This window comes from Amborella trichopoda, chromosome 8 (genome assembly GCF_054954075.1).
Source record: "Amborella trichopoda isolate Santa Cruz 75 chromosome 8, AtrichopodaSantaCruz75HAP2 v2.0, whole genome shotgun sequence".
Classification (NCBI taxonomy): Eukaryota; Viridiplantae; Streptophyta; class Magnoliopsida; order Amborellales; family Amborellaceae; genus Amborella; species Amborella trichopoda.
The window spans coordinates 30,973,215-31,117,393 of record NC_142343.1 but is presented as its reverse complement, the minus strand read 5'-3'; the positions used below and the strand labels follow the sequence as shown (position 1 = coordinate 31,117,393).

Genomic DNA, 144,179 nt, shown 5'->3' with positions numbered 1-144,179 from the left:
TATTATTCCAATATTATTCCTTTTTAGAATGTTGCATCTATTTCTTTATTATGTGTTCTAGCATCCATTCTTCTAAGAAAAGTTGGAAAAGATCTTCTAAATTTGGTAGGTGGTTTTGAGTGCAACTTGGTCATTGATTGCATAATATATTTGACCATATTTCTCAATCAGTGCATGTGCTATGGAAAATATACCACCATTGCCATTTACACAGACAATGCATAACATAATTCTTTGGTATTTTTCGGTTAAATGCTCCATGTAACCTTATTAATGGGTGTAATTCCTAAGTATTTTTTGGTTAAATGCTCCATGTAGCGCTATTAGTGGTTTACACCGTTAACGAAATACTGGAGGCATGGATGAAAGGCCAGATATAGATGCTCAAACCTATGCTTAGAGTATTGGAGGCATAGACGAAAGGCCCGAAACAAATGCTCAGAATATTGGAGGCATTGACGAAAGGCTTGAAAGAAATGCTCAAACCTCTCCTAAATGTATGCCATAGTTCTAGGTTACTCTCTCTGAGCTTGTGAAAATACTGGGGAACTCGTACATGACCTATGCATTATTTCATCCACAACCTCTTTTTACCACCAATGCATTATTTCATCCACAACCTCTTTTTACCACCAATGCATTATTTCATCCACAACCTCTTTTTACCACCATGCTTGCTTGTAAGACAATTTGGCCGTGATCTGTTGTAAATCATTTATAATATTTTTCTATCTTAGATCGGGCTGGTCCTGCAAGTAACCGTTAATTCTTCTTACCATCCATTGACTTAAAAACAAGGTTCACTTTTCATTGCATTCTCATATTTCATTGCATTATCTGTAAAACTACATCTTTCACGGTAGACCTAGCAAAGAGTTTTGGGCTCTGAATTCAAGGGTTTTTCTATGGAGCGAGAGAGAGAGAGATAACGAGCTTGAAAGGGTGATCACGAAGATAGCGATCTTGAAAGCAGCTTGCGATGGAGAGAAGCAATGGGAAAGGAAAGAGAAAAGAGAAAAGAGAGGAAGACACACACAAAAAGTTCATTCTAGGGTTTGTGGTGCATAGCGAAAGCGAAAGGCAGGGAGAAATGGAGAGAGTGACCAAGTGAGAAATTAGGGAGCGAAGGAGCTTCAGAGAGGCACAGGAAGAGGAAGAGGAAGGTAGCATACGATGAGAGAGAGAGAGAGAACTTGGAAAGAGAGGGAGAGTGATGGTTTGAAGAGGAAGGTGGCGTCACATATTGGAAAGATGAAAGGGTCGAAGACTAATAATAGTTCCTAACTAGTTAGAAAAAGTGTTTAGCAATGTTAGTTTCAAATAGCTCAAAATATTGGTTTGGTAATCGGTCCCAAGCCAGTAGGCTATGAAAATCATAGCCAATCGGCTCGGAACTATACATTTCAAACCAAGACGCTTTATAATTTTGGATGGCAAAACCGGTGTTTAATGGACAATTACAAACACATCCGAGTAGGGAAATAATAGGACACAACTCTTAGTTTCGAATGGTTCTTAGGACTACGAAAAGAAACAACCCGGTCCAAGAAAACTGATAGTTTCAAGCTGGGGGTATTTTTTTATGGGAAAGTATATGATGAGATCATTTATCTTTTATATAAGGTGGTCACAACTAATCTTAACTATTGGATGTGAAATTGGGTGGTTGTATTTATTTCATTGACGCAGCTCAAAGTTCAAAAAAAAAAAAAAAAAATCTTGAACTTTGTGACACAAGCTATCAGATTTCATATAGGATGGTTATACGTAATTGTGACCTCTTTTTACCAAAGGTAAATGGTCTTATTGTATATAATCCTATTTTTTATAAAGGAATTTTTTTTAAGGTGCACTTCTAAAATCTTTCAAAAACGGTTGTTTTGTTGTTGGAAAAACATCTAATTGCTCATCTCAACTTCAAGATGTATAGATATGGAGTAAAAATTTATTTCAAGTCTTAAAAATGTACATCTTTGGATAATTTTTTTTCAAGATTTTTATGTGTTTATAGATCTACTTGATTTGAACCAATTTTGGAATTCAAAATTTTATAATTAGAGATAAAAATAAATTATTGCACCATCCTAAAAATTATCGAGACCAAAATTACATCTCATGACAAAATTTAGAGGTGCACCTTAATTTGATTGTTTAAGGTTGCAACCTCATACAAATGACACCCTTTGATAATATAAAAAAAAAAACATGAAAAATGAAGGACGTGGACAAGTCAAACAGAGAAGACTTTCTTTTCATACAAAAAATTAGATATAGTGCCAGGGCCCGGTCCTGTGGTGCCGTATATGGGGATCGAACCCACGACCACGTGGTTATAGCCACGTGGCCGTTTGCATTATAATTTGGCGGTATTATTAGTCGGCAAATTATATGAGAAAGTGTTCCCTTATTAATATGTCAATTGCCATCCGTGGTTGTAGACCATAATTAGCAAGTCGGAGAATAATAAAATATCTGTAGAGCAAAACATCAGTAATAAATTGATTCTATTGAAAAAAATCGGAGGAAAAAATGGGGTAAAATATACGAATCACAAAAAAAAATGTAAGATACAAAATAGTGAATATTTCGGATTTGGTTAAAAAAAAAGGTAATGAAAAACTTGAATGTATAAAGATGATACAATATAAGATTATGATTTGTAGCCATTGTATAGATATATTAAAGCTATTAAACAATAATTTTATAGCCCTACTAATGTCATTAAAGTAGTACTTGATAATTTTTTGTTAAAACTTTCAATAAATTCATCAATAATGATAACTTTGCTGTCACAACCCAAAACATATCACAGATTTATTGGAAGCATTAAACAAAACAACAATAACAATACTAAACACAATAACTGATTATGAAATAACACGAATTGTGAACCAAAGAATAAGATTATATTTCAAAGAAAAAAATGTCCTCAGTGCCGGATTGCAGTTAATTAAAAGAAAACACAAAGATTCAAATATGTAAAATAGTGGTCCATCTAAAATGCTATGTTTATACACTAAGGAAATAAAACATAAAAATATGAAATTAATCAAACTTCTCTATGTATAAAAAAATAATAAAATACTTAAGCAAATTCGACTCTCGCTCCTAGCAACCTAAATCTTTAGTATCATTGAATCTCTATCTTGCTCTTTATACAGAAGTTACGGGTGTAAAGAAGAAGAAAAAATAAAAATAAAAAAATTCGTGGGTTACTCTTCTTATAATTCTATTTATTATTTTGAGATATACAAGTATTTTAATTACTTTTTTTTAAGGAATATATTGCTTGTATTTTTTCGTACACTTTTTTTCAGGCGAACTCATTGGTGAAATTTTTTATTGAATTTTTTGTTAATTCAATATTCTTATTTTACACACACTGTTGATGTATTTATCTTTAAACCAAAATTTAATAATATTAAATTAATGAAAAAAATTTTAGGGAAGAAGCTTTTTGATTTTTTTTTTGAAAGAAAAGATAAAATATAGATTTATATTGGTTCCACTAGAGAGACCCGATTTTTTGAAAATCTTTTAAAAAACTCGGAATTTTTAATGGATTTAAAAAAATCGGAGATTTGCTGACTGTGCCGTGGACAGAGAGAGGTTTCGCTAGACCATTTACTGGTGTATATGCAACCCATTGATCCGACCGTGATAAGACCCTATAACTTATTCAATCACACCGATAATACTTTCCTAAAGAAAGTGACTACTCCAGCGAGAGCATATTATCTATCTGGTCCTTCACCAAAATCCTGAAATTTTGGAGGTGTGCTTCCAAAAAAAATAAAAAAAAAAATAAAGATTGTATACAATGAGACCATTTACCTTTAAAACAAGCAGGTAACAATTATTTACAACTATCTAAGGTGAAATCTAATAGCTTGGATGTGTTATAAAGATTGAGAAAATTTATTTTGAAATTTGAAGTTGGTCAGATTCAATGCAGCCATCTAATTTCATATCCAATGGTCAGCATTAATTGTGACCATCTTACACCAAAGATAAATGATCCCATTGTATATATTTTCATAAAAATATCATATTCCACGTGCGAGAAAATAACATCTCAAATTGTATAGGGACCTTTTGGAGGCCAATAACTATTGAAGAACTCAAAATCCTCTTAAATTTGGCTCTTTTGCCTGAGGGAGTCCTTTTAGAGGGCAACAACTATTAAAGAAAATCCAATTTCTTCTTAAAAATTCGCTCTTTTGCCTGAGGGAGTCAATGTAGAGTATGATCCAGTGAGAACATGCGGAAACGAAAAAAAATTCTTAACCCATGGGAGCATTCTGCCCATTTGCTCCCTCAGGTAAACGAAAGTAAAACTTACAAAATACGGTCGTGAAATGCATAGTAAACTAGAGATTAGCCTTATGTCAAGTATCTTTTTGTTAGTATTGTGCTCACACCACTGTTTGCTGTGTCAGGGCTTTGAAAGCTCTCTGATTTTTTTTTAGCCTTTTGAAAAAGTATAAATATCTACGCTTGAATGATACACAAGTACTCACCAGTGGTTCAGATTAGAAGGAACGAAATAGACAATCACTACTACATATAATGCTTTAATTTTAATTTTTTTTTACAAATTGGATTAGCTTAAAATTTGGTTTTTGAATCAGGCGTAACTAAAAAAATATATTAAAAAGGTAATTAGAATTTCTGAAATCAATTTTTTGTACTCTTTTAGGTGCACCTAAATATGGGGCAGACACCTATTAAATTTCATGTAAATCCAAAATGTAGAAAAACATAAATCAAAAGGTGCAGTTGGCATACGGATGCATCCGTAGAGGTAAGGTGCACCTTCAAATTTTATCATAGTATATAATTTTGATGTAAAATGTTCTTAGGATTATCTCAAAATCTATTTTTATATTTAATTATAAAATTTTAAATTTAAAAAATGGTTAAAATTAAGTAGATCTATAAACATATGAAAATCTTGAAAATGGACGGTGTAGATAATATGCTATAAAATGCACTATTTTTGAGATTTAAAATCTTTTTATTTTTCATGGTCATTCATCTCGATGTTGAGATGTATGAATCAATGGGTTTTTCAACATTAAAACTACCTTTTCCGATGAATTTTTTAATTGCATCCGTAGTTCTACATTATAAGGTTGCATTCTTATATAAACTTTTCCCTAAATCAAAATACCAAATACAATTGCAGCAATCTAAATTTTCCCCTTTTAGTTAGAACTCGTTCTAGAGTGCTTGTGCACCATTTGAGCTTGTACCATTCCATTCTTTTTGGGCATGTAGGGCTGGATTTCAAATTTTAACTCCAAACCAAGAGAAATGACACAATGCTAAATAGAGTATATTGTTCTATGCTAAGTATAACATTAAGCCCTTAATTCAATGCTCAATTCATGCAAATCTTCAAGTAAGTGATGACTAAATACAAATTCAAGAAAGTTTGATCCAGGCTCCACCTGCAACTGTCATTCCTGTAGGCCAGCTTGGTAACTTTCTATTTTGTTTTTTTCTTTTTTTTTCTTGTTTTTGGATCCTGATTTGAACAGAAAAAAAAAAAAAATTCATTTATGTATTCAGAAATTTTATACAAGTGCGATTTTGAGTGAGATCTAGCCACTAATGTTGGCGAGTTACAAGAAAGAGACCGTAAATCTCTAAATTGCAAGTCGTTGGGCCATGATCTTTCAACTTTGAAGTCTATTGGAGTTACATGTGCTAATTGCCGATATAAGCTCTCCGGTCATTGTTTGGTCCTTTACCCACATTTATTGTGAGGCTAACATAGTGGCTGATTTACTTATAAAAAAAGCCACAACTTTTTTAGATGCCGTTGTATGACGATCTAGACCGTCGGATTTTCTTTTTCTTTCCGTCGGGTTTTCTTTTTCTTTCTTTACTTCATGATGTGGATCAACTTCCCTTTTCTAGGGCTGTAAAATTATGAGCTATATCTTTCTTTCTTATTTATGAAACTCGGGTAGAGTGCCTTCTCCCCCACTAACTTGCGCAAAAAAAACAAAAACAAAAAGGTCCATTAGAGTTTTCATCCAAATTAGAGAGGGTTGACTGAATTTACCTTCCCGGATTTGAGTACAAACATAACTATCGAGTTTTTTTGCATAGTAAATAAACTTTTTTTTAAGTTTTTAAACAATTTTTATGACATTTTCTTTTTAAAATTACCAAATATAATGGGTATTAACGTGGATGTAAAACCCATGTTTATTTAATTCTTTTGAAGTTTGTAATGGCATTACTTCAGTACTTAATGGAAAAAGACTGCTGTGAGTCCCCAAACTCAGAAGTCTACGAAGGTTTTCAAATAGATAGAAAATTATAAGGGAAAAGTTTATAGAGCCGAGGCTCTAAACAATCAAATTAGAGCCTACCTCAAAAATTTCACTAGAAGAGGTCGTTTTGGTGCCCAAATATCATCAAATTGATAATCTCGACATCAATATGTATGGACATGAGAAAAAAATGGATTTCAAGTTTTAGAAATAGTGTATTTTGTAACACATTTTAATCCATCAATTTTCAAGATTTTCAAGTTTTCATAGATCTGTCGATCTACACTAGTTCTTAAGCTTTAAACTTTATAAATAAAGATAAAAATATATTTTAAGGCTATCACAAAGATTTTCAGTATTAAAACTACATTTCTCGATACTATTTGAAAGTAGGCTCTAATTTGGTTGTTTACAGCCTAGGCTCTATACAAACTCAACCCAAATTTAAAAGACATTTTAAATCACTGGGAACATGATTTTTCCATAGATACATCTTTTTCCGGCTCCAAAAAGGGGACAGGTTTGATATCTTAGAAGAAGTAAAACTAAAAGTGCAAAAAATAAATAAATAAATAAAATATCATTTTAAAATTTTGGAAAAATAATGTGTATATCTATGATATTTACCTTTATTACACAAATATATTTTGCAAGCTCGTTATTACAGATGGCTATTACAAAGGATTGGAGTAATGACGTATACAATAGTTGAATTATCAATGTAGATCCTACATAGTTGGTTCTCATCTTTCAGAAACTATGAATGTAATAGGAGTATCCGTTGATAAAAAGATCGCCCTAGGATGATCATCCCATGGCTATTGAGAACGAATCAAATTAGATGGTTCTATTTCTCAATCTTTTTGATTTGCTCCTACGAAACCTAGGTTGAAAAGATTGAAAAAAAATAAGTCAGTATTATATCTAGGCCTGTTTTTCAATTTCATACAATTTTTAAAAGAAAAGAAAAGAAAAGAAAAGACGGAACTGCCTATTATCAGTTTTTCAAAAACTGAGATGTTTAAAACCTTCGGGTTTCAAAAAATCCAAAGATAAGCTTTTTGGTTATTTTGTAGACAATCTCTACTTTCGAAAATGACGTAAGTATATATCGGTGTGGTTTCTATAAGGTTGCAACCTTAAACAATCTAATTAAGGCACACCTCCAAATTATATCATGACAGGTAATTCTGATGTAAATAATTTTTAGGATTATCTTAAAATCTATTTTCATCTCTAATTATAAAATATTAAACTCTACAAATGGTTAAAATCAAGTAGATCTATAAACATATGAAAATCTTGAAAATGAATGGCATAGATAATGTGTCGCAATATGCATTATTTCTAATACTCAAAGTTTTTTGTCTCCATATTCATACATCTCGATATCGACATGATCAATTAGAGGGTTTTTCAACATTAAACCTTTTTCGATAGATTTTTGAGGTGCATCTTTAATTCTACATTTTAAGGATAAACTTTTTTCTCTATCTATTATATTTAAGAATTTATTAAACATTCTCTTTGTAGACAAATGGTCCGTTAGTTTGTACAAGGATTGTCTATTTGTTATTTTTAGGAGTTTATTAAACCTTCCGAATTTACGATCATCATAGTCAAGATTATTGATTCTAGAAATTTTAAATCTGAAGTCTATCTCTAAAATGAATTACAAAGGAGAACGCAAATGAATAGGCGTGTCGGCTCTGGCATGTAAGCATCTCCCTTACTCATTTGCCATTGTATAACAAAAAATGTAAACTTTTATTCTTAACGGACGTTTTATCTTACAAAAAAACTTATCTTACTGTAGACACCACATTTTAAATCTGGCAAATTCTATAGTTTTTTTAACCCTTAGGACCTCATTATCTTAGTACACCCAGTTTAATTACCCCGTAACTACCCACATCCTATCACAATTTGAAGTAGAACCCAAGATCTTTCCAACGGTCTAAGAATCGTCTGAATTTGACATAAGGATAAAAAAAAATAACAAATGACAATTTAGTCCCTGTGAGACCCAACTGTCGGGCGCAGGCCGGGTTGTAACGGGCCCGACAGGCCCAGACATGGGCTAATGATACAGTCAACGCATTTGATGCTGCAGTAAACGCGTTTTACTTAATTAGATAAGGCTAAAGCTTCAAGATAAATCCAAAACAATTTTGAAAAAACTCCAAAAAATTTAGAAAAAATCACCAATTGAATATTATAAATACCTCCTCTCCCTAACACAAAAAGAGAGAGAAAAGCTGACAAAAAAACCTTATAAATTCAAGAAATTAGAAAAATTATCCAAAAATACCAAAAATAAGAAAAACCTTTAGAAATATTTTAAAAATTTAGGATTAATCCCAAAAAATTAGAGAAAATTTCAAAATTGATATTCAACCTCTGGAGATCATAGAATCCTTAGAAAACAAAGGAAATTCTACTCTATATCCTAAAAAACCTACGACTTTAGAAAATTCTCTAGATTGAAAACCCCAGAGAAGAGAAAACCCTAGCCTCCTGAAACCCTAAGCTTCAGCTTGAAAAGACTTAGACCTAGGGTACAACAACCCTAGATCAAAACTAGACTTAGGGCACAACAACCCTAGATCTAACCCTTATACACTAGAGATCTGTTGGTCAACATCCGAATCAAAGAGGTAAAGAGGACCGATTGTGATACAGGCGAGCCCTCAAAGGCTCGGGAACCCCGGGCCATCTGGCCCGATTTGGTATCGTTCCTTCCTCTCTCTTTTTTATTCTTTTATTGTTTTATTTCTGTTTTCATTTATTTTGATCTGTTAACTTTGTCTTAAAATCATACTTTAATGTTTTGGATCATGTTGGCTCTGCCACAAATCTGAGAGTAGATCTGCTCATTTTCGGGCAGATCTAGCCTTAGATATGAATTCAATCAGTCCAACTTTCTCAACCACTTTATTTCCTTCATTTTTATTAGTTAAAGTGTCAAAATTCGAGAGATCTTCATCGGAAGATCTGTCAGATTTTCATCGTAAACAGTTTGGGGCCCACCGTGGGGCTATTTCGAACTTGATCCAAGCGTCAAAATACAGTTTTTATTCACTATTTTTCACTGTTTTCAGTCACAAAAGGTCCCAAAAGCCATTAGTGACCAGAATCTAGTGTTTCGGTGCTCTGAAACCCTGCTTTTTCTGGGCGACACTGCCGTTCTCAGAAACCTTTGAAACTTTGTGAATATGTTCTAGGGTCTCTTTTGTGATTGCACAAAAATATTTAGATCAAAATAAAATTTTTTAAAATACAAAAAAAATATTTTTCAATTCCATCTTGCCTTTTTGTTTTTACTTTATTTTAATTTATTTCATCAGAATTTTTTTTATTTTATGCTTCTTTCAAGTTTAAAGTAGTCTTATTTCATCATGATTAACAAGATAAAAATATTTAAAAAATAATATTTTTGGGCGATACCAACCGTGTCGTCCACTCTGCAAGGGCGACACCAGTAGTGCCACCCGGGCGACACCAGCAGTGTCGCCCAACTGCAAAGGTTCTAGAAAAAAACTGACCCATTCCAAGGGACTTTTGGCTCCCTGTTGACCAAGTTTTGACTTAAAATTAATTTTTTTAAAATATAAAAAACATATTTTGCTTCAGATAAGTCTATGTTGTTTCTTAAATTTTTTTATTTTATTTTAGTTTGTTAATTTTGACTGAAACCATATTTTCCCTGCTTTCACCATGCTTAGTTTAACTATGTTTCATCAAAGTTAAAAAAGATAAAAAAATAAAAAAATAAAAAAAAATACATCGAGGGCTGCTTGTACCCTCCCTGAACCTTGTCCCGTTCGAGTCATCATCGACTCGGGCCACGCTCGACTTAGCACGGATTGTGCCAAGTCTCGCTTTCTTTACTGTGCCTTCTTAGGGGTCACCTACCCCTCCATCTATACAATGCTTCGATCGAGCTTCGCCTCGAAGCGCACATCTCTAAGAGCGATAAGTGCCGAGCGCTCACTTTTTTTCTTTTTTGTTTTGTGTACATTGTGTGCTTCACTTCATTTTAATTGCGTGCTTCTTTACACACTCCATCACAAACTGGACCGGGAATGCCCGGGAAACCAGCAAATAAATATTTCGAAAACCCCCAAAATCCACATTAACGCGTGAGGGGAACCTAGCATTGAGAGCCGAGATGGTTGGGATTTGCGTAACTTTAACTGTGAGCCCCCCTCCGTAATCCTTTGCCTCAAAACAACTCCGCGTATAGTAGGACCTGGTGAACGTCCTATAACAGGAGGCCAGGACCTATGTGGGGACCTTTGTCAGTTTAGCTGCATTTCAATAGTTGAGAACCCACTCTCAAACCAAGCTTACCCATAATATTAAGTCAAAAGTTTTCGTGTGTTGTGCTTGCTTATTTCTGTTGGTTAATCTTAGATTCCAGTCCGGACCAGCTTTTGGTCCAGCTAAAGCTTCTGGGTCCAAGTTCAGGCATGTACTCAGCTTAGCCTAGGTCCGAACTAGGTTTCGTCTTGGTCCGAATCTAGGCCCCCTCTTGGTCCGAGCCGAAGGCTCGTTCCTAGCTCATCTTGATCCAGTCCGGGTCCATACTCGGTCTGATCTTCAAAACCCCCTAGGTCCAAGCTTAGGCTTGCACTCAGCTCAGTCCAGGTCCGAACCAGGCTCAGACCCAGGTCTGAACCTAGACCCGCTCCTGGTTCGACCTGAGACTCGTACCCATATAATTTAGATCTCAGTCTAGGTTCTAGTATAGTTCTAAGCTTAGAGTTGCCTCTAAAGCTAGACTAGGCTTGCCCTAGTTCAGGGTCTAAACCAAAACCCATTGAGCCTAGCAAGATTCATCCAGTCTAGGTTTTAGCCAAGGTCTTAGTTAGGGTTTTGCCCTTAGAGTCATACTAGGTCTACCCTAAGGAGTCGAGTCTAGATCTCACCGAGTTTAGAAATCATGACCCAAGATCATAATAGAGCAAGGTCCAACCCTATGGCCCCAGCTCAGTCTAGATCCAGAGAACCTATTCGGTCTGAGAGGCACCGTCGCAGTGCTCCCTCACAAGTCATCCATAGCACTTGTGTCAGTGAGCCGACACTCAACCCACATGAAACCATACCTAGTCGTTCAAGCCGCCTTCAAGGTCACCCTTTAGAAATCACGAGCCAACATGTTGATAAGGTTCGTAACACCTTGAATAATCAATGGGTTAGGCAGGGGCCAATCCTCCAAGACATAGGGGTTAATCTCAAATCCAGTCGACTCAACAAGAATAAGGTCCTGACCCAAATCTCTAAGTTAGCCGATCCCAGCTATGTGAACCCCGATGGTCAATTAGGAGCCTAACATTTCAGTCTTGGCAATCAGCCAGTCAGTGGGCGAGTGGGTTCACATACAACTAAGGAAAGTCTTCCCAAGCAACCCATCATCAGTGAAGATCAGGGTTTTGACCTAATTCAATATAAAGACAATCCTAAAGTATATGCTTACTTTCGAGACCTCCGCAATAAAGGATACACCATCCAGCACACTCAATCTAGGAAAGTCAGGTCAGAAGCTCAAGCCATAGGCCAAGTCCAACATTTTGGCTCAAACCAGGATGATCCTAGGGCTGTTAGCCTGCCAATCCAATCCATTATGGGCCAGAGGTCTAGTTTTAATCATCACTCGAGCCCAAGAGTACCTAAAGGGCAGATTCCATCTGGTAGCAGCTATGGCATTTATTCACTCTTTCAGTCCAGTGCTGGGGTAAGAGAATACCCTAACCCTCGAGATAGATCATCCAATCAAGGTCAGGGACAAGTAGACCTAGCCGCCTACGGTCATAGGTCTAGTTGTCATAGCAGCTTGAGTCGTCTGTCCCAGTTAAGTGGTGATCCTATCCCGCAGGCCTCCTTGCATGGCCAAGTTGTGTAACCTTCAAGTAATGGGTATGCTCTGACCCAACTCAGCTTGGGTGAGTCTACAAGCCGACAACCGATACTTCAAGTTCAACCTCAGGCTTAGTCCTTGGGGCAACCCGCTACATAGGCCCAACAGCCAGTTTATACGAGCCACATACCACAAAGTCAAGTTCAACAGACCATACAATCGAGCCAGCTCACAGCTATAATGACTGCTCAATTCGCTCTTATGAAACACCTCCAAGACTCTTTAAAGAAAATGTTAATATGGGATTTTTCAATTCCTAAAGCTTATGTACAAGAAATTCTAGGACACCTAGAAGATCTACCAGTGGGGTTTGTGATGCCACAGTTCAAAAACAGATTTTCAGGGAAAGAGGATCCTGAGGCACACATCAACTCCTACTTATTGATGGTCCACATACTGCGAGACCGACCGAACCAACTTAAGGTCATGTTTTCGCATAGCTTATCAGAAGAACCCTTGATGTGGCTTTGAATAATCATGAAGGATGACCCACAAGCAACTCCTGGCAAAATGTTCAAGCAATTTTCCATCCGTTATAGTGGAGGAAGGCCAAGACCCGTCACCCATTATCAGTTAACTTCCATCAAACAGAAGTCGAGCGAGTCTCCTTCCCTGTTTATAACCAGATTCTGAAAGGCCGCTATGCGAGTCATTGAAACTCTACTCCTTGAAGCCGTGAAGGTAAGCTTGGCAATAGAGAACATGACTCCAGAATATGTCACGTTCTTCAGTACGGGGGCAGTCCCTTACTCATTTAATCCTATTCTTGAAAGAGTATCACGATATGAGCGAGTCAAGGAAGATAAGGCCGCAGCTAAAAATCCCTCTCAAGAAAGAGAGGTGAACATGATCAAGAGAAGCAATCTTTCTGCGAACCATTCACAGGGAAAGACTAAAATTCATTCTACCACATGGAAAATGCAGACTTCCACACCAAGGGAATTCACTCCCATTGATGAGCCTATGACCGATGTCTTGAAGAAGTTGCTAAAGGAAAGGCTCATAAAATTATCGACAGAAGCCAAGATTCCTCCTTTCCATGGTGGCGATACATCTCAATGGTGCGACTGACATTGAAACTATGCCCATAGCACTGAGAAATGTCGAGCTTTCATACATAGAGTTCAAGATCTCATCGATAACGACATGATAAGTGTTAAAAAGGAAGATGTTGATGGCATAGAAGAATCATAAACTCTTGATATCTCAACAAATAAATCTGATGTCAACCTGATTAACTCAGGAGAATCACAAGTTGTGCCCAAACCCCAAAGACCATCTACAAAAGACTTGGAGTACGAGAAGAAATCAACTGGAAATTCCAGTAGATGAAGAACAAAATGAGCATAACCTCACCCAAAAGCTAATGGCTAAAGATCAAAGCAGTGAGGATGATCTTAGCTTCAAGCCCATAACCGAAGAAAGGGGTATCACATATGAAATTCCACTCCAAGATATACTCCCAAAAGTGGCACAAGAAATCCCCATCATTGAGAACCACACTGGGGCATATGAACCCTTCAACCCATACTTCAAAGTTAACACAATAGAGGATTCACACGTGTGTGGCAACGAATCAAACTTGCATGAGCAATATGAACTCGAGCATAAGCTCAACGAAGGTTTTGAAGCTATGGATTCCCAAACCCATGACCACAAGAAAAACCTTAATTTTGAGACAATAACTCGTGAGGGGGGGAATGAGCAAGTGCTAAAAGGAAGCCCTTCACCTCAAAACCTTGATGACCCACCTAAGTGGGATCAATATGATGAGGACGACGTGTTAGAAATTGATGTGATCCAGATCAACGAGAAGGGATCATCTTCTAAACAAGGGGTCAACACCCCAAAGTCTCTCATTACACTTCCAAACAAAGTGCCAACACCTCAAATATCAAAAGAAGTCGAACCTTTGGAAATTCTAAGGGGCCCACCTAGGCCATCTTCAACAGACTTCTTCACCAACCCACCTATATGGGATGAGGAGCCAAGTTTAGAAGATTTAACCGAGTCACCTCTCGAGGTGAACCCAGTTATAGATGATGGAGAAGCAAAGAGCCCAAATTTTACTATTCTCAAAGATTTGACATCTTCACCAGGGTTGATAGAGCTCTAACCTTTGGAAATTTTAAGGGGCCCGTCTGGACCACCTTCACAATATTTCTTGAATGATCCACCAATCTGGGATCAAGAATTCAATATCGAAAATCCGACCATGTTACCTCCTCAAGAGACAGGATCTCTAAAAGTCATTAACGATAACCGAAGCACCACCATATCAAGAGAATTCATCATGTGAAGAACAAGTTCCCAACGGAACAGAAAGCCCTGCAAGGGCAACCCCATCAAAATATTCAATAGGGGCAAACTCCTCTCATGAAGATGATACAATAGGGGCAACTAATGAGATTGAACCCTTCTTCGTTGATTCCCAACATGTGTTAAGGTCATCTGATACCAACTTAATCAATCTTTTGGTACGAGAGTCTCACCTAAGCTCGAGCACTGAGCAGGAGCCTACTACGGAGTTAACCTCCGAAAAGCAATTCAAAATTTGCAATGAAAAAGATTATCGAAAAGGAGTTGGGTGATCACTCACCCCTTGCAAATAACCAAATGAGGCATTCATGCCTCATATTTCAAAAGGCATTAACGCCTAAGAAGTACTCCATTAACAGGAAAATCCTGATGAGCCGATCCGTCCATACAGAAGACTGAGGGATTAGGAAACTGATAGTGATTTTTAGTCTTAAAATCAAGGTTCAAGTAGAGCAGTTTAAACGAAAAGTTCAACGGAGACTCAACCACCATTGTCAAAGATATTTTGGATGCCAACCTGGGTCAAGGGAAATCAGAGAAAGACCGATATTAGATCCTCTCTGCCACTAGGAGGAGAGAAAGATGATCGAATTCTTATATGATCTTAAGGTGAGTTGCTAAAAAAAAAAAAAGGGCACCTTTTGACTATTCTTCTTCCTTTGTCACTGTTTTCTTTTTCTAAAAAAAAAAAACAAATCCACTGGGCTAAAAATCCGAAAGGAACCCCAAGCGTTGGAAAAAAGGCCACTGGGCTGAACACCCGAAAGGGACCCCGGCGGGATAAAAAAAAAATCTGCTGGGCTGAAAATCCAAAATGAACCCAAAGCGTTGGAAAAAAGGCTATTGGGCTGAACACCCAAAAGGGACCCCAGGGCGATGAAAAAGAAGAATTTATCTCCTTCTTTCTACTCTCCAAAGTCTTTTCTCTTTAAACATCTTCTCTTCCTCCCCTGTGTCAAAGTCGTGTTAAAAAAAGAAAAGAAAAAAAAGTTAATAAGCATTTTTTGACGGAACATTATTAAAGACCTAGATCGTCTACAACTTCAAAAGGTGAGTAGTCGAGGAACGAAATCAGAAATCCAAATAGATTCTGAACACCCAGGGGCAGTATCCTGTATTTTCAAGACTATGTTTCACTCGAAACTCCAAAGAGCTCTCTCTTTGAATTGCAATACAAGAGTTGAGGTTGGAAGATAAAGAAATACTTGATGATTCCTCATCCCGAAGATTCAAGCAAGGATCTGATACACTCACATAGGAACCACCAAAGGGACCACAGGTGGCAAAACTGTAGGGCATGTCCCTTTTAAAAGCATTTTTTTAATCTTGATTGTTAAAAACCTCCATTTCCAAAACCTTTTAGAAATGACTTCCTCCGTAACTGCAAAAGGTAAAATTGTTAGTCGAGCTGGCCTTGTTCTCCAAACCAACTTCCTACGCCTGTTATGAAGGCTTGAAACTAGCCAGGCACTCCATGGTTGTATGAGTAGAACTACCAACTACCACATATCAGAGACGGGTGAAGCTCAACAATGATGATATTGGCTAGTCCGGGAGCGTTTTTTCTCTCGACTGAATCCCTTGAGGCAAAATGAGGCAAGCTCATCCCCGTGTGTGTGTATGATGTCCCAAAGTCCAATTCAAAAAAACATCAAACTCGTGCCACGTACAAGAGCCGAGATAGGATAAACGTCAAACTCGTGTGACATAAAAGAGCCGAGACAAGATAAGCGTCAAACTCGTGGGACGTTAAAGAGCTGAGACATGAAAAAAACGTCTAACTCGTGCGAAGTTAAAAGAGCCGAGACAGGAAAATAAACATCAAACCCGTGCGACGTTAAAGAGTTGAGATAAGAAAAACGTCAAACTCGTGTGACGTTAAATAGCTGAGACAGGAAAAACGTCAAACTCGTGCGACATTAAAGAGCCGAGACAGGAAAGACACCAAACTCAAGCGACGTAAAAGAGCCGAGGCAGATATCATCTACCCCCGTATGACGTGAAAGGTCGAGTGTATGCAGGGCACAACAACCCTGTTTGAATGGGAAGACATCAAACTCGTGCAACGTAAAAGAGCTGAGGCAAGTACCGTCTATCCTTGTATGACGTGAAAGGTCGGGTGTATTCAAGGCACAACTACCGTGTTTAATGAAAAGACGTCAAACTCGTGTGACGTAAGAGAGCCGAGACAGGATAAACGTCAAACTTTTACGATGTTAAAGAGCTGAGACATGAAAAAAACGTCAAACTCGTGCGATGTTAAAAGAGCAGAGACAAGAAAAAAAACATCAAACTCGTGCGATGTTAAAGAGCTGAGATAAGAAAAACGTCAAACTCGTGCGACGTTAACGAGCCGAGATAGGAAAGATGTCAAACTCGTGCGATGTAAAAGAGCCGAGGTAGATATTGTCTACCCTCGTATGATGTGAAAGGTCGGGTGTATTCAGTGTACAACCACCCTATTTCAATGAAAATACGTCAAACTCGTGCAACGTAACAGAGCCAAGGCAAGTACCGTCTATCCCGGTATGACATGAAAGGTCGGGTGTATTCAGGGCACAACCACCATGTTTAATGGAAAGACATCAAACTCGTGCGGCGCAAAGAAGCGAAACAGGTACCGTCTATCCCCATATGACGTGAAAGGTCGGGTGTATCCAGGGCACAACCACCCTGTTTCAATGGAAAGACGTCAAAGTTGTGCGACATAAAAGAGCTGAGGCAGGTATCGTCTATCCCCATATGATGTGAAAGGTCGGGTTTATCTAGGGCACAACCACCCTGTTTAATGGAAAGACGTCAAACTCGTGCGACGTAAAAGAGCTGAGATAGGTATCGTCTATCCTTGTATGACGTGCAAAGTCGGGTGTATCCATGGCACAACCACCTTATTTCAATGGAAAAACGTCAAACTCGTGCGACGTAAAAGAGTCGACGCATGTACCTCTATCGCGTATGACATGAAAGGTCGGGTGTATCCAGGGCACAACCACCTTGTTCGATGGAAAAATGTCAAACTCGTGTGACGCAAAGGAGCCGAGGCAGGTAACGTCTAGCCCCGTATGACGCAAAAAGGTCGGGTGTATCCAAGGTACAACCGTAATGTTTGATAGATTTTGTCTATCCCCGTATTGACGTAAAAGGGTCGGGTGTATGGTCCATTGCTGCATGCCGCTACTGCTTAGAGGGTTCTATGGGTGTAGGAGTTAAAACTGCTAACCAACCTTGTTTTTCGAAATATCTCTCTTTTCAAAATTTTCACTATATGTCTTGTGTTTTTCAAAAGCTTTAATTTCTTTGCTAAAATCATAACATGTCCTTGTTTCAAGAGCTATTTCAAATATCCCCATACTTTCAAAAATTCTAAAAAAAATCTTAAAAAAAAGAAGGAGCTTGGACATCCATATATGATGATTACCGCATTGCCGCGATTGCCGTGTTGCTGCCTCGTCTCTCACTTCGGATTAGGCCAAACAAGTCTCTTCATATAGAAAGCCTTTTCTTATAGATATCCTTAAAAAACCCTAAGGAGATCAAAGAAAATGCCAAGGTTAAAAATTCAAACTACAAAAATCCTTGAAGTTAAGTGGCATGACTAGAAAATTCAACTCGAGTATCAAGCTTGTGTAACTCACCGACATCTCACGTCGAAAACGTTAGGAGAAAAAATGCCCTAGGTGGGTGACCTTGGTGAACGTAATGACTTGGAGGGATAGTTGGTGTGCCCCCTGATCACGTGACCTCAGAAAGAAATTTAAAATATCTGTTTTATCTTTAACATTCACCTACCCTTCGAAGCACAGGGAATGCCAAAGTGTCTACTTCTTTGCCACTCACCTGTCCTTCAAAGGACAGGAAGTGCTAAAGAGGGGCAACTGTAGACACCCCATTTTAAATCTGACAAATTTTATGATATTTTGAACCCTTAGAATCTCATTATCCTAATAGACCCTATTTAATTACCTCAAAACTACCCAAGTCCTATCCCATTTTGAAGTAAAGCCCAAGATCTTTCCAACGGTCTAAGAATCGACTGAATCGGACCTACGGATAAAAAGATATAACAAATAACAATTTAATCCCTGTGAGACCCAATTGTCGGGCTGCGGGCCGAGCTGTAATGGGCCTGACAGGCCCAGACGCGGGCTGATGATGCTGTCAATGCATATGATGATGCAATAAATGTGTTTTCTTTAATTAAATAGGGGTAGAGCTTCAAGATAAATCCAAATTTAAAAAAAAAAAACTCCAAAAAATTTAGGAAAAATCACCAATTGAATCTTATAAATACCCCTTCTCCCTAACCCAAAATAAGAGAAAAAAGACAAAAAAAACCTTAGAAATTCCCAAAATTAGGAAAATTACTCAAAAATACAAAAAAACACTTAGAAAATTCCTAAAAATTTAGAAACAAATCCCCAAAAATCTAAAAAAATTAGAGAAAATCTCAGAATTCATATTCAACCTTTGGAGATCATAAAATCCTTAGAAAACTAAGAAAATTTTCCTCCAAACCCGAGAAAACCTACGACTTTTGAAAAATCTCTAGATTGAAAACCCTAGAGAAGAGAAAAACCCTAGCTTCCTGAAACCCTAAGCTTAAGCTTGAGAAAACCTAGACCTAGGGCACAACAACCCTAGAATAAAACTAGACTTAGGGTACAACAACCCTAGATCTAACCCTTCTACACCAGAGATCTGCTGGTCAACATCCGAATCAGAGTGGCAAAGAGGACCGGTTCTGATACTGGCGAGACGAAGGCTCGGGATCCCCAGGCCATCCGGCCCTGTTTGGTATTGTTTCTTCCTCTCTCTTTTTTATTCTTTTATTATTTTATTTCTGTTTTTATGATTTTGATTTGTTAACTTTGTCTTAAAATAGCATTTTAATGCTTTGGATCTTGTTGGCTCTACCACAGATCTAAGAGTAGATCTGCTCTTTTTTTGGCAGATCTAGCCTCATAGCTGAATTCGATCAGTCTCACTTTCTCTACAACTTTATTTCCTTCATTTTTATTAGTTTAAGGTGTCAAAATTCGAGAGATATTCATCGAAAGATCTGACAGATTTTCATCGTAAACGCTTACATAACGTAACGGGCAGGAGCCACAATCACTATTATGGCCGACAAGCTTGATTTTCAACCTTACCCTTGAAAAAGACATGCCTTTTGCCCACATACCTAAATATTTCTTCAATTGTGCATCTGTTGATATTTACTTTGAATTCTTGAATCCCTAACTTTAAGGGATTGGTTTCTTTTAATTTAGGTTTTCAATTTATTTGGGTAGGCCCTGATCTAAGTTTATGGGTAAGTCCTACTTATATTAAGATGTAAGTAGATAGAGATAAGTTAAGTTTCCTAACTTTTCACTTAAACCTTGTCCTAGAAAGAGACATGCCTTTTTCCCACATACCTAAATATTTATGCAACTATTCATCTGATATTTATCTTGAATTCTTGAATCCCTAATTTTAAGGGATTGGTTTCCTATAATTTATGTTTCCAATTTATTTGGGTAGAGCCTGATCTAAGTTTGTGATAAGTCCTATTTAGATTATAATGGAGTCTTAGGTCTAGAAGTAGATAGAGATAAGTTAAGTTTCCTAACTTTATGGAAAAAGATAGAGCCCCACGGACCACCTCTTTGGGGTTTGTTTTTCTTATATAATGGGCTATTTAGAGAGAAAAAAAGATCTAAAAAAATAGAGGAAAACTTTTTGGGGTTTTTGCAGAGAGAAAATTGTAGAGAAGAAGGCTTTTTGGGAGATTGACGCTCTAGCTCTCTCAAGTAAGTTGCCTTGTAATTTTTTTTCTTTGATTTAGTGAAAAACATCGATCGTCTTCACCCGTGGATGTAGTTACATCTGTGACGAACCACGTAAATCCTGGTGTTTTTTTTGTTATTTATTTTTTGCTTTATTTTTGTTTACTAATGTTTGTCTTTTGTCAATTATTTTTCTTGTACTTTATTTGCTAAAAATCAAGCCATCGGGTTTAGAGCTTCTGCACACAACAAGTGGTATCAGAAAAAAAGAAAATGAGCTTCTGAAGCAGTTAATATAGTTGATAAAAGGTCGATAAGTGGAACAAATAATTTGTTATCGGTCTCGACAAATTGTGACAACTCTAAAGACTCGTGGGTTCTTGATTCTGGATGTTCCTATCTTATATGCCCTCATCGGGATTGGTTCACCACATATAAGAGCATGGATGGTAGATCAGCTTTGATGGGAATGATGCACCTTGCAAGACTATTGGTGTTAGGACAATTACTATCAAGATGTATGATGGAGTTGTTAGAACCTTGACTGATGTTAAACACATTCCAGATTTGAAGAAAAATCGTATTTCTCTGGGTACGTTAAAATCCAATGGCTGAAAATGTGTTGGAGAAGGTGGAGTTCTGAAAATTATTAAGGGTGCTCCGGTTGTGATGAAAGGCAAGAAGATCAGACCTAATTTATATGTGCTGTTTGGGAATACTATCATGGATAGGGCAGCAATTTCTGTATCTGATGATGGTGATTCTGACTTAACTCAGTTGTGACATATGCGATTGGGCCACATGGGTAAGCGAGGTTTCACACAACTTAACAAATACCAATTGATCAATGGCATGTAAAAATACAAGTTGGACTTCTGTGAGAACTGTGTTTATAGTAAGCAGTGTAAGGTGCAGTTTTGCATGTCAGAACATACCACAAAAGGCATTCTTGACCATATTCATTCATATGTATGGGGTCCTGCATCTGTTGTCTCAAAAGATGGATCTCTATACTTTGTTTCCTTCATAAATGATTTATCAAAGAAGGTGTAGATTTACACATTGAAGAAAATGGCAGATGTATTTAACACATTCAAACAATAGAAAGCTATGGTTGAAAGACAGATATGAAAGAAGGTCAAGTGCTTGATGACTGATAATGGTGGAGAGTACACTTCAGCGAAGTTTGTGAATTTTTGCCAAAGCGAAGGAATTGTTCATCACTTCACCACTCCGAAGATGCCGCAACAAAATGGAGTTGCTGAGTACATGAACAGGACACTTCTAGAGAAGGCCCGCAGCATGTTGAGTAATGCTGGTTTGTCAAAAGACTTTTGGGCAGAGGCGGTCAATACGGCATGTTACCTCATTAACAGGTCACCATCTACAACAATCGATTACAAAACACCACAAAAAGTATGGTCCAGTAAACCTTTCGCTTATTCTCATTTAAGAATTTTTTGTTGTCCTACTTATATTCATGTGAAAGATGATAAGTTGAGTCCAAGATCAAATAAGTGTATTTTTCTTGGTTATGTGTATGGGGTTAAGGGCTATAAAATGTGGAGCCCAAATCCTAAATCGCCTAAGTTTATTGTCTGTTGTGATGTTGAATTTGATGAATCTTCCATGTTAAAGTACATTCAAAATGGTGTAATAAAGGAAAATTACAGCAGTAGTGATGCAGTTGAGGTGGAGTTGACAACTCCAGAAAATACTCCAAATTATGTGCCACAAATTCCTTGAGAGAGTGGAGGAAGATGTTGATCATGAGGAGGTCATTGAGTCTACTCTACTTAAGGAAGAGCCTCAGTTTGGAAAGGGAAAGAGAATGAAAAAGTCAGTCGTGCAATATGGTTTTGAGGACATGATGGCTTATGTATTTATTATCGCAAGCCAAGAGCCATCCACTTTTATGGAAGTTACACAGGATAATAATAGTAGTAGATGGAGTGAAGCCATGGATGAAGAAATGACATCTCTTCATAAGAATTGTACTTGGGATCTCGTGAAGTTACCAAAGGTAAGAGAGTCATTAATTGTAAATAGGTTTATAAGAAGAAAGATGGGTCACCTGAGACTGGTGGTGATCGGTTTAAGGCACATTTCATTGCAAAAGGCTATACACAGAAAGAAGGTGTTGACCATAATGAGATTGTATCTCCTGTTGTGAAACACACTTCTATTCGGGTTTTACTAGCCATAGTTGCATTGTTTGATTTGGAGTTTGAGCAGCTTGATGTCAAGACTACATTCCTTCATGAAGAGTTAAAAGAACAAATTTATATAACTCAATCAGAAGGATTTATAGTTAAAGGAAATGAGGACCATGTCTGTAAGCTAAAGAAGTCATTGTACGGCCTAAAGCAGTCTCTTAAGCTTTGATATATTCGTAATTAGATGCAGGTATGTCAAAAGTAAGTATTTCTATTTTAAGATATTTATTGATGGTTTGTTCATCTATTTATTGCTCTATGTAGATGATATGCTTATTGCTGCGAAGAATTCTTCAGAAATCAGTAAATTAAAGACTCAGCTTTGTTGTTGCTGACTTTGCAGGTGATTTAGACTGGAGGAGATCTACTACAAGTTATGTGTTTATACTTGTAGGACTCCAATCTGTTGGAGGCCAATGCTACAAACTGCAATTGCATTGTCTATGACTAAAGCAGAATACATGGTTGTTACTGAACAGTGAAATAAGCTATTTGGCTTAGAGGACTTGTAAGCGATTTGGGCTTACGAAAGGATGAGACTATTATTTATTGTGATAGTCAAAGTACAATACATTTGGCAAATAACCAGGTATATCATATAAGGACGAAGCATATTGATATCAAATACTATTTTATCCGTGACATCATAGTTGAAGGTGATATCTTATTACAGAGCATTGACACTAAGAAGAATGTTGTAGATATGTTGACAAAGCCGGTTCCATTACAAAAGTTCAAGTTATTCTTGGACTTGACTAATATTTTGCCAACCAAACACCTATGGGGGCACGTGTGGAGAATACGGTCGATTGAAACCTCTTTTGGAATTCAAGCTAAGGTGGATATTTGTTTATATTTATCTTGAATTCTTGAATCCCTAATTTTAAGGGATTGGTTTCTTTTAATTTAAGTTACATATTTATTTAGGTAGAGCTTATTATTTAGGATCTAAGTTTATGGATAAGTCCTATTTATATTAGGATTGAGCCTTAGGTCTACAAGTAGATAGGCAGTCACTGTTGTATGCCCATACGCGAATGGCCCAAATTGAATCTGGGTCATTCTATGTCCGATCAGACACTCATGGATATCCGATAGTGTTTTTTTCTACAAATCCAAATCACTTAAAATTTTAGACGTGTGTTCTTCTCATCAAGGCGCACCTAATAAAAATATAAAAATAATAATTCACTAAAAAAATGACCAAAATGCCTCGAAAACATCTCAAGGGTATTTTGGTCAATTTATTTCACATAAAAAAAAATTTATATTTTTTGTAGATTCGCCTATTTTTTAAGAACACACACCTAAATTTTAAGTAATTTTGATTTGTAAAAAAAACAATTAAAATTCAAATACTATCAGACATAAGTGATCGTCAAATCGGTCGAGATTTAATCTGGGCCGTGGGCGTTTACTGCAGTAGTACACACATGGGCGCACAAGATCTTTTCTCATATGGAAAAGGATTCTGTGAGTCAGTGGGCCGATCTAACGATCACGAATGCCCGATAGTGTTTGAATTTTAATTTTTTTCTACAAATCTAAATCACTTGAAATTTTAAACATGTATTTATAAAAAATAGGTGAATCTTCAAAAAATATATAAAAAAAATATTTTATTTGAAAAACTTGACCAAAATAAGGCCATAAAGTTTCGGGGGGTATTTTTATATATATTTTTTGTGGATTATTTTTTTTATATTTTTATTAGGTGTGTCTTGATTAGAAGAACACACACCTAAAATTTCAAGTGCTTTGGATTGGTAGAAAAAAAATTAAAATTCAAACACTACCAGAAATCCGTGATCGTCTGATCGGCCCAGATTCAAACTAAGCTGTTGGGCTCATTTTTTCTTGTGAGCCCATTGACTCACGTGATCATTTTCTTATATATATATATATATATATATATATATATATATATATATATGATTTAGGAGGCTCTAGGATCCAACTCCAAGCTCCTAAAACACCCTAGAGGGCCTCCCCCATTATCCCTGTTTGGGCTGCCTAGATTTGCAGACATGCTAGCACTCGCCTAGACTCCCAAATCCAAATTTTTTAGCATCATTCATAATTGAGAGCTCATTGTTGCATGTATAAACTATGTTAGCACTAAATGTCGAGAAAGAACAACTAACAAGTTTGAATCAAGTGAAGAAAAACACATTGAATCATTCACCCATGTGATAAAAAATTAAATAAAAAATGAATTTAGTTCTATTTACAATAGAAAAACAATTACTATTGTATTCTACTTAATCTCACTACTTTAGAAAAATAAGTGCTAGCATACTCATCTTAAGCTAGGGACAATACCGTATTAGCCTGAGTTTTTTTCAATCAACATTATTGTTGTAAAACCAACGCGACACACGTGATGGGAAATGCTTTGGAATCATTGTAATAAGGAGTGAGAGTCTATCCTATAAAGGAATATGGCTAATAAGGATGCTGCTCAATGAAAAAATTCTGATCTCAAATTCAGAGTTTACCACAAAGTTGGAAATGCCAAATTTTTGCCGCTTCAATAATATACCTAAATCACAATTTTCAATGATTTTTAGAACTGTACAATCAAGTTGTTTCCCAAGGGTTTACAAGTGTTTCCCAAAAGTTTAGGGACATATTCTTGTTCCATTGAAAATATTTAAGGAGTTAGAAAAGCAGCTCAATATTAGTAAAACAGTGTTGTAAGAAAACAAAAACAAAAAAGTGTAAGATGCAGCTTGAAATCAGTAAAATCATCCTCTACCATCACAACCACTATCATCCTCTGGAATCACAATCAACATCACTGGGATCAAATTACATCAATTCAAGTTCATCTAAGTGAAGTTGATATGTTGGACTTGGTTGCTAACGCTTTCCAAATCAAATTAGTAAAATAAGGTTGACTATTTGACAAATATCCGAAATTGATTGCCGCCAATGTGAATATATCCCAGTGAGTTTCACATGATACACTTTTTCTTTGTTTCCAATAAGTCCATTTGACAAAGCTCTAGGTTCATTCTACATAACTATAGCCAATCTAATATAAAAATTATTTGGGATGCTTCTACATTATTTGGATATGAAGTAGCATCACTACACTGGACAGTCCCAGCTAAACCAAACTCCAATGCTCTTGAACTGTGTCATAATGGAAGAACTCCAAAACAACATAACGAAGAATCCAAGCTAGCCCAATTTTTTTTATTTTCGAAGAATTAAGTTATAATTAATATCTTAAGGTGAAAATAAGGACATAACAGAGATCCCCAACAAGCCGAAAATAAATTATTGTTGAACTGGGACATAATAAAATCGGTTGCAAATAAAATATGAACCAACTACGCATGTTTGAGATGTGAAGCCATCCACATTTGCACCACATGATAGGCATCCACAAATGGTTCATGATTGATACTCAAACCAAACTGATAATAAGAAAAATAGAACTCCTCCCACCCTCCTCTTCTAGTGTATTTAGAAGTAGAATGTCGCTCAATTAAAAAAAAAGTTCCGCTTTGCACATCAAATATCGATAACTAACAGAGATAAAACATGTCAAAATCGATGTAAGACCATCGACAAATGAGATAAAAATATTACAGTAACAGAGATGCAACATACAATAAAACAAAGTAACAGGAGAATATACAAACAAAATTCAAAACTAAGTAATAAGAACCAAAGTCCAATAACAACAAACCAAATAATTCACCAAAGAATAATCAAATCAACATCAAATGACAAATAAAATACTTTGAAATCATAATGTTGATAGCATACTCAACAAGTAACAAAAACAAAGAAAACATAAAAATAAAACAATAAAAAAACCCATACCCACATTTTTCTAGAGAGCAATTTGTGCTCCTATACTCAATAAAATAAACCAAAAATAAAAAAGCAACAAATTTTCATGAGGAAATCATAGGAAAAATATTTGCATTGATAATTAATAAATTAGTTTACAATTCTCTCAAAAAATTAACATCATCTAAAGAGAAATCTAGGAAAATCACAAGAATAAAACCCAAGGGCTCATATGAGGAAAACCCCACCTTGTTTGGTGAATATTCCATATACTATGCCCAAGAAAAACCTTACCATGTTGAAGAAGATCTTTTATATTATCATCTTTAATTATAAAATTTAAAGCTCAAAAAATAGTGTAGATTGAGCAGACTTGTGAACCTTGAAAATCTTAAAAATTGACGGTCCAAAAGTATGTTACAAGATGCACTATTTTCAAAACTTGAAATACATATATTCCTATGTCCATGTATCTTGATAACAAGATTATCAGCTATTTGGGCATCAAAACAACCCTTTCTAGTGAAATTTTTTAGGTGGGCTCTAATTTGAATCTTTAGAGCATCGGCTTTATATAAATTTTAGTAATCATCAATGTTTTCAAAGACGGATTGGTCTCACACATACCGATGTCAGATCGGTGGATCGATTTGGAGAATCGGCTGAATCGGTAATTTTTGTCTCAAAATGTTTGAAAAAAATCACTATAAATCTCTAAAAAAAGATTTTTTTTAGTTTCTAAAAGATATTAGGAGTTGTGCATTATGTATTTTCACTACTTCGTAAAAATTAGTTAATACTGAGACGTTTTCTTGTTTCGATGTCTGTATAATTATTAATTATAATATAGTATTATAAAATTACATCAAAATAATTTAAAAATATTAGAAAACACTTCCATATTTTTGGATTAAAAACAATAATTTCCCATATAAACTTAAATTAGTATCACATCAAAGTAACAAATATTTATTAATTCGCTTTACTCATCCAAAATAATGTCAACCTAACTAACTATAATATTATATACTAAGATTTACATTTATGTTTTATAATTATTTTACTATATAAATAAGAAAAAATCTAAAATATCATATAATATCAATTAATTTAAAAAATCTTATTTACAACTATAAGAAGAAATAATATATTAAATAATTTATAATATAAATAAATTAATGAATAAAAAATTCAAGATTTGGTGGTCAATTATAATTATTAATTATATTATTATAGAAAATATGGCTAAAAAATATTATGAAATGCTCTATATCATATGATTAACAACAAAAATAAAAACCCATGTAAATTTTAATGTTGTGACCTTAAAAAAAATCAAAATAAAAAACTCTAAAAATGATAAATAAATATATCAAAATTCAAAAAATAAAAAAGTGGCATGTTTATTACCCTATGTTTCCCCATCCAAAGATATTTATTACTGTAAAAAAGCAAAAAAACAAAAATAAAAACATAGACATAAACATAAAAAAAAACAAGTGCCATGCAGTCGAAAAGCAAGCTAGAGAGAGAAAGGAAAGCTAGAGACAGTTTCATGATGACTTTAGTTTGAGGGGGTTAAAATGAGACCTGCATAATAAATGTGTTCACACTTGAAAATAATGCTCGAGTGAATTCCACATCAGAGGATTGCAAGATTCAATAAACCTTATTTATTGCAATGAAAGGTGAGGTGAGGTTGGATTGCCGTTAGTACACAAAGTGATGGGGGCTATTATTTTTATTAAAATAATGTTTAGTTCACGATAGCAATGGTGTATTGCAAACTCATTTGAGTGAAGGATGTCTCCAATTTCATCAAAAAGAGAACTCCTATACTGGCTATATAATATTCGTTATATTATGAGATGTGACAGTCAAAACATATATATACATATTTTTTTAGGATAAATTTATAATGATAAATTCGTATAAAATAACAAAAGAAAGTTTAAGCACAACTACAATATCTTTTCAAAGTTGGGATAAATTTACAATGACAAATTCGTACAAAGTAACAAAAGAAAGTTTAAGCACAACTACAATATCTTCTCAAAGTTGATCCTGACGAGCATTCAAATGAAACCGCAGTTATTCTGAAAAATGTTTACCATAATTTGATGAGTTTGGTTACTCAGTAAGTGATCATCATAATCCTAAAAATAATCATCGATGAAAGATATAATATTTTCAAAAAGGAGATCTATTAACAGAAATGCATCAACAGTTTAACTTTCAAAATGCATAATTAAGTATAATTTGAATAATTAAAATGCATATAACATTTTAACGGCAGTGCATAATTCAAAGATTCTACAAATTTACCCTACTGGCGTCCCAAGTAGGTCACCTATATACCCCATCAGCGTTCTGATGGGTCTACTTAATCCTTATCGGCGTCCCAGATAGGTCCACTTAATCCCTGTAGGTCCACTTATACCTCACCGGCATACCTGATGATTCCACTTAATCCCTATCGACGTCCCGGATAGGTCCACTTATACCTCACCGGCGAACCGAATGAGTCCACTTGCATACGTAAAAGTATTTCTAAATCTCTTTAAACATTCAAAAGCAGCAATATCATGTACTCAACAAATCACTGAAATCATTAATATGAATTTCACTGAAACGATTAATAACAGTCACTTTCAATAACATTTCAAAAATAACCAGTCAAATATTTTGGGCTCAAATTTAGAAAGGTAGCAGTTCGTAAAGACATTCTAGCATAATTGCCAATCTAATATGTATAGAAAAACTCTTACAGAAATTCAAGAATACGGAATTATCACAATTTATGGGATATCAATTCACAAATAAACATTTCACAACAATGCTATAATCAATTGCAAAAATATCAATTTTTAAATAATAAGGCAGTCAGTTGCACATGAATTTTATAATATCTAAATATTGAAAAACAATAGAAAGAAATATCACAATTTTACTAAAAGCAGAAATATCACATTTATTTCTAATAACTTTACAGTATCTAAAATTTTCTAACAATAGACAAGAAAAATAAATAAATTTATTTCTGATAATTTACAGCATTCAAAATTTCTAACATAGATAAAATATCACAATTTTTATTAAAAAGGTTATGTTTCAAAATAATGAGGTCGCATGCGCATAAAATTTATCGTGTCTGGAATTCATGATAATAAGCATAAATAATTATTTCATTTCATTTTTAAAAAGAATGGATTATTTTTCAAGATAATAATGTCACTTACGCACTTATAAAATAAAGATCCTGGACGAAAATATCACTATTTATTAAAAACAGAGTATTTTTCAGGAAGATGATGTCACTTACACAAAATATTTGAGAGGGAGTTTCTGATAAAAATTCGGCTAGAGAGAGGAGTTCACTGTGTTTCGACCGGAGAGAGAAAAATCTCAGAAGTTTTCTAGGGTAGGAGTCCTCACCTCTCCGAATTTAAATTCTACTAACATATTCTTTTATTACGTTACAGGTGTGAGCGTTAACTTACGCTTTAAACGCCTAAAGCCCACGTCCTTTAGTGGACGTGGCAAGAGCAAGGAAGCAACAAAGCTTTTAAACCAAAAGCTTTTAAAAGTAGCGATGGTCCCTAAGGACCATCATGTTCAAACGAATCATCATGTATTAAAAGTTTCTTTTCTTCTTCTTCTTTTTTTTTTGTTTTTTTTTTTTTTGAAATTTCATTATTATTACACCTTTCCTCCCTCAAATATTTAGAGAGCAGTTTAATTCCCTCCAACTGACCTTTGGCTTCTGCTTGATCTCTGGCTTCTGCTTTATTGATTATTGTATTACTGTAAGGACCAGAGTAAGACAATGGGATCTACCCAAGATAATCTCTAATAATCCCCCTAAAGCCCATCATCCCTAGATTTCCAAATGAGCTTCCGTCAAAGTTGAGCTTGTAGGTATTTGAAGGAGGAGGAATCCAAACTGCACTCTGGGTTGTCCTATAGCTATGAAGATTAGCTACTTCATAAGAATCCAATGTTATAAAGCTTTTGGGAATATCTGCTAAAACATACCAGTTTGAAATCAATTGCGAAGATATTTTATTTACGGAAAGGTTTCTAACTTCCCCTACAGCATAGAAGGTCTATGCTTCCCCTACTATCCAGCCATCCATTTTGATCAAGAGAGCCACACACCATTTGATATTAGATATGACATTTCAAAGTATTTTATTTTTTAGTTTTTTTACACAATTTTTATGATTATGAAATTTGGTATGTGTCATCTTCTCATTGGGGCTCACCTATAAAAAATATTAAAAATAATTTTTTGATAAAATATGATGATCAAAATACCCCTTGAATACTTTAGGGGTATTTTGGTTATTTTATATTATTGGAAATATATTTTTTACGTTTTTCAATATATGATTGGCCCTCCAAATTTTGGTTTCAAAATAACTTATAAAAAAAATTAAAAATAAAATAGTATAGAGATGTGATATTGTGATTGGGGCAATCTTAGACCTCCATTCAGGGGAAGCATAGTAAGCTTGCCTTTTTATTTACTGATGGTTTCTTCCAATACAACTCTCTGAAATACTCTTCTATTACACTCTTTCCAGATACCCCAAAGCACGCTCACCAAAACTGACCTCCATAGAACAATATCTGTCTTAGAAATCACTGGTGTTATACACTGCTCAAGAAGAGATTTAGTATTTCTTAGAATGGGCACTTGAAGGCTAAACAATTCACCGGCCCAGCTCTACATATTTAATGTAAAGGGGCACTCCAAGAAGAGATGAGAGACATTATAGTTGTCAATTTTGCATAAAAAACACAGATTCACGATATTTAAGTCGAGATATATGGATAACTAAAAAATAAATAAAATCCAAGTCCCTAAAACTTTTATCATATAACAAAGTTTGGATGTGTTTAGGGTTGTTTAAAGTAGCAACCTTATACAAACCACGCCCTAATTTAATTTAACTTTTTTTTTTTTGGTAATTTAGCATGAAGAATCGAACTTAAAATTCAACATTGCTAATGTCAACTGCTAACTAGCCAATGCCCAAGTCCAATTCCTCTACTTCTGGTGAAACCTAATGCCATGCCTTGTACGTCTCTCTTGTGTTAACAGTTTCTTTTTGTAAAGATCTGTAATACAACGCCCGATAGTCAATATATATTTTCCATGTTTTGAGAAACCAAATACTCATGAGAAAGCTTTTTAAACTTCCCATAATGTATCTAAAGTATACACTCCCCTCCATGCAGTTGTCCATTTTAGATCAAGTGAGCCATGAATCGTTTATCTCGAACCCATGTCTCATACTATTACATTTTTAATTTTTGTTTTCTACAAATCATATATATGAAATTTGGGACGTGACATAATCCAATAGGGTGCACCTAAAAAATATATTAAAAAATATTCTTGATAAAACAAAATGACCAATACCTCAGATAGTGACTAAATACCCTTAAACATTTCAAGGATATTTGGTTATTTTATTTTATCAATATTATTTTTTTAGCATGTGCAAGTTCAAGAGAGGAGTGGATGCCCAAAATTTGGTGTCAAAATGTTTTATAAAAATAAAAAGTAAAAATAGAATAGTATAGAGGCATGACATTGTGATTAGGTCCATCTCCGCCGTCTATTCAAATCAGACAGTTGGACATGAAAGGTAATTTAGGGCATCCACTCCGCCGTCCATTCAGATCGGACATCTAAATATGGTAAGTATAGAAATCTTTTCCAATACTTGTAATCATAACAGAAAGCTAATGAAGATCAAGAAAGTTTAAAATGAATTTGGCAATGGCACGTGCACTGATGTACCATTGCCTTGTTAAGAGATTAAGTAAAAACTAAATTTTGAAATATTTAATCAAATTGAAAATTAAAAGAGGTTTTTTTGCTTTTTGTTTTTTCATTTGATGGTATTAATTATTTTATGGCTTTTAAAATTTTAATCGCATATTCTTTTATTTTTCTTGATTTCTTTTCTTGTAGTCATTAGCATTTAAAATCCTCCTGACTTTTTTTATACAAACTCCTATTCTAATTAAATTATTTTTACAAAATTGTGATTGAGACAAAACTTAAAAGGTGTGGTTTGTATAAGGCTGAGCCCCTAAAGAATCCAAGTAAGGTGCGCTTTCAAATAGCTTCGATAGTTGTTGTCTCAGTATTGAAAATCTTTATGATGATTTAAAAATTTATATTTATTTCAAATTATAAAATTTAAAGCTTCAAAATTATTGTAGATCGAGCAGATCTATGAACACTTAAAAATTTTGAAAATTTACGGTCCAAAAAATGCATGGCAAGACTCACTATATCTTTTCTCTTGTCCTAAGGCCGAGATGATCAATTTGAGGATTTTTAGGTTTCAAAACAACTTCTAGTAAATTTTTGAGCTGCACATTAATTTAATTGTTTAGGAGTTCACCATTATATAAACCTTTTCCAAACTTAAAAGAACTTCAAGTGAAAATGGACGTGATTATTTTTGGCACCTTTATCATTGGATTAGATAACCAATCAGAGGATTTTAAGTGAAAAAATTGATAGATGAAAGAGAAATTTTAGAGATAAAAAATAGAAGTAGTGATATATAAAAGTCACTCCTTTTCTTTCTCGTTTTTTTTGTTGTGATATATAGGACTAGCCTTTTCTGTCTGTAAATAGCTGGCATAATAGTATTGGATAAGTTTTGTATTCCTTTTTTGTTTATGTAGATTAATAGAGACATCCTGGTCACCGGTGAGATGATATAAGGAAAGAGTAACTAAACCACACATAGTGATATCACTCCTGGGAAAGGGGGCTCGTCAATCCCACTGATATCACCCTACGAATACTTCAAAAAAACTAACTCCTAAACTATTTGAAAAATTGGATGTTTCATACCCACTGATATCGCCCTACGAACACTTAAAAAAAAAAAGTAACTCCTAAACTATTTGAAAAGTTGGATAGGGGCATGTCTTCCCCATTGAATTACCCAAAAAGAGAAAAAAAATGATACCACTCCTATTTTCTTAATCCATTATTTTTTTTTAGTATTCTTATTCTTATTCCATTATTTTTGTATTGGAAGATATGTATTTCAATGTTTCTTCTAGTCCTATACTCTTTTTTTCTTTTTCTTTTTCTTTTGACATGTTAATAGTGGGAATAGAATGGGAGACTTTGTGTTGAGGCACTAGCAATTCTACATTGTTCCCATTGCCTATTGGTTACCACTTTTATCTAATTGTCCATAAATTCCCACTACATTAACCTATGTGGCATTTCTTCTTCTTTTTCATCCCTTTTCTTAAGGGTTTTGTTATATTCATGGTGTCATGTTTCTTTTAATTGATATCAGTTTTTTAAAACCCAGATCGGTTAGGCAAATTGTTCACCTACAAATCCTCATCAAATTACTGGATTGAAGATCCGGATCAGGTCTAGTTCGGTCTTAATTGGTAATAAAAAATATCAAAAATAAATAAAATAAAATAAAAATAAAAATAAAAATAGGAGTTTATGTGTTGGGATTAAAAGGGACCTAAAAAAACATTAGACAAGCTTAAGAAAAGAAAAAACTATATAAAAGAAGGGGTTTTAGGGGGAACCAGACCAGTACCCATGCTATTCTAGAATTGATTTGGTCTCTACCGATTCCTAACTGAATTGATGATCTGGATAAAACACCATCAAGCTTTAAAACAATGAGAGCCTATTTGATAATTTGAATGTGGAACCTCCTTGGAGGTGGAAGATCTAACCACCTTCAAGGTGGAACTCGCAAATTTTGCTTTTGATAAGGTACTTAGAATTTCTTGAAAGTTTGGGAGCCTGACAAGGTATATGGGATACTGTCTCCACTCACTATTTGCACATATGTTTTCTAGAAATCAGCATCATTGTTTTTTCCATTGAGACAAAGTTTGCAACTTGGGTTTATTTTGCAGAAGGACGAGACAGTAATTTATGAAGAACACAAAGACTAAGAATATGAAGTTCTAAAACTGTAAAATAGGCATAGAGACTGGGGACCTTGTTTTGGTTTCAAAAAATTTTGAAAATCGAACAAAGAGAGAGAGATAAAATATAGTTTACCCATAAACAACACATAAAAGAAATACTCCACCTCAATTACAGCAAAAGAAAGAAAAATATTAACCCCAAAACCTCATTTAGAGCCTGCAACTGTTAACACAAAAGTAGTTGCAGGAGCCATGTACATGTTTAAGAAACCTATTTTCATAAACATCACCTTGATAACAAAGCCCTTCATATTGGAGCAGGTTCTCGATGGTGGCACCAGTCGCTTCAAAGAATGTAGTGAAAAGATTGAAGGAAGAATGACATGACTCAAATTGCTTCATCAAGCCACCATGACTGGCTTCAACAGTATAGATCTAAATACAGAGGAGGGATAGGGGGTTCCAAGTATGCTCGGGTTTAGAGAAAGAGTGGAGGAAAGCATTCAGTTAGGGAGAGAATATGGGAGCTTTGAGTTGGAAAGACAACTATGGGTCTAAGAGAGGGAGAAAGCTTTTTAGAGAGAGTGTGTTTCGGGGGTGACAAAAGATTGGGAAAGAGCTTTTAGTTATAGCTAGCAGAAGATCAGATAAATGTTTGAAGGAGTTTTGGGTTAGAGCAGCTCTGGCTATGATCTCTAGGTCGGAGAAGCTCTGGCTATGACATCTCTCTCCACTGATGCAAAAGAGAGAGATAGAGGCGAGTAGTTTGTGGATTCCGAGCAACTATTGTGGGTAAACCTAATAAGATAGCAATTACAACTCAATAAATAATAAGTATTGGACTTGAAAACCCCCAATCATCATACATGAAAAAGCAAGCTTCCGTCACAGGGAATGGAAGCCGATTGAAGCCCATTTTTTGACGTGCTTAGATGAGCAGTATTCCATGCACGTCCATTTTTTTTTTTTTTTATGTAAAACACGGTTGATATGGTTTAGTGGGACTTTTAACTCCCACTTGCTAAAAGTCCCATCAAACAAACATGTTCTGCTCGCGTTTTTAACAAACACGCCATAAATGATAGAAAATGATTACACAATTTCTTCTTTTCACTTTTTCACCTCCGATTCAAATCCAAGCTCTCAACCTACCTGTGCTTTTCTATATCCAAGTTATAGATAAAAGCAATGAGCGGCAATAGGTGCGCACAAACTTAGGGAAAATATTTAAAATGGAAAGTTCGAAAGTATGCTTCTCATAATATTTGCATGGATATCTCTTCGCAATGAATGAAAATGAAAAGATCTCTCTATAAACAAAAGGTGAGAAATAAATAATAGAAACAAAATACACAAATCCTCTTTGCTGGTGTGAGCCAGTTTTACAGCGACTTGTCCTTTGTCAACAAAATATAAAAAATAATTAAATAACTAAAGAAAAATAATTCATATTCCTAGGGAACCATATTGTCTGTTTGCTCACTCAAGTAAAGCCCAATTTAGAAGAATTTTTAAAACCTCAAATTTTACGGATGTAATGTTTTCAACCCATAGCTGACTTCAAATAAATAAATAAATAATTTTGTGATAATCTAATTTTTGAAATGGAATATCAAATTATCAGATAACTAAAAAAACAATTTTTACGGAAGTGAGTGTGCAATGAAATCTAAGTTCATAACTAAATATCATCTAGTTGCTCAATGCAAAGTTTGACCCAAAGTAATTTTTGCATACAATCATCTGCCTCCAAAGAAAATTGTTATACATAATAAAATTTATAATTATCTTAATAAATAACAATTGTACCAAGGTGTCCAGCCACATCAACTTGTTAGACTGAAGTTCTAGACAGAAAATTTGTAGACACTAGTACTTATGTTGGTGTCCATATAATACTACCACTAGTTAAATCATATGTTAACCATCACTTGGATAGCTTAAGAGCTCTATAATTGTTCCCGCATATCAAGTGTCTGTTCTTTTTTCGAGCCAGGGCAGCACAAATGGACACAAAATGAAATGTTTAAAATATGAACAATGAAAACTATCCATAACAAAATAATCACACACAAACCATCAGAGTACATGAGACTGTTGTTAACATTTGAACGGGTTGAATATTCCACCACAAAACTTTCTTGGGAACTTGCTATTCTCTGGTTGCATTCCTTTTATTTTCTATTCTTCAAATCAGACCCAAGAAATGAAAGAAGAAAATAGTGAGTCGGAGCTTTAGAATCATTTAAAAGTCCTAGTGTCTCCTAAGGAAAAGACATATGCACAGGTTGCCTTTTCCCAAGGGCATAATAAAGGTTTCTCAACCAAAAATACAATACAACTTCAGTATTCCTTATTCCCAAAGTTCTTGCATCACATTTGTGATGGAATCGGGTGAACAGGTTGATGAGGGCGCTGCTGCAACAAGAATAAAAAGAATGAGCTCCAACATACAATGAAGGATAAAAGAAAAATCAAAAGTTACATTGAAGTCTTGCTCAGAAGACTTCAATGTGATCCTAGCTTTATATGCAAAGATCCAATGATGGAAGGCTTGCTTTCAAGCCATGTCATGAGCATTGCTATCACAAGATACCGAAGAAGTACCCCAAACATTACGATCATGTAAAAGATAAGATATTCAGGTAATTTCAGCAGATTATTCATCAGCAGCACCATTTTCAACTCCAGCAATCAAGCCAACAATCACTTTTGACTACATGAGAACAGAAGGTTGGAACCAAGGACAACATAACTGATGGTGGACACTAAAACCATCAGATCTCGCATTCAAGAAGGTCCTAATTTGGAGAAGAGCTAGAGAGGCTGTTTTCTAGGCATTATGCAAGGAAATATCAGGCCACAAAAGCAAAGATAATGCTACCTGATAAGAGGACATCTATATAAAATAATAGCATCCATCTTTGGGCCTCCAAGCATAGGTAGCTGAGTTCTGCAAATTATCGGAGGTCCACACGACAGACGAAGCTATATCCACCTATTGAAGCCGACGAAAAGCCAAAGTCATTGATTTCTCGGATGGAGCTTGCACCAAGTCAGGTGACATAGGGTCAGTCATCGAGGCTCAGGCCACCTCAGCACGCTTGAAAGAATGGCATCTGCTTTGTATCTCCCTCATGGCGATGATTTGGTGTGGGCTGCTGTTGGACTTTGCTCGAATGAGTCATTTCCATCAAGATTAAGGGGGAGAAACTCATCCATTGAAGCAGGCATGGATTCTGATATATGCTAGCTTGGTTGGAGAGTTGTGGAGATAGGCAGAAATTTCAGTGTTGGGATTTTCTGCATCATTTATAAGAAAATTAGGCACAACATGCTCTGCAATTTCTATTGATCATAGAGAACACAGATAAAACCCTTCATCTGGTATATCAACTACCACGGTTACTTTAGTCCTTTGCTTCGTCTCCATTTGGATGGAGGCTTGCTCTACAACTTCCAATGGCCATACAGCTTTTTATGGAAAAAGCTTTGATTAATCAAAATAACACAAATTTCTTGAAGAACGATTTTCTGATGGAATTAGTGATAAGAAGGTTAGATCTGAAAGAGAACATAAAGGATCATGTTCAATTAACACTAATCAAAGAACCCAAAAAACTACAGAAATCACAATACGAAAGACCAAAGACACAAGATAATTGAACATACATGAGAACGAGCACTAATATTCGAAGATGATCAATAGCAGGGACACAAGATGATCAACAGCAAGACAAAAGCTCTAAGAATAATCAAACTCATTCCAACCAGCAAGAATCATGATTGACAGCATCAGAAGCACAGTCCATAATCAAGGGTTACATTCCACATTAACCATGCCAGCCAAAATGCCAAAAATATTTAACATCACATGAACAATTGCTAAGAATCTCCACAACATAGTGGATTATACATACTAAGCACATTAGGCCTCAGAGACAGAATATGAAGAACTCATAAGTTGATGCTCTCTCAATTCAGATGGATGTAGACAGATAAGAATTCTTCCTACAATACCTAATGCTTGATGCCTAGACTAGAGGTGCTCCAATCATTGTACTCAGGTGCGAGTGAGTTCCCGGGAGCGGGAGCTAGCTTGCGTCCGTCGAACCGTGGATTATTGGAAGCTCCTTGTGGTTGGGATCATCGTCCATACTATGTGTATATGGATTGACTTATAGCTATGCTTATGAAATGTGTAATAATGTGTAGTATACGTTTTAAATTTGGTGTGCCATAAATACTTAATTCTTAAAAAAAATATCCTCTTACCCCCTATTTTTAACTTGTCTACCTCATCGATCCAAAAATTGAAAATACTACCAATAAACAAAAGGCCTCCATATTTTCTATCTTATAACCCCTTGGATCTCTTTAAAGCCATGTCTTTTGGCATATGAAGCACCGTTTCACCGTCTCTCTCTAAAGCCATGTCTTTTGGTAGATGAATCACCGTTTAGGGAACAAGTAAGCTTCGAAACTCTTGTTCAGGGGTCTAGAAGGGTTTAGAAGAGGACAGAGAAAGGAACTGGGGTTTTTCAAAGGAGGAATAAGAAAGGGCAGAAGAAAGGGAGGGTAACTGAGACTTGTGAACTGTAAACAGCTCACAAGAAACCCTAAATCTCTCTCTTAAATGCGAGCTCTCTTCTCTCTCAAATTCCTCTCTCTCTGTCTCTCTGTCTCTCGCTTTCTCATATCCAAATCAATATAGCAAAACCGCTCTTCAGTGTTCCAAATCTCAATTTCAAAAGAGTAGAAGAAGCGTTAAGGAATCAACATAACCTACAATTTTACAGCGCAAACTTGTTTTTCTGATCAACTCAGTATCCTCCAAATTAATGGATCACAAAAATTCCATGGCTTTTGATCAGAAAAATAGCAATGGATTCTGAGAAATTAAGAGGGATTTGCATCATTAGCTAATCTCTCAGCAGATTTATAGCTTCGTTGATCAAAGCAACCAGGTCCTGCAACTCCTCAACATTGCACACAAACCCTAGCTTCCCCCTTTGTCCATTTTCTCCATTGATCGTCTCCAAATTGATGAAATAAGATAATTCATTAGGGTTACAGTGGTTGATCCTCTAATCCACACCAGAAACCCTAGGGATCGAGTCATGATCTGCCATTTCTGACAGAATCCTTCTCAAATGAGACCAATTTTCTTCGAAGACATGAATCAGTATCTCTGCAACTTGTTCAGATAGGCTGCACTCGGTTCTGAGAAACGAGGAAGAGTCTCATCGAGAAGCTTCGAGAAACAGGGAGATGAGTAGAGTGTAGACCCTCTCTACGAAGATTTTATCAATGGCGTCAAAAATAGGGTTTGACCGTGCAACTTCCTCTGTTTCTCTCTCTAACCATACGGAATTGAAGCTAAGGCAACGGATTTCAGCAATGGCTTAATCGTACCTTTAACTATTAATACTTATCGCAATAAGCCCTGATTTCTTTGTTTTTATATATTTTGTATCTCGCTAAGCAATAGGAACAGTTTTCACAAAAAATAGAAGCTAACTTACTAAGGCTATCTCTGAAAACTGACTTCCCCCATTGCTAACAGTCCATATAAAGAAATGCTTCCTAGAGAGAGAAAATGAAAGAGGAGAGAGAAAACAAGAAGAAAAAAAATGCAGTAGAGGTACAGAGACAAAAGAGCATAAGGAGAGAGAAACTGAGAGAAAAAGTTCTCGTCCCTCCCACTCTCACTGTTGCAGGAACCTCTTAGAGCGAGAGAGAGAGCTCCTATCTCACTGTTGCAGGCACCACTTAGAGACAGAGAGCTCCTATCCCTCCCACTCTCACTGTTGCAGGCACCTCTTAGAGAGAGAATAAGGGGGAGAGAGGTTTGGTCGATAATATGTTATTGGGTCAAATATTTTAGAGAGAGACGTTGGTGCGAGAGAGAGGGATAGGGTGTTATTTTAATATTTTATTGGGTCCGAAATTCAGGGTCAGAGAGGATGTAAGCGGTTATAAGATAGAAAATATTAAGATTTTTTTGTTTATAAGTAATATTTTTAATTTTTTTTTAGTATGAGATAAGTAAATTAAAAATAAAAAATAAAAAAGATATTTTTTTTAATTTTTTTATTTATATATATATATATATATATATATATATATATTGTTAAAGACTATAGAGTTTTTTTTATTTCAATTAGGCCGTCCAAATTCTGGACGCCAATCTAGGCAGACCCTCTAGGATCTGTATAGTGCCTTTTAAAACTCTGCCTAGTGATGATAAGAATAGTTTTTTTCGAATCCTCAAAGTTGAGGTCGAGAGAGGATCTGTATAGTGCCTTTTAAAACACTAGCCATTGATGATGAGAATAGTTTTTTTCGAATCCTCAAGGTTGAGGTCGAATTTCTCTCAACCCTGGGAGCAAAGAATAGTTTTTTTCGAATCCTCAAGGTTGAGGTCGAGTTTTTCTTAACCCTGAGAACAAACTGAGCTAAGAAGATAACATAATTGGATTTTTTTCTTTTCAAAAATTTTGAACCCTAAGACTAGGATGAGATTATCTTATTTGGTTGGGTTTAATTATTCTTATGGGCGTTAAAAAGAATTTGATTAAATGATTAGGTAAGATAGCAAGTTTCTGATTCCTTTTGGGTTTACAGTTTACGTGATCTTTCTTTCATTCGTTAACATAAATATGGTTTTATTTAGAGTTGCTTTCCTTGTGAGGATGTATAATAGCTATAGGAAAATGGGTTGTCCTTCTTTTTGAATACAAACTAAAACAAGAAAATCAAAAAAACCCCACAAGTTACACCTTCTATCTCTAAATCATGTTACTCTCTCTCTCTTCCTTCCCTTTGAATCAATGGTTTAAAAATCGGATCGGTGACCCGGATCGGGCTTTTCAAAAACCGATCCGGATCGGCGAATCGGCGATTCCGATCGGAATCGGGTGAATCGGTCAAAATAAAGCTTCAAAAAAATCCGAAAAAATTATTAAAATTCATTATAAATATTGGTTTTTAGGAATTCAATAAAAAATGAGGGTACTCCATTAAGAATTTTCATGTTTTTGAATGAATATGCGAATATTGATATGTTCTTTCCCTGCATGAACCGCCATTCAGCATTTAATTTACAGTATTTCGTGCTCATCCCTACACTGTTGTTGTTGGGACTCGATATGTGAATAATATGGCTGGGATAGGGTGGCCTCAGAATCATCATCTCTCTCGTTTTCTCTTTGAATAATATGGATTAAAAAAAAAAAAAAACAAATTTTCAAAAAAATCTATCATGGATTAAAAAAAAAATCACAAATTTTCAAAAAATTCTATCATGGATTACAAAAAAAAATTCGATCATGGATTAAACAAAAAAAATCACAAATTTTCAAAAAATTCAATCATGGATTACATAAAATTCGATCATGGATTACATAAAATTCGATCATGGATTACAAAAAAAAAACAAACAAAAAAAACAAAAAATTCAATCGTGGATTACAAAAAAAGAAAAAAATAGTTCGATCATGGATTACAAAAAATTCAATCATGGATTACAAAAAACTCTATCATGGGTTACAAAAAAAGCAAAAAACAAAAAATTCAATCATGGATTAAAAAAAAACAAACAAACATTTCAATCATGGATTACAAAAAAAAAACAAACATTTCGATCATATATTACAAAACATTCGATCATGGATTACAAAAAATTCTATCAGGGGTTACAAAAACAAAAAAAAAAAACAAAAAAATCGATCATGGATTACAAGAAAAGAAAACAAACATTTCGATCATGGATTACAAAAAATTCTATTATGGGTTGCAAAAAACCAAAAAATTCGATCATGGATTACAAAAAAAATCTATCATGGATTACCAAAAAAAAAAAAAAAAAAAAAAAAAAAATTCCGTACGGAATCGCCGATTCACTGTTCGGACTCGCCGATTCCGTACAGTGAATCGACGATTCACTGTACAGAATCGTCCGGTTCTCTCTAGAACCGGACGATTTCCGATTTTTGAGCGATCCGGTTCCTTTTTCACTATTTCCGAGTCGAACCGGGCGAGTCCGGTTCGACTCGGCGTTTTTTAAAACGCTGCTTTGAATACAAAAGGAAACAAGGAAAAAGAACCCACAAGTTACACCTCTCCCTAAATAATGTTTCCTCTCTCTCTCTCTCAAACACAAGTAACTCCCATAAATCTCGCCTATTCACATAACGTCCAACCCATGAAATAGGAAAAGGATATCTATGAGTCACGTGATCATCCCCTCCATGCTTACTTTTTTGTAATGCTACTATACTTCCCCACAAGGAAAGTAACCATAAAGAAAATCAAATTTATCCTTTTGTAATGCTACTATAATTCCCCACAAGGAAAATAACTATATAAAAAAATCAAATTTATCCCAAGTAATAAAAGAAAGATCAAGAAAATCCGAAAGAAATTAGAACCTAGCATTTCCCAATCATTAAATCAAAGTCCCTTTTAGCCCCCATAACAATAATTAAAGCCAACCAAAAATAAGATACTCATCCAAGTTCTAGAGTTCAACAAACAAATCATCATCATCATAACCTTTTCTTAATTAATTGAGGTCGTCTACATGAATCTTGATCCTTCATTCTCCTCTATTATAGGTCATATCCTCAGTGAGGCTAGCTCAACAAACAAATAAAATCCAATTATGCCATTTTCCTAGCTCAATTTGTATCATCCTCCCAGCGTTGGAAGAAGCTTGATCTCGAGTTTAAAAATTCGAACTTGAATCAATGACTATCCATGTCATCACTATGCAGGTGTACCTCTGGATCTCCTTCTTAAATTTCACTGGCTTAGTTAGCCAAGTGTACATCCATCCTTCTTCATGGGCACCTTGTGTCCAGTCTCATTATACTAATGACAAGTAACTTTGGAGGAATCCTTATTCTTTTCGTTAAGTTTTGGATGATGTGAAACCTTCTTTTAGGTGAGAAAGCATTTATCAATGCTCTATTGTCATTAGAATCCACTTGTAAAGCAATTTGAAAAGCTTTGCATAAGGTCCATGGCTAGAGTAGAAAGACTTCATTTCTAACAGTTGATTGGAGCCCATTTACATAACGAGCAACATTTTGTCTTTTAATCTCTCAGAGGTTGTTTAGAACCACAAGTCAATAAAATTCCCCAGTATAACCATCTACGTTATTTTCATTCTACCAAAGATTTTGGAGGTCTACAAAGAAAAATTGCACTCATGAACCACATGAAGAAAATTTTCTTTCAACTTTTTTATTTTTTATTTTATATTTTTTTGCCTATCAAAAATTTTTCTATTTTCATTGCAAAGATGGGATTGTTGAACTTGTTCCCAACAAGCTGCAGAATTCCTACGGAGCATGGGTTCAACAAGTTTAACTTTACGTTCTTTTGGCAATTTATTTCATTCCAAAAAACCTTTCAACTACACTAACGTAATTAATAAAACCTTTTATATGGATTTTACCATTAAACTCAAGGAGATCAACCTTAATATCGAGATCTTGTAGACGATATACACGACGTGGATTCTGTCTACAAATTTGTAAGTTACATTCAGGATCAGCATTGAGTTAGTTATGGGACTAGATTCGTTTCTAGGATGAAATTTGGCACCACACCCATGTGGTTGCAAGCACCATCTGCTCAATAAAACGGTATTTTCTAACCATTGCAACCACTGATTCAATACCCGCTCTCTATTCAAATATACTCTATGGATTGATTTATGCTCTTTATGCTCTCTTTGAACTGTTGTTTCACAGCTTCCGTAATATGTGGGAAGTAGATCTTTAATAACAGGAGTAGGTTTTGGAGCATTGTGATAGTTGGATCTTGTAAGCTTTGATACCACTTGATGCAGAAGGAAGAGAGAGAACGAAAAATAAGCAGCACAAAAAAAATAATCAATAAGAGAATGTACCCTCTCTAAGAATCTGCAAGGGAATCCATCTTAAAGATCTCTTCATAAGACCTAAATGATAAATTCTATCTCTCAAAATAACCAAGATCTCAAAGGAGGATATCCTTCCATCAGTGTTCCAAAAAGCGGACCGCCCTAGGCAGATCTAAGGGCCTGGGTGCATCACCCAGGCCTAGGCGCCCTAAAAAAGCGGTCGTCCCTAGGCACCTGCCTAGGCACCCAAGAAACTTCCTAGGCGGCCGATCAGCGCCCAGACTTGGGCAGCCGCCCAAGGGACTGCGCCCTGTCCAGAGGCAAAAAACAGTTTTCAAATGGGCATTTTTTGTCTTTTTTTCTTATACTAAAGGGCCAAAAATGGGTGTTTTAGGTCCATTTGAAACCTAAAACATATTGGCGCCCATTTTACAGAGAGAAAATCCCCAAAAAACAGTTTTTTGGTGATTTCTTTAGGATCGAAGGGTTTCTCAAAGTTATGAGAAATTGATCAAAACATCACCCATTGATATTAGATGTAATTTCTTATATTTATAAATCTATTGGGTGGGTTTTAAGAAGATTTTGAGTCCTTAGAAGCATCCTTGAGGTGGAAGTTTGGAGATTGAGTAATCAAACTCAAATTTAGTGATTTTTTTTATTGCTTGTATAAATTGCATTACTTTGAGATGTCTTCTTCGGGATCTAATAAGAGTGGTAATCCCAGTTGGAAATATGGCTACAACCCAGATCCTAATGATAAAAATTACATAAGATGCAATTTTTGTGAGAATAATACAAAAGGGGGCATAAACCGGTTCAAGAAACAACTTGCCGGTATCAGGGGGGATGTTGCCCCATGCAAAAAGACTCATGATGCTGTTAAAGAGGAAATAACCATTTATTTTTTATATGGTAAAAATGAAAAAAGATGAGAGATTTGCCTCTATAGCAGAGATCAGGTCTGGGGTTCGGGTCAATTATGATGATGATGATAGTAATGAGGATGGGATTGGGGAGGGATGTAAAGAGGTAGAACAATCCATTATTAGGGAAAAGGGAAAGGGAGTTATAATTTCTTTTGGTTCTGGTTCTGGAAGTAAGAAGCCTCAGGTTAGAGGCCTTTGGATAGTTTTTTGGAGATGGAGCATTGAAATTTCAAAGTCCTATAGGGATTTTCTTCATCATTTATAAGAAAATTAGCCACAACATGCTCTGCAATTTCTATTGAGCATAGAGAGCACATATAAAACCCTTCATCTGGTGTATCAACTACAATGGTTACTTTAATCCTTTACTTGGTCTCCATTTGGCTGGAGGCTTGCTCTACAACTTCCAATTGGCATACAACTTTTTATGGAAAAAGCTTTCATTAATCAAAATAACGCAAATTTCTTTAACAACGACTTTACTATGGAATTAGTGATAAGATGGTTAGATCTGAAGGAGAACATAAAGGATCATGTTCAATTAACACTAATAAAAGAACCCAAAAAATACAGAAATCACATTACAAAGAACTAAAGATACAAGATAATTGAAGATACATGAGAACGAGCGCTAATATTTGAAGATGATCAATTGCAGGGACACAAGATGATCATTAACAGGACAAAAGTTATAAGAATAATCAAACTCATTCCAACCAGCAAGAATCATGATTGACAGCAGCAGAAGCACAATCCATAATCAAGGGTTACATTCCACACTAACCATGGCAGTTAGAATGCCAAAAATATTTAACATCACATGAACAATTGCTGAGAATCTACGCAACATAATAGATAATACATACTAAGCACATTAGGCCTCAGAGACAGAATATTAAGAACTCATAAGTTGATGCTTTCTCACTTTAGATGGATGTAGACGGTTAAGTATTCTTCCTACAATTCCTAATGCTTGATGGCTAGACCAGAGGTGCTCCAATCATTGTTGTCAGGTGCGAGTGCATTCCTTGGAGCGTGAGCTGGCTCGGGTCTGCAAAACCGTGGATTGTTGGAAGCTCTTTGTGATTAGGATCGTCATCCGTACGAGATATATATATATATATATATATATATATATATATATATATATATATATATATATATATATATATATATATATATCAATCTGTTGATTTGGGAGGTTTTGGGATCCAACTCCAAGCCCCTAAAACACCCTAAAGGGCCGCCCCTTAATCTCTGTTTGGGCTACCTAGATTTGCAGGCATACTAGCACCTGCCTAGACTCCCAAATCCAACTTTTTGAACATCATTCATAATTGAAAACTCATTGTTGGCATGTATAAACTATGTTAGCACTAAATGAGGAGAAAGAAGAAGGAACAAGTTTGAATCAAGTAAAGAAAAACACATTGAATCATTCACCCATGTGATAAAAAAGTAAACAAAAAATGAATTTAGTTCTATTAACACTAGAAGAACAATCACTATTGTACTCCCCTCAATATCACTGCTTTAGAAAAAGAAATGCTAGCATACTCATCTTAAGCCAGGGACAATACCGTATTAGCCTGATTTTTTTTCAATCAACATTATTGTTGTAAAGCATGCATTACAAAATCCTTTGTTGCCACGAACGCAGAAAAAACCTGCTTCTTTGATGAATATCTACATGTGTAGCACAAGAAATTCATAATTGCTACAAAGGTACCAGCTTGTAATAAGCAACAAATACAAAATATGAAAAGTGAATCTATCAAACAATCTCAGAGAAGTGACTCTTCTTAACAAGTACAAAGATTCAAGAAGTAGAGGAATATCAAAAGAAACAAAAAAATCAAACAAATATTGCTAATAACCTGTTATAAAAATCTACAGATAAAAGGTAAGCAAATTATTTAAAAGTATAAATATTGATACCAGTCAAAAAGAAAACTACAAACATGATGCCCCATCAAAAATCAAACATATTTCATCACCGCCTCCAAGATTCAAATCTCTAATATAAATACAGATTAACATAGATGAAAAAATCAAAACAATCAATACAAATATTGAATGGAGAATCATCATAACCCTATGCATCTATCACAATAACTAATGGAGAATGATCATAACCCTACTTATCTATCACAATAACTAAGCAGCCCATTTCACGATGAAGCTAGCCCGATGAAGCAAGCCCTATGATATGGTTTAATCACATGAATATTGTTGTGCCTCAAATACCCACCAACTTCAACAGGCAACAGTCCCTACTCCAAGCCATGAAACAACAATATAATCTAGAACACAGTTTCAATGCCACCAAGCAAATGTTTTTCTCCAAAAAAATTACTAAGCCAAATAATGTTGCACCCAATATTTTTTTTATTTAGCCGTCCAAAAACAATTAACATAATTCATAGCGCAAACCAAAAACTGATGTCCCCAAAAAGCACATGGACTCAATTAGCTAGGTATATTCTATGACACAAGAGAAACTGTATTTTCGTGCTATGCATAATATGCATCTATCAGTCCCAACACGACACACATGATGGGAAATGCTTAGAAATCATTGTAATCAATGAACAATTTTGATCTCAAATTCCAAGTTCACCACAAAGTTGGAAATGCCAAATTTTTGCTACTTCAATAATATACCAAAGTCACAATTTTCAATGATTTTTAAAACTGTACAATCAAGTTGTTTCCTAAGGGTTTACAGGTGTTTCCCAAAAGTTTATGGACATATTCTTATTCCATTGAAAAGGTTTAAGGAGTTAGAGAAGCAACTCAATGTCAGTAAAACAATATTGCACTAAGAAAACAAAACAAAAAAGGTGCAAGATGCAACTCGAAGTCAGTAAAATCATCATCTACCATCACAACCAATATCATCCTCTGGAATCACAACCAATATCACTGGGATCAAATGACATCAATTCAAGTTCATCTAAGTGAAATTGATATGTTAGATCTGAGCGCTAATGCTTTCCAAACCATATTAGTAAAATAAGGTTGACTATTTGACAAATATCTGAAATTGATTGCTGCCAATTTGAATATATCTCAGTGAGTTTCACGTGATACACTTTTTCTATGTTTCTAATATATCTCAGTAAGTTTCACTGAGATATATTCAAATTGGGGGCAATCAATTCCAGATATTTGTCAAATAGTCAACCTTATGTTACAGTACCAGCTAGACCAAACTCCATTGCTCTTGAACTGTGTCATAATGGAAGAATTTCAAATAAATATGATGAAGAATCCAAGCTACCCCAATTTTTTTTACTATGGAAGAATTTAGTTATAATTAATTTCTTGAGATGAAAATAAGGACAATACAGAGATCCCCAGCAAGCCGAAAATAAATTATTGTTGAACTTCGACATAATAAAATCGGCCGCAAATAAAATATGGATCAACTACGCATGTTTTAGATGTGAAGCCATCCACATTTGCACCACATGATAGGCATCCACAAATAGTTCATGATTGATACTCAAACCAAACTGATAATAAGAAAAAGCAGAACTCCTCCCACCCTCCTCTTTTGGTGGATTTAGAAGAATAAAGTCGCTCAATTAAAAAAAAGTTCCGCTCTGCACAGCAAATATCAATAACTAACAGAGAGAAAGCATGTCAAAATCGATGTAAGACCATCCACAGATGAGATAAGAATATTATACTAACAAAGATGTAACATACAATAAAACAAAGTAACAGGAGAATATACAAACAAAATTCAAAACAAAGAAATAAGAACCGAAGTCCAACCATAAGAAACCAAATAATTCACCAAAGAATACTCAAATCAACATCAAATGTCAAATAAACTGCATCGAAATCATAATGCTGCTACCATACTCAGCAAGAAACAAAAAAAGAGAAAACAAAAAAATAAAACAACAAAAAAACCCATACCCACATTTTTTTACAGAGCAATTTGTGCTCCTATACTCAATGAAATAAGGCATAAATAAACATGCAGCAAATTTTCATAGGAAAATCATAGGAAAAATATTTGCATTGGTAATTAACAAATCAATTAATAATTCTCTCAAAAAATCAGTACCATCTAGAGGGAAAATCTAGGAAAATCACAAGAATAAAACCCGAGAATATTTGCATAGGTAATTAACAAATCAGTTAACAATTCTCTCAAAAAATCAGCACCACCTAGAGGGAAAATCTAAGAAAATCACAAGAATAAAACCCGAGGGTTGGTATGAGGGAAACCCCACCTTGTTTGGTGAATAATTTATACTATGAAGAAGAAAAACCTGCAAAAAACAAAACAAAACAACCTTACCATGTTGAAGAAGATGATGAAAGCTTGAAAAATGGATTGTCGGTTCAAGAAGGTAGCTGAAGACACAGTAATTAGAAAAATAAAATTTTAAAAAATTGACAATGCAAAATTTGTTTGTTTTTTTTCTCTCTTTTTTTCTTAGCTGAGTGGGGAGGAGATCCCTTACCCTAGGGTTTCTAGGACTCGAGCCTCGGAACCGAGCGTCACGAATTCTATCGCATGACATGCTGGCCAGTTTATACGCAGGATTATTGCCCAGACGTGGTGTTCAAAATAAAATATTTAAAGTTTGAACCAATTTTACATGTATGCTGGCACACATCTATTTTGTACGCATTCGAAATGTATACAATTTATTACAGGTGCATTTTGTATAAACCCGAGGTTCTAAACAATCAGAGTAAATAAAACACACCCTCAAATATTGTTCAAAAATGTGGATTCAATACTGAATATCTTTTATATTTTCATCTTTAATTATACCATTTAAAGCTCCAAAAATAATGTAGATTGAGCGGATTTGTGAAACTTGAAAATCTTAAAAATTGACGGTCCAAAAGTGTGTTACTAGATGCACTATTTTCAAAGCTTGAAATATATTTTTTTCTATGTTCATGTATGTTGATAACAAGATTATCGGATATTTGGGCATCAAAACAATCCTTTCTAATGAAATTTTTGAGGTGGGCTCTAATTTGAATCTTTAGAGCATCAGCTTTATATAAATTTTAGTAATCACCAATGTTTTAAAAAACGGATTGGTCTCACCCATACCCATGTCAGATCGAATTGGAGAATCAGCCGAATCGACAAATTCTGTCCCAAAATGTTTGAAAAAAATCACTGTAAATCTTTAAAAATAGATTTCTTTTAGTTTCTAAAGAAATTAAGAGTTGTGCATTATGTATTTTCATTATTTCGTAAAAATTAGTAAATACTAAGACGTTTCTTGTTTCGATATCTGTATAATTATTAATTATAATATCGTATTCTAAAATTACATGAAAATAATTTAAAAATATTAAAAAACACTTCCATATTTTTGGATTAAAAACAATAATTTCCCATATAAAATGAAATTAGTATCACATCAAAGTAACAAATATTATTAATTCTCTTTACTCATCCAAAATTATCACAACCTAACTAACTATAATATTATATACTAAGATTTACATTTTTATTTTATATTTTGTAATTATTTTAATATATAAATAAGAACAAATCTAAAATATCGTATAATATCAACTAATTAAAAAAGTGGTATTTACAATACGAAGAAATAACATATTACATAATTTATAATATAATTAAATAATTCAAGATTTTGTGGTCAATGTATAATTATTAATTATAATATTATAGAAAATGCTGTTAAATATATTATAAAATGCTTCTGCATCATATGATTAACAACAAACATAAAAACCCATGTAAATTTTAATGTTATGACCTTAAAAAAATTCAAAAAAAAGAACCCTAAAAAAGATAAATAAAAATATCAAAATTCAAAAAAATAAAAAAAGTGGCATGTTTATTACTCTATGTTTCCCATCTAAACATGTTTAGTACTGTAAAAAACCAAAAAAATCAAAGAAAACAAAAAACATAAAATAGAAACAAAAACATAAACATAAACTCCTGTCATGGAGTCGAAAAGCAAGCTAGAGAGAGAAAGGAAAGCTAGAGACAGTTCCATACTGGCCTTAGTTTGAGGGGATAATGGCCATAGTTTGAGGGGGTTCAAATGAGACCTGCATGATAAATGTGTTCGCACTTTAGATGGATGCTCGAGTTAATCCCACATCGGAGGATTGCAGTATACAATAGCCCATAAAAACTAACTTGAAACCTAAACGTTCGCAATGCATGGTGAGGTGAGGTGAGGTGAGTTGGAGTTGGAGTTGGAGTTGGAATTTGAGTTGAGTTGAGTTGCTGCCATCGTACTAGGTAGTAGAGGCAACTATTTGTATTAAAATGATGTTTTGTTCATGATAGCAATGGTGCATTGCAAACTCATTTGAATGAAGGATGTCTCAAAATGGCTTTTTTGTAGGCATTTGAAACTAGCTTCAAAATTGTGATTGAGACAAAACTTCAATGGTGCATTGCAAACTCATTTGAATGAAGGATGTCTCAAAATGGCTTTTTTGTAGGCATTTGAAACTAGCTTCAAAATTGTGATTGAGACAAAACTTAAAAGGTGTGGTTTGTATAAGGCTGAGCCCTTAAAGAATCCAAGTAAGGTGCACCTTTAAATAGCGTCCATAGTGGTTGTCTAAGTATTGAAAATCTTTGTGGTTGTCTAAGTTTTGTGATGATTTAAAAATTTATATTTATCTTTAATTACAAAATTTAAAGTTTCAAAACTATAATAGATCATAGTGGTTGTCTAAGTATTGAAAATTTTTGTGATGATTTAAAAATTTATATTTATCTCTAATTATAAAATTTAAAGCTTTAAAACTATAATAGATCGAGCAGATCTATGAACAGTTAAAAATTTTGAAAATTGACGATCCAAAAAATGCATGACAAGATTCATTATATCTTTTCTCTTGTTCATACATCTTGAGGCCGAGATGATCGATTTGAAGATTTTTAGGCATCAAAACAACTTTTTCTAGTGAATTTTTTAGCTGCGCATTAATTTAATTGTTTAGAAGTTCACCTTTATATAAATGTTTTCCAAACTTAAAAGAACTTCAAGTGAAAATGGACGTGATTATTTTTTACGCCTTTATCATTGACTTAGATAACAAATCAGAGCATTTTAAGTGAAAATTTTGATAGATGAAAGAGAAATTTCATAGGCAAAAAATAGAAGTGGTGATATATAAAAGTCATTCCTTTTCTTTCTCGTTTTTATTTTTTATTTTTATTTTGTTTGTTATATACAGGACTAGCCTTTTCTTTCTGTAAATAGCTAGGATAATAGTATTGGATAAGTTTTGTATTCATTTTTTGTTTATGTAGATTAATGGAGACATCCTTTTCACCCGTAAGATGATAGAAGGCAAGAGTAACTAAACCATACATAGTGATATCACTCTTGGGCAAGAGGGCTCGTCATGGCGGTAGCATTCTCACACCCTAGTCGCCACGTTGTGGTTTTCACTCTAACTGATATCGCCCTACGAACACTTCAAAAAAACTAACTCCTAAACTATTGGAAAAATTTTGATGTTTAATTCCCACTGATACACCCTACGAACACTTCAAAAAAACTAACTCCTAAACTATTTGAAAAATTGGATAGGGGCATGTCTTCCCCACTAAATTACCCAAAAATAGAAAAAAATGATATCACTCCAATTTTCTTATTCCATTATTTTTTTAAAGTATTCTTATTCTTATTCCATTATTTTTATATTGGAAGACATGCATTTCTATGTTTCTTCTAGTGCTATACTTTTTTTTCTTTTTTTTTTGACATGTTAATAGTGGGAATGGAATGGGAAACTTTATGTTTGTTGAGGCACTAACAATTCTACATTGTTCCCATGGCCTAATGGTTACCACTCTTATCTAATTGTCAATAAATTCCCACTACATTAACCTATGTGGCATTTCTTCGTCTTTTTCATCCCTTTTCTTAATGGTTTTGTTATATTCATGGTGTCATGTTTCTTTTAACTGATAGTAGTGTTTTAAAACCCATATCGATTAGGCAGATTGTTCGCCTACAAATCCGCATCAAATTATTGGATTTCTGATCTGGATCAGGTCTAGATCGATCTTAATTGGTAATAAAAAAATATCAAAAATAAATAAAATAAAATAAAATACAAATATGAATTTATGTGTTGGGGATTAAAAGGGACCTAAAAAAACATTAGACAAGCTTAAGAAAAGAAAAAACTATATATAAGAAGAGGTTTTAGGCGGAACCAGACCAGTACCCATGCTAGTCTAGAATTGGTTTGGCCTCAACCGATTCCTAACCGAATTGATAATCTGGATAAAAAATTGTCAAGCTTTAAAACAATGAGAGCCTATTTGATAATTTGAATGTTGAACCTCCTCGGAGGTGGAAGATCTAACCACCTTCAAGGGGGAACTCGCAAATTTTGCTTTTGATAAGCTACCTAGAATTTCTTGAAAGTTTGGGAGCCTGATAAGGTGTATGGGATATTGTCTCTGCTCACTATTTGTACATATGTTTTCTAGAAATCAGCATCGTTGTTTCTTCATTGAGACAAAGTTTGCAACTTGGGTTATTTTGCATAATGATGAGGCAGTAATTTATGAAGAACAAAACGATTAAGAATATGAAGTTCTGAAACTGTAAAATAGGCAAAGAGACTGGGGACCTTGTTTTGGTTTCAAAAAAATTTGAAAATCGAACCAAGACAAAATAAAAATAAAGTTTATCCATAAACAATACATAAAAGAAATACTCCACCTCAATTACAGCAAAAGATAAAAATATATTGCAACTCTTAACACAAAAGCAGTTGTAGGAGTCATGTACATGTATTAGAAACCCATTTTCATAAACATCACCTAGATCACAAACCCCTTCATACTAGAGCAGGTTCTCGATGGTGTCGTCAGTCGTTTAAAAGAATGTAGCGAAAAGATTGAAGAAAGAATGACATGTGACTCAACTTGCTTCATCGGGCCACCGGGACTAGCTTCAATAGCATAGATCTAAATATAGAGGACGGATAGGGGGCTACGAGTATGCTCGGGTTTAGAGAGAGAGTGGGGGTGAGCATTCAGTTAGGGAGAGAATATGGGGGCTTTGAGTTGGAAAGAGAACTATGGGTCTAAGAGGGGGAGAGAGCTTTTTAGAGAATGTGTGTTTGGGGGATGACAAAAGATTAGGAAAGAGCTTTCAGTTATAGAAGAAGATCAGATAAATGTTTGAAGGAGCTCTGGGTTAGAGCAGCTCTGGCCATGATCTCTAGGTTAGAGAAGCTTTGGCCATGACATCTATCTCCACTGATGCAAAATAGAGAGATAGAGGCGAGTAGTTTGTGGATTCCGAACAACTATGGCGGTTGAACCTAATAAGATAGCAATTACAACTCAAGAAATAATAAGTACTAGACTTGAAAACCCCCAATCATCATACATGAAAGAGCGGGCTTCCATCACAGGGAATGGAAGCCGATCGAAGACCATTTTTGGACGTGCCTGGATGGCCATGCATTTCCAAATTTTTTTTTTCCGTTAAACACGGTTGATATGGTTTGGTGGGACGTTTGGCTCCCAACTTGCTAAAAGTCCCATCAAACAAACAGGTCCCGCTCGAGTTTTTAACAAACACACCATAAATGATAGGAAATGATTACACAGTTTCTTCTTTTCACTTTTTCACCTCCAATTCAAATCCAAGCTCTCAACCTAACTGTGTGCTTTTATGTATCCAAGTTATAGATAAAAGCAACGAGTGGCAATAGGTGCGCACGAACTTAGGGAAAATATTAAAACTGGAAAGTTTGAAAGTAAATGCAACAAAAAACAACGTTCTCATAATATTTGCATGGATATCTCTTCCCAAGAAATGAATGAAAAATGAAAAGATCTCTCCATAAACAAAATATGAGAAATAAATAATAGAAACAAAATACACAAATCCTCTTTACCGATATCAGGGGGGATGTTGCCCCATGTAAAAGACTCCTGATGTTGTTAAAGATGAAATAACCAATTTTTTTAATATGGTAAAAATGAAGAAAAGATGAGAGTTTCGCCTCTATAGCAGAGATTAGGTTTGGGGTTCTGGTAAATTATGATGATGATGATAGTGATGAGGATGGGACTAAGGTGGGATGTTAAGAGGTAGAACAATTCATTATTAGGAGAAAGGGAAAGGGAGTTGTAATTGCTTCTGGTTCTGGTTCTGGGAGTAAAAAGCCTCTGGTTAGAGGCCCTATGGATAGTTTTGTACCTCAGCCTGACCCTGAGGTTGCAGGAGAGAAAACAAAGAAGCAAATTACTATTGAAAATAGTATGAAGAAGGTAGAGAGAGATAGAGCTACTTATTATCTGCTACATGGTTTTATGAGGTGGGCATTCGTTTCAATTCCGCTCGCTTAAGCAGCTTCTATGCCGCGGTAGAGGCAATTTGCCAATTTGAGCCTGGGATGAAACCCCCAACCCCATATAAGCTTTCAGAACCTCTTTTGAAAAAGGCGGTGAGTGTCACAAAGTAAGCTGTAGAAGTTAAGAAGGATACATGAGCTCAATATGGGGTTTCTATTATGACTTTTGCTTTAAGTGATAGAAAGAAAAGAGGTCAGATAAATTTGCTTGTGAATTGTCCTTTAGGGACTGTTTTTTTTAGATCTATAGATGCCTTTGATCATATCCATGATGCCCATTACATCATCCAAGTTATAGATAAGGGAATCAAAGAGGTTAGACAGCATCTTATTGTACAAGTTGTCACAGACAATGCTGCTCCTAATGTTGCTGCAGCTAATTTGTTGCGTATAGCTTATTCTAGAATCTTTTGGACACCATGTGTAGCACATAGTATAGACCTCCTGTTTTAGGCTTTTGGCGGTTTAACTGAGATATCAGGTGCAGTGAAGAAGGCAAAGTCAGTTACAAATTTCATTTATGGCCACCATCTCACCCTCAACATGATGCGTAGATTTATAAAGAAGAAAGAGATTGTGAGGGGCACGAGATTTGCGACCTGGTACTGATGCCTAGATAGCATACATTTGAGGAGAGTGCAGTTGAGGTAGATGTTTATCTCAGATGACTAGAGAGCATGTAAGTAGTCCAAGGATCAGACTGGGAAGAAAGTGAGAGATATTATCCTTTCTAAAGCTTTTTGGCAAGGGGTGAATGACGCTCTTAAGGTATATTTTCCTCTTGTCAAAGTCCTTCGCATGGATGATAGTAACAAGCTTATATGGGCTATATATATGAGGCTATGGAGAAATGCAAAAAAGAGATAGCCCAAAATTTTGATACTGATGAAAACTGCTATAAGCCAGTTTGGGAGTTTATTGATGAAAAGTGGGATAGGTAGCTACATCGGCCATTACATGCAGCTGGTTATTATTTGAACTCAGCTTTTTTTATATTGACAAGGATATACACATAAATGACACAATTATGACTGGATTTAATAAGTGTGTAGATGTGCTAGTCCCTGATCCTGATATCCAAAGTATTATATGCGCTTATAAGCTGATAAATTACAAGTGCTCATTGAAGTGTTTTGGGAATTCAATGGCGATGAAGCAAATAACCAAAATTGATCTAGGTAGTAATAATATTTTTAAGTTCATCAAGTTCAAGTAATCAAATTTCATTTTTATAATTCTATTATTTATTTATCATTTTATTCTATATTTTTGCAGCCAATTGGTGGAGCCAACATGGGTGTAGTTCTCCAAATTTACAAAAGTTGGTCATTCAAATCTTAAACCTAACCACTTCCTCATCCAGTTGTGAGTGCAATTGGAGTACTTTTGAAAGGGTAAGATCAAAAGGGTAATTTATATAATTGTATTAATAATTCATGAACCATAGATTTTAATTAGTTTCTTTTGATTGTGTTAGATTCATACAAAGAGAATGAACATGCTTGAAACGAAGAGGCTCAATGACCTAGTCTATGTGAAATATAATCGATTTTTGAAAGACATGATTGTTAAGAGAGATAAGAGAGACCCCATCAGATCAAAAAATATAGACAATGCTATGGAGCGGTTAATTGATGATGATGAGGTCGAGGGGCATGAAGAGTTGACATTGGACATGGTCATGGATGCTTCAGTGACATCAGCTAACCCTCCTAGGGCCACTAGATCTTCTGCACAGAGAATGAGGGTGGAGGAGGAAGATGAGAAAGAAGAGGTAGATTCAGAAAAGACGAAGGAGGTCGACCAATATATCGAGTAGGGTGAAGGCACGGATGAATATGATGCCAATGCAGCTACCCTAATTTTTTTTATGATGAATGATGAATGTTAAATAATTATTAAGAACTTTGATTGAACTATGAATGGTAAATTTTAAGTTTTATTTGGATATGGATTATGGACCGACTTATGGTTATGCTTATGGAATGTGCGTTAATGCGTAGTATAATTTCAATTTAAATACCTAATTCTTATATTTTATATAATATATAATTGTAGAGTCCTTTTTAGATTTAATTGATCCGCCCAGGTTCTGGGCGCGTATCTGGGTGCCCGCCTAGGCGCTGGGCGACCTAGACCCCAGATCACTTTGGACCTGCCGAACGTTTTTTGAAACTATGTACATCATATGGAATTCTTTATGTGGTGATTTTGGAGAGTGAACAAACCCTTAAGATACATCCGGATCAAAATCTTCTTGAGTTATTGAGTCGTATTCTCAATGTACTCACGTAAAAACAACAACTAAAAGTCTTCCAATATGTACGGTAAATATTGAAACTTTAATTTGGAAACGACGCATTAAAACACTATACCAAATATCTATCGATGATTTGAGAAAACATAGTAGCACAAAATATTGAAAATCCTCTACAATTAAAAAGGCATACTTCTAATTTCCTTGTAATGTTCATCAAATGACTAATGAGTATGTACCAGCCTCATAAATCTACCTGGACATGGGACTTGGATTGAAAATGAGCAAGTAATTTTAGAGAGAGTGTTTTCATTTTGTAGAGAGAGAAAAACCCCTTCAAGACAACATCGTACATCCAAAAGACCAAGAAAAGCGGTAATGGGCATGAGCTTGATGCTTCAATACCAGATGGTGAAAGTAACACATCATCAAGGATGTGTCAAGAGGACAGTGAATGAGGGTCCTAAAGATGCCACTTATTAGAGTGGCTCTAAATGAAGGGCACCTCATGCTTTTGAGGGTGAAACGTGGTGAGTACACGAAAAGATTTTCCAAAATGTGGTGGTCCTACGTGACCGCAAAAATAAAATTGGTCTCTAATGAAATAATTTGTTTTGAAACAAGAGAAAAAATAAAATAACTAAAACGACAAAAAAAAAAATAACACCTGGAAACTTGGCACATGTTTGGAGCCACGCATATGTTTGGCTTTGGAATGTTAGATTTCAATTTAGCCATTTTGGTCCTTCAAAGTTTCGCTCTATATATTTTTCCGTGCTCTCCAACCTTCTTCACCTGCTTGCCTGACCGTGCAGCAAGACCAAAAGCCATGGAGATCTCTTTGCACACAGGTACTCTCCTTTCTCATAGTTTTTTTTTTTTAAAGTAATTAAGTAGGTGTCCATTTTTTTAAATAGTTAGTTTTTTTTTTTTAAAGGCGTTAATGTGGTGGCGTGGAATGAAAACTACAACGTAGTGACTAAAGTGTGAGGTGCTAGATCACACATTCAATCTCAGCATTTCTAAATGTAATGTCACCTTTTTATTTTTCAAAAAAAAAAATTATTTTAAAATGGAAGGATGATTAGGGTGTCCGAATGCCCTTTGAGAAAGAGAGAGATTTGATATTTGTGTATTGTTGCCCGGGGGATGATAACCAAATTGTGTGTTTGTGCGTGTATATTCCATAACTTTTTCCATTTTTTGATTTTTGTTCATATTAGGCCTTGAACGCTGCGTTTTTGCCCATCCACTGATCCAAATCCTAAATGTCTATGAATCTTTAGAATATTGTAGTTCTCATGATGTTTTATGAAAAGGATTGGTTGTTTATATTGCAATTTTCAGAGTCTTGAAGTATGCTTAAATCATCGATCGTCTATGCTATGCTCCTACGTTGAGCAATCGGTTCACTTAGTCCCTCGTGCGAGGAGATACCTAGAACATGACTATTTAAAAAGATCAATTTTGAGTTCTTAAAACAGTCAGACGGGAATGTCGAATTTGATTTTTTTTTTTTTTTTTTTTTTCTCTTTCTGTGAGGTTGGACAATATGTCATAGATGTTATATCTGCAAATTTTGACGGCTGACAATTAAATTGGGTTTTGCCTGTAACAAAGTGGAGGGAGGATATGCTCCCTCGGTAGCATAGAATTTTTTACTAAATAATCGTACAAATGGAGGTCAAAGGAACTAATTAGGTTTTAGATGCGCCCTTAGACTCACCTATACTATTGTCCACCTTTCATAATTCATCTTGGTGGTGGATTGAGCATCCAAAATCTTAATGGACTCACTTCAACGACCATCATCACAAAGAAAAAAACAATTCAGCCTAAAAACTATATATATATATATATATTATTATTATTATTATTATTAAATTTTTTTAACCATTCATTTCAATTCTTCAAAAACAAAAGATACGGTATTTTTTGAGCTCTCAATTCATCGATCCAAGGCTAAGATAAATTCATAATGATTCAAAATGGGTTTATGGTTCTAGAAAGGACACGTGTGGGTCAATAAATTTACCTAAAAAATAAAAAGCACGCATGAGTCCACCTGGCTTAAAAAACAAATTTAAAAAAATAAAAAATAAAAAATAATAATAATAATCATTCTTGTTTTTTTATTTATTTATTGAGGATTCTCTACAAATAGGATATTTATCTTTTGTACAAAGATGTCACAATCATTCTTATTCTTTAGATTTCAAAATGGGTAGATGTAAGAATATTGATTAGATCCAAACTTTCAAAAAAAAAATTTCGGACTTCGTGGCTCATCCCAAACTATTTAATTTGTCATCTAACGAGTAGGAATAGTTGTAACTTTTTTGTACAAAAATTAAATGGTATCTTTGTAGACAATCCCTGTTTTTTCCTAAAAAACAAAAACAGTTGTTATAACACTTGCAGCATCATGTTACTTACAAGTTACAACATTTAATGTAAGAGAGAGTTTTCTATGTTTTCCCTACCGCATAAAACTTTTATATTTCCCTTTTATCCAACGATCCATTTTGAATAGACGGTTGAGATGGTTTCAATCACAATGTTACATTATTGTATTTTTATTTATTTTTTTATAAACTATTTTGACATTAAATTTTTTGTCCTCTTTTAAACTCACACTTATAAAAAATATATAAAAAAATACTCTCAATAAAATAAAATGATCAAAATACCCTTATAAACTTTCAGGGGTATTATTCTTTTTAATTTTTATTTAGGTGCGCCCTATTGAGATTATGGCAAATACCAAATTTTATATTCATATAATTTATTAAAAAAATAATAATAATAAGATATTTTGAGGCGTAAGATCTAGATCAAACAGTTAGTGGCTCACTTGATCGAAATTGTATACAGTTAGTGGCTTACTTGATCGAAATTGGATGGCTGGATGGGGAGAAATATATATCTTAGAGGGTGTATAGAAACTTTTCCCTTAAGCTAATGGGTTGGTGGCTGTGCTAGTCCGCACACACAAATAATGGCTTAATTATTTGAAAAAGTGGCTTTTTCTAAAAATGCAGCCACATGATATTATAAAAAAATGTACCCATTTTTGTACGGAAAAGTACACAAAAAAAAAAAAAACTACCTACTTTCGGTACAAGGTGGTCCCAATTAATCTTACATGTTAGATTTCAAATCGGGTTTGCTAGATTTCAAATCGGGTGGTTATAAGAGTATGTTAACTAGTTTCAAGTTAAAAAAAAAAAGAAGGGAAAGCTTTCTACGTTTTTCCTACAACATAGAAGTTTCATCCTCCCTTTTATCCAACCGTCCATTTTTTAATGGAGGGCTAAGATTTACCCAAGCACAATATCACGTTTCTACACTATTTTATTTTTAATTTTTTTTTCTATAAACTATCTTGACACTAAATTTTGGACATTCATTCCTCTATTAAAGTCGCACTAACGTTCCTCCATTAAACTCGCACTAATGAAAAATATAAAAAAAAATATTTTCAATAAAATAAAATGATTAAAATACCCCTGAAAGTTTCAAGGGGTATTTTGGTAATTATTTTTATCTAAAAACGATTGTTAATATTTTTTATAGGTGCGTTCCGATGATTATATTAAGAAAATTTGTCTTAAAAAATTAAAAATAAAATACTTGGAGACATCGGATCTAAGATCAAATGGTGAGTGGCTCTCTTGATAAAAAAATGACGATTGGATCGTAGGGAGAGGATAGAACTTCTATGGAGGAAGATAGAAAGCTTTCCCATAAAAGAAATCGTAAATTTTTCGTACTTTTTTGGACACTACATCCGATTAAAGTTGTTGGTAAATGAAAGACGAAATATTTCAAGATGGCTGGGATGTTATTTGTACCATCCCCTTGGATATGGCTTGAATTTTGACTCACTGTTCTTGTCATTTTTTGTCACGGTCACACTGGTCCGTCGGAGCACCAACTAGCAATGATGGTTTTTCGTCCAACCGGCCTGGGCCTACGCTATAAGTGACAGTGGTGCTCCAACCCAACATTATTTCCTAAACACTTCATTGTGATGTTTTTAGAAGGCATATGTGGTGATTTTGTAAGACCATACTTTATATAGTTTCCCCCAAGCCGACTCTTTAGGGCTTTTATTTTTCCCCAAAAACTTTTTAAGTTCCTAAGCCCTAACCCTGAACTCCTAAACCCTACACCAAATATTGGCTATCTCCCCACAACGACTAGGTAAAATGAGCATACAAGCTGGCTTTATGTGCGTTTCATGAGCTTGAAACTTTTGCATCACCTGTTTTGTAAGTAGTGATTTTTTTATTATTTTTTGGGTAATTAACAAGTAGTGATTTGATAAACTAATTAATACTTATATCGCTTCTACCACGAAGATCCACTTAAGTCTTTCCACATCTAATGGCAAATGATTTCGTGTTTTCACATGAACATATTATCTACTTACTCCCTCGAGTAAAACCTAATCTAGGAGTATTTTTTGGAGACTTGAGTTCTCCTAAGTAACCTCTTCAACACGACTATCCTCGAAATATAAAATTTTCAAATTGCATGTCTGCTCCTAAAACGAATAAGATCCCAAGATTTAACGGAGGCGGTGCCAAAAAGTGAGCATCTAATGATTTTTCAGTATATCACAAACTTTGTAATAAAAAAAAATCCTCATAAGTAGATAGTAGAGGTAAGTGCATAGTATGCTCCCGCTAGAGCATACCATGCTACTATCTATTTTCTAGTCAAAGTTTAAACCCCAAGAGCACTATTGTTCGTGCGGTGGTCAAAACAGTGAGGTCCTTTCATTAAATTTGCCCCACATGACAAAGTTAATAACGGTGTGGAGGCTAGTTAATAATGGTTTTTGTCCATTGGGTGAAATTCATTTCCCATACGTTTCATGTGCATTCTTCCACATATTATCTTTATAGAATAGCTAATAATTGCGGTTTTTAGGAGTTCTGCTTTGTTTGTGAGGTCTATATAAGGTGCCCACCTCTTTGTTTTCTAGAATATTAACAAAAATTTATTGACAAAGGCCCAAGATAAAGAAAAGAAAGGAAATAAGAGAGACGAAAAATAGAAAGAGTTAAAAAATAGTAGTTTTTGCTAACACATCAGCGTAAGAATTCCTCTCCTTGTTAACAAGTGAACAAATAACCTGTTTCCCCCTACATTCAAACTGTATTTCAGCCATGGCGTCATTCCACAACCATGGGGTAGAGTAATGGTCTTTACACCTTTTAATCACATTAGATCAATCACCTCGCAGGGCAAAAACTCACATTGTATCTTTACTCACATTTTGCGTAAAGATGTAGTTTTCTTGTCAAAAACCTTACTATGCCTCGAAAATCCATGTTCCGAACTAATTATGAAATTTAAATTTAAAAATGTGTACAGATTGAGTATGTTTATAATCGCTTCAAAATCTTGAAAATAGAGGTCCAACTAACTTGTTCTAAGAAAAATTATTTTTAGGACTTGAATTTTTTTTTCCTTATACCATATATCTTTGAGGTCGAGAAGATAAGTTTTCCAACTTCGAAACACTTTTCTACAAGATTTTTGAGGCGCACTTTATTTATATAATATATTAGTTTTCAACCTTATATAATTTTTTTCTTTTTTTTAATGTATCTATCACATCTAATTTTGCCTTTTGTCACCAAAACAATGGAGACTGATGAATTTTATATTGAATTTAATGGAAGCTAATGAATTAAAAGAGGGTATCGTATTGGCATATATATCGGGTTCCTAGCCAAAAGAACTTCAAGAGATCGAATCCAATTAATCAATGCTTTAAAAAGTGGATCGATGTTCACCCATTGGTAACAATCTGGACTGCCCGAATCAACAATTTGGATCGGCTAGATTACTTATCCAGATTGAAAAAAAAAAGAAAAAGAAATTTTTTTTTTATCAATTACCTATGAGAGATGAATTACTTAACGCTTCACCTATTTGCAACTATTCAAGCTCATGATCAGGTATTTTTTTATGGGTAGTTTGAAAATAATCAAGAGACATGGGTAGAATGTTTAGTTGATCTCTAATGAATATTTGAATAAATTTGATAAAAAAATTAAAATTAAAAGAGTTTGTTATAGTACATAAGACGTAAGGTTGTATCACTCTGATGGAAATTTGGTTGGTTTTTTGAGCCCTCCCTTGATCATTATATATGTTGTTACAAAAGTGGGATGAGTTAAAACATGGGATGGGAGAGTTTTGAGACGGTAATGTCAAAAAGAAAAGAAATACAAAATGTCGAGGTAATTTAAAACTTTGGCTAAGAGTCTTGAGATGTTGGAAGAAATACAAAATACTGAAGTAATTTAAAAGTAAATCCTCTTGTATAGATGAGCTCGTTTTTTCTTTTCTTTTCTAGGGGTAAATCAGTGAAGGTGAATGCCTCCTACCATTTTTCATTAACCAAAAAGAAAAAAGGTTACATCTTATTACTTTACAACCCTAAAGTAAGGCAATTGTGCCAAGTCATGAAGTAAAGCAAGCAATTTAATAAAATCAGGTGAACAAGAGCGTTAAACTGTAGCCTCAGAACGGGATGTAGCTCTTTTAGCAAGAATATCAATTACCGTGTTTGCCTCACGAAAGATGTGGGTAATGGACCACGTATGATTTGAAAGCCTAGACTTGTAGTTGGCTGCACCCGTGTGTAAAGCCCATGGGGCTCAAAAACGATTATGGATAACATTAACGAGCAAAGAGGAATCACTTTCTATTTGGAGGGGAAAGCAATTCATCTGGATAGTTAGAGTCAAACCTTCTTCCAAAACAAAGAATTTCGTAAAATTATTGGAAGTAATACCAAGAGGTTTGGGAAACGCTGAAAGGAAAGCCCCATCACAATCTCGAATAACTCCGCTGCCACCAGGTAGCCTTGGGTTCTAGAAGGACACACCATTAATATTAAGCTTGGAGTCTTGGGGACTAAGAAAATTAAGTCCACTGGAATAATGAACTTAGTTTCTTGCTACCGTTATGGGATCTGTAAGTTTTCAATAATCGCCTTCTCTGACAAGTGAAAAGCCCAAGTTTTCACCTCTACTAACTCCCTGATATGAGAGATGATCTGTCTGACCAATTGCTCCCTTTTAGTAACCCTTGATTGAAAAACTCTCCGGTTTTGTTCCACCCATAAAAACCAAATAGCAGTGAAGAAGATAGATGTCGAAATATTGAGTGTACTAGATTGGAATATGAATGCTAACCAATTTCTCAACATAATAGGAATAGAAGAACCAGAAATGAAGTGCTTACCACACCGTCATGCAACCGACGTTCATACACTCTGCGAGAAGTTACTATGAAACAATAGATGACATAGACTATCATTACTGTCTCTGTAAAAAAAGCATACATGAAGCCCTTGGACTATTTCGTGTTGGTGAAGCAGAGGAATAGTAGGTAATCTGTGATGAATGCTCTGGGATGGTATTTAGAATACCATAGTTTCTTGAAAATAGGTTGAGAATTTCCCTCATGTTGAATAAAATCCCAAGCTCCTTTAGTTCAGAACACTCCATTAGCAGAATGAGTCCACATTAAAAAAATCCTTCTGAGGCTTCAATGGAATAATAGAACTCTCAACTTCATTCTATATCATAATCAGATGGCTAGATGTAGGCGATGGAAGGATCCAAGATTGAGGAGATCCCTTTATGTAATCAGAAAACTTGGGCTTAGCAAAAGCACCAATATCCTTATGGACATTCGTCCCATAAGAATCCCATATTAATGAAATTGATAGCCAAGGGTCCTCCTAGAAACCCACAAGCCGCCCATCTTTAATCACCCATCGTATTAAAAAGTTGACGTCAGTGGGAATTTGGGCTCCTATCCTTTGGTGAGAATGGAGTCAGAAACTTAACCATGGGGCTCGACAATACTACCGTCAATGCCCTAGGCCATTCTCATAGACCATCTCGTTAAATGTCAAAGTCGAGACATTTTGAACTTTGTTATAAAACATGCACCGTATATGTTATTAGTCAGTCGATGTTATGCCATTGTAAATCGGCCGTCTCACACATGGAACCGACCTGGTCTGCACCTATTTTTTATTCAAATTAGCGAGTTTTAAAACACTACAAGGAATGTAATATATGGTATTGTAGCTTCTTTAAAAGGAAGTTTATATAAGGTGAACACCTTATACTGTAGAAGTAAGACACACCTCTTAAATTTAGTTGGAGATGTAAGACACACCTCTTAATTTTAGTTGGAGATGTAGTTCCGGCCTCTGAAACCATAAGAGGGCTTGAAAATCTATTTTAATTCCTAGCTATGAGATTCAAAATTCAAACAATGATACAAGTCGAGAAGATCTATAAACACTCGAAAATCTTAAAAATATACCATCTAGAAAATTTTTTACAATATGAAATATTTTTAGAACTTGAAATTCTTTTCTTTCTTTATATCCACACATTTCGAAATCGAAATGATCAATTGGAGGGTTCTCCAATAAGCAATACTCTATTTTAGAGGATTTTTGAAGTGCGACTTATTTCTCTTTTAGAGGATTTTTAAAGTGGGACTTATTTCAACGGTTTAAAGTTACAACCTTATATGAACTTTTCCTTTTTAAAATGATTTACACCATCAAAAACGACGGTTGGGGCATCATTGTGCCCTTTCACAAAGACAGACAAACTCCATAAGTGAGATTTGAGCAAAGGGTCGACTCCAGACACCTAGCAATCGGTGCATTCAATATATATCGGCTTGCAAGAGGGTGTCTATACATGTCTTATACACAATATATAATTTTTCTTTTTACAAGCTTCCCACTATTTTAGCTAAGGAAAATCATGTTTTAAGATCTTACTAGACCAACTGATCTATTGGTTAGATTGTTACTTGGTACCTTGGCTAACTTGATTCGAAGTAAAAAACCGTTTTTTTTCTAAAATTCATCAATATTAATATTTTGAATGATTTTGATCGGTAGGACTGGTGCTAATTTTGCCCGGTTAGATCTGCTAAACAAAATTGGGCAAAATATTTAATATATGTTATTGGAACTATTGTTTTTACTTTCTGTTTATTTATATTTGTGTCTGTATCAAATATATATTATAGGTAAAACGTGAGTAGGTTCGTTGAACATGTATCAAACAAAAGATATTTTGGAAGTTGAGAAACATCGAAGCTTAGGTTTGTTATTACAAATTAGATATAAAAGTTGATAATATAACATAAGAGTTAGATAATATAACATGCAAGTTAGGTTTGGTGCTACAAATTAGATAATACAACATACAAGTTGATCTCATGACAAGATCCCTCACCACAAAGTTCTACTAAGAACTAAAACCTTTACCATTTTTTATTTTAAAGTATTCATTTACATGTAGATAGCTAAATTTTATATATATAAAATACTATCAAGTGGGTAATTTTCTTTATCACGTTTAACAATAAATACAACAATAAATGCATGTACTAAAATGTGATATTTTTTCTAAAATAATAAATATCATTATTACTAAAGACAATATCATCCTTATTTTAATAATGGGTGTGGTTTGTATAAGGTTGCAATCTTAAACAATCAATTAAAGTGCACCTCCAAATTTTACCATGAGATGCAAGTTTGGTACCAAAATTTTTTAGGATGGCCTGAGAATTCATTTTCATCATTAATTTTAAAAAAATTTGAACTTCAAAAATGGTTCAAATCAACTAGATCTATAAACACATAAACACCTTGAAAAAAGACAGTCAAGGTAATGTGTTGCAAGATGCACAATTTTTGGGACTTAATTTTTTTTTTACATTCATACATTTCAATGTCGCGAATATTAATTAGAGGGCCAAACAGTCTTTCCCAATGGATTTTTTATGTCGCGAATATTAATTAGAGGGCCAAACAGTCTTTCCCAATGGATTTTTTAGGTGCACCTTAATTCTACATTTTAAGGTTGCAACCTTATACAATTTTTTTCCTTTGATAATAGTGCAACCTTATACAATTTTTTTCCTTTGATAATAGTACCATGTACATAGTATTTTTATTTATTATTGATTTCATATAATAAGATTGAAATATCCAAAATAGCATGAAATTATAATTATTCAATAGAATTAAAATAGTTCATTATTTCAATTATACTTTTGAAATTCAAAATTTACTTAAAAGTCAAAACACATTAAAATTTGTAATTCATTAATTATTAACAAAAATTGTAATCTATAACTCAAAATTTAGTATTATATATTTATAATAACCATTTGGTAACTCTAAAATAGATCTCATAATTTTTAATTTAAAAAATATTTCTCAATCATTCTTTCACTCAAGGGAGCAAACATATAGTACAAATGAGGGAGCATGTCATAGAGATGACATTTGGCATTTCTCTCATTCACCACGTAAAACTAAGGACATGTAAGGACAATAAATAAATAAATAAATAAGCATTTAGTGATTGCTTTGAAATTTCTAATTTTACCAATATTTTTATGCTAAAAGATCATGCGATCCTTTTTAAAATCCCTTTTTCTTAATAATAAAATGTTACACTAATTTTATAATTTCCTATAAGTGTAGGTTATTTAATAAATATATTATTTTAACGAAACCCATTAAAATATTCCCCAAATATTCAAAAAACTTTGTAAATACTTTTCATAAAATTTCAATATTTATGATTTGTACATAAATGGTTTGAAAAGATTCATAATTAAAATAATAATCCATTTTATGAGCTGAATTTTTAAAAATTCGGTTTTGTAATATTTGATTAACAAATTTAGTTTAGTTTAACATCATATTTATCCATATAATTTTTAAAGGGTGTTGGTTTGTATAGAACCAAGGGTATAAACAATCAAAGTAAAGTACACCTTCAAATAGTGTTGAGAAATGTGATTCAATATTGGAAATCTTTGTGATAGCCTTAAAATATATTTTTATTTTTAATTATAAAATTTAAAGCTTCAAAACTAGTGTAGATCGAGTAGATTTATGACGAATTTGAAAATCTTGAAAATTGACGGTCCAAAAATATGTTACAAGATGTACTATTTCCGAAATTTAAAATGTATTTTTTTCCCATGTCCATCCATCGTGATATCAAGATAATGAATTTGAGGATATTTGGTTATCAAAACGACCTGAAATTTTTGAGGTACGCTCTAATTTGATTGTTTAGAGCCCTAGACCTATATAAACTTTTTCCATTTTTAAATTAGTGATTCACATTATAAATTTATAAAATTTAAAAATTATTAGTGATTCACATTATAGCCATAATTAAATTTTAAATTTAGCAAAGTCCATAATTAGAATTTTTATTAAATTGCTTTAATCAATTATAGTTCCAAAATAAAAAATAAAAAATATTATGAGTTAAACCATATAATTCATGAAATGATTTGATCACAAAGACCATACATATTATCATAACTTCAACTCTCATATAATGACCAGTCACAATAGTCCAATAATGTTGATGCCTTCACCAAATTTTATTTGTCATCTTACGAACCATTTATGCTTGATAGTATTGATTTTTATTCTCATGTCAAAATAGGCTTTTCTTTATGTGTAAATTTAGATCTAATTTGATTTTATATAAATTAAATAATTTTATCAATTAAGTTCCAACTATATAAGGCAGATGCATGAGAGAGAAGAAAGAGAAGGTCTGAGATGGATGTACAGGTGAGAATTTGAGTATCGGCTTTGATTAAAAGCATTAGAGAGAGAGGAAAGAGAAGGTATGAGATGGATGTATATGTGAGAATTTGAGTATGGGCTTTGATTAAAAGCAAATCTACAAAATAATCTAGCAAGATCATGATAAGAATTTCCATTTTTCAACTTCTAGACAATACAATGTATATGCCCATTTAAACTCTATAATGAAACAAGGGTGTGGTTTGCAAGGCTCTAAACAATTAAAGTTACGCGCACCTTCAAATAGTGTCAAGAAATGTGGTTTTAATACTCGAAATATTTGTGATAGCCTTAAAATATATTTTCATATTTAATTCTAAAACTTATATCTTCAAAAATATTGTAGATCAAGCAGATCTACGAGAATTGGACATCTTTAAAATTGACGGTCCAAAAATGTATTATAAGATGCATTATTTACGGTACTTGAAATCTATTTTTTTCTCATGTCCATGCATCTTGAGGTCGAGATTATCAATTTGAGGATATTTGGGCATCAAAAGAACCTTTTCTAATGAAATTTTTTAGGTGTGCCCAAATTTAATTGTTTAGAGCCTCGCACTTATATAAACTTTTTTCATAAAATAATATATCCAACTTAAATAAATTCTACAGACATATTAACTTCTTCAAAATAAATTTCACACTAATTGATGGGTAGTAAAAATAAATTTCACACTAATTTATGGGTAGTACAATATAGTGCGACCATAAACATGACTCACATTAAATTGCTCTAAGCAATAGTTTACTTAAAATAAATAAAAATATAAAAAGAATGAGTGGGGGTTTAGGCAAATGGACAGAATCGGTGGTATCAATACCAATCTCGTCCGACTATCAATCCTGATAGGTGATTTTCAATTCAGATCGGAGGGGTTTAACACAATACTTCATAGAGTCGCCACCGATCTTTGACGAGTGTTTAAATGGAATTAGTGATCATGTTTTCGATAATAAATGAGATTTGTTGGATGAGTCAAATTTCGATGAAGGAAAAGATGAACTCTATGGAGAATCAATAGGAGATGTTATAGTTGGACTATCAATTTTATTTATGGGTTTTATATTTTGCTAAAAATTTAAATAGTAATTGATTTTAATTAATTTCATAATTTGTTATTTTGCCATAAAATAAATTTATTGAAATCTAAGAGGCAATAATGATTGTGACCCATTTGTACAAAAGGTATAAGGACTCTTTGTGGACAATCTCATATATATGTATATGAGCTTATAACTTATAAATATTTAAATTGTTTTGTATAAATTATAAGTTAGGGTGTGGCTTGCATAGTTGCAACTTAAACAATTAAAATAAGGGTGTTTTTTAGTGTTGAAAATTCTTAAGATAGTGCGAGAATATTTTTCATTTCTAATTATAAAATTTAAACTATCAAAAATAGTTCAAATCAAGCAGATCTATAAATACATGAAAATCTTGATATTGAACGGTCCAGATAATGTGTTACAAGATGTATTATTTCGAAGACTTGAAATCTTTTTCTCTATATCTATGCATCTCAATGTTGAGATGATCAATTAGATGCTTTTCCAATATCAAAACAACATTTTTTCAAAAGATTGCAGAGGTCCACCTTAATTCTACATTTTAAGATAACCTTATATAAACTTTTTCCTATAAATTATAACTTATAAATGTAACAAACTCCTAAAAGTTGATTAAAAAATTTAATTGACTAATAAACATAACATTAATTATAAGCAAAGATTCAGGATTCATAAAAGACAATAAGGGACAGAATATGAAATGAACCTATTTGGAAGAACGTAGGTGTACCCCCAAAAAGTGATAATTTGAGAGAAAGTAGATTTAGGTGAGTTGGCCATGGACAATGCGGACTTAGTACAACACCTATTAGGAGTTGCGAGTTGGTTCAAGTTGAAGATTCAAAAATGGCAAAGTGTAGGCCCAAAAGGATATGGTTGAAAGTAGTGAAAAAAGATATGATAATTTTGAATAGCCCTTGATAGAGCAGGATGACGGACTTTTGTGTAGCCAACTTCAAATAGTTAGAAAAATGTTCTGATAATGATGATAATGACAAACAAGCCCAAATACAGTATACCAGAACTTTCATTTTTGAACATCTACGTAATCAAAACCTAAAGCCCCCGTATCAATATATTACACATGCCATTTTAAACTTTATAATGAAACAATCTATCTAGTTTAAATAAATTCTATTTTCATAATGAAACAGTCTATCTAGTTTAAATAAATTTTATATTTATGTTAAATTTTTAAAAATAAATTTGACATAAGTTGAGCAGGTGGTACAACAGTGTCAACACAAAAATGACACAATGCACTGCTTTAAGATTAATTAAAGAATAAACTACATTGTAGTCCAGCAAAACTACAATAAAGAATTTGTATTTTTCAACTTCTTGGCAATCCAATATACATGTCCCTTTAAACTCTTTAATATAATAATATATCCAATTTAAATAAATTTTGTATTCATGCTAATGTCTTTAAAATAAATTTTAGATAAGTTGTGTAAGTAACGCAATATAGTTTGTTTGGGTAAGTAGTAACGCAATATAGTTCCACCACAAAAATGACACAATGCACTACTCTAAGCTGTAGTTTACGTAAGATTAATGCTTCTTTTAAACAAATTTGACACAAGTTGAGCGGGTAGCACAACACAGTGCCACCACAAAAATGCCATGTTACACTTTTACAAATAATAATTTACTTAATATTAATATAAAAATCTGTCTTTTAATCAAACTCGTAGCAAGTAGATTAGCCATATAATGTTCGGTGACTAATTCATGCATGTAGGATGCCACAAGTTATTTTAAATGATTTGTGATTACATTCATGTATTTTTGTGCAAAGAAATGGATTATGGTTTAATTTTTTTTGAAAAATAACATAGATAATGGTTAGAGATAGAAAAAACATGTTGGTTAGAGATAGAAAAAACATGTTCAGAGAGAAAAAAGGACATGGAAACAATAGATGTAATTATAGAGATAGGAGTTATAGACATGAATAGAGATAAAGGATTTCAATAAATAAGATGGTCATGATGTTGTGAAAGAGGGAAAAGGTACTATTAAATAAGTCCAACATAGATTGGATGAGGAGCACGTTTTCTCAACTGATAAATCTAGTTGAAATATATTGTATTTCATGGCGAACTATAATATATAAAGCACCATATGGTCTGGGAGCCATGTGGCACAAAAAAAAAAATGCATTAAGAGCTTTGGGCATGCATTCGGGTGAAATAGTCGTCTATTTTCAAAATGTTATGTATGGTATATATTTAGCATGCATGTAATAAGGTAATGGTCTCATGCTCCCACAAGTGCATGCTATTTGGGATACAATCTTATGTAATGTCATTTTAAATAGTCATAATTTTGAGGATCCAATCCCCTTAGCCTAGCCATCAACCTCCAAAAATAGAGATTTATCAATTTTAGGTACATAGATATTTCTCAACAAGTCTTTTACCTAAAGTCAATATACATTATGATCCCCTATTACAAAGCAACATTTACCTTTTCTTACTTTTAACAGAAGCATTAATATTTTTTTTGTTTTTTACCCATTATTTAATTAAAAAAGAATACTTTCTATATTATGAGTAAATTGTTTCATTAAATTTCATAATTTCTTTAACATAAGCTCCTTTGACAATAGAAATTTGAATTGGACAATAGAACCTCAAATTTATTTTGAAGATTTAAAAAAGATGTCAATATTTTATTTAAAGGTAAAAAGTTTCATGAAAAAGGTAGATTTTTGAAAAAAAATCATAGTTAGAATAGTTTCATTTTATGAGGACTTCAACTTTTCAATAAATAAATCTAATTTAGTTTAGTCTCAAGAGTAAATTTTTAAGAGATATATAAATCATAAAAAATTAATATCAATAATACCCTTCTATTAGTGCACAATTCAAATACTATTCTTAACAATTTCCAATTTTATGCATTGGTCCCTTTTTATCTTTTTCCTTAAAATATTTTTGGTTCAAAATTTCAAGTTCCGAGGTTACTTATTTTGCGCAAATTCTAAAGTCTCTTGTTTCCTTTTTGTGAAAATTTAAGTTCCAACCATATTTCTCTTTTTGAATGAGTATTTCTATCAAGTTTCGCCTAGTTTTAATGTATGTGGATCTTTATTGCTAGCACATGGTAAAAAATCACTTATTTAACAATAACAATAAATAATTTTTACTAAAAGGCTTATAAGGTATGATAAATAGTTACAATAAATAACTAATTCTAAAAGGCGTATAAGATATTATAAATAGTTACTACAAAAATGATAAAATATCTCTACCTGAAAAAATGAGTTTATTTATTTATTTTAATGAATATTTTAATTATTCCAAAATTTCCTTTTAAATGAGAATTTTAAAAAAATAAATGTAAATTTTATATTTAAACAATGAGACCATTTTTAGTAAGCTTTACATTGGAAGACATTTCTCAATATTCATTTTAAATAATGTAGATCTCATGGGAATGGGGTTGGGGCATAAGCGGTTAAGGGGGTTAATGCCTCAACTTAGCATCCTACCCCTCTATTTCTACAGTTAATATGTCAAAAAAAGAAGAAGATAGATAACGTTATATTTTTTAATTAAAAAAATATCTCTTTTACTAGTAATATTGAAAAATATCCCACATTTTTTATTTCACACCCATGTCATTTTTTGTATTTTTTACCCAAAGTATCCCTGATTTGTACCTATTAGTTCCTTCATGTCGGCCATTTGGAACTACGAGATCCCAAATTGCTTTGATTTGCCATCTTTGTGAGGAACCAAAGTGATCTAGACCTATCGGTTGTCAACTAATTTGTTTCCTTACAATGAACAATTTGGCACTATTAGATTCGAACGGCTTTCGTTCTGTACAATGAGTAGTTTAGAACTAATAGTTCTTAAGAAAGGAGCTGGGGCCGTGATGGTAGCATCTCCACACCCAGTTACCATATCGTCGTATCCATTCCTACGGCTAACAACCCCAATTAACACCTTCAAAATGTAACTTCCCAATCTATTGAAAAAAACAGGTTAGGGTTCTCTTCCTCACCAAATTACCAAAAAAAAAAAAAAAACTAATAGTTCCAAACTATTGATTTGGGATGTTTATTTTTTTCCAAATTGTTTAGAGAATTTATTATCATTTGATTAACATCATTAAAAAAGAAAAAATTAATTTTGCATTCATCGAGGCCTAGATTTTGAAATTTACCAAATGGACAGTCTAGATTCATTGTTGGAGGGATCCATTCTGACATATATAGGGTGCAAATTAAATGTCTTTTTTTTAGATTTATTATTGAGGTGAAGAGAGTGTGTGTGCAAAATTTTGGGTGATACAAATGCCACAAACATCTATAAGTGTGGTTTCATTATATTATAATGGCATGGTGACATGATATCATTGGGGGGTGATTTCATGCAATAGTTGTATAGTAATAAACAAGCTTAAAAATTATGTTAGGCCCATTTGTGTAACCCAAATTTTTAAATATACACTCCTTTCATTCTAATGAACAATTACAAAAAAAGAAAAATTAAAAACACAACTCAGAAAGTATTTTTTTAGCCTAGTTAACATAAGCAGTCTATTTTGGTGAGATGCCATGATCTAAGCCTTAGAAGGATCTTTTCCCTTTCTAAATTTTTAGATTACTTTATTATCATTATATTAACAACATGAAAAAATAAAAAATTGATTTCGAATTCATAGAGGCTTAGATTTTGTAATTCACTAAATGGACGGTCTACATTTATTGTTGGAGGGGACTCATTTTGAACATATATAGGGTGCAAATTAAATTTTTGTTTTTAAGATTGATTATTGAGATGAAGAGAGTGTGTGTGCAAAATTTTGGATGATATTAATACCACAAACATGGTTTTCTAGAAGTGTGATTTTATTTTATATATATATATATATATATATATATATATATATATATATAGTGAGGGAGTCATTGTTGTACGCCCATACGCGAATGGCCCAGATTGAATCTGGGCCATTATGTGGCCGATCTGAAGCTCGCGGATGTCCGATAGTCTTTGAATTTTAAGTTTTTTTAAAAAAATTAAAATCACTTGAAATTTTAGGCGTATACTCTTCTCATCAGGGCGCACTTAATAAAAATATAAAAAAAAATAATTTGCAAAAACAAATTGACCAAAATACCTCCCAAATCTTTTAAGGGGTATTTTGGTCAATTTATTTCATGTAAATTTTTTTTTTATAGTTTTCATAGATTCACCTATTTTAAAGAATACACGTTTAAAATTTCAAGTAATTTAGATTTGTAGAAAAAAAATTAAAATTCCAACATTATCAGACATCCGATTGGCCCAGATTCAACATTGGCCATGGGCGTTTTCTGTAGCAGTACGCACCTGGGCGCACGTGTCTAGAGTTAACATCCCCTCAAAATACAAAGGTTCAAGTTAGAAGGGGTTGTGATGGGTGTATTTATAGAAACAATCATTATTTTTTTATTAAAATTTATTTAAATTGGTAATTTTACCATTAAGGAAGGAAAAAATTGAAATTTTCATAAAATTACAATGGCATTTTGGAAGCTAATGTGCTAGAACTTTATTAGTATAGTGCCCTTGTCGTTTAGTTAGAATTTCAATTTCACCCCTATGGAGATGGCAAATATCATTTGTCTTGTAGTAGTATTTACAAATTTGCCTCACAAAAGTAACTTTTTTAAAAAAACAGACTACAAAATTAATAAATCCATCATTCACAACTCTCTCTATTCTGAACTTTTGTAATTAGAAGGGTTGTGAAGTTTAGATTATCCCTATATATATATATATATATATATATATATATATATATATATATATATATATATATATATATATATATATATATACATATACATATACATATATATACATATACATATACATATACATATACATATATATACATACATATATGTGTATATACATATATATACATATATGTGTATATATATATATATATATATATGTGTATATATATATATATATATATATATGTGTATATATATATATATATATATATATATATATATATATATATATACACACACACACACACACACGGGTGCAGTTTCTATACGGACGCTTCCGTAGGTGTAGAGGTAAGGTGCCCTTCAAATTTTATCATGGTATATAATTTTGATGCAAAATGTTATTAGTATTACCTCAAAATCTATTTTTATATCTAATTATAAAATTTTAAATTCCAAAAATGGTTAAAATCAAGTAGATCTATAAACATATGAAAAATCTTGAAAATGGACGGTGTAGATAATATATTGTAAAATGCATTATTTCTGAGACTTAAAATCATTTTATTTTTCATAGTCATACATCTCAATGTTTAGATGATCAATCAAAGGGTCTTTATTAACTGGCAGCTATAATAAATAGTATAAAGGTGGAATTCAAGCAATTAGATCTTCATCGGATAGTTCAAATTCTAATCAGTATTTTGAATTTTGATCTTTTCTCTATAATTCAGATTATGATGAAATATTGGGTGTATATACTTAACACTATTGTGCACCATATAAAAATATAAAAAAAATGTGCGGTTTGTATAAAGTCGAGGCTCTAAATAATCAAAATAAAGCTCACCTTCAAATAGTGTCGAGAAATATGGTTTCAATACTATAAATCTTTGTGATCATATCTAATTATAAAATTAAAGCTTCAAAAATAGTGTAGATCATGCGTATCTATGAAAACTTGAAAATCTTGAAAATTAACGGTCCAAAAATGCATTACAAGATGCACTATTTCCAAAACTTGAAATTTATTTTTTTCTCATGTTCATGCATCTTGAGGTCAAGATGATCAATTTGAGGATATTTGAGCATGAAAACAACCTCTTCTAGTGAAACTTTTGAGGTGCGCAGTAATCTTTTATATATATATATATATATATATATATATATATATATATATATATATATATATATATATATATATATATATATATAAAATCTTAAACAATATAATATTTTACCTATTTCCTCGCAACATAAATTACTTGCAATGCACGTGCCTCTCCTAGTTCTTATAAAATGTGGCCTATTGAGTTTGATTAGTGGTCAGACCATTTTTCACTAAACTTGACTTCTCACCTATCAGATGGCCGGTCCTATCATAATAACCGTAGTTTTCATTAGGGAAACGGTTTTTAACTTGGTAATGAGGGTGGTGAACTGCAATGTTACGTCAATTTTTCCATCTAAGACCTTTTGATTTGCCTGTGTAGGAATAACTCAAACAAAGAATACATTTTTATTTTAATATTTATTTTTTTGGTCGTTAACAGTAATTTAATTGAGATAAAGGAAATTACGAAGTACAAACAAAACAAAAGAAAGATCATGAAAAGAGAAAGAGAAAAGGAAAGAGAGAAGGGCAAAAAAAAGGGGGGAGGGGGAAGAAGAGGTGGAGAAAAGATAAAAGAAGAAATAGAAGGATATAGGAGGAGCGTAGTTTGGTCGCTTTTTCTATCTCTGAGACTGTGACAGAATTGGACTTCCTTACCTTCGATGACCAAAGAAATACTATCCATTATGGAGGTCAATCAACAAGAGATTGAGGGAGGGTGCTTCCACCAATTAATAACATTAGCCGAGTCTCCTTCAATCAAAATGCCCATATGGTTGCTCTGCAATCTTGAAATTCCTTACATTGCCCTTAACTCCGCTTCATGGATGTCATAATATGCGAGATTACCATGGTAAAAGAAAATGGTGGATCCTTCATGATACCTTGGAAGCCCATTATAGGTAGTTGAGAGGCTTTGAGACCTGACACTGCTGACAAAGTTAAGTTTCAACCAGCACATAGGGGGTGCAATCCAGATGGTCGTAAAGTCTTGTGGGGGCGATGAAGGAGGATATCCGTGAAGTTGGTGAAGAAGAGCTCTTTCAGATACATTGTTAAATTCAAAGAACGTTGTACCTAAAAGATAGTGAGTCTCATAATTCCTTTAATGACTTCCTGGATTGAATATAGGTCTCCCTCAAAAATTTTAAAATTCCTTTCTCTTCTGATCGACCAACAAATAGTTGCAACCAAAATTTGCCATAAATGAGATCCAAGTTTAGTAAAGGGAGGGTTGAGGATCATAGCAAAAAATCTTGTAATGTTCTTCGGCATCACCAAATGCCACTTAGCAATTTCAAAATCATAGATGTCCCACAAAAGGGCAATAGATAAAAAAGGGCAATAGATAAAAAGATGGTGTCAATATTCACCTTCTTTCTTGCACAAGAAACAAACATTAACAAGAATCTTTCTCCTGTTTTTTAGTTGGTCTCTAATGAAAACCTGACCTTGCTCCAAAAGCCACAGAAAAGCACAAACTCTATTTGGTGCTTTGATAATCCAAACTTTGGTATTCCTATTGGTCATGTAAAAAATTCTATCATTACTGACTTCCACATAAAGAGATTTAACCAAATAGATACCAGAAGGGGAGAGTTCCCATATAAGTGAATCTTATCTATAGGGAAGAAGTTAAAAGAGCTAAGTTTCTGCATTAAGGACATAAACTGAAGTTTCGTTCTTTAATTTATCCTTTTGACTCTCAGATCAATTTTTCAAGTGCACTCAGTTCCCTGCCCTTCAGTAAGCTCTGCTACGTAAGCTTGTTTATTTACTGCTAAACTATAAACCTCAGGGAATAATTCCCTCAAAAGCATATTATCGAGTCATTTCCCCATTCAGAGTTTACTTCGTGTGCCATTCCCCACTTTGATTCTGCAATAGATCATAAAGAGATTGTGAACAGAGTTAATCCCCTTCCACATGGTCGAGGCAGATCTATTAGAAGAGAGTTTTTTGGGAAATAATCTACTCTAATCTAAGCCATATTTTGAGAATATAACCAATTGCCATTCTTGCCGTGGCATCATACTTACTCTCCACCACCATTTGGTGAGTAAGGAATCATTTATATGTTTCAATCTTTGAATCCCTAGGCTCCCTTCTTTCTTCAGTCTGCAAACTTTATCCCACCTAACAAGATGGTATTTCTATTGGTTGGCTGAACCACTCCATAAAAAGTTGTGCACCAAGGATTCCAATTTCTTCAACAGAGAAGATGGTGCTCTAAATAAAGAGAGAAATTAAACTGGAGTGCTAGCTAACGTGGAGTTGACTAGAGTCGTGTGGCCAGCAAAAGAGAGGTATCTACACTTCCAACCATCAAGCATGTATCCAAAATGTTTAATGATAGGGTCCCTAGCAGATCTCAGATGTTTACCATCATAAAGAGAAACACCAAGGTAATCAAAGGGGAGCTCTTCAATAGCACAACCGAGCCATCAAGCCCATGGCTCCATTTCTTTGGGGAGGTAGTTGATACCAATGAGTTTAGATTTGTGAAGATTTATCTTTGCTCCTGAAATACGTTCGTAACATTCAAGGAAGAGCCATATGTGTTTCACTTGGAATAATGATGCTGGGCAAAGAAGAAGCGCATCATAGACATATTCAAGGTGAGAAATCGATTCATCACAACCTTGTACACAAAGGCCATCAATGAGATTGGCTCTAGCTGCAGATTTCCACATTAAGCTGAAATATTCACCTAGCAAAGTGTAAAGGAATAGGGATAAAGGTTCCTCTTGACCTAATCCCCTTGATACCTTAAAATAACCACATGCTTTTTTATTGACCAAAATGAATAAACGTGTTGAAGACAAACATCCTTTAATCCACCTTCTCCATAAAGAGTTAAACCCCACCAATCTAAGGACATCATCTAAATAATCCCACTCTACCCTATCATAGGCCTTCTCGAAGTCAAGTTTGCATATGATGCCATTCATGCCTTGATTTCTGGTAGAGTGAATAACTTCCTGAGCCACCAATATCCCATTAGTAATCTAACGACTCTGGATAAAGGAGGACTGCGGTCATTGAATAACAAGAGGGTTGACTTTTTTAAGTCTGTTAGCTAAGACTTTTGCCAAAATCTTATAGGCTGATGTTAGAAGGCTAATCGGTTTGAGATCCTTAAGAGTCTCCGGGGTTTGATTTTTGGATAAGGGCTATAAAGGTGGAATTTATAGCCTTGTTAACCATATGATCAACATGGAATTCCTGAAAAAAAAACTAAAAGATCCCCCTTAACTACATCTCAAAATTCTTGAAAGAAAGCTAACTGAAAACCATAAGGTCCTGGAGCCTTATCATGAGGCAATCCAAAAACTGCTTCTTTAATTTCTTCCAATGAGAAGGGTGCTTCAAGCTCCGAGGCCCTGATACTGTCCAATATTTTAAAGGGCAGATCCTCAATGAGAAAAAGTAATCTCGATTGAGAAGTGAAAGCTTTCTGAAAGAAATCCACAATAGCTAAATCTCTAGCATCCATGTCTCCCTTTTGGACCCCATCAACGCGAATCCGTCAAGATTATTAGTCCTTCTAGGAGAATTTGCTATAGCGTGGAAATACTTAGTATTGTTATCCCCTTCTTTAATCCATTTCGATCTAGGCCTTTGGCACTATAATAACTCTTGCAATCTCAACTGCTCATGAAAGGAGGACTTAAGCTTATTCCTCTAGGCTTTTTGGGCCTCATCAACCCTATCATTGACTGGTAGATCTAATTGAGGTCGAAAACTTGAACTTTCAAAAAAGGAAATTTTTGCATTGATAGAAACAAAATTTCTCTATCCCCAGTCTTTCAATCGATGCTTCAAGATTTGCAATTTCCGAATAAGTATGTGACTATAGAATTTTGCCACACAGATAGAACCGCTGAAGTTAAGGAGTCTTTCAACCACATAAGCTCGAACCAGAAGGGAATTGGTTCATAATAATCTCCCAACATATTTATCTATATGGGCACATGGTCAGAAGTAGCATAGGGTAAAGCTTTCACAAAACATTTGGGAAATGGATTTATCCCAAATATTGTTAATAAGAATTTTGTCAATTCTAGACATCTGAGGTGCAATTGCCGAATTATTGGACCAAGTGTAAATGCAACCTTTGATATTAAGATCTATCAATCCATTAGAAAGTATGAAGTCATTGAAATTATTTATTTCCAATAAAATGCGTGTGCCAATATTCCTTTATGAGGGATACATGATCTGATTGTAGTCTTCCACCCTACACCAAGGAAATTAACAACATGAATAATAGAAGATAACTCCAAAAGGAAAGCATTTTCTTCATTAGCAGTATTTATTCCATATACATTGGCAAGCCACCAGGGATTCATAGATCCCACAAAAGAAAAGGTGATCATACGACACCTAAAAGAACAAAAAAGAAGAGTACCCTTAACTATAGAAGGTTTCAAAACAGTTAAAAGGTCTCTAGAAAGGCCAACAACACTAGAGAAACAGAAATCTAACGGGTCGAAGCCCCAAAAAGAATGCTAAAAAGTAGCATTAGGAGTAGCCATTTTAGTTTCATGCAAGAGTAAGATACGTAGTCGATATACACGAACTAATCGCTTCAAAGATCTCCTCAAATCCACCTTAAGCCTTTGACATTCCAGGAAAGGATCTTCATGAAGGACATAAGTCCTTTCCTCCCATGTTGACTTTCGAAGAGTCAGCAACGAAAGGAATAAACAACAGTTCTGCTCCAAGGGCTGCTGCTTCATGCTCAGGTCTGGAGCGCATTCTCACAGGTCTATTGGCTAGAGCCCATCCAATGTCATATCTTTCAAGCACTTCCTCAACCACCTTGAAAGTCCCCTTGAACTCAACCTGCATCCTTTTAACCATCTGAGCAGCCTTCTCCCTAATCAATTGCTTCTTCTCAGCCTTACTAGGCTTCCACTTGTTAGACCAGGGAGAGTTCCTATGAAGAGGAGTCGGAAGATTCGGCGACCGCAATACGAGCATAGGGAGTCTGAGCAATGAATAAAGCCTTCGAAAGATCATCAGGCTTAGCTTCCATTGAGGGCATAGCCACAAAAGTGTGCCCCCAAGCAAAGCTAAGGTTCCAAAGATCGTGTTTCATTGTGGTAGCCCCCTCAAGGAGAGCATTGGTCTAAGTAGGGTCAATAATTTGGATCGGCTCTTTCATACAAAGGTCAGTGATAGTAATATGTTGGGTAGCCATGGGACCAGAATAGGAATGAACAGAAGAAAAGAGGCTAAATTTGCAGAAGAAAACAAATGATGAGAGAATAAGCCAAAGGGAAAGAGGTAATAATGGTGCTACTTTTTGCCTGTCATTCCCATTTTATGGGAAAGGGAAAAGTGCTAGGAGTGCCAAAAGGCACAAGGTGTAAAGGCATACCTGTAGCATGCACCTATTCGGGGGTTGGTATTGCCTTGGGAAGCACCTTAACAGGAATAGCCATTGGATCAGGATACTTGGGATGGGGCGAAGACAGACCACTCATCAATATAAAACTTCCTATAAATCTCGTCTCTTGATTACACCCATCTACCAGATCCCTTCCGCCACTCACACTAACATGCGTTGCGTTCTCTTTTGAAATTTGAGAAAGGATCTTGGGGCCAGGTATACAAATCCCCGAAGCGTCACCCAAAGGCCGATCCTGCAAATCCCTAACATGAGCTGTTGGTTTTGAAGTCTCATCAACTTCCCATTGATCCAAAGGTTTGAAAGGATTATAAATGACAACAAGATTAGACTTGCTATTCACCGGGCCCTTCTTTGCAACCGCCTTTGCAAGGAAAAGGTTGCTACGTGACACATTTTAGGCATGCAAATATTAGGGCATGAATCTTTCTCCCTCCATGCCCTCTTGGGCTCCTTTTTGTGTGGTTTAATTTGTTCAAACAACTTTTTTTTTCTATTTTTTGATACAACCTGCCATTGATACTCTTCCAAAGCTAGTTCTTTACCTTTCTTAGAAATTTCTTCTACCAGCAGAGGTTTCATCGAAGAAGATGAGCTTTGGGCATCGACAACCGGTAGAACACAAGCTTCTTGGTAAATAGATACTCGATATAATTCCCCAACAAATTTAAGAACCAGTGAGTTAGGAATTGTAACCTTCGGAGTAAGTTTGACATTGGCTCGGAGAATCCCCAGGAAAGGACCGGACATCGTGTACGAGTCAATTTCAATGAGCTTACCGCACTCCAAGAGAACCATTTCGAAGCCATCCTTGGTCCAAGCCTGAATATGAATGCCTTCAATCCGGAGCCACACAAAGGATTGACTTGATCATCGATAAATTAGCAGAAGAATCCCACAATTGCAAAGAGAGTAATGCACCTTGCATCCTCCAGAACCTTTGCTTAGCGAACCTGCATCAGCACTAGATCCGCAGCTGATAAGAATCTAGTTACCGGGAATAGTTCTGCTCACTACTTTGCGTTTCCATGCTTTAAAAGCCCAATCCTCGAAACGAGCCATATCTACTATAGGTGGGCACCATGGCATTTTCAGCTTGGAAGGCCAATTGATCGAAGCTGAAGGGCCAATGTTGATGATTTTGGACAAAGAAAGTGCAGCACCATCCCGTAAATCATGTTGTGAGCTTGTTGACTCATCTCGAGCTCCCCCAAAGCCATAGCTGCGAACACTTCCACCATAACTAGAAACAACAGGAGCTCCATAGCTCCAAGAGCCCTAAGCTTTGAACGCCATTCTCAATATGAGGAGAGAGCATACTAGAACGATACAGAGCTAGAGAGGGAAGGAGAGAGCAAGAGAAGAAGAGTGAGGGAGGGCAAGAATAGAGAGAACGAGAGTAGGAGTTTCATCACTAAATCATCAATCCTTTTTCCTTTCTCCTTTCTTTTTCTCCTTCTTGCTCTTTGTTTCATCATATTCTTCCCTTTATTTCTCAATTTACAGTCTTCCTCAAACAAATAAGAATTTGGTGCAATAATCCCACCGCATGTATTAAACAAAAACAACACAAAGTATTTTCTGATCCATAAGATAACAAAAACCTTATTTATAATCAAAATTACCTAGCTTGACGCCCCTTTGAGGGATTGGACTAGAATTGTTTTTCAAAAAAAAAACTAAAAATAATATTTTTATTTTTATTTATTTTCATTCAAAATTATATATGTTTGTTACGAGATGCTCTATTTTTAAAAGTTGAAATCCTCTTTTTTAGTTATTTTTATATACATAGATCTCTAGGTGTAGATGAACACATTTAAGCCTTTTCCAGCACTAGAACTAATTTCAATGGGTTTTGAGGTGTGTTTCATTTTCATATTATAAAATTAATGCCTTATATAAAACAATAGGGTTTGAGTTAACCTTTAGACCTTGTGGGATGGGTTTGGGTAGGGCCCAGCGTGGCCCTCACCCGGCTCTTTGTAACCTATTTACTCCTTATTTAAGAAAGGCAACAACCGGCAAACATGATATAAGATGTGACTTTAAGGCTAAGTGGTTAGGGTTGTGGGGCACTATAATATAACGTCTTGAGTTTCTTTCCTACCACAAGGAGGATACTTCTTCCCCATTTGATACCAAATATATATATATATATATATATATATATATATATATATATATATATATATATATATATATATGAAAAGTTTTTCCAACGCCTATAGGTGAAAATGAATAGTGATTTCGCCTACCCTCATCACCGTCCAAATTTCATCGCGTGATCACGATTGTCCGATAGTGTTTTATTTTTCATTTTTTTTCTACAAATCGGAATGACCTGAAATTTGGAGGGTATGTACATCTTACTGAGCCACATTTAATAAAAATATAAAAAAAATTATCCGTAAAATAAATTGATCAAAATACCCCTGAAACTTTTCAGGGGTATTTTTGGTCAATTTTTTTCATGTAAAATAACTTTTTTTTTTATAATTTTGGAAGATTCCCTTATTTTTTATAAATACACACTCCAAATTTCAGGTTATTCCAATTTGTAGAAAACAAATGAAAAATGAAATACTGCTTGACAATCATGATCGCGTGATGAACTTTGAACGGTTATGGGGGTAGGTGAAATCACTATTTATTTTTGCCTATAGGCATTGCATAGTATTTTTCATATATATATATATATATATATATATATATATATATATATATATATATATATATATATATATATATATATATATATGGTAAATATGAGATTAGCCCACTAGATCATATGAACATATGAGCCCAACGTTTCAGATTGATTCTGGGCCGATTGATTATCACGGATGTCCGATAGTGTTTGAATTTTAGTTTTTTTTATACAACTTCAAATCATTGGAAATTTGAGGCGCGTATTTATAAAAAATAGGTGGATCTTCAAAAAATATCAAAAAATATTTTACATGAAATAAATTGACTCAAATACCCCCAAAACATTTTGGGGGGTATTTTGGTTATTTTGCTTTTTACAAATAATTTTTTTTATATTTTTATTAGGTGCGTTTTGATGAGAAGAACACATGTAAATTTTCAAATAATTTGGATCTGTAAAAAAAAAAAAAAAAATTCAAGTACTACCAGACATTTGTGATCGTCAGATTGGTCTAGATTCAATCTGGACCGAGCTCGTATGTTCATATGAACTAGTGGGCTAATCCCATCTTGCTTATATATATATATATATATATATATATATATATATATATATATTAATTTTATGCTATGTTGATCTCACTTGCCCATTCTCCAAATTGGATGGTAGATGTTGTTTTTTATTCCTTTTAGGTTTTGAGTGGGAAACTAAAAAGACACATATAGTAACAACGACCACCATTTGACGTATTTAATCGACCGGTTGGATGGAGGTGGTGAAGAACTTAGGGCAGGCAACTGCCCTAGTCTCCCACAGGACGGCCTAGCCTTCATCGGGCCTGACCCTAGCCCAAGCCCAGTTGTGTCAAGAGCCATGCCAAATAAAACTACCAAAAAATAAATGAAAAGAAAGAAGAAAAAGAGGGCCACACCGGGCCGAACATTGTTGGCCTTAGCCCATACGCGACATGGCCCTATCTTTGACTGTAATGGCCCAGCCCTACCCTAGGGCTACATATTGTGGCCCAGGCCCTAGTTTATTGGGGCCGGGCTAGCCAGGCTGGGCGGAAAAACTAAAGAGACATTTATTGAAATGCATGTGATCTACTCCCCTCCATCACCGTCTAGCTTAATACAACGGTGATAACTTTGTATACAACGGTGATAACTTTGTGATTAATGGGTTACTATAATCCAATGGATCATAATACACGGGGGCCTCTGAGAGAGAGAGAGAGAGAGAGAGAGAGAGTTAGTTGAAGGGTGAGCTAGTTTTGTTTCCATCTCTTTAGAGAGAGAATTCACACCCGACGCCAATTCCTGTCGAGGCAGTAGAGAGTGAGAGAGAGGGATGGCTGTTGCCCGCGTTTCTGACACTTTATTCAAATTTTCTCCTAATTCACTTGTACCAGTGGAGAGAGAGAGAGAGAGAGAGAGAGAGAGAGAGAGAGAATGGGGAGCTGGAGGATAGCAGCAAGAGTGGCATGTCTAAGCAGAAATGGTGGGAAGATTTAGGGCAGCATCGTCAGTGACATTGGGTCATCTCTCTAAAATTGCAGGAGGATCTTCACTTCACAATCCCATGCATTCCTTCTATTCTGCTTTCTCTTCTTCTTCCATGTCTCCTCCTTCAAAGGCCGTTATCTATGAGCAGCAAGGCCAACCAGACCAAGTTGCCAGGTCACTGAGAAAGCTTCCTTACCTTCTCCTTTTCATGAATTTTAGTTTTTTCCCCTTATTCTTGCTAATTTTCTCGTATACGTGTGATTCTTTGCTTTCTTTGGAGGATATCAACATTTTAGTTTAGGAATTCCGTTTGATTGCTCTGTTAACTGTAGAACTTTGGATAATTTATGATTGAATTTGGTTTAGTAAGTGTTTGAAAATTTGTCAAAATGACCTTTTGGGTTCTTTAGATAACTTTGTAATTATTTAACTATTTAAACTCACAAATGAAGCCATGTCCTTCTAGTAATTCTCCCTTGCGTTCATATTTTTTTTACAGGAGATCGCCATAACTTAATTTTGATGTTTATTGCTTTGGTCATTAATCTGGAATAAAGTTGTCCTTGTCAAATGCTTGATCTTTGATGCAATAGATTATATGTTTACTTATTGTGTTTGAAAGTAATGCAGATTTCAAAGAACTTCACTACTGTTTGTTCCTTACATTGATTTGAATGAGAAAAACCCAGAAAGTTCCTATCATATTTTTCATTCTACATGCCTCAAAGAAATGCAAACTATAAAGTTGAGCTCATTGGCTGGCTTGCCTACTGGCAAAACTGAGCTGACTGGTCGATTTAAACAGTTAACTAAAAAACACTCAGATGAGTTTTTCAAATTTCTGGTAACTTTTAAAAACTACAAAGTGTTTGTAATGGATTCCATGTCTGGTTGGTAATATGTCAAACCTCAATCTTAAGACATCATAAAGCCCCATTCCTGTCTCAAAAGAATGTAAAAAAGCAAAATATAAAGAAAAATTTGGACACGTCTCAAGTTTTTCATAGTCAACGATCTACATTTTGCCTATTTTCAACTATTCCAACTGATAATCATTTGAATTTTAATGCGCTATTTGAGATTAGATAAAAAAAAATGAGTAAAATGTTAAGTAGTTCATCTCATAGGTGTAATTTCATAAGTTTCCCTATCAAATGTTATTTTCATGCGAGAAGACCTTGACATATATACCTTCTTGATTCTAAGGAATGCTGATATATGTACATGTTGTTCCATCATGTTGAATTAGACATTTCGCATATGCATGTTAATCATGCTGTATTTAATGGCTATTTCAGATATTTTGGGTACTTCAGTGATTTTATGTGATCTGCTCATGGCTATGTGTATTAACTCCTAACTATCACAATCGAACACTTGTACATTCATCATCGTCATCATCATCAGAGCTTTTTCCCAACTAATTGGGTTCAACTACATGAATCCTAGTCCGTCATTTTGCTCTATTAGGGGCCATACCCTCAGTGAGGCCATAAATCCATATATCTTTTCTAACTACTTTCAACCATGTCCTTTTGAGTCTACCCTTTGCTCTTTTTGAGCCTTCCACTCGAACTAATTAGCACCTCTTAATAGCTGTTGTGTGCATTGCACATGGCCAACCCACCTAAGTCTAATTTTTTTCATCGTATTACTTATTGGTGCCACACCTAAATTCTCCTGAATGTATTCATTTATAATTCTATCCCGCCACTCATCCATCTCAACATCCTCATCTCAACTACACTCATGTTATGAGTATGTTTTTTCTTGACCTCCCAACAATTTGCCTCATAAAGCAGAGCTGGTTGCACAGCTATCCTATAGAATTTGCCCTTCAGCTTCATTGGTATGCGACGATCACATAAAGCTCCGATTGTACATCTTCAACTTGCCCACCCGGCTCTAATTCTATGTGCGACATCTTCTTCAATCTCTCAATTTTTCTGGATTATCGACCCAAGATATCAAAAGTGCGTTCTTTTTGGTATTTCTTGGCCGTCAATTTTAACTACTTCCTCATATCTACTCCTATTATTACTAAACTTGCATTTGATAGACTCAGTCTTAGTGCGACTAATTTTAAAACCTTTAGATTCTAGAGCTTCCCTCCAAAGTTCTAACTTTGTGTTGACGCCATTTCGGGTCTCTTCAATCAAAACTATGTCGTCCGCGAACAACATATACCATGATACCTCATCTATAGGTGCCTAGTTGAGGTATGGGCTCAATGCTGACCTCTGATGTAGACCTATTGTCATTGAAAAGTTGCTCGTCTCTCCACTAGTTGTTCGCGCACTAGTTAGCATTCCCTCGTACAATTGTAATCCAATATAAAAAAGCAACTCTCAATTTATTTGAAATAAAATGTGTAACATTGATAGTGCTGATATGTTTATTGTTACAAAAGATTCATGGCTTTCTTTAAAGCTAATTTGTGAGTTAATTAACAAGAGGTTTCAAAGTGTTTGCTCTCTTCAACCGAGTCTTATTATCAAATCCATGAGGTACGTAATGGCCTTGTTTAGATATATTTAAGGATTTCCTATAGGATTTGGCTTTTGTAAAGAGATTGATTTTTATTATTAGCTAAAATCAGTCGAGAAATTTGTGCACATATCCCCAAACTTTCCCATTATTAAAAAATTCTTCTTTAGATTTTATACCTTGGATTTATACCCAAACTTTTCGTCTTTTTTTTTTGGTGTTCTAAAGCTACCCCCTATTTCGGACCTTGAAAGCTTGAAATTATATAAAATCAAAAAGTTTGGTTACCGGATGGGACCTTAACCACCTTATTTTCAATAGTTACAACTTTAGATTTTCAAAATACAAAAATTCCAAAAGTGCATGTTGAAAATCCAAAATTTTTTCTTGTCCTATGGAAACTATGTGCCCCAGTACCAATGGGACAATATTGGATTTTCAAAATCCAAAAAATTCCAAAAATTTTGGATCTTGAAAATCTGATATATTGTTATCAAAGCAACTTATTGTATTTCAGATATTCAAAATCTGAAAATCAGTCCGAAATTTCACAAATTTTGGACGCACTAATTTCGAATTATCAAGATCCAAAATTTTAAAACATAACTAAATATTTATTTTTGGATATTGAAGATCCGAAATATGGTCATTTAAAAAAATTGCTGAAAAAACATATGAACATATTAATGGAAGAACTTTTATGTATTAAATAACATAAATATTTGGGTATATGCTCATAAATTTCTCAAATCAATACTTTACCATTTAGTATTACGTCGTGCATGCTTACAGTAAATTTGAAACTAACAAGATGGAATTAATCTCAATGGTGGATTTTGCAATAATGACTTTCTACACATTCTTGGGTGTCATGCCCAGTTAAGGTGTGTTTTGTGGGATTTTGCAGGGTGGTTACACTTTAATGTTGCAAGTTAGTGTCTTAAGCTCTGCGTTTGTACTTCGTAGCATGTGTTGGCCTTGCACCTTGATCTCTGAGTTGAAATTAATTATCCATACAAGTATACTCTATGAAATACATTGTCTTGAAGACACTAGCTGTCCTGATAACATGTATTTGACTTGAATTTCTCAACGTAGTACTGATTAAATTTAGGTAGGATTATTCTCTTACTTTATATAATTAGAACCTCCATACCTTATGCACAGGGTTGTTGATCTTCCTGAAGTTGAACTCAAGGAAAATGACGTGTGTATCAAAATGCTTGCAGCCCCCATAACTCCCTCTGACATCAATAGGATTGAAGGTTGAGATGATGCTTCGTTAAGCTTATTAGCACTTATTGGTGTTGTATTTTATGTATCTTTTGTTTATTACTGACATTGTTGTATGTTTTGATTCATTTAAGTGCAACTTTCTTTCCTGGTACTTTGATTGCACTTCATGAATTTGAAGGAATCAAAATACGTGACTTCCCTTGTTTCATATTCATCTGTGCATGATTAAAATGCTTTCTTGCTGTGGAAATGTCATCTCGCATGATTCATTAGTGAGCACAACATTGAAACTTGGTTTTTTATATTATTTTAGATTAGTTAAAAGTTTGTTACCTGTATTTCAAATTGGTATTTTTATAGTATTTGACGTGGGAGTGATGAGTCTCCTTGTTGACTCTTGAAGTGGCTTAGCAATTTTTGATTAAAAATTGTTTCCTAATTGGTCCTTCTCATAAGAGTTCCAGTTGGCTCGTCTTGGTTGTCCACAGCCAAATCATCCCCCTCTCATAGCCTTTCATTGGCTGAATTAGATCAAGCTATCTCACACTTCCCTCCACCGTGGTGCATTGGTGGGATTTCAATGTCACAAGCTGGTCATTTGGAAAATGAAAAAGAGGCAGAATCGCAGCCGGCATGGCTGACTTCTTGGATTTCGTGCACAGGCACTCCCTCATAGATATCCCCTCAAGGGACCCTCCTAACCTGGACCAACAGTCAGTCTTCCCTCCTTATTAAGGTGGAGTGGGCACACCATTTTCAGGCGGTATCATGCAGGTCCCTTCTAAGTCCAGCTCGGACCATTTTCCCATCCTACTGGATACCCAGGCACCCCCTTTAGACTGTTCAATTTCCATACACATGTGGTTGGAGGACAGAAGCGCACACACCCTTCTCCACTTTGGTGGCCCTCCTTCGAAGTTCATGGTTGGTCAGGCTCCAGCTTCTGGAAGAATCTACAACTCCTTAAGCAGAAGCTAATTGCCTGTACTATGGATCATTTTGGCTCCCTCCAAACCAAGAAATAGCAGACCCTGTTTGAAATAGAGTAGCCAGATATGGTGGAGGAGAGGAGAGAACTGTATCCTTGTGTGGTTAATGCTAGAATCCTGGCAAAGGCAAAATTCCAGGATGTCTTGAAACTAGAAGAGATCTTTTGGCATCAACATTATCGGTTAAATGGGTCTTTGGTGGGGACTGCAACACCTCATCCATTTACAAAATGGCCAATTGCAGCTGAAGTTCGAACTCTATCGCATACATCATGGTCAAAGTTCACATTTTCGAAAGGCAAAGATGATGTTTTCAAATCTATCGTATTGTACTTCCAAGGGCTGTTCTCTGTAGAGACTGCCCCTAGAATACTGAGCATAAAACATTCAATTCAATTCCAATCTATCTCATCAGAAAGTTCATTGTGGTTGGAGTGCCCCTTCTCAGAGCTGGGAATCGTCAAAGCAATAGTGGATTTAGAACATGAAAAGACCCTTGGGATGATGGGTTCCCTTATATCTTATTCAGTAAATTCCAGGACTCCCTAGATTCTGTCATACTTGCCTAGTTTGCTAAATTCTTAGAGGCAGGAGTGATCAAATGTATGAATGCTACGTTCATTTCCCTTATCCTAAACTGAAAGGGGCCAAGCAAGTCAAAGCCTTCCTAATGATTAGCTTGCTCAATAGCACATATCAGATATTGGCCAAGGTGCTTGCATTGCGACTTCATCATGTTTTGGACCAAGTCATATCTCCAACCAAGGTACTCTTATTACTAGTGTGCATATCCTGGACAGTGCCCCCATCGCTAATGAGTGCATTAAAAAACACATCCTCTCAAGAATCCTTGGTTTGACATATAAGCTTGATCTTGGAAAAACATATGACCAAGTGGACAGAGGTGTTCTTAGCAAATGCATGGGTATGGGTCCAAATGGAGGAAATGGATGCAAGGTTGCCCATCCTTGCTCGTTTCTCAGTTCTGATAGATAGCTCCCCACGATGTATAGTTACCCGAATCGCTGGTAGCGATTCCGTTTCAGAATCTCGATTCGGCATTTCCCCTGGCGAAAGTCAATTCTAAAAGAAAGGAATCATGTTTCCATTTTTTGTGGAACGCGATTCCACCTAGTTTAGGAATCTTGATTCCTGGATTGCCAAAATCAAGATTCCATATTGAGGACTTTGTGATTCTTAGCTACACAAGAGTGTGATTTTGCTTGGGAGAAATGCTGATTCCAATTTTTTTGGAATTGCGAATCCATGTTGTTTGGAATAAAGTTTCTATATCGCAGGCATCGTGATTCCTTGCTACACAATAATGCAGTTCTACTTATGCTAAACGTTGATTTAAAGTATTAAGGAATTGCGAATCCATGTTGTCAAGAAGCAATGTGAGTATAGGGAGAGCAGAAACCCTTCGATGTGTGCTCTCATGAGTGAGCGAGACGTGTACGAGAGCATGAGAGAATTTGAAGTTGTTGCACATGGCAATAAAATCAAAATTTAAAATATGAGTAATATGTGAGCATAGGGACAACAGAAACCCTTCGATGTGTGCTCAATTATGAGTAAGCGCAACATGTATGAGAGTGTGAGAGAATTTGAAGTTGTTGCACACGGTAATAAATCAAAATTTAAAATATAAGTAATATATTAAAATTTTTATTTTCTTATTTACTAATTTCCATCATTCATTCCATGTTACTTTGTAAGAACTCTTACAAAGAATAAATAATACTAAAAAAATACGTTACTTCAAATTTAATAATGTTTGGTAAATGGTGTGGGTACTAAACTACTAATGTAATAATGTTTAATATATGATCGACACCGTCATTTCTTCAAGTTGAATAGGAGGATAAAAATGCTTTTCTTTAAGTAAAATAAGAAGATAATAAGGATAGGAGCGAAGTGCCCTGTGTGGCGTTTTAGGTTTTAATCATTAAATATCAGAGACTGACTAAAAATTGAATAACTCAATTTTCAAAAGTCAAAAGACTCAAAATTACATTTAACAAGAAGAATTACTATGTCATGTATTCATTTTATAATTCAAGGAAAGGAGATAAAGGGAGCTTGCCCTTGTTCTCACTCCTTGTATGCCATAGACTAGCTTCAGACTTAGGGTTATCGGTAGACCAAGTCCATTGTATGGGATTATCCACAAAGATATCATAAAGGTTGACATTAGTACTTGGAGTCGTGGACTAAGTATATACATACCAAAATTCGATCTTGTAGTAATGGGTACATTTATATATATTTTGAATGCTTCTATCATATATCGGAGGGAATTGGTTTGCAATTCTAGTAAGGGGAGAATCTCGATTGTAATATGGGGAGAATCACGATTCCAGAATGGTGAGAATATTGATTCCAAGTTGATGGGGACAATGATTCTAGAATTTTAGGAATCACGATTCCTTATTTTTAGGAATCCCGATTCCATATTTTTAGGAATCATGATTCCAGCAACCACCGAAACAAGTGGGGTCATGTGTGATAACGCGATTCCAACATGAAGGGACATCGATTCTTGCAAATAGGAAATACGATTCCTAATTTTTTGAATCGCTATTCAGAAATAGTGAGAATCATTTTTCTCAAATCTGAATCGTACGGACAACGATTTCTAGATTCCGAAACTTCTGATACACGTGATTCAGAAATGATTCGGAATCATAAACTTTTCCAGCAACTATACCACGATGTTTTTCCTCAGGCTCTTGGGGCCTTAGGCAAAGGGACCCATCCCCTTTCTCTTCGCGATTGTGGCCAATGTCTTGAGTATGTCCATTGAAGGGTTTTACTAGAGTGGGATGCTTTCGGGTTTCTCCTCCTCTCATCTTGGCCCTATCTTATCCCCTCTCTTACATGCAGATGATGCTCTAGTTTTCCTTGATGCTTCTTCTCCACGAACCTTTGACTCTTCATTCATTGTTTTTAATTAGCTATGGGCCATAGGGTCAATATGCAAAACATAAGTTCATTTGAATTGGCTTGCACCTAGAATCCATGCAAGTGCTGACTTAGAGGTTTGGGTGTGGCATCAACTCACATTACCTAGTCAAGTCTAATTTGGGCAAAACATTTATATGCTCTTGCAGAAGCATATCCTAGATTCACTTCCTTAGGCAAAATCCTACTTAGGAGTATTTTCAGAGACCCCTTTGGGGATATAACTTCATAAACTTAGCGACGAACCAAATAAAATAATAAAAAGGAAATAAAGATGCTAAATATGGCCTATATATTTGTTTGAAAAAATAACTTTATAAAATTCAACAGCGACCGTCCAATTTTCGGAGAGTGAGTGTTTAGGAACTCAAAATCCAATTTTCCTTTTGGGGGTGGTTGGCACAAGAAGTTTTGACTCTGGAAACCAAAACTTCCTACTCATTGTAGAAGTTCCACACATAGTTATTGGGAGCGCCCATGTAGGGGTTCGCTTCCTCCCCGGAATCTCGATCTCGCGCTCCGAGTGGCCGGATCTTGATTCCTTGCGCTTCCTTACTTATTTGTATCTCATATCCAGAGTTATGGGACCTCGATTCTTATTATTTGGAAACGAGGTCCCTAACAAGCAAGATCCAGATCCGCATGCCCAAGATCATGGCCCCAATATTATTCGGAACCACGATTCCATCATACCAAGATCCAAGTACCTATAGCATGGGAGTGAGATGCACTTATAAAGTTTATTTTATTCGTGTATAATATTCGGTTTTCCTCAAATTTTCTACGACGCACACATTTTGCAATGACATTTGTGTCCAATTTTAAAGAAAGGCAACTAGAGTAGGGACAAGATTGGAAGGAGACACACACATTTTGCAATGACATTTGTGTGCAATTTTAAAGAAAGGCAACTAGAGTAGGGACAAGATTGGAAGGAGGTTCAAAGTTAGCCGTGTTGCAATTTTATTGTGAAGTGAGGTTGTGATCAATACACTTCATTAGGGTAAAAAGGATGTGTTGCACAATCTGTTGATGTATTGCACAATCGGTTAATGGTGCATTTCTAATGAACTAAGGTAATATTATGTGGAAGTCTCCGAGTACAATCGGAATGGGTTGCACATTGTAAACTATAATTGTATTGTAATATTGAACTGATCATGTTGTGTCTATGTACCATCGTTATGTGGACGTTTATTTATCAACTCGTGTGATATATGAAAGGGTGACAATGGGTGGATGGCAGTTATTTGTGGCATGTATACTGTTCATGTGTAAAGAAAATAAATCCAAATAATGTTAAAAGACCTGCAGCCTCAAACACTAAGAAATCACACCATCTTAAATATTCAATGACATTTCTTGCCAATCTTCTAAAGTTATTCGCTTTAATCCTATAGGCAAAGTAAGGGAAAAAAAAATAAAATGCAATCACATCTTCATATTCATGTTTGGGATCACATTCTCGGGCGTTAGGGTTGATTAGAGCACAACCTTGGTAGAAAAGATGCATAACCGATAGTAATTTACTCCTCTATCCATTCCCCCTTCTCTCTCGCCCACTCCCTCTATCCACCTAAGAGCCCATTATTAACATACCAAAAAATGGAACTTGCTCCCAGTTTACAATATACTTGAAATAGTGAACTCTGGAAGCCCCGATCCTAAGAAAGACACAATGTGATCCCTTATGGTAGGGAACCCCGTCCGTATAGAAATGCGCCCCATAGAAGTAATGGAACTTGTTCCGTTCCCCAGATCATGTACGGAGCTCATACCGCTGTCTAAGAAACTTTGAGATAGACTCGCTCCGCATTCCCGTTCTCGTTCTTGGAACTCCTCGCGCTCCCGGTAATTATGGTTCCACATTTAGAGATGCGGCTTTCAATACTGATTTGTCGCACTAGAAATTTTGGTCCCTTGTAAAACGTGGGAGCATGACCTGCCCTCCCCCCCCCCCCCCCCCCCCCCCCCCCAAAAAAAAAAGAGAGAATTCTTCCCTAATTGTACTATCTCGTACCACTTTTCTATCCTAAACCATACTCTCTCTCACTCTTGCAATCCGTTCCTCTCCTCACACTGAATTCTCTCTCTCTATCTCCGGCAATCCTCTCTCTTTGCTCCTTCTCTTCTCATCTATGATACACTAATTCCTCTCTCCTGCTCTATCCACCTCTTCTTGGGGTTTTAGACCATCTCTCTCTCTCTCTCTCCCTCTCTATGACATGAAGAAGAGACAAAGATGGAGATACACCACATCTACCCTCTTGTTCTCTCTCTCTAGATATTTAGGTTTCAATGGTTTCATGAGATTCTGTGTAAATGGCGGAGAATATTTTAAACATCCTTGTACTTTTGTTCTACAACGCTACGAAAAATCAATCTTCTATTTTCGGTTTGAGTCTGTGATGCAGCATAGAGTGTGGGTGGACAAGATCAAAGAGAAAATGGGGCTGGAAGTTCAATAGATTCAAAGAAAGTGAACATCAAGATGCTTTGAAGGACTACTCTTATTTTAAAACAAATTTTCTAAACCCTAAATCATAATAAAACACCAAACTATGGGGTTGGAAATTCAATAGATACAAAAAAAGTGAAGATCAAGATGCTTCGAAGGACTACTCTTATTTTAAAACAAATTTTCTAAACCCTAAATCATAATAAAACACCAAACTACCCCTACTAATTAATAAATTCCAAATAATTATTAAAAATCAACACACATAAACAATAATTGAAATACCAGAAATACCCCTGTGAGCAGATTACTGTGAATAGTACCCATGAATAGTAACCTATGAACAGTCCACATGAACAATACTCATGAATAGTAAAGAGAATAAAATAGAAAAATCAAGTGCTGGAGATGTCATCAGCAGGATTGCATCAGTCTCCAGCGACGAGATGGAAAATTCCCCGTAAGCTTTTCTTTTATTTCTAGATTATCAGGCAAGAATGAAATCTTTTAGCATGTTAAAAATATCTCATGAGGTGAACAAAGGGCTGATTTGAAAGCTATCTCATCGATTCTTTGATTTCTCAGACATTTGGTTTGGATTTCTATATTTTCACTTTAATGTCACTTTTGAGGACTCCTTATAACCTTAATTTATTTAACAATTTCATTTATGTATAGAGCTCATGTAAAAGAAGTGACTATTTCTGTCTTGGTCTATTAGTATCCCTAATCTCTCTATATCACCATTGTAAATGATATGATTATTTCTAAGCATGGTGAATTTGTTTTCTATCAAGCAATTTGGCTCAAACAAGTGCAATTCTATGCATTGTGATACATCTAAGGTGGCTCGAAATAAACATGCTCTTATCAAACTCTCTAATGGATGCATATGTCAAATGTAGCCTTGGAGCTGTCTTGGAGCCTGTTACTAAGACTAGTGATAGGGATTTATTCATGGGTTGAAAATGATGTGCATTTAAACTAATGCTAAGATGTGAAAAATTTCTATTCATCCCTTTTTTCTCTATTTGCATATATGAAGTTATGTGAATGCTTTATTATTTGATTATGGGCTCAATATTGAAAATTTTGTCAAATGTATTATTTCCTTGAATCATATTTGAGAAATTTGACATATCCAGACCATTGTCAAAATTATTGAAGAAATAGGTAGACTTGAATTGCAATGATCTTTCTATATTATATTGCATATATTGAGTAATAAGGACAAATAATTGTGCATAGAGATTTCATTGTCATCATCATTGGAGCTGTATCCCAATTACTTGGAGTTGGCTACAGGAATCCTGTTTTGCCGTTCTGCTCTATAAAGGGGTCATACCCTCAGTCAGACCATAAGTCATCCATCCATGTCCTTTTGGGCCTTCCCCTTCCCATTTCAGAGCCTTCCACTTGAACCAAATCGCCAATCCTAACTCGTGTTGTTCTAGGTCGACCAGTGTTAAAAAAATGGCAAGCGGTGCCTAATGGCCGGGGATCCTGGCCGCCCAGAACCTAGTCGGCCCATGTAGAATGAGAAGCGTAGAAGGTGCTTGATCCAATTGTTTGAGGTTCAGATATTGTGTAAAAACTAAGAATGCATATTCATGTATACAACACATTAAGAATGCAAAACATATGGTCCATCTATAGTCCATAATCCATACATGTCATACCATTAATCCATAGTCCATACTCCCTGGCCCATACACAATAAACATAGAAAAATTTAATCCAACATTCAAAATTTTCAAATTCAGTCATCGACTCATCATCAGGAAAAAGAAAGAAAAAAGACATAGTCCACAGTCCACAACTCCACATACACTTCATGACTCCATACTCCATACTCTATACATACACATTAGAGGAGGAGAAGAAAAAGGAAATGCATATAGACTTGAAGACTTCAAGAATCTTTGGTCATCTTTAAAAAAAGTAGGGTCAGCTGCATCATATGCATTGGAGTTGAACCTATCATCATCGGAATCTTCTCCATACTAAACATAATGGTCTTCCTCCAATTTCTTATGAATCTTCCTCAGCTTCTTGCTCTTCCTCTGCCACCCTTCTCCTCTGTGAAGATGATCTAGTGGCCTTAGGAGGGCCGGCTGCTGCCTTGAGGCCTCCATGATCATATCCCATGTCAATCTTTCATGCCCATCGATCTCATCATCATCAACAAACCACTCCATGGCATTGTCCATGTGTTTTATTCTGAGGGGGTCTCTCTTATCTCTCTTAGCAAATCTCTTGTTAAAGTATCGATTGAACTTCACATAAACTAGGTCATTTAGTCTCTATGTTTCAAGCTTGTTTCTTTTCTTTGTATGAATCTATGTGGAAAACTAGTAAACACAGACAATAAAATCCAATGAAACTAATAAATATTACAATTAACATGGTAATCTAATTAGTAAGTTCTAATACATTTTAGTAAACTGTAAACTGATAAAATAAATTACCATCTCAAAAGTACTCTAATTCCATTCACAGTCAGATGAGGTAAAGGTTAGGCTCAAGATTCGAATGGCCAATTTTGTAAGTTTGGAGCACTATACCCATGCTGGCTCCACCAATTGGCTGCAAATTGATTATGAATTAGGATTATACATGAAATATAAAAAACAAACAGCAAACATGAAACTTGAACTTGAAGACTGGGTTAATTATATAATTACCTGGATCAATTTTTTTCTTTTGTCTTATCGCCATTGCACTCCCAAAAGACTTCAATGCGTACTTGTAACTCATCAATTCATCAATGCATATAATGTCTTGGATATCCTGATTAGGGACTAGCACATCCAGATATTAATCAAATCCAGTCATAATTGTGTCTTTTGTCTGTTTATCTGTATCAGCACAATAAAAAGCCAGGTTCAAATAATAATCAGCTACATGTAATGATTGATGTAGCTGCCTATTCCACTTCTCATCAATATTCTCCCGAACTGGCTCATAGCGGCTCATATGATTATCCAAAGAATGAGCTATCGCTCTCTTGTAACTTTCCATTGCCTCATATATGAAGCCCATGGAGGGCTTGTCACCGTCAACCATGCGAAGGATTTTGACAAGAGGAAAAATACTTTTAGGAGCGCCCTTCGCTCCTCTCTAGAAAGCCTTAAATAGAATAATATCTCTCACTTTCTTCCCTTTTTAATCCTTGACCCACTTGCATGCTCTCCAATCATCAGAAGTGAACATCTACCTCAATTGGACTCTCCTCAAATGTGTGCTATGTAGACAAAGGTACCAAGTGGCAAATCTCGTGACCCTCAGCTGCACTATCTTCTTCTTCTTTGAAAATCTGTGTATCATGCTGAGTATGAAGGTGTACCTATAAATGAAAGTTGTAACTGACCTAGCCTTGCTAACTACACCTACAATCTTACCCAAACTACCAATAGTCTCAAGCATGAGGTTTGTGCAGTGTACTGCACATAGTGTCCAAAAGATATGAGGGTAAGCGAGGCAAAAGAAATTAGCAACAATAACATTAAGAGCAGCATTATCTACGACAACCTGTGTAACATGCTGCTCCCCAACCTCCTTGAAGCCCTTCACAAACACTTTATTTATATAATGGGCATTATGAATATCATCAGAGGCATCAATAGACCTAAAACGAGTCCCTAAAGGGCAATTCCCCAACAAATTCATTTGATTTCTTCTCTTCTTGTCGCTCTAACTATCAGTCATAATAGACACCTCATGCTGAGCCCATACATCCTTCTTTGACTTCACAATCGCTTCTGACATTCACCTCTTTTTCAAAAGAGGCTCTAAAACTCCTATGGGGCCGAGGGCTTCAACACCGGGGAAATTGGTCAAATTGCCTCTACTAAGGTGTAGAAGCTACCTAGACGAGTGGCATTGATAGGGATGCCCTCCTCATAAAACCAATGAGCAATATACTGAGTAGTTCTCTCTCTCTTCCTTGATACTGTTTTTAATGGTTGTTTGCTTCTTGGTTTTCTCACCTGCAACCTCAGGGTCAGGCCAGGGGCAAAAAAGAATCCATAGGCCCCCAAACCCGAGGTCTCTTAGGCCCCCCACCCCAGATCTAATTGCAACACCCCTCCTCATCAGTATCATGAACACGAACTCCAGACCTTAGCTCTGCTATGCGTTCCTCTTTTTCCTCTTTTTTTTTTTTTTTTTTTACTATATTCATATAATTTTTAATCTCCTCCCTAATCGCATTAGGAAATTTTTTATAAGGGGTAATATCCCCCCTGATATCGATAAGATGTTTCTTGAACCGTTTTGTACTTCCATTTGTATCCTTTTCACAATAATTGCATCTTATGCAATTTTTATCTAAAGGATTCAGGTTATAACCGTATTTCCAACCCAAATCATCACTTTTAGTAGAACCCGAAGAAGACATCTCAAAATAATTTAAGCAATCTAAAATGCAAAGTTTTTTTTAAGTAATCTTGATTGCTCAATCCTCAAACTTCTACTTTTGAGATGTTTCCCAGTCTCACTTAAAAACCCTCTAATAGGCTTAAAAAATATCCAAAAGCAAATCCTAACTAAAAGATAGATGCTTGGATTGATTTCTCGAAACTTTGACAAATTTGTCGATCTTATGGAATTGGAAAAATTTCACGCTTTTTTTTGTCTCACGCTATAAAATGACTCAAGTGGGTTTAGGTTGCATAATAACCTACCCCCCCTCTCTCGCCCCCTTTATTTAAATTAATTTAAAAAGTTGAAAATGCCCCTCAATAAGGGCATTTTTGCCCCCTGGGTGCCTGCCTAGGGTTAGCCACTGGGTGCCTGCATAGGTGGGTGACTAGGGTCCCTGGGCCCCTGCCCAGGGGTAGTGCCTAGGCTTGGGCTAGCGAGCCAAAGAGTGGACTGCATTCACTCTTTCCTCCTTTCCTTGTTTAGTCACTCTGTCCTTCCTCTAATTTGCGCTAGCAAACTTGCATTTCTTCTCACAATCACTTGCTAACAAAAACCGCCTAGGCACCAGGTGGGCTTTTTGAATCACTAAGGTCGACACTGCACATGTCTAGACCACCTAAGTTTACTTTTTCTCATCTTATTTCCTCTTGGAGCCACCCTTAAGTTCCCTTGGATGTATTCATTTTGGATTCTATCATTTTTTGTCTTGCCATTCATCCATCTCAACATCTTCCTCTTAACCAATGTTCAAAAAGACGGATTCGGGCGCCTAGGCTGTCGGGTGGGCGCCCAGAGACAGGGTGCCCTCACCAAAATCAACCCTTCCCCCACACCAAACATAAAAAAACAAGGGAGTTCGCATGGTTTAAAGCTTTAGGGGGTGTTTAGGGCAATTTTAGAGCCCCAATCTCCTCGTGATCATGAAATAGACGAAAAGATAATAGTACAACAATACAATACTGCATGAGTACAATCACATAACATATTTATAGATGAGACAATCATTCAAGTCTCAAAGAGATTGTAAGTTGTAAGTTGTAACTTGTAAGACATTAAAATGCTTGAAATCCCAAATGTCATTGTAGGAAACTAGAAGTCCATACTAGAAACGAATCAATGTTACAGTCATACACAAATTCAACAAGGCAAAATAAAAAAACAAATACTTCAAGTCATCATTCATCAACCAAACAACTCTATGGCATTAGCGGCGTCACCATGCAGGGTGTTCAATTGGATCATGAGGAGCATCTGATGATGATGTGCCATCATCATCAGAGTCATCGCCCTCCTCAACATATTGAGCGTCATTCCTTGTCTCCTCTGAATCTACTTCTTCCTCTTCATCATCCTCTCTTAATGGCAATACCCTCTTCCTCTTCTTCGTCACTGCCTTCTCCTTCCCCTTTCCCTTCCTTTGGCCCTGACTCTAAGTTTGAGCCCGAGTGGTACGCGCATAGGGCATTGCTGTCCCAACAGCCTCACGAACCTGGTTCCAGGTCAAGTCCTCTCCAAGGAAAACCTCATCATCATTGGCATCGACCAGCCATTCGCATGTGTCATCAATATCAAAAGCTTCAATAGCCTCTCTTTGATTGTGCTCCAGCTGATGATGGCGCTCTTGCAACTTCTGCTTATACTAAACAAAGACTAGGTTGTTTAGTCGTTTTTGTTCTAGTCTGTTCCTCTTCTTTGTATGCACCTAATAGAAAAAAAAAAACCACTTCGTTACTAACTTACTAAGTACTAACTAGTCTACTACTAAGTATGTATGACATAAACTTAATAAGTAATATTACCATTTCAAAGGTGCTGAAGTTACGCTCACATCCAGAACAGCTGCAAGTTAGATTTAGTATTTTCATGGCCATCTGCCTCAAATGATGGGTGCTTCCACCTTGATCCATCCACCATGCACCTATTTCATGTCAATGTAAAATTGTGAATGAAGTAATTTAGTAAATTAGGTATCTGGACATCTGGTTAATTGAAATTAAATACTCAAATTATAAAATCAAATTGAAGAAGTTCTACACTTACCAGGAGAGATCTTGGACCTTTGTCTTATTGCCACCTCCTTACCTAGAGATCCAGTAGCGAGCCTATACAAATCTAACTCCATCATTGCCTTATCCTGCACTTCAGGATCAAGGTTGAGCTTCACATTGCACTGGTTGAAAGCATCCATGAATTCAGGCCTGCTATGTATTTCAACATTGGTGTACTTCAACATTGGTGTAAAAGTGAGTAGGGTTAAGGTAGTATCCTGCTACGTGTAGGGGCCTCTCAAGCTAGGAGTTTCATTTGTCTTCAATAATCTTCAAAAATGACCCATACCTGTTTTCATCCCCCAAAGATCTCTTGATTTCTTCCTTCGCATCTTGCATGGCTTTATAGATATGGCCGATAGCAGGTTTCTTTTCAACATCAACCAAATTGAGAACCTTTACCAAAGGGTGAAAGACAAACAAGGCATAATGGACATGGCTCCAAAATCTTGAGTCCATGATAATGTCCATAACAACTCTTCCATCAGCTTTCTTACACCACTTGGACTTGGTCCAATCCTTAGACACAAACATGGACCTCAATTTGTGCTTCTGTTCAAATAAAGATTGCAAGGACAAGTACGAGGTGGAAAATCTAGTCACCCCAGGCCTCACTAAGTCTATGTTCTGAGTAAACTTTTTCATCATGGCTAGGACCTGACCAACATAGAATTCCATAAGTTAAGTATATTACCCTCAATAAATCAATGCATTAAAAATACTCAAAATAAGTAACAAATAACTAAAGAAACTGGTATAGTACTAAGATGTCTACCTGAGTGTGATTGTGCAAATAAACTGTGACTTTCTTTGCCTTTTCGATAGTTATCATGAATGTCTTCCTCTTACTAATGGCCTCAAGCATAAGGTCTATGTAGTGTGCTGCACAAGGGGATCAGAAAATACGCGGCATCTTATCCATCAATAATCTAGCGGCCGCCATATTAGCATAATACATATCACAACTTCGACCACTTTATCCTCCCCTATCTCCTCTATACACTGGTCTACCAATTTAAAAATGAACTGTGCATCATGGGACTTGTCTGAAGCATCAATAGACCTCTTGAACATTGTTCCCAATGGACAATTCATGATGCTTCTGTGCCTCTTATCACTCCAGCCATCGATCATTTCTGTGCAACCATATACACCCCACGCATCAGTGTGGGTCTTCAAGTAGTTGTTCGTTAGCTCCACTCCTTTCCTGAGTACTGGCCCTTTAGGCTCATAAGCAGTTGGAGCCCTCAACCCCGGCCCAAACTGACCCACTGCTTCCAATGTAGCTTGGAAGCTACTCAAGTTAGCGGCATTAAAAGAAATGCCTGCTTGAAACATCCACCTCCTCAGAAATTGGATGACCCTATGGTCCTTCTTCAAATGGGTCTCTAAGCTTGTCTGATCCCTTTCTCTTGGTAGTACCTTAGGATTAGGGTGAAGTAAGAAATCATTCATATCTTGTTCTTGGCCTACTAGAAGAACCAACCTCAGTATAGATGTCTTCTTCCTCTCTTTGATCTCCACTTATATTTACAGCCCCTACAAGTTGATCGCGTGTTAATCTCACTTCATGTTTCTTGGATTTCACCCCCTCCAAGTTCTCTAGCATCTCTCTCCTAACGTCAGCAGGCATTAGAGTGCATGACGCCACATCTCCTTTAATGCCGGCTAAATGCTTCTTCAATTTGTTGATGCCGATATTATAACATTTTTTGCAGAACTTGCACTCGATTCTATTCTTGTCAAGGGCATTGGGACAAGTTCCATACTTCTAACCTGGATCAGTTGGCCTACTTGATTCACCAGAAGTCATTATCCTCAATGAATAACAATTGACCTAAGTCCACCTCTTTGGTTACATCCCTGCCTCAGAAAACCGCCCACTCACATCCAAAGCCCACCTCGCTTGTTTTGCCTCACTCTCAGAAAGTCTCTTTTGCACAAGCGGTTGCTTCAAACAATACTCCTACCACTTCTTCTCCCTCCCCCCCTTCGCCGTCAGGAGGTCACTCTTTTTCCTTTGTTGGTTCTCCCTTTCTCCCTTTTTGCATTCACTCCGCATCAGAGGAGACTTCGAAGAACAAATCCAAACTCTTAGCGTCGCTAGTAGGAAGTTTCCAATCTGCAAGTGATGATCTAAGAGGAATAGTAAATTGGGCCAGGAAACTTTGGAAGGAGCCAAACTTAACCTGCAGAAGCCTATCCAGTGGCGACTTCCTTTTCTCCTTTCTGTCACTAGATGAAGCCCAACATGCATTACAGGAAGCCACTTGCCCTTCCTTCTAAGGGGCCTCCTGTCTACTTCGGGCGTGGTCGGCTAAAGAAGGCTCTTTCAGAAAACAAAGAGTATGGCTTACCCTAAACCACATCCCCCCTTCATTCTTGGGCCCCCGAAACTTTCCGGAGAGTGGCGGCTGCTTGTGGTTCTCTGGTATCTATACACTGGATTTCACTGGAGACTCTTCCTCTTGGCTCCATTCGACTTCTCCTGGAAGTTCTAACTACTAGTCGGATCCCACAAACTGTTTGGCTCGAAATAGAAGAGCTCTACTACCCAGTCTCCATTTCGTGGTCGTCGGCCTCACACCCCTCTCCCCATTTTATTCAACATGCAAGCAGTAACCCCCCACCGAAAACCTCCGCTCACCGAAAGAGGCCCTCTCGGCATCCCCCCGACTCGGGCCAGCTCAAAGCGAGCAACCCGGGACAATTTCCACTGAGGAAGTTGTATTGGAGTCCACATGTCGAGTACCACGACCAATCAAGGCGAAAGGTACTGGACACAAAACATTCAAAGCTTTCCTTGAGCCCGCAGGTCGTAACTGACTCGAATTCCATTGCCTTGACCGGGTCACCCCTTGTTGTCACCCGCCCCCACCCCATCGACCCGAGAAAGAAGTGGTAGAGGACTCTGCCCCCTCCCCCTCCTCTTTGGGTCAACAGGATTGACTCGGCCTATCCTCTTTCCTCCCTCAGCCTGGCTCTCCCAACGCTTTCTGTCCTAAGCCATCTTCTTTATTACCCCCCTGCAACACTTTAGTATCCCCCTCTACGTGTCCCCTCAAGGCCCCCCACCCTGGTCACTCGCCGCCTTCACCCCCCCCCCCCCCACCTGTCTCCGGCCAACACCCACCTGTCGATTTCGGCACCCATCCCTCGCCTTCTGTCGCAGCCGCCCTCACCCTCACTCTTGTCTCTGGCAAAGGCCCACATGTCGTCTTCGCCGTCTCCGCCCTCACCCTCACTCTTGTCTCTGACAGATGCCCACATGTCGTCTTCGCCGTCTCTACCTATACACTTGCCCTTGACAGCGTCTGTGACCCCGGACCTCCCGCTGACCGACTTTGCCAACCTGTCTCCTTCACTGCCTCTTTCAGCTCCTTAGGCCTTGTCACCCCTCCCGCCTTTTCCCGTCGATCCTCCACCCTCCATCCTACCAAACCCACTTAGAGAGTCACCTCAAGATCATCCCGTCGTTGATCACTTTTCTCTAGAAGGTGACACTTGGCCTAACTGCACCTCGTATCTCGCTAAACCCCTGCCTCCCCTTAATGTTAACTCGGTTTCCCCTCCCCTAGTTAACCCCCTCGGCTTCTTCTGTTTGTCTACCCTCTCTACTAACCCCAGCTCCGCCTCCCAACCTCTGGTTCATTGTGACCAGATTCCACTTACCCCTTCCCTTTCTCCCAGCACTTCTGACCCCTCCCAACCGCTGGCCCTGCGACCCTCTCCTCTTCCCAACTCCTCTTTGCTGGGCCTTTCTGGTCTTACACGCCCCCCCTTCTCCCTGATCTTCTTCCCCCTGAACTTTGAAGATTTTCTTCAACCTGCCTAGACGATCACGCCTTCGGTCGGCCATATTCCCAACCAGGTTACGAACAGAGACCTTATTCCCCTGGGCATTGTTGCTGCTTACTCCATGGACCACTATCCCCCTGACCCTGCTTCTATCTCTCTTTTACTGGCCCCTCACCTGTTGTACACCCTGCACCTCGTCCACATCCGCAGGGTTCAAACACTTCATGTTGCTCGGCCTTCCTCCTCCCCCGTGATGGTATCCAGCAACTCCTCCACCCAAACCCACCATTTCCTAACTTATCTCCCATCCTTTTATGTTGCTAACCCTCCCCTGCCCCTCCCCTTCCCTTATGAAACCTTCTTCCCTCTCACCTCTCATACCGACCCCTTTCTTGGAGCCTAACCCCCAGCCGCTTCATACTTTGGCCCCTATCTCCTCCCCTGCTCCCCCGAGCACCATCTCTACCGAGGTTCATGCCCCAGACTCTTTAGTGCCTCTTCCCCTTCTACCCCTCTAACCCACCCTCAACCATGGCAGAAGCTGAAACCGAGACCCCCGACTTGGCAGAATCTGAAATTGAGTCTGCCGAGGTTCCTAACTCGGCAGAATCTGTTTTTGTACCCCCCCGGAGAACTCACAGGCATCCATCTCTCCTTCCCGATCTCTGTCGAGGCAGAGGAGGTCGACGGGGATGGGACAAACAGAGCTGAAGAAAGAATGAGAGAGATGTACAAAATTATGGGGTTCGAGTATGACGGACCGGAAGGACTGGCTCACAGGTTCCTCATAGTTGACGCGTAGAGCATGATGCTGGTGAGATTCAATGGTCAGAGAGAGCTTTGCAACCTTTTCTCCTCCATCGCCTTTGTGGGACAGCCTGCAGATTGTCTCCCCTCTCCTTCCACTACAAACCATCCAAGGAGGTCCCCTAGATTGGCCTCCACCTCCTTGCCCACCCCCATAAGATGAAGTTGCTAGTCTAGAGCGTTCGAGGGTTGGGACAGTCCTCTAAGAAGGATGCTGTCAAAGACTTCACCTCCAAACTCTCTCCTGCAATTCTTGCCCTCATCGAAAACAAACAAACAGAGTCCAATCTCAAACTCATTCGCTAGGTCTGGGGAAGAAGACCTTGCCAGTGGGTCGCTCTTCCAGCGAATCGGGCTTTAGGAGGAGTCTGGGTGGTCTGGAACCCTTCAGACCATACCCTAAACTCTTCCTATATAGGGGAGTTTTAAGTTTATGTTCTTCTCTCTAGCACCTCTTACAGGGTCCAATGGAAATTCACGGCCATTTATGGCCCAAACTCACCCACCCTCAGAAGCAGACTTTTGTCCGAGTTGGAACTCGTCGTGTCCCTACCACACCCCATTTGGTGCTCGGGAGGAGACTTTAATGTCACCCGGTGGTCCTTGAGAGAAATTTATCATCATTCATCTCTCAGGATATGAGGGATTTCTCAGACTTTATCAGTCAGAATGAACTCTTAGATATCCGCCTTCAAGGCTGCTGGTATACGTGGTCCAACCACGCAACAAACCCCACCCTCTCTAAACTAGATAGATTCATCCTTTCTCTTAACTGGGAGGAAGAGTTTTCGAGATCCTTAGCTTTGGCCCTACCCAAACCCACCTCGGACCATTGTCCCATTCTTCTAGATATGATTGCTGAAAGGAGGGGCCCCAGACCCTTTAGATTTGAACTTCTTTGTCTCCACAAGGAGTCCTTACAAACCCTCATTCAAAATTGGTGGAATTCTTTTCACCGGTAGAGCTGGTTACATTCTTCATACCAAAATTCAACTCCTCAAAGCCTCCCTCAAGGCTTGGAGTCGTTCCATCCCCTGTAACTTCTCCCAAATCGAATCCTCCCTTCTAGAAACCATTTCCTTTCCAGCTCGACTTGGTTCTTTCATCTTCCCCTTCTAAGGCCTAGACAAAAACATTTTGCCCCAATCTCCAAGTGGTTTATTCTTAGAATTCTCTTTCTTTAAAACTCTATCAAGTGGTGATTCAACTTCTGTCATAGCTTTCAGAGATTTGCTCCCTCCAACCCTTCCCAAGGTTTTGGCACCATGATAAGACAAAAAATGAGGTATTCGACTCCAGAATACTTGCGTCTTGTGCAGGGCTCAAGAGGAATCACTCATCTCATCCTGCCCTGCCCATTATGATGAACCTCCTTGATTTACATCATTATCATCATCATATCCTCTTCCCAATTAATTGGGGTCGGCTACATGAATCCTGGTTTGCCATTCTAAGGCCATATCCTCAGTAAGGTGATAAGTCCCCATATATTGTTCACTACTTCCAACCATGTTCTTTTGAGCCTACCCTGTGCCCTTTCTAAGCCTTTCACTTGAACTTGCACCTCCTAACAGGTGCTGTTTGAGGTCTGCGCTACACATGACTAGCCCACCTAAGTCTACTCTCACTCATCTTATTGCCTATTGGTGCCACACCTCAATTTCTCTGAATGGATTCATTTCGAAAACTATTCCTTCTTGTCTTGTCCCTCATCCATCTCAACATCCTCATCTCTCCTACACTCATTCTATAGATGTATTGTTTTTTGACCACCCAACATCTTGCCCCATAGAGCAACGCTAGTCTCACAGCTATCCTATAGAACTTGCCCTTCAGCTTCATCGGTATGCGGTGGTCACATAAATTCCGGTTGCACATCTCCACTTTGTCGACCCAGCTCTAAATCTGTGCGTGACATCTTCCTCAATCTTTGCATTTTCCTTGATTATCGACCCAATATAACCTCCTTGATTTGGATGCACTTCTTTATTTTCTTTGGCCTAAGCTGGGTTGTCGCTCCATTGTTTAAATATCTTTGCAAACAATACTATTCTCTGCCCCTACCAGCTGCTGGATGTCTAACTATGTGCATTACCATCCAGGCAATTATTTGGTCGGTTTTGCTGGAAAGAAGTTGACAAGCTTCTGAAAGCTTCTCCCTCATTCCTGCCATCATCCAAAGGATCATCTACACTGTTGTCTCCTCAAACAAACTCATCAGTAGCTTCTTGGCCTCCAACTTCCTAACAAAATGGCAGCATATCATTCGCTCATCTCCCCATCTTCATTTCTAGATCCTCTCTATGGAAATTATACTTCTATGACGACGCTCACAGTTTCCCTTGACCGGCGCGCATTGGTGGCTTGTTTGGAAACTACTATGGTGACACCATCCTCACATTCTCAGGACCAGTTAGCTCTGTGGATGCCTCATTCGCAGAGTCCCTTGTGCCAATGTGTGGCCCTTCCCTTTTCAGCGGAGACTGGGGGGCCTTGGCTTCTCAATGAAAGAGATTATCTCAATGTTATTTCTTGAGCCAGCAAAGTTGCTCAGTGCCCTTGGAGATTAGACACCATCTTCGAGCAGATCTTTCATTTGTGCGAAGGTCTCCCCACAACCTTTCGGCACATTTGGCCCTATGCAAATTCTGGGGCTGGTTCTCTCGCTTGTTCAGGAGTCTCCCTTCCCTCCCTCAAGGTCACTACCTATTCTACCTAGTCACATTCCGACTTTCTATAGCCCCTTCTGGTTCCTGTTACATTTATTTATATTCATTCTGTATTTATCCCCACCTTGGTGAGACATTCCTTTTAACCATTTTTGTAATTCACTATCTTTGGTGGTGTCTTCCACGAAGCCCCAAATGTACAGGTTTAAAAGTTCAACACGATTGCATTTACTTATCAAAAATAAAAAAAATTGTTTCTAAAAAATATTATAACAAATCTAGAGGTGCTGAGGAAAGGGAATCTAAATATAATTGGATATCCTTTTTTTTATCTAAAAACTGTTACTTTATAGATTTAAATCTATTGGCCAAAGTTGTAATTGTATGATGTCATTTTATTGTTTAATACACCACCAAAATCTTTATAAGGGTTAGAGGATGTGGGGGACTGAAGATCAAGCATTTATTTCTATTTGATATGCTTATGACAGCATTGGTGTGGCCAAGGCCCATGAGCTCACCCAAAAGCTCATGGGCCTTGTTTGATTGCTGAGTTGGTCTGTTGAGTTTTAAGATGTTACATCAGACTTGCTTGATCTGGCAAATAAGAAGTCTCCCATGTAAGGAAAATAATAAGTATACTGCTTCGTGTCTCTAGAAAAGGTAAAAATAAAGCATCAGTTGTTGCCTGAATGACATTGATAAAGCCATTGATTATAATCTTCTCACGGAGTGTATTCCAAAGATCTTATGTTAAATCACTCAGATCTTATGTCATTCTCTTAAATCTATTGGTTTTTATGGTGTTTTCATTTAAAATTTTCACCTAATATCTAGTTTGTTCTCCCATCGGTTGAACATAAAGAATTATGCTTTCAGCTAGCAGCATGTACCATGCATAGTATGTCCAGTATGTGTGATCTTCTCATTTAACAATTTTGAGTATACTTGGAGACTGATTAGATCTTCCACGTAGCTTCACCAAAATTTTCTCTTCAACATTTTCTTCAGCGGACCTGTCAGCTACTCTCAAATATATATATATATATATATATATATATATTCTTCAGTGGATATATATTTCCTTCAGTGGACATTGGGTGGAATTAAGGCTCTATAGACCTTGTTGATGTGGTCTGAGGACACGAACTAAGTGGATAGAAATTAATCATTGAACACTATATATGGTGGCTATCATTCTGTTGCCAAAAGAGTTAACTCATCATATTGCTATTTAAATAGTCGTGGCAAAAAGTCATCTTGAAGGTTATCCATCATACTAACCCTGTAAGTAAATTGTACAAACAAGGTTTATGCTTGTTCAAATAATTATTATTCTATAAAGTTCAACAGAAACAAAACCTATAAAGAGAAGAATATTATACTTCTTGAATTATGACAACAAAGTCTAGAGAGAAGGAGAACTGAGGATAACAAAATAATGCAATGAGAAAACCTAAGGCATATATCCATTACTCACAAGAGTCAAAGTGTTGAGGGAGGCCAATGCTATGTTTGAGAAAGGTTTCATGGGCGACCAAGGTCAGGCTCAAGGTCAATGAGTTAATACCCATGAGCTTTGGTTGGTTGGTTACTTGAAGAAAACTGTTAAGTGTTATCTTTATGAATAAAGTTCGTGCCATCTGGATTAGTTTCTGGGGCTCTTGAAGTTTTGTGAAGGGAAGGCTGCTTCTATACATGGAATTTATGGCTCATGAAGTGCTATATTTTAGAGCAGTGACTGAAAACATGGACTCAGGCATGGAACCGGCAGGGCCTGAGCCCAAGTCAGCTAGGTCTGCTTAACCCAATCTGTAAACAACTCTGCAGAGTCTTTAGCAATTAATACAGTAACCTCAGGAACTCGTGAGACTTGGCCCGTTCCCATGGTTTTTTAATGGGACCCTGCTCTCCTGCCGGATCCAAGTGATTTGGGCGACTTTAAACCTGAATCCTTGAGATTCCAAAAACTGTTTTTGAGTTAAAGACTAAATTGGAATCATTTTTGTACATTAGATATTTACTTCCATGGTTGCCTTGGGTTATGCCATGCTACCTTTGAAATCTGCTTTGAATGGCATGCGAACTGAAATGTTTGTTCTCGAATTTGGATGTCTTTTAATGGTTTGGGCTGAGATTTTATCTACCTCTTCCATTCATATTGGGAAGCTGAATGGCCATTGGAGATCCCTTAATTAAGAGAAGTGTGTATAATGTTTATGTGTTGCCGCCTCTATAAGCAGATTGGCATCCTTTCCCATTGCACTCCTCTTTAAGCTACATGATTTATCATGCTTAATCTTTCAGTTTATTGTTTAGCCGTTAACAGCCTGAAAGTGCCGAAGGAAATTTTTTATTGTACTCCAAGAACAAAATTTTGGGATGAAGCTTGCATCACAGGATAGTATATTAAGAATTGCGGGATAATTCGCATGCTGCATTGTTTGTGATGAGTAGATTGGAATATTGTTGGACAACTGCTTGTGGATAAGGTTACTTGAGGATCTCCACATGATTATCTTGCTTTTGGCTTTTGGTAATAGGAACACTAGAGTGATATCATTATTGGGGATGCCCTTGATACGTAAAGAGGGTTGTTGCAATTTTTATTCCTTGCAGCGGGGTGCACCTTCTTAATAAATGAAGATTGATCTTTTATAGAGGGATTGCATGATGACATCACAGTAGTTTCTTACTTAGTGCAAGTATATTTTAGAGCTTGTTGTAACCGCACCTCTTATGGGCAGTAAAATGGTAGATATGCTCTTCAACTTGAATTTTACATGCCTGCTTATGAGGGTATTAACAGATGGTGGGTGGTGGGTGGTTACACTCATCTATCTGCCGCTTGTCCTGACATTGCCCTTACTGTGCACATTTTTAGGAAGTCTATGATTAACACCCGGCGACTTCTGATTATGGTGTTTTTTGGATTTATGAGCTACACCTGATGTGGAGAACTGTTATCATCATCTTGCATTACATTTTATGCCTTGTTAACTCCTTGTTTCTGTGCAAAGCATTGATATGCTTCCTCTCCCTTTGGAAAATTGTTCTGGAAGCTGGGGCATGCAGACTCAATGATCCTCTTGACCATCATCCTCTGCATGTCTTAATCAGTGGGGTGTAGGCCTCATCACTAATTGAAGTTTTCTTCAAATGCACTATTGTCTAATTTGGTGTTAGACAATATGCATGTGCTATATCTCACAGAATTTTCCCTGTATCACCTGCGATATTGAACAGCACGCGTGCTACGACTCTCAGATATTGAACAGCACATGTGCTATGACTCTCAGGTTTGCTTTATTTATCATCTTTCTTTTAACATCGAGGTACTGTGCTATAGATGGATTCTTGTGAGCAGGTCACGTGCGCATGCTGGTCTTTCCTTTCAATTTATTAACTTCCTCTTTAATATTTTGAATGTTCGTATAGAGTCACTAACAGAGGGCCCGGTCTAGGTGCTGTGGCCTTAATGACCTTTGGGACTGGTTTCTCCATCACAGTCATCCACCCATGGGCACAATAAAGTAACATCGCTTAGCTATGTATGGTTTGGCCATGATGTCTTCCCTGTGAACATGATGGATATTCATCTTTTAGAGAATCCTTGCTAGGCTGTCACTCCCTTTGACGTTGCCGGCCAGGTGCAGAGTACACAATGAAGGTCTTCTCCTCCTACCAATGTTAGTTAGACTTTCTTACCAATATCGGAAGGTTCCAATGATCCCCAAATGGTTTAATGCAACTGTGTTGTTGCAGGATACTGAGAACTGCAGCTTGAATTTGACATTCATCCTACTTCTCACGTACCAGCCCATGCTCATTGAGTGGTCCTATTTATTTACTTCTTTTCTTTCTTTTTTTTGTTTTTTTCTTTGTGGCGGGGGGTGGAATATTTAGTCTGCTCATAATTTTCTTTTGTATGGTATCACCAGTTTCCATGCTCTGCATCTGTTTTCTGAAATACTATATACTTGTGACGTCCCCCCGCTTTGAGATCAGTCACATATTTATATTATTAATGATATGGAAAAATTACAAAAAATATCCTTATGTAACTCATGTATAACCCTATTGACTAAGATATTCCATTTTTGTCCCTAACTAACTGTTATACTTCCAGCATTCATATGTATCTTTATCTGTTTGAGCAATGCAAGGATATATACATTATACATTGGGATTTTTAGGTTATCCTCAGCTTTCCTTTTCTTTTTGCATCTTGTTTATGCAGGAGTTTACCCTATTAGACCTCCAGTACCAGCGGTTGGAGGATATGAGGGGGTTGGAGAAATTTATGCTTTAGGGTCTGCAGTGAGGAATCTTTCTGTTGGTGATTGGGTTGTACCATCACCTCCATCTTCTGGTATGACAAATACAAATACCCTCTAACATTGAATATTCAATTATTAACTTCAGAATAATGTAATGCTTTTGTTAATCTGCTCCATTTGATCTGCTATTTATGTAGTTCTTAGATGTTTTTGCATTGTTGAACTACACTTTATTCATAAATATGGTGAAATATACATGCTTAGGAACTTGGCAGATTTACATTGTCAAGGAAGCGAATGCTTTGCACAAAGTCCGTAAAGACATTCCTATGGAGTATGCTGCTACGGTTACTGTAAATCCTTTGTCAGCGCTATGCATGATGGAGGATTTTGTTAAGCTGACCTCTGGTACTTGCATTTCATTTGGTATAGAGTGTCTCTTTAGTATCATGTTTGTTTACATCCCTCATACTTGTAATGTTTACCTTGTGTTGTATGCATTGTATGATAACTATCAGGAGATGTTATTGTGCAAAATGGCGCAACGAGCATGGTGGGGCAGTCCATTATTCAGCTTGCTAGGATTCGAGGCATTCATAGCATAAATATTATCAGGGACAGGTACATTCTGGTAATTTTGTATTTATTCTTTAATTTTTCAAGCAGTGCATAAAAGAGATTAATGAGTTACATTGATGTGACCACAAGTGTATTCACATATGTCCATAAATTCCCACACGAGGCATCCATAGCATAAATATTGACTTGGAGAAGTGACATTTAGGAATTCCGTATTTCAGTCTAACATGATTCTTTCGAAGCAGTAGCAAAATAAATGCATGAATGACATTGATGCAATGACAAAAGTATCATAGATCCATACGTCAATAGGCACACAAGAACCATATCCTAAATAATTGGCAAATAAGGAGAATCCCTTACATCATCATCAGGGCCTTTTTCCAACTATTTGAGGTTGGCTACGAGAATCCTAGTTCACCATTTTGCTCTATCAAGGGCCATACCCTTAGTGAGGCCATAATTCTGCATATCTTTTCTCACTACTTCCAACCATGTCCTTTTGGGCCTACCCCTTACCCTTTTTGAGCCTTCGACTTGAACCAACTCTCTCCTCCTAACATGTATTGTACTGGGTCTACGCTGCATATGACTCGCCCTCCTAAGTCTACTTTCTTTCGTCTTATTGCCTGTTGGAGCGACACCTAAGTTATCCATGTTGGGATTTTGTGGCCATTTAAAGGCCTGACGAGAGCATGTAATGAAATTTTATAAAAGTGAAATGAACTCCAGTAGGTGTTTGGTTTAGAGGGCCTAAGTTGGCAATACTGATGCCAAGACTCAAATAAGGCCGAGTTGAGTTCTAAAACCCTATGAGACCTTGGCATATAACATAACCGAGAAGGATTTGTTGGGCTAGCCTTCGATGATTTCGGAGAGATGTCCAGAGTAGTTGGCCAAGGGACTTAGTAACCCTTGTGTGTGATTGGTAGGCTTGAAGGTACAAGGGCCAAATCCTCATCATGACCATCACATGGAATGTATATATGATGGCCGTATTGGGAAGTAGATACCATTGAGGGTGTTACGTATACATGTGCAAGAGATAGCCCTTATATTCTAATTGCAATGAGTGTGCATAGGAATGTGTGATCAAGGCTTGTTCCTAGGGGTAACCTATAGTCCATAGACTACGGTTGTGTTCTCATCACCTATTGGCTGACTTTGGTAATCCCATCATGAACCCTTGTGATGGACTATGGTCATGGGAACTACTGGGTCAGTTTGAGGAAGTGGGAGTGAGACATAGTCACTAGTAGAGATGGAGAACCTCAATATTTTTGTATTTTCCTTAACGAAGTTGGATTCGATTCCTATCAAATTAATTGTAGTATAATTAATTTTGGTTTAAATGATTTTTAGAATTTCAAAATAAAGTTTTAGAAGTCTATGGATATTTTATTTGATCAAATTTGATTTTTAAATTAGCTAAAACTGAAATTTCAGGTATTTGAATATTCAAAGCGAAAAATAAAATACTTTGTATTTCTAAAAATCATTTGATTTATTTTAAAAAATTATTTAATTTTTTGGGCTGGAGGGGGGCCCAAAATTCATTGTTGCCTACCACATTAGGCCCTTTTTGGATGTGGGCATGGGGCCCACTATGTCACCATAAATGGGACGGCCCACATTTTCTTTCTTTCTATTTTATGTGGGTTTTGGATTAAGCCATGCAATTGATTTGGAAATGAAATGGAAAGTTTTATAAAAGAGGTTAATTGATTTCAAAAGGGGGGTTTGTAGAGATTGATTGAAATTAAAAGGAAGTATATATATTTTCTTTACACAAAAAAAAATATTTGATGCGATTAGATTAAGGAAGCTGAGGGATAAGGTTCTAGCGCCTTCTATTAGATCATGATGGTTGATTTATAGATTGTATGGCTACGATCTCTTACTCCACAGGTCACCTATGATCAACAGTCTAGATCAAATCTCTATAAGGATGGCTAAACCCTAAAACCGTAACCCTACCTCACTTTTATAAATACATGTCAATGGGTTTCACCATTACACACAATAGCCTAGAGCTCTCTCCACTCCCCCCCCGGCCCTCGGCCCCCCATAGGTGGCACGCCACCCTCTCTCTCTATATATACTCTTCTCTCTCTCTTATACACTCTAATTAGAAACGAAAGAGGGGCATGCCCCTAGGTCATCAAGGAAGTAAAGGGGGTATGCCCCACATAGTTAGAGAAGTAAGAGAGGCCCCATCTTCCATGTGCATGCTCTTAAGTTCTGAGTAGAGGGTTTAACCAAGCTTCCCATTTTGGTGAGATTCAAGAAAGGCCAAGATTTTGTGGGCCATTGGTGGAGGAGACCTTGTGTGGGCTGTGTAAAGTCCATTAGAGATAATCTTTTGGCACACTATCTTGTTTTATGCTTTCTTATATTTTCTTGTTCCCGATCTCAATTGATGTAATTTTAGTTATGTAATGAAAAACTTTTGAAAGGTGATAACAAGTGAGAATCCAAAGTTTTATTTTAAACATTTATTTGAGTTTTGATTGTAATTCTTGGACATATGTAAGTATTCTATAGACCGTGCTAGTTTTCATCGTCCACTTTCATTGGTATCGAAGCAAGGGTTTTTTGCTTCCACTATTTTATTTCTTTGTTATTATTTTATACTTTTGGGACAAGTAAACGTAGCAATTAAAAGTTCTATTGCTAAAGACCGAGAGATATGATGGAACGAATTATGCCTCATGGAAGCGCTGTGCTCTATGAGGAAGGTTTGCATGATATTCTCACTGAGGCTCCATCATTTCATCCTATAGGGAATGCATCTCAGGCTACCCGAGATGCATGTACCAAGTGGGAGTGCAAAAATATGCTTGCAAAGCGTATCCTACTGGTGGCTACGCACGATTCGTACGCATCGGAGTACGGGACCATCAAGATCGTAAAAGCCATGCATGAAAGGCTTGAGAAGGAATTTGCTAATTTATCACGTGTGTGGAAGACTCTATGCACACTTTCAGAGCCTTGGTTTGTGAATTGGAGGCGATCGACCTTCGACCCAATGAACCTATGCAAGTGGTTCACATTCTAAATACTCTCCCCGCCTCATGGAAGGTGTTTGTGGCCCCTCTTATAGCTAGAGAGGCTACTCCTAGGTTAGAGGAGCTGGTGGTTAAAGGCTGAGGAGGAGAGACAATGCTCGTGATACACCGACACCGAAAGATTCGATGCACATGGTTAAGTCTAAATCAAATTTCAAACCAAAAAAAGGGAGAGGGAAATTTAATAATAGAATGAAGAATGAAAAAAACAAAAGGGGGGAGAGAGAACAAGACAATAATAAGGCTACAAAAGAGAAGAGACAATGTTTTGTCTGTAAAAAGATCGATCACATTACGTTTAGAAAAAAAAAGATCGGTCACATTGCTAAGAACATGCCATGTAGTCTTTGAGAGCATGTTAGCTGACACTAAGGGTGCATCTTGGTGTTTTGACTTTGGAGCTACTACCCATGTGTCAAACATCAAAGATGGATATCGTAATTTTAAACCTGTGAGGCCAGGCGAGCAACATATCTTCATGGGAGGAAGCCAAAAGGCTGAAGTTCTGGGCATTGGGGACTGTATGTTAGAAATGAAGAATGAAAAGACTATGGTTATAAAACAAACACTTTATGCTCCTGAAATGAGGAAGTGTTTGTTTTCGGCCCCCAAGTTCCCTATGGCCGAGTATGTCACCACCTTCTCTGTTACTAAGGTGACAGTCAAGAATTATGGTGAAATTGTTATGACCGGTCTTCTCAAGGACGACCTCTATATTATTGAAATGAAAGAAGAAATTGCTTATGTCTCATCTCCTTCTCATGAGAATGATGCTTATTTATGGAACATGCAATTATGGCTCATAAGTTATAAAAGAATGGGAAGACTAAAGAAAGATGGCCTTTTAGAAAACTATAAAGGAGATTTATCCAAACTGTGTGAATAATGCGTGCAAGGAAAAATAATAAGGAAAACCTTTCACTGTGGCATAAAGAGCTTCTAATAATATAGAAATCATCCATTACTACATATGCAAGTCCCAACTAAAGAAAGATGGGCTTTTAGAAAACTACAAAGGAGATTTATCCAAAGTGTGTGAATCATGCATTTAAGGAAAAATGATAAGGAAAATTCCAATGGGGCACAAAGAGCTTCTAATAATATAGAAGATTCTAATAATATATAAATCATCCATAATGACATATGCAAGTCCCATGAATGTGGCAATCAAGAGCCACAAGAGATACTTCATCACGTTTATTGATGACCACTTGCGATATGGCCATATTTACCTAGTGCATTCAAAATCCGAAGCCCCAGACCGATTTAAGGAGTACAAAGTCGAGGTAGAGAATCAAACAAACCAAAAGATAAAAGTCCTAAGAATCGATCCTAAGAATCAATAGGGGTGGAGCCATAGAGACTTGTGTGTAGAGCATGGAATTATATAGTAATACACTATTCCTTATACACCTGAACAAAACGGAGTCACTGAGAGACGAAATAGGGCCTTCGTAGAAATGGTGAGAAGTATAAATGGGCATGCAACACTTGACTTTTGGGGAGAAGCAGTATTGGCGGTGAGATATATTCTCAACCGCATACCCACTAAGGCTGCACCTCTTACTCCTCACGAAATATTCATTGGTTGTGCTCCGTCCCTTGAGCATCTAAGAGTATGGAGTTGTTCAGCCCATGTCCTAGTCCCATACCAAAATAGGGCTAAACTTGATCTCAAAACCGTTGAATGCATCTTTATTGGTTACCAAGACCACAGTAAGGGGTATCGGTTCTACAACCTTGAGAATGGGGCTGTCATAGAGAGCAAAGACGCCCACTTCTTTGAGGGGAGTTCCTTGAATCAAATACTAGTCACAAGAAGGCTGATCTCTATGAGAGGGCTAGTTACCAGGTTGTCTCAAGAACCCTAACCACAATCCCTTGGGAGTAGTATTTGTATTAGAAGACCACCCAAGTTCTTCACCTACCTAGGGGAATACTATGAAAGAATTAGGGATGAGCTTGATCATGAGCCTACCACATACCAAGAAGCCATAACTTGTCCTGAAAAGAACCATTGGTTAGAAGCCATGAATGAAGAATACAAATCCCTAACTCAAACCGTATTTGTGAATTCGTACTCTACCTCAAAAGCGTAAGGCTATTGGGTGCACATGGGTCTTCAAGAAGAAGTTGAACTCATAGAGGGGAAAGTAGAAAAATATAAGGCTAGGCTAGGAGCCGAAGGGTTCCCCCAAAAGGAAGGGATTAACTATGATGAAGCCTTTTCTCCTGTTACGTAATTTCCATCCATTAGGATCCTTATAGCTATAGTTGCTCACTTTGATCTTGAACTTCATCAAATGGATGTGAAAACAACTTTTCTCAATAGGGAACTAGAAGAAGAGATATACATAAAACAACTAAAGGGTTTTGTAGACCAAGGAAAGGAGGCCCTAGTTTACGAAATTCATAAATCCCTTTATGGTCTAAAACAAGTATTGTGATAGTGGTACATCAAATTTCAAGAAACCTTGTCCAAGGTGGGGTTTACCTCAAATCCCCTTACTGCATTTATAACATGCTAAGTGGGAGTGATGTTGTGTTTATATCCTTTTATGTAGATGATATGCTAATAGTTAGTAGCTCAATGGCCCTTGTGTTGGAAACAAAAAATTCCTTTCGCTACACTTTGATATGAAAGTTTTAGGGGAAGCTTCATGTGTGTTGTGCATCAAGATAACAAGAAATAGAGTAAACCAAACCATTCAACTTTCCCAGTCAACTTATTGCAAAAGGGTTTTGGAAACGTTTGAAATGGATAAGTATAAGCCAATATCGACCACTATTAACAAGAAGACACAACTTAGTCTATAAATGTGCCCTAATGACAATGACGAGAAAAAGGCCATGTAAAAGAATACCCTATCGTTGTGCAGTAGAATCTCTGTTGTATGTCATGTCAGGAACAAGACCAAACTTGTCTTTTGCCATGACCATAATTAGCTGGTTCCAATGCAGCCCAGGGATTGAACATTGAAAGGCGGTTAAGAGAGTTCTAAGATATTTAAAAGGAACTAAGAACTATGCACTTACATATATATGGAGGGGGATAAAAAATTGTTGTGCAAGGGTATACAGATGCAAGTTTTTTAAGTCACCACGATGATATGAAATCCACATCTGGATATATATTCATGCTTGGTGATGGCATTATTTCTTGGAAATCAAAGAAACAGGATGTCGTGGCACTATCCACCATAGAATCAGAATATGTGGCATGTTGTCTGGTAGCCAAGGAGGCTGTATGGATAAAGGAGTTCCTCAATGAACTACAGTTTGAGCCTATGCGATGCGCATGTGCAAGGATCTTCTGTGACCACCAAGCCGCAATTTGTATGTCTAAGGAGCCACGCTTTCATATGTCCAAGCATACCAAACCGTAGTACTACTATCATGTTCGAAATGAGGTACAACTTGGAGAGATAAAGGTCACATACCTCCCACATAGGCAATGTTAGTAAACCCTTCGACAAAGGGGGTAGTAGAAAATATTTTTATAAAACATGTAGGCTGAGAGAGAGTGAGGAAGAGAGATTGTAAGGTCTTCATAGGCCTAGTGGGAGATATTGGAATTTTGTAGCCATTTAAAGGTCTTATGAGGGCATGTAATGAAATTTTGATAATAGTGGAATAATGAACTCTAGTGGGAGTATGGTCCAAAGGGGCCAAAGTTGGCAATACTGATGCCAAAACTCAAACCATGCTTGATGAGCTAGGCCGAGTTGGGTTTTAAAATCCTAGACTTGGGCATATAGCACAACCGAGAAGAGTTTGCAGGGTTAGCCCTTGATGAGGTCAAAGAGATGACTAGGGTAGTTAGCCAAAGAATGTAGTGATTTTTGTATGTGATTGGTAGGCATGATTATCACACGACATGTATATATCATAGTCGTATTGGGAGGTAGACACCATTGAGGGTGTACATGTGCAAGAGATAGCCCCCATGCACCAATTGTAATGTATGTGCACAGATCTGTGTGACCTAAACTTGTCTTTAGGGGGGAACCTGTAGTCCATAGATTAGGATTGTGTTTTTTTTAGCTATTGGTTGGCTTTGGTAGCCCAATCATGAACCCTTCTGATGGACTGTGGGTCATGGGTACTATTGGGTCAGTTTGAGAAAGCGAGTGTGGTTCATGGTCTCTAGTAGAAATGGAGTGCCTTAGTATTTTTACATCTAGTGTGGTTCCTTAACGAAGTTGGAACTGAATCCCATTAAATTAATTTAGAAATAATTAATTTGATTTTAAATTATTTTTATATTAATAGAAATAATCTATTAATAGGCTTAAACAAATTTATAAATAGGCTTAAACTGCATTTTCAGGTATTTAATAAATCAGAGAGAAAGAAAATAGTAAAATATTTTCTCAAAATCATTAGACTCATGGGCCCCACCAATTGAGATCATGTGGGGAGGTGTGTGGGGCCCACTAGAGCCCCGTAAGTGGCACACCCCACATTTAGTATACAAGTTACTTATTTTGTGTTGACATGCAAGATGCTATTCAATCAATTGAATTGAAACACAAATTTTAAAATGGAAGCTAATTGACTTTTCAAAAGAGGCATGTGCAGAAAATAAAATGAAAGAGAATTATATTTTCCATGTATTAAATATTTGATGGGATTAGGTCATAGCAGTTGAGGAATAAGATTCTAACACCTTCCATAAGATCATGATGGCTGATCTATGGATTGTAAGACTAAGATTTCTCACCCCACAGGTCTCTTTTGATCTATGGTCTTGATCAAATCTCCATAGGATGGCTAAACCCTAACCCTAATCACAAGTCTATATATTGTCTTATTTTGAGGCGTCCCATTCTCTACAACACAAGTAACATCTCTCTCACTCTATCTCCAAAAGTGGCACGCCACTCTCTCTCATCTCTCTAGCCTCATCTCAGCCCTTTCTCTCATACTTCGAAAATTTTAGAGAAACAAAAAGGGGGCACGCCGCGCACACATAGATCAAGGGACCAAGGGCCCAAGCTTGTTTTGTTACTTGCATACTGCTTAAGAGTTCTAGCCAAGGCTTCCCACATTTATGAGATCTAAGAAAGATCTTGATCCCGTTTGCTATCGGAAGAGGAGACCACGAGTGGGGTGAAACATGTTCAATTGAGGTAATCCTTTGGCAATTTATTTTCGTTTGCTGCAGTCTATGTTTCTTGTTCCCAAGTCCATGTTTATGTAATTTTCTTAATGCAATAAAGAGTTGTATTAAGTGGTAGCAATTGAGAATCCAAATTTGTGTTCTTACTTCATTCTTTTGAGTTTATTTTGTACTTTGGACCTTTGTAAGTGTTCTAGCTGGCTAAGAAAAAGAAAAATTTTAAACTACATAAACCGTGCTACTTCACCGTGTTTAACTTTCACATCCTGCAAAGAGGGGAACTAACCATGCGTGTTTGTCAATCGACACTCATTTGACCAAATAATCTAGGCCCTCATTTGAGTATTGATGCATGATATACTTTGGGAAGCGACCTGTCATGTTTTAGTCGAAGGAATGACCCATCGATGTGGTCACAGACTGAGGAAGAGAATATTGACAAAAAGTCATATATATATATACACAGACACACGTCTGTCATGTATGTAAGCTAAAAATGGTGTTACCCCACCTCATCTCCACTTTTGATTGTGTGAGGTACCTATATGGCTAGAAAAAGCCTCCATATTGGTCTCCTCCAAATAACGAGGATTTGAAGCTCTATGATGTTCCAATCCCATAAAGCCACTATCCACTCCAATGGATGGTGCAGATCTGATTTTGGAGAAGCAATGGATTTAGAACATTTTTTTAGGTTCCAAATCATATCTTATTTGAAGGGGACTGTTTTAGAGGCTTTCAGGAGCTTTTTGGGTCCTCACTCAAGGAAAAGTGGTGGATGGGATGAAGGAATCTCATTTTCTTCATGATCGTTGGGGTCCACAAAAATTTTCCCTAGATGTGCATGTCAGGTATGCTGTGTGTGTGTTTTTGCTTCTTGTGAGTTATTTGTATTTCTATTCATTATGAGTTTCTGAGATTGGACAAGAGCTGTAGGGGAAAAATTCTTTGTTTCATGTGCTGGAAGAGTAATGGCAGATAAAATGTAACTTGTAATGATCAAAGTGCCATGGATAGCTTCATGAACAGCGTCTTCCCAAACACCATTAGGTCCCCAGAATCGGAAGGAATGCTTACCACATGTTATTTCTGGACTAGATATAAAGTTGTAAGATAATAAATACCAAGTAGAGGAGCCAGAATCTATGTGACTGTTTTCGGTGCTAGATTAGATGGTGATCTCATGCTCGTCTGGAGGCTTCAGATGGCTAGTTAATTGGAAGTCGGAAGGTGTTCTATTTGAGTGTTTCTTTACTTCTCAATCCCATGTCTTGGCATGTGTTAAAGGAATCTCATGGTAATGACTTTGGAGAAGAAGGTTATTATGAGCTTCAACTTGCTGTTGTTCTTATAATTGTATGGAGCAGCTCTCTGCTTATTTACTTCTCTGAACTCAAGTTGGCAGCAGCCAGCCTTTTACATTTCTGATCTACTTTTTGTTACGTAAAGCTGGGGGTTTCAACATTCCACGTAGGTGCTGGTATAAAGAACTCTAGCACTTGGCCACACTGGGAGGCCTCATAGCCAGTAGTTAGCACAAGTGAGAGGCATCTACAATTCAAGGATCAACATTTAAATGTTGTTGAAATAGCTAGTTGATTGGACTAGATTTTTATTTTTGGTTATTGAGTTAAAACTAGAAGGAAGGTTTGGTATGCAAGTTATTGGAGTTAAATAATAAAATGTTTGTTTTGGTGCAGAGTTTTATTCGCATATATTGAGGTTAAATGACTCTCTGAGATTCATATTAGCATTCTGTTTTATTCGCATATATTGAAGTTGAATGACTTTCTGAGCTTCCTATTAGCATTCTGTATTTTCCTCTTTATGTAACCATCACAATTAGTGTTGTAGGATTGGAGCAGAAGAAGTCAAAAATAGACTCAAGAAACTTGGAGCAGATGACGTGTTCACAGAAAGCCAATTGGAAGTGAAGAATATCAAGTCTCTTCTGGTATCATCATCCTTTCTTTATACTTCTTCTGAAATTGAGTACCATTTGGAGATAAAAGTAGTCTTTCAAGTGTGAGATTGTTCTTTTAACACGTTTTAATTAGTTGATCTGCCTTGCATAATTCACTAGGATGTTGCAGTTTCCAGCTCCACTGAATTTCTTTCTTCTTGTTTCAAATTCTTTTAGGGTAATCTATCTGAACCAGTGTTGGGCTTCAATTGCACTGGTGGTAATGCAGCTTCTTTAGTCCTTAGATTCTTAAGGTACACGCGTTTCTCTTTTTGTGATCTTCCAAAAAGAATGTGTGCTTGTGAGAACACATGCGTGCTCCCGTGCACATAACTGCATGTATGGATGATTGATCAAATTGATGAAGGAATGTTACAGGCAGGGGGGGACGATGGTGACCTATGGAGGCATGTCGAAGAAACCAATCACTGTTTCTACCTCCTCTTTCATATTTAAGGTAATGAGGTCACAAATATAAGTTTCGTGCAAGTTTCTTCTCTTTATAAGCTGTAGGACTTGTTGATAAATAGACCTAGACACAAACAACCTAGAAATAGATATTATGGGAAATTATGGCATCCAGTCTATGTTTATGCTTTGAGCATCCACAAGCATGCTAGACACCGTTGGATCTAAAATTTTGAGATAAAGTGCCCTACAGGATTCTTGTTTTCTGAATAGGTAGCTTCAACTTCTCCTAAATCTTCATGCTGTAATCAAGATTTCGGTTCTGCCTTTGTTAATAGAAAGTTCTCCATTAAACTAAAAGAAGAGGACCATCAGCAATAGTTTAACAAAAAGAAAACAGAATGTAGAAGCTGAGAAAATGCGAACTTGGGTGGGTCAACCCTTGACCTAGACCCAACACCACCAGTTATAAGTTGGACCTTGACTTTTTTTGGGTCAAAGTCAATTGCGCCCGGACCGATCAATAAAAAATATATAAGAAAACAGATAATATGTAGTTTATATTGTATACTTAATGTTATTAAAATGTATTTATACTAATATATACCAGGTCGGGTCGGGTCTGGTCGGGTTGGGTTGACCACTGATCCCTGTACTCGAATCCGAACCCAAACCCAAACCCGACCCAGGTCAAGTTAGGGGCAAATGGACCTAGCCCCAACCCATCAAGTCCAAAATCTCCAGACCCGAACCCAATTAGGTCGACCCGACTCAATTCCCACACCTAATGACATCAAAAATAGCCGTGAGAAAAGAGAAAGTGGAGGATGGTAGCTCAGAGGGGCATATTCAATTTTGGGGCATACTTTCATTTTGACAACCCAACTATCTGTTTGTTTTCCACTCTCCCGACTCGGGCTTGAACTTACTCTGCTTCCCTCTGCCCCTCTCTCTCTCTCTCTCTCTCTCTTAACGTTGCAAGGAACACCCACTAATTCAAGGTCCTCACATCTGTACAACCAAAATCCAATGCATATTTTTCTAAAAATATGTCTGCTCGGTAAGTATGGTGATTCATTTTTTCAATACCTCAAAATAAGAATAATTACACGTAAAAAAAAATTGGGGATCTAATCTTTTGAATTTGTTTATTCTAGGAAAGTCTATGTAAAGAATATATTTGCCACTTTTTTGCCAAAATCATCCCAAAAGAAACTATCGTCTATTATGAAAATGCAGATTATACTTAATAACTTGTTTCCCCCCCAAAATGCAGATTATACTTAATAACTTGTTTCCCCCCCCAAAATCCCTCAAGGAAAGTGGGGGTAAAAACCATCTCTTCTGAAAGGGTATTGTGACATGATGTCAGCCACGATTGAGGTTTCATTCCATGACTGGACGCTATCTTCTATTATGAAAATGCCGAGTATACTTAATAACTTGTTTCTCCCCAAAAAAAAACCATCTCTTCTGAAAGGGCATTGTGGCATGATGTCAGCCAGGATTGAAGTTTCATTATACGATTGCACCATTTTCTAAAGAGGACATTCTGTATATGTTTGTATGTTTTTCTTTCTGGCTTGTTACAATTGAGAGAGAAAAAGTCAACAATTTCACCCAAAAAAAAAAAAAAGATTTGAGAGAGTAAATTTAAGGACAAGATAATGCCTATTACAGCCCATTATACAAGACTGTTACCGTCACAACACTCCCCCTCTAGCTGGAGCATATATGTCATAGATGCCTAGCTTGTCCAAAGTATCCTTTAGTCGAACTTGGTTAGAGGCCTTAGTATGTCTGCCAATTGATTCTCAGATCGAACAAATGGAGTAGTATTGTGTTTGAAGCGACCTTTTCTCTGACGAAGTGGCAGTCAACTAAAATATGCTTGGTTCTTTTATGAAATATAGGATTTGAAGTGATAAATTTGTTGCTTCATCACCACACTGTAAAGGAATAGGAGCTTATACAATAATATCCATCTCTTACAAAAGAGAACAAAGCCAAATTATTTCACATATAGCACTTGCAATTGCTCAATACTCGGCTTCTGTTTAAGATAGAGCTACAGAACTGCTTCTTAATCGTCCAGGTGAGTAAATTACCACCATCATAAAGTAGGCACTGTTGGGTTTCGATCAAGAGAACACCCAACCCAATCTATATCTCAAAAACCTTGTCCATCAAGGTGACCATGACTTGTATAAAGTAGCCTTCTCCCTGGAGCAGATTTCAGATATTGTAAAATGTGAAAACAACCACTAAGTGATGGGAGCATGGCGCATTGCATAAACTGACTTGCCACACTTACAACATATGTAATGTCTGGCCGTGTTATAGTCAAATAAATATCTACCCACTAATCTCTAATATACACCAAGATTACTCAGAGGCTCTGAGTGCTGATCATACAATATGTGGTTAACCTCAATAGGAGATTCCACTGGTTTAGCTTCAAGGATTCCCATGACATTGAGAAGATCGAGAGTATACTTTCTTTGAGATAAAAAAAATTCCTTGTTTAGAGACCATGTCACCTCTATTCCGAGGAAGTATTTTAATGGACCAAGATCCTTGCTGTCAAAAATACCCACCAAGAGATCTCACTCCATGAATAAAAGTATTCTTCATGTCTAATTGCTGGAGTGGCCATTTCCTGTTTATTGGAATAAATAAAAGTACCCGTATTGATTTCAATTTTGCTACAGGAGCAAAAGTCTCCTTATAGTCAACCTCATATAACTGTGTAAAATCCAATGAATTCAGACCATTTGGTTTGTGCTCCACGGTATACACCCACCTATATCCAACCGCATACTGTCTTTCTGGCTGATCCCAAGTTCACTATTTCTCAAAGGCAATGATTTCCTCAATCATGTTTTCCATTATGGAGGAGGTAGGGAATAGGAACAGAGGAAGTAGAGCAAAGGTAGGTGTGAAAGGAAGGTGAAAGTGAGGCATAAGAAACAAACTTACTGACTGGATGAGAAGTAAAAGTCCTTTTTTCTTTTCTTACAGCAATAGGTAAATTGAGTGGAGAAGGAATAGGGTAATAGGGGAAGTACCTGATGAGGCAACAAGTTGGGGTTTATGGTTTACATTAGACTTTCCTTTGTTCTTTTTCTGGGTGTACACTTTTAGTTGTTTCTCAATAGATTCCACCTATTCTTTTGTTGGATTACTCAAACTATCTGTGACCATTGGAAGAGTAATAGGATTGTCAAGTGGCATAGTGAATATTGAATCTATTTGGAAAGAAAAATAAGGTATATTCCCAAACAAGTTAACATCCTTCCAGACATATTTTCTTTTAGTTTTCGGACAGTAGCACTTGTGTACTTTTTGAGAGTTTGAGTATCCTAGGAACACATATTTAGCAGATTGAGGTCCTAGTTTATTCCTAACTGGCCCTAGGTATGCGCAAAACAAATACAACTAGAGGTTTTCAGTGGAAGAGAAAACAGAGGAAGTGCATGATGGAAAAGTTTAAAAGGATAAGCAGCATTGAGAATAGGTGTAGGCATCCTATTGATCATATAAGTTGCGGTAAGAACTGCTTCATCCCAATAGGTCTTAAGAACCTTCTTTCTTATTAAAATACCTCTTTACCTAACAAAATGTCTATATTTGGGTTCTGCCACACCATTTTGTTGTGGTGTATAAAAACACAATGTTTGAGTTTCTATACCATGTTCAAGAAAATAATTTTTTAACCCATTCTTGATAGTCTCGTGCATTATTAGAACAAAAAATTTTAAGTTGGGTGAAATATTTTAACTACTAAAGGTACTTCATTGAAATCATACAAGGGAGAGTAGCCCCCCAAACTGCGGGGAGAGTAGCCCCCCAAACCGCAGGGGGGCTACTCTCCCTTGTATGATTTCAATAAAGTACCCTTAGTAGTAGCCCTGCGGTTTGGGGGGCTGCACATTGAAATCATACACGGGAGAGTAGCCCCCCAAACCGTAGGGCCACACAAGTATTTTGGCACCTAGGCAGTCTGGGCCCTGGCCACCTCCACCTTCTTGAATATTGCATAAGATAAATCCAAGAATAATGAGAGGAGCCATCGATGAATGAGATAAAATACCAATATCAAATGACTGGAACAGCCCCCCCCCCTTCCCCTCCCAAACATCAAAATGAACAAGATGGAATGGCTTAGAATTTCTATTTTCACTAGAAGTACAAGAGGTCCTACAATGTTTAGACAATTGACAGGTCTCACATTGTCGGTGAGGAACATTCAAAGAAACAAACATATCTGGAAACAATGACTTTAAAGATTTCAGAGACATGTGGCCTAAGAGGGTGTGCCACAGGAGGAATACAAGACTCAATGCTGAGAGCAATAGAAGTGCATCCTGTTTTGAACAAGTACAATCAATTGTTTTCATGACCACAACCAATCGTCTTTCTCGTCAGGTCCTGAAAAACACGATGTGAGGGGTAAAATGTGACACTGCAGTTAGTTGTTTTGTCAGGCTACTAACAGAAAGAAGATTGGAAGGAAAAGAAGGCACATGTATCTCAAAGAGTAAGGACAAGGATGATGAAAATTTATAAGTAGCACTCCTAAAGGCACTGGTCTTGGATCCCTAAGCAAGTTTAACACTACTTAAAGCAGGAAAAAAAGACAAGCAACCAACTCTTACCAGTCATATGGTCAGTAGCCCCTAAATCAACAATCGAGGGTGTAAAAGAGGTGGAGTTGGAGACATGGTATGCAGTTTCATATGTACCTGGCTGCTCTACTGGGGACTTAGAGTTGACTAAAGCCTTAGGAGCAGTCAACTGGTGCTGTAAATCTTTGATGGCCCGATCTCTTTGATCGTGTTCATTGGGTTTTGTGCATGAGGTTTCCTCCCCCTTGCCTGATGCAGTATGGATGCTTGTATTCCTCAATTTCAATCTCAAGTCGGACACAAGTCCCAACAATGCTCTCGAGTGTGACTCCTCTTACTACAATCGGAGCATTTGAGCTTCTCCTTTCCAGCAGGAGAAAGTGGTGGCATGATTTGGTCCTTTCGTACCTGCTTTTCCTTGCTTGAAGCTTGTTGCAAAGGCTAATCGTTCATAATGGATGTTGGAGTTTTGTCCTTCTGCAACAACCTTTCTACATAATTATAGATTGATTCAACAGTGAGCAAGTTGTTCTTTCTTAGAAGTAAGAACTTCTACTCTCTGGAGTTCAAAGTCAGGATGTAAGGCTTTTTAAGAATAGAAAGATCCTTCGTTGCTCGACCGGTTTTTTAATGTTATCAACATTGAGTTTAATAGGCTGATAGTGGTCTAGTTCTTCCCACTTATGCCTTGGTATCCCAAAGTACTCTTCCACAATCATTTCTCCTTGTTGCAAATTTGCTATTTCATGGTGCAATTGGTAAATCATAGCCATAGGATCTCGCTGTAAGTATGTCTTGGCTACTGCTTCCCACATATCCTTGGGATCCTTTAGAAGCATCAATCTCCTGCTGATACTTGGCTGCATGGAGTGAAGGAGCCAAGCCATTACTGTCAAGTTCTCACTATCCTATTCATCATAGGATGGATTATTTGTGGGATGCTCTTTCACTTTTTCTGTGATATAACCCAATCTCCTCCAAACAATTTGACAGATTGGGACTATTCTAAGTAGTTTGTCTCATCTAGCTGAACTGTAGTAATCATCAATCCTGGGTGGTTAGATCGATTGCTTCCCTAGGAAATATTGTGCTTGATTTCTGACATTTTCATTCTCTCTCGAACTTCAACCCTAAGGAATTTTTTTTTTCAAGGTACTAATTCCTTAGTTTCAAATGTGAGGTTGCTTGAAATGTGAGATTGCTGAAAATATGAGGTTGCTGGAAATGTGAGGTTGCTGGAAATATGAGATTGCTTATGCGCCACAGCTTCAAGCCCAAGAAGGAAGAAAAATCATGATTCTAAGGTCACCCGAAATACTGGATATCTTAGGGTATCAAGCCTTGCTTTGATAGCATGTTAAGATTGAGAGACAAAGGAGAGTGCAAATTCAAGCACAAGATAAAGATCACTTTATTAAAATCATGGGGCAATGTACCTTATATAGTTATAGCCCATTATGCATAACTGTTACATGGCTATTATAACCCATTATGCGAGTCTATTACATGGCTGTTACAGCCCATTATACAAGACTGTTACATGGCTGTTATAGCCCATTATGGAAGACTTTTACATGTCTGTTACTGCCCATTATGCAAGACTGTTACATGGTTGTTATTACCCATTATACAAGACTGTTACATGGTTGTTACAGCCTAGTATACAACACTCTTGCATGACTTTTACAGTCACAACATGGCCAAAATCCCAAAAAATCTAAAAAAAATATGCCTTGGGTTTCTCCATTATCGCTATTGATTAATCTTAATATTATTTTTAGTGCCACAAATCCACGTGACATATTGCAATGGAGTCCTAAGACCAGCTTTTTGTCTTTCAGAAACATTTGCTCTTCAATTTCAGTGTATTACAAAGCACTTCAGTGTTGGGAGATTGGTTCAACGGGGTTTAGGTAAAGTGTAGCGAGTGAGAAACAACGGAAGATGGGCAATGCTTTGTGGAGAGAGAAAGGAATTGGCGATGGAGAGATGGGAAGGGCCCAGCAAAGAGGGAAAGAGGGGCGGGAGGGGGGACTTGTTGCATGGGGGTTAGAACCTTTGGAAGAGACGATGGGTCCTGGTATAGAGAGATGGATGAGCATTGCTTTTAAGAGAGAGGACTTGTGTGCTATTGAGTGAGAGAAATATCTATTGATAGGACTGGCACTAAGAGAGAGAAATGGGTGGAAAGTAGCGGTTACCGGGGCAATGAATGTCCCAATAATTCTTGGGCGCTTATCTAAAATTGTACGCGTATACTTTGCTGGGTGTTACTACAATTATGTTTTGAATGCTTCCACTTTTTTTTTTTGAGAGCTAATTCTCACTAGCTATAAGACCATGTGTCACACTCCCACGCGTCTCGCTCAATTATAAACCGCTTTCACTTTAATTTATTATTTTTGAATGTTAGCTTGGGACCTGGTGAGAGTGGAAATGTAGACATCGCGTTGTGGCTCCTGCCACCCTGACCGCCTCTGCCTAGAGCCCATTCTCTCTTCTACTCAATTATTGGTAGTGAACAATAAATACTTTTTCCTTCTCGAGGCTGCATTCATGTTCCAAGCCAGGGCACATAGCCGTGAGAAGATCTACCAGATGCTCAAGAATTTTATCCTCCTACTCCCTTTACTTCTTCTTTAGTCACTAACCCACTAACCCAACTGAGAAGACCATAACTGATCCTCATAACTCCATGGCCACCTACCGAATAGAGCACACAATTCATCTCAACATGCTCTAATACAATCTCTTTATGCCTTTTCCTTCGTGTTGCAGCTTACCATGCCAAAGCTGTTTGCTGCAGGATCTTTCTTTGAGAGGGTTCTGGTTGCAAAATTGGATGACTTCACACAAGGCAGATGAGTGTAGAGTGATGATAGACTACATCTTGGACTTGGTTCATGAAGGGAAGTTCAAATATGAGTAAGCCCCTCTCCTCAATAAGAAATGTTATTCCGTTTGTCTACTAGTAAATTCAGGAGTTACTCATCATTCTCTTGACAATTTAGACTCTCTCACACACACACATCGCACACACAAATACACGTGCGTCTTCAAATGTACATGTGCCACATGGACTCAGCCATGTGCAAGCCAGTGTGGAAGAGAGTCTCTCTCACACACATGGGTCCTCAAATGTACATATGCGACATGGACTCAGCCACTTGCAAGCCAGTGGAAGAGAGAGAGAGAGAGAGAAAGAGAGGTCTTTGTTGGAATTTGTGACATTTATGGATTACATAGTGTCCATCATCCTAACTGGCTGATGTGTATGGCATTAGTTCGTATTGTTGTCAATGATGTCCTTCTTGGTACATATTTATATGTTGCTGATTTGTTGATCCTTTCAGGATGGAGCTGGTCCCCTTTCAGGATTTCCACAGGGCTCTAGATAAAGCACTTGGGAAGCTGGGAAATCATCCCAAGCAAGTTTTGAAATTTTGATGAAACAGAACATGCATCATGGAGTTCAAGAAGGGTCATTTTTGAGTTTGAATGGGTGTTGGTTTCCTAGTCTGTATTAAAAGAAGATACCAACTGAAATCAGCATTTACTTTGGCTCCCCCTTCCATCCATATCTGGACGAGAGCCCGAACACACATATTATATGTATTGGAGTTATGGAAACTTCTATATACTATAGTATTGGATGATAGGAATGAAAATGCACTGTTTTTTTTTTGACAATAGATAAAGCAACGTGAGAAATGCAAGGAGTCTCTCTCTCTCTCTCTTTCCACATGCATGTGAGTGTACCATGGTATGTGCCGGTCTCATCCATGTATGCACATACAAAGCAAAAATCTCTCTTGTACAACGGTATCGATTTATATCTTTATTTGTGTTTATTGAATGCGGCTTATTGGTGGAAAATTTGACTCTAGGCCCCTGAATTGGGACAAAAGATTGAGGATTGGCGAATAGCTCATAACACTCGGATCATGCTCCTGAGATCAAAATACTAAATGGCTAGCCTAGGAAGGAAAGGGAGAAACCAAAGATCCAAAGTTCAAAATGGCCAGCCCAAAATTTGCAAGAATTTTTCGGAGAGCTGTAAATAATTCTCTAATGGCTCCTGAATTGGGCCAAAGATTGAGATCAAGCTCCTGAAATCAAATACTAAAGAGCTCCAAGGGAACTCAGAGCTTGCAGGAAACGTAGGATGAGAAAAGAAGGAAGTGGTGAAGCTAATTGTACGAAGTCATTTTGGGCGTTTTTTTAAATCAGTTTGTTGGAACATTTTGATAGCGGTGAAGAACATATCAATTTGTTTTTACTGTGGTTTTGAGCAAATCTTTGAGCGTGCAACTTAGAAATTCAGGAGTACTTTCCTTATTTGGTTGTACTTGGAGTGTTCTCGCTGGTATGTTTGCATTTCGGTTTTGTAACCATTTGCATTTCGGTTTTGTAACCAAATTGGGGGCGTTAAAACACTTTGAAGAAAGATAGTTCTTATCGTGCCTCTAGATCTCAGATATACTCTATCTCTCTATGACAAGATTTTGAGCGGATAATGTTTTAAGGGAAAATATCTCCAAACACGGGGAGAGAGAGAGAGAGGGGTTTTGCTTTTTGGGTGCCTCTCTTTCTCCATTAATCCTGGTTTTCTTTATAAAAAAAGACTAGTTCTTCATCAATGGTTAGGATTGAGAATCACCCATTCTGGATCCGAACCTCGGAATTTGGATCCTATTCGGATCTAGGTGTGGATCCAAGATTAGGATCTGGATCTAAAATGTAGATCCAAATTAAAATCCAGATCGGATTTCGATGAGGTGGATCCAATCTGGATCCCACTTGGTTTTTAAAAATAATAATAATAATATTTATATTAACTGTGGCTAAGTGCTTTGTATTAGTAGGGTTTGAAGTTCCATGGCAGTTTGCGGATGGTGCTTTATTTATGTCAAGCGTGTCTTCTGGTATTTTGTGTTGATTTAGAGATAGAATCCATGTATTTCTTCAGCTACTTGCGTTCTCTCGGCTTAGAGAGAAAAAGTGCTCATGGGCTTCCATGAAGATTTTCACTCTCGGTGTTCTATGTTGTGTGTGAGCGAGAGAGAGACATTCATCAATATAGGAATGAGGTGCATCCCTAGGGTGAGTGTACACCTAAGTGGGCTACACCTTTTTTATATTTGACTTACATTACTACATGAAAAGAGGTGGGGAGAAGTTGCACATCTTCATAAGGGGGTTATCCTCCCATGAATGTCATGTACTATGCACATTCATGAGGAGGTTACTCCCACAAGAATGAGGGAAGCATTTCTGTCACTATAAAAAGGGAACGGGTAGGGGTTTCTACACACGACAATATATACACGAGAAAGGTATGAGAGGTGTGAGAGCTCATATTGAGAGAGAGAAAGTATGTGTGAGAGAAAATACAATTTCACTCTCATTCGAGTTCTAATGATAAAACCAGCTCTGAAAGATAGAGTTGTGTATGAGAGTCGAGCTCGGACTATTCTTCAATTGCATTTGTAAAAGTGCTTATGAGCTTCCACCTCACTCGGGATTTACGGTGTGGAACAAATTTCGATAGCGCTCTAGTAGTTGTCGAACGTGCCTACGAGAGTTGATCATTCTTCTCTACACTCATGCACCAAAACTCTTTTGCGAGCACTCTTGTATAATACTCGGTTCCTGGTTGTTTTATTTTGCTTCCGTTTTGGCCGTTGAACCTTTTTTTTTTCCAACATTGGTATGAGAGCCATCGTAGACCCGGGTTCCCGATTGTGCCCGCATTATCGTTCCGCCTTAATTTTTTTTGAAGGTTCGGTTATGGTTAGCGTATAATATTGCAAAGTGCACATGATGGTTATATTAAAACCATGAATAGGTGCACTATGTAACTTTATGTATCGACCATATAGTCACGCAGGCCTTACACATTGAGGAGTTGCCAGCCTTATGTATGGGCTATACAAGTTCATGCCTCATAGACCATGAGCATCATGGCTACTTGATTTTTATAGGCATCACATGCATGGAAGGCCCTAGTTATTTTTTTTTTAGCGTTTTAATGCTACAAATAAAGTTTTATTTTAGTGGGAATGCATCTAGGAAGGTGCACCGTGTGCAAAGTGTAAGGTATTTGATATGCAAGATCCAAAAAATAAACGTGGTAATGATTACAAGCAAGAGCTCAATGTGGCTAGGCGAAATTTTCATATCAAGACTTTTAATGGTCAAGTTTTTCGAAATAACTAGATAACAAGTATAAAAATGATAGTGCAATCATGGATCAAACATACCATCAAACATCTATATTAATAGGTACAATTTTGTTGTTTTGACTTAGAATGACTTCTAAAAATGTGATCGCGGATCTGACTAAAGGTGAAAAGTTGAGAGGGAGTAATTTTTCTATGTGGCATAGGAAAATATAATACATTCTAAATGAGCAAGGTACTCTTGAACACCTAACTACCATTAAGTAAAAACCTGAACAAATTGTCGCAGAGGAACTTCTCCATGATTATGAGGCATGGGACAATGTTGACCATAACACTCGCTTTACTTTGCTAAGTGCTATGGTTGATGACCTCATTCGCGAATTTAAGGGATTCATCACGGCAAAGGTTATGTGGGATGCGCTTCAACAGAAGTATGCTGACACTTCTGTTGCTCGGTTACGAGCCTTATCTATGGCTTTTGAGATGTATGTGGTATAGGAAAATGCAATACATTCTAAATGAGCAAGGTACTCTTGAACACCTACTACTATTAAGCAATCGCTCTAGTTGCCCATGCAAGCAATCCTCAAGGACATAAACCTTGAGGTAAGTCAAGGACTAGGGCACCTCAAAGGGAGGAGTAACTGAAGCAAGAGGCTGAGGAAAAGAAAAAGATCAAGTATAGGCGTTGGAGGCGCACAAGGGACAAATCTGAAATAACTTGCTATAATTGCGAAAATATAGGCTATCATGCATGCAAATGTCCTGAACCTAGAAATATACGAACTGATTTCCCTAATTATGCAAATGTTTGCACTCAGGCGCTTGTTGCTCATTCACAATTTACTGGGTGGATTATGGATTCAGGAGCGATGAGGGATATAACGAGTGATCGAGAAGAGTTTGTTGAGCCATAAACTTTGCGGGTTGGAAGCTAGAAGATCTTCATGGGGAATTACGCATCATAGGATGTGCTAGGGGTTGGAACTTGCCAACTTCGATTCTGAATTAAACGAACTTTTCTTCTCCATGAAGTTCTTTATGCTCCTGAAATGAGACAAAGTTTGCTTTCAATTCTATTTTTAGTCAGAGACGGATGCTTTATCAGTTTTATGCTTAGTTATGCTACATTTACATTTTCGGATCTGGATGGTTTTCACTATTATTGTTGGATTATGAATGACTTGTTTGTTTTGAATAATGATGATATTAATGTTTCACTTCCTTCTACCTTTAAGACATCTTCATCTTTTTCCACCTCTTCTATTAGGAAAAGATATGATGATCCGATCAACCAAAGAAAGATTGTTGCCTTTATCCAAAATAGATCTATCTATCTGTGAACTATGTATAGCTGGAAAATCAACTAGATAGCCCTTTCCTAAAGCAAATAGAGCAACCAGTCTTCTAGACATAATCATTCTGACATTTGTGGTTCATTTAATGAGATGGCCCATGATGGTTTTCGTTATTTTGTCATATTTATCGATGATTATTCTCGATATGGATGTATACCTAATCTCGCATAAATCACAAGCAATAGACTGCTTTCTTTGTTTTATGCTAGAGGTTGAAAATCAATTGGACAAAATAATTAAGGTACTTCGCATTGATTGAGGGAAAGATTACTTATCTGATCAAATTAAGAAGCTTTGTGAGGATAAGGGAATCTGTAGACAAGAGACGATGTCCAACACTCTATAACAAAATGATCTTGTAGAAAGAAGGAATCGTACTCTGTTGGACATGGTGAGGTCTATGATGACTCATGCCAACCTCCCATTATCATTTTGGGGAGATGAACTCCTTACTGCGATATATGTCCTAAACAGAGTGCCATCAAAATCCATTCCAAAGACCCCTTATGAGTTATCGATAAGTAGAAAGCCATATCTTTCCCAATTACATCCTTAGGGGTCAGTTGTACACGTTCACATCCCTTCTCAATTGATAGTGAAACCAGACAGGCGATCTCGCGAGTGCATTTTTGTCAGATATTCTGAGCACTTGAAGGGATATATTTTTGTCAAGAAGGTAATGGTGGTGAGATGAAAGAAATAGAGTCTCATGATGTAGATTTTATAGAGACGAAATTCCCTAACAAGCAACGGTCTTGTATGCCTGAAAAGCTCTATGAAGAGCCTAAATATCTGACATACATTGAGGTGCTTCTTTCGCTTGAAGGTAATAGTGGGAGTTTTCCCATTATTGTTAATGATAGTGAGAGTGAGCCACCGGTTGAGAATGAGCAACTGACCTACATTGAGTCACCGACTATGCTAGAGGCACCTATTGAGAGTGAATCGCAAGTCGAACTTCGAATGAGTCAACGTTGAAAAGTTCCTAATAGACACTTCGAAGTAGAGGGTCTTACATGCATTTTATTTGATGTTGATGAGCCTAGCTCATTCCAAGAGGCCTTGAATTCTCCTGTTGTGAAGCAGTGGATGTTTGTTATGTAAGACGAGTTTAGTTTCATGGAGGAAGCAAGTGGGTCTTGAAAATCAAGAAGAATGTAGATGAAACTATAGATAAGTACAAAAGCCCGCTTAGTTGTAAAAATGTTCACCCAAATTGAGGGAGTTGACAACGATGATACATTATCTCCGGTGGTGAGAATGACATCGATTCGCTTAATCCTAACAATCGTCGCACATATAGATATGAAACTCTTCTAAATGGATATGAACATTACTTTTCTAAATGGTGACTTGATGGAAGAGAGCTATATGGAGCGACCTCAAGATTTTGTAGCCCTTGGCCTTGAGTGCAAAGTGTGCAAACTCAAGAAGTCCATATATGGTCTTAAGCAGTCATCCAGAAAGTGGTATATCAAATTCCAAAGGGCTTTAATGACTTATGGTTTTGAAATGTTTCAAGAAGACCATTGTGTATACATTAAGAAGTATAAGAAAAACATCTAGTTATTGTCTTGATATGTTGATGATAGTTTATAGTTGAGAATGACTTGGAGCAACTTCTTGCCATGAAAGAGTGGTTCTCTTCCAAATTTGAGATGAAGGACATGTGTGGGACGAGTTACATATTCGGTGCTAAAATATATTAAGATTGCTCTAAAAGGTTTCTTGTAATGTCACACGCAACATATATCCAAATGATTATTGAGCGGTTCCATTTGAAAGACTTGAAACTCATAGATACTCCGGTTGAGAAAAGGCATCTATAAGTCTCGACATGTATCTGCGGATAGAAGCTGAGAGGAACAAAATATCTCGTGTTCCATATGCAAGTGCGGTTAGTAGTTTGATATACGCGATACTCGATACACGTGCAGATATTGCCTATGCAGTGGGTCTTATTAGCTAGTATCAGAGTAATCCAGGACAAAGTTATAGACAAGCAGTCAAGAGGATTTTCGATACCTTCGGGGAACCTCGAGTCAGATACCATATTTCCAAAGAACCGATTTGCGGCTATGGGAATATAGTGATATTGATTAGGCAGCAGACCTAGATGAGCATAAATCGACTTCAGGTTGACTTCTTGCTAGGAGGCGCTGCAGTTTCATGTTATAACAAGATGTACTCGTGTGTCGCTGTCTCCATTATAGAGTCTGAATATATTGCTTGTAGTGGAGCAGTTCAAGAAGCTGTATGGTTGAGGAGATTCTTAAAGAACTTGGGTGTTGTTGCAATTGGTAATGAGCTTGTCACGGTATTTTGTGATACTACAGTGACACTTGCTTTTGCAAAAGACCCAAAGTACCATGAAAAGTCAAAACACATTGATATTAGATATCACAATATTTGAGACATTGTTGCACATGGACATGTGGTGTTAACTCATATTCCTACAACTTAAATAGTAGCAGATCCCTTGACTAAGGCAATTGTTACGGCTGGACACTAGACTCATATAAGAACGACAGCCTCAGGACCCTATGAGTTTATGTTACACTATAGGATCTTGGTAATCTGTTATAATGGAATATAAACGTTATTTTGTGTTATGATAGATGGTTTGTGAACTTCAATATACACAAACGCACAATAGTGTGAGATTATCACTACTCACACAAGCTACCCTTAGTATCTGCGATATTGGAGGATGAGATATACACTTGGTGTATTTATCGCCTCAACCAATGGTTCGAGATGAGATTCCATAAAGGAATTGACATGATCTATTCAAATTGACATCCCGAAGATCATGTAGCCTGTAAATAACTAGGGATAAACATCAAGTATGTTCAGGTTGATGCATGGATGTGATTGTGGGGCGTTAGGTGGAGATTGGTTGCATGGTTGCAAAAAGACTATAACCTACATGGTGTGGATTATGATGCACATTTGATGTAATCCACCATGACGTGTGATTCATACCACATGTGTTATACTGGTGACCAAAACACCTACTCGAACGAAAAAGATGATCCCTATTCCTTTTTTTCACTGTGCGAGGTTAATAAGTAGGTGACCCATGATGCTCTCATAGACCTTAGACTATGCTAGGAAACTTTGCTTCAATTATTCACTTTGACATGTACTCCTTAGGGTCAAGTATAAGACTCGTCTAGGACATTGCTGAGACCATGGTCGGGTCAGAGTCGAATAATGTATATTGTAAGGGAAAATTATTTGATATCACACTCTGTTTTGGTACCATAAGAAAACAATACACATTATGTGCACATTGAAAGTAATTTTGTACGAATGGGCTAAGTAATCTTTTGAGCTGGGCTCATGAGGGATTAGTTGAGAACTTAGTTCGATGTAGTCAAATCAGGTCTTACGCAGGTGTGGCAAATTTTGCTTAGCAGGTACTGGAGAGATGAGATGTTCCATGCCTGTTGGTTGAAAACTTGGTGTGATTATCTCTATCATAATGTTTGCTCCAGTAGGTTGCAAACCACATTTTCCTTTGTTAGGAAGTAGTACTCACCATACAATAATGAACAACAACTCTTATTTGAACATGTAACCTCTCTCACATACGAGACAAGTGGGAGATGTAGACATGAGGATACATCCCTAGTGTGAGGGTACACCCATGAGGACCATACCCTCATCATATTTGACTTACGTTACTACATGAAGGGAGGTGGGGAGAGATTACACATCTTCATGAGGAGGTTACCCTCCCATAAATGACATTCACCATGCACCATTAGGGTGCTCATTCATTAGGAGGTTACTCCCACATGAATGAGGAAGGCCTTTCTCTCACTATACAAAGGGGAGGGGTGGGGGTCTTTATACACAGCAATACACACACGTGAAAGGTGTGACAACTCATATTAAGAGAGAAAAAGTGTGTGTGAGAGAGAGTACAATCCCTCTCCCATTCGTGTTCTAAAGATAGAACATGGTCTGAGAGATAGAGTTGTGCATGAGAGTCGAGCTCGGACTGCTCCTCAATTGCATTTGTAAGAGTGTTTGTAAGCTTCACCTCGCTTGGGATTTACAATGTGTAACAGATTTTCGGCCGCTCTAGTAGTTGTTGAACGTGCTTGTAGGAGTTGATCATTTCTCTCCACACTTGTTCATTAAAACTCTTTTACGAGCACTCAGGTATGATACTTGGTTCCTGATTGTTTTATTTTGCTTCCGCTTCGGCCGTTGGACTATTTTTTTCTAATAATCAATTTTCAGGGACATTTGGTTTTTTTTGTCACAATGACTCTTTCTTTCTTTAGAAAGCGAACATCGAACATCAATCTGCTTTCTACTATATATATATATATATATATATATATATATATATATATAGAAAACATTGAATGCCTCTTCAAATTTCAAGATGCCTCTGCTTATGATTTCGATTATCAGCAAAGCGGCATTGGGTCTCCCCTGCCTCGTCATCCTTACAGCAAAGGCCCTTTTTCTGAGAACCCTCTGCTCCCACTTGATCTTTCTCTGTTCTTGTCTGAAAAGCCTAATATGCGTAAAACCACTAGGGTTTTTGCCCCAAAAGGATCTGCTCAAAATCTGAGGACAAAGCTTAGGAAGGTGAAGAAAGAGAAGAAAAAGAAGAAGACAAGCCTGAGCTCTTTAGATCTTGTCAAGGGAGTCAAAAAGGGGGGTAGACTAGAGCTCTGAGGGCTGCTTCCAAGTGTTTCAAGAAATAGTAGGGGTCTTTCTATGCATCTGCCCAGTAACTCTAGTTCTTGATAGAATCTCATATTTAGCTCGTATTGTTTTTTTCGTCTTCTGATTTAAGTTCTTTTATTTGAAAGGGAAAAATTTTTGCATGTATTTTTCCTCTATGAATGAGGTTTTTGGTTTAGAGTTTTTACTTTTTGTATGTGTTAATTTTAATTGCGGTTTTATTCTATGAATTGTTCTGAATTTCATTCAAGTCAATGACATTTCGGTTGATCGATCAAAAGAACACATTTTGATTTTGGCTTGATTTATTTATAGCTTTATCATTTTATGCTATGATTCATGGAAATTTGGGACGATTCCTCATGGAATACCCAAATTTGTGCCAATCCAGACCTTGAAATAGGAGCGTAAGATTAAAGAAATTATGGAAATAAATCTGGATCCTATATATAATTTCGTATTTGGATATGGATTTGAATATTCAAGATCTGATCGGATCCGGATCCGATGTAATACTATTTAGATTTGGATTTGAATCTGGTGGATCCGGACCCGATTCGGAAAATTCTCACCCATATCAATGACAGCCCCCATCACTGAAACACAAATCCTATTCTTATTCTCCTGACTGGAACTCAACCACCATGGAAATACAAGGTGTTCCTGCTTCTTCTTCCTTAGAGCGGCTGCCCTTATCTTTCCTCAACATCAATTGGGATATCTCCATTGACTAAAGCATCCCTTTCCATTCAGCTCTAAGCTCCATTGTTTTTTCTCCAAACTCCCTCAGCTCCAGGCGATAGTGTAGTTATTAGAGAGTTAATAGAAAGGCTCCGAACAATCTGCAACAATGAGAAATATGGAGAGAAGAAGTTTTGAATGTATATGCTTCATGAGAGACAAAGAGGTTTGGGGGGAAATGCAGGGGGGAGAGAGAGAGAGATTGGGGAAAAACACGGGAGACAGAGAGAGAGATTTGGGGGGGGGGGAGAAACATGGAAAGGAGAGAAGGGGTTTTAGAAAGGAATAGAAGATGATGTTTTTTTAATTTTTGTTTGGGCTAAAAAGTTGTAAGCAAAGGGCT

General features: G+C 36.4%; 1 protein-coding gene, 1 long non-coding RNA gene and 1 pseudogene across 10 annotated transcripts; 1 reads left to right on the top strand and 2 right to left on the bottom strand.

The window, feature by feature from the left end:
• Nucleotides 1-36,274: 36,274 nt before the first annotated feature.
• Nucleotides 36,275-40,070, bottom strand: LOC110008331 (uncharacterized). Of its 4 annotated transcripts, none has more exons than XR_016061168.1 (3): nt 39,793-40,070; nt 37,152-37,831; nt 36,275-36,685 (listed from the first exon to the last, which is right to left on the bottom strand). It is a non-coding gene; the product is annotated as an uncharacterized LOC110008331 (long non-coding RNA). The 4 variants fall into 4 exon arrangements; XR_016061166.1 differs by having other exon boundaries at nt 37,152-37,570; XR_016061169.1 differs by having other exon boundaries at nt 37,152-37,570; nt 39,057-39,821.
• An 18,160-nt stretch (nt 40,071-58,230) lies between these two features.
• Nucleotides 58,231-134,532, top strand: LOC18423626 (enoyl-[acyl-carrier-protein] reductase, mitochondrial). Of its 6 annotated transcripts, none has more exons than XM_020674361.2 (11): nt 58,231-58,567; nt 86,967-87,087; nt 90,568-90,665; nt 115,035-115,166; nt 115,339-115,482; nt 115,593-115,695; nt 125,698-125,797; nt 125,984-126,060; nt 126,185-126,263; nt 133,649-133,767; nt 134,196-134,532. In XM_020674361.2, exons 1-11 carry the CDS (start codon nt 58,399-58,401, stop codon nt 134,287-134,289), a joined length of 1,236 nt encoding a protein of 411 aa, XP_020530020.2. In that variant the 5' UTR covers nt 58,231-58,398; the 3' UTR covers nt 134,290-134,532. The 6 variants fall into 6 exon arrangements, 3 of the variants coding, with proteins under 3 accessions (XP_020530020.2, XP_088730484.1, XP_088730485.1); XR_002282889.2 differs by having other exon boundaries at nt 58,234-58,567; nt 133,621-133,767; XR_016061164.1 differs by having other exon boundaries at nt 58,333-58,567; nt 125,690-125,797.
• On the bottom strand, nt 99,051-107,607 carry LOC148781008 (uncharacterized; annotated as a pseudogene).
• Nucleotides 134,533-144,179: the final 9,647 nt, after the last annotated feature.

Bases quoted from the DNA above. Each gene is read 5' to 3' on its own strand.
- LOC18423626 (XM_020674361.2), top strand. From the start codon at position 58,399: ATGTTTGGAGCCACGCATATGTTTGGCTTTGGAATGTTAGATTTCAAT. The intron at 87,088-90,567 runs GTCACTGAGAAA...CCTTATGCACAG, and splicing joins CAACCAGACCAAGTTGCCAG to GGTTGTTGATCTTCCTGAAG. The intron at 115,167-115,338 runs GTATGACAAATA...ATACATGCTTAG, and splicing joins ACCATCACCTCCATCTTCTG to GAACTTGGCAGATTTACATT.